Source organism: Macrosteles quadrilineatus, unplaced genomic scaffold (assembly GCF_028750875.1).
Source record: "Macrosteles quadrilineatus isolate MER2022 unplaced genomic scaffold, UCM_ALF_1.0 Scaffold_7__1_contigs__length_78375512, whole genome shotgun sequence".
Classification (NCBI taxonomy): Eukaryota; Metazoa; Arthropoda; class Insecta; order Hemiptera; family Cicadellidae; genus Macrosteles; species Macrosteles quadrilineatus.
In genome coordinates this window covers 20,061,265-20,205,443 of record NW_026542600.1, presented here as the reverse complement: position 1 = coordinate 20,205,443, position 144,179 = coordinate 20,061,265, and the positions used below count along the sequence as shown (strand labels likewise).

At 34.3% G+C, this 144,179-nt stretch overlaps 4 protein-coding genes across 8 annotated transcripts in view; 3 read left to right on the top strand and 1 right to left on the bottom strand.

The window, feature by feature from the left end:
- LOC128998710 (ERI1 exoribonuclease 3-like) overlaps positions 1 to 19,742 on the bottom strand; it is a 26,611-nt gene extending 6,869 nt beyond the window's left edge. The window contains exons 1-3 of the mRNA XM_054424962.1: positions 19,127 to 19,742; positions 13,015 to 13,197; positions 4,677 to 4,808 (exon numbers count right to left, since the gene is read on the bottom strand). Coding sequence (XP_054280937.1) covers positions 4,677 to 4,808; positions 13,015 to 13,173 — 291 coding nt within the window. The 5' untranslated portion in view covers positions 13,174 to 13,197; positions 19,127 to 19,742. The remainder of the gene's footprint in view (positions 1 to 4,676; positions 4,809 to 13,014; positions 13,198 to 19,126) is intronic.
- Positions 19,743 to 30,512: 10,770 nt separating this feature from the next.
- On the top strand, positions 30,513 to 60,376 carry LOC128998405 (uncharacterized). 5 transcript variants are annotated; one of them, XM_054424521.1, is made up of 7 exons: positions 30,513 to 30,739; positions 33,774 to 33,881; positions 35,445 to 35,537; positions 52,750 to 52,860; positions 57,059 to 57,219; positions 58,441 to 58,541; positions 59,507 to 60,376. In XM_054424521.1, the coding sequence occupies exons 1-6, from the start codon at positions 30,625 to 30,627 to the stop codon at positions 58,510 to 58,512; spliced, it is 660 nt and encodes a 219-aa protein (XP_054280496.1). In that variant the 5' UTR covers positions 30,513 to 30,624; the 3' UTR covers positions 58,513 to 58,541; positions 59,507 to 60,376. The 5 variants fall into 5 exon arrangements, with proteins under 5 accessions (XP_054280496.1, XP_054280498.1, XP_054280495.1 ...); XM_054424523.1 differs by lacking the exon at positions 52,750 to 52,860 and adding an exon at positions 54,205 to 54,231 and having other exon boundaries at positions 33,747 to 33,881; XM_054424520.1 differs by having other exon boundaries at positions 33,747 to 33,881.
- A 7,018-nt stretch (positions 60,377 to 67,394) lies between these two features.
- LOC128998392 (oxysterol-binding protein 1-like) lies at positions 67,395 to 131,626 on the top strand. The gene is made up of 14 exons (XM_054424506.1): positions 67,395 to 67,670; positions 69,023 to 69,228; positions 94,258 to 94,505; positions 96,265 to 96,430; positions 109,355 to 109,485; positions 111,278 to 111,370; positions 114,041 to 114,143; positions 114,748 to 114,950; positions 115,198 to 115,443; positions 116,595 to 116,742; positions 119,801 to 119,970; positions 122,934 to 123,097; positions 123,875 to 124,095; positions 131,208 to 131,626. Exons 1-14 carry the CDS (start codon positions 67,546 to 67,548, stop codon positions 131,348 to 131,350), a joined length of 2,367 nt encoding a protein of 788 aa, XP_054280481.1. The 5' UTR covers positions 67,395 to 67,545; the 3' UTR covers positions 131,351 to 131,626.
- A 1,440-nt stretch (positions 131,627 to 133,066) lies between these two features.
- Positions 133,067 to 143,834, top strand: LOC128998855 (alpha-tocopherol transfer protein-like). Its single transcript, XM_054425212.1, has 7 exons — positions 133,067 to 133,077; positions 134,082 to 134,206; positions 134,629 to 134,785; positions 135,656 to 135,908; positions 139,998 to 140,108; positions 140,617 to 140,725; positions 143,683 to 143,834. The coding sequence occupies exons 1-7, from the start codon at positions 133,067 to 133,069 to the stop codon at positions 143,832 to 143,834; spliced, it is 918 nt and encodes a 305-aa protein (XP_054281187.1).
- Positions 143,835 to 144,179: the final 345 nt, after the last annotated feature.

Genomic DNA, 144,179 nt, shown 5'->3' with positions numbered 1-144,179 from the left:
CGTAGAATTGAATTATACTGATACACAAGGAAAGCTTCTGAATATTTCTTCTAAAACAAATCAGTACGTTAACTAATTAATGACAAAATTAATGTTACATTAGCTATTAATAAATATTTCAGATAGCTAGTTAGATTAAAAGCTTTGATCTTAAATTTGCCTAACAGGTAGAACCTATATTGAATATTTCAAAGACTATCTATTTATTTATTCAACAAAAAATGGGGACATGTGTGTTATACAATAGGTACAAAAGCCATATAAGGTTTGTCTGCACCAACATGTTATGAAAATATATTTTTAATTGGCCTAGCATAAATAAAAGTTCAATCAGTAGTCAACACGGTTCTTTGAGTGTCCTACACGTTCCACTGAGAATTACCATGCATAATTTCAATTATTTATAAAATGACAGGTAGTTGATTCAAAATCTCAGAAAAAAATAAATAAAATTTTATCAAGATACGTAACTTACCTAATTTTTAACCAATTAGTAAAACACCATTAGTTTACAGTTTTTCACATTACACCAAGTGTTTTATTTTCTGCTTTTGGCAAGTTAGTTTTCCTTTCAGTTTGATCTAGTTGCAATGTCCCAGCTAAATGTACTAAGATCTAAAGGTTACTAGGATGGTACGCAAAGCTTAACAGCCGCCGTCTTTCCAATTTCTAAATGTGAATCAAATTAGGGTATGTCTATTTTTCAGTCTACAATGATTCAAGGGATAAAGTTGTCTTTTTAAAACATTGACAATTTGTCAACATCAAGAAGGCATAAAGATGACCGCCTAGTAGAAATTATAGCCTACACCAGACTACAGATTAAAATATTTTTTTTTCAAGAGGTTGGTGGCTTTTTAATATTGTTTTTAACTGTCCATAGTCCTGTATGTGGAATCATGCAAAACAAGGGGTGAGCTGGTGTAGTACAAGAATATATTGTACAAAAAAAATTTTAAGTGGTGGCAAAACACACGACATCACGCTCAAGTTTTACAGTTTGTCCCGCGACCGACTGAGCTCACATAAACAATAGGTCTACTACTATATTATCTCTGTACTACTATAGTCTTACAGTATGTGACTGATATGTTTTAACATTGTTTAAATTGCAGCTGACTTTTAACTTGTTTTTGTTATTGTTTTTGTTTCTAGTTTTTGACTCATGAATAAGTTCAGTCATATTTTATTAAAATAATTTACCTATCAATTTATGTATTTACTTCAAACATAAAACTGGCGACGAGGATGATTTTATGGAAAACTTAGAGTGCAAGATAGTTTATTCAATTCCACAGTCTAATTCATTATAATGTCTGAAGATACATTACCAGCAACTCTTAATAATCCTATGTTGGTAAGTCAACCTAGATGTGAAAAATTTAACCCTAATTCATGCGACATTGATGTTTGGAATATTAAATTCAAGGCAAATTTATGTTTGGGCAATATTACAAATGATGATATTAAAAGATGTTTATTCATTGACTGCCTAGATAGTACAGTTCTTAAAACATTGGTAACTATTTGCAAGCCAAAAGAAATTAGTGAATTCACTTATGAACAACTTTATGAACTTCTGGTAAAACATTTCAAACCAGTAAAGTTTAAAGTTGCCGAAAGAGTAAAATTCTTTTCACTGAAACAAGGTGTTGAATCTTTGTCCACCTTTGCAAGTAACTTAAAAGAATTAGCCAGCAGTTGTGATTTCCCTGGTGACTTTTATCAAGATGCTCTCATTACATCCTTCATAATGGGTATTAATGAAGATTCTATTAGAGCTAATTTACTTCAGAAAGATTACACAGATTTCAATACTGTACTTGAATTTGCTAGAACATTAAGTTCAGTTTTTACTACTTCAGCAAAGAAAAATCTGATTTCATTTTCCGATAATGAGAGCAATGGAGAGGTTCTAAATACAAATTCAAACTATTTATGCTATTCTTGTGGTGGTAACCATTTTAGGAACCAATGTAGATTTAGAAATGCAATATGTAATAATTGTGATACAAAAGGTCACTTAGCAAAAGTTTGCAAAATTAAAAGGAGAACAGATTTTCAAAACAAAAAAATTGGTGGACATGGAAAAGGAACGTACAACCGACAAGTAAATTTCACTGACAATGAAACAGGAAGAGATTCTAGGACCTTTATCGACTCTAACATACTTGATTGTTCACCTAAGTTGACAAATGAAGCTATTTTTTCTCTTGGTCTTCAGTGTCATAACGTCAGTGTATTTTCTCCAATTTGGGTTTCTATCTGTATCAATAGTATTTTAATTAATATGCAACTAGATACAGGAAGTTGTGTTTCTGTTATATGTCAACGAACTTGGGAAAGATTGGGACAATTTCCTTTGTTACATTCAAATACAAAACTGACATCTTATAGTGGCCATTGCATAAACTTGATTGGTGAACAAACAGTTAAAGTGGCATTCAGGAAAACTAAAAGAGAGCTAAAGCTGTACGTTGCTGAAGGTGGCACTCAGGATCTTTTAGGTAGAGACTGGATTGAGGAGCTTAAAATCAACGAATTGCCACTTAATTCATTACAAAGTGATTCTTTATGGGTTTCCAAGGAAGTTGATGACATTTCAAGGTCAGGGTTTCAAAGTTCACTTCCAAGAATGAGCTTAAGTAAATTAATTGATTCTAATAAGGAACTCTTTTGTAACAAAAGTGGCCATTGTACAAAATTCACGGCACACTTAATTTTAAAGGTATCTACATTTTTCTCCACTTGTCCATTTGAACTTGGGTGAGCTACTGGAGTCGTAATATGTTTGATATTATTACGCAAGCAGAAATCTTTAAAACCTTGCGAAGTAAATGAAGTTCCGTTGTCTGAGACGATTGTTCTAGGTATTCCATATTTACACAACAAATTCTTGAGCGCTTCTACTGTCTTTTCTGTGGTAATAGAGGACATAGGTACTATTTCTGGCCATTTCGAGAAAGCGTCAATTACTAAGAGAAACATTTGTCCGTAAAATGGTCCAGCAAAATCTAAATGGATTCGACTCCAAGGTTCACTTTCTTTAGGCCAGTTGAATAGATGTTTTTTACTTGGTAAATCTTTTGCAAACAAGTTACATTCACGGCAACGGTGACAAGTCTGTTCAATTAGAGCATCCATACCTGGCCACCACACATGACCCCGAGCCTCTGACTTCATTCTGACCATGCCATTGTGAGATTCATGCAAGTAGTTCATGATGTAAGTTCGGTATTTAGGTGGAATAACAGTTCTTATTCCCCACAGAAGACAGTTATTATGTAGAGTCAGTGCATCTTTCTTAGAAAAATAAGGCTTCAAGTTCTCATCTGGACACTTATTAGGCCAACCAACTTTTACATAGTGCATCACCTTCTTCAAAACAGGGTCCTTAACCGACTCCTCAGCGATTTCAGTACAAGTAATAGGAATCTCGGACTGCACTTCTGTTTGAATTGTCGCTACTATTGTATGGTGTCCCTCATCATTGGAATCAAAAGAATTAGGTTGAAATGACGGTAATCTACTCAAACCATCGACTTTGCCAAAATTTTTTGTAGATATGTATTCAATGTCATACGTATAGTTAGACAGTATTAGTGCCCAACGCTGAAGTCTATTGGCAGTTGTGGTAGGTACCCCTTTGTTAGATCCAAAAATTGTAAGCAAGGGTCTGTGGTCGGTCTGTAAAATGAAGTGTTTTCCCAGTAGATATGGGCAAAATTTCTTTATCGCAAAAAAGAGCTATGAACAAATTACAGTACAATAAAGAGCCTAGCTTGTTCACAGACAACTTGAGGACATATTTATTTCGCTATCGAGCTACACCTCACACTGCAACTGGACAAACACCTGCATTTTTGTTCTTGGGTCGTAATCTGCGAACTAAATTAGATTTTATCAAACCTTCACAAGAGATAAACTCAAGAGATGAACCTTCTGAATTGCTGCGATATAAGAAAACCAGAGGCTTTTCTATTGGGAGTAAAGTGTACATTCGTACTTTTGTTGAAGGGAAAGTAAAATGAAAAATAGGAACCATACTTAGACAGTTAGGTAGGAACACATGGTTGATTGATTCTAATGGACACACTAAAAGACATACAAGTCAAATGCGGAAATTTTACCAAGACAATGAATCGGAAGAGGAAGACGACCCCTGCATTAAACAATTACCACAGCTACTGTCTTCTTCAGATTTCCAAGTACGAAATGCAGAAGTACATGTTCGGAATTCAGAAAACCATGGATCACCAGCTGTATTCCCTAGCCCTACAACATTCCCTACAGTAGCTTCACAACATCCGAATTTCACTCCTCAGCTACGACCTAGAACATCCACTGCAGAAGCTTTACCACACCCGAATGTACCTCCTCAGCTGCGAAGATCAACAAGGACCTTCAGGCCACAGAGGAGGTTAATTGAAGAAGCCTAAACTTGGTGGGAAGAAGTGATATGTTTTAACATTGTTTAAATTGCAGCTGACTTTTAACTTGTTTTTGTTATTGTTTTTGTTTCTAGTTTTTGACTCATGAATAAGTTCAGTCATATTTTATTAAAATAATTTACCTATCAATTTATGTATTTACTTCAAACATAAAAGTGACTGACTGTTTTCTCTTCGCATATATCTTAAACATCATTAGTTAACACAGGGTTGCATAAAACTTACTTGTACAATTCCAGTTAGTTGAGTGCAAAAAGGTGTTAAAACTGGGTTGTATACAGGTTTCACATATTTGTGAAACGTTGAAACAACATTCAAATTTGAGTCCACCCAAATACAGGGAAATTCTATCACCTCCTGTAACAAAAGTTAGCTGATTAACAATCAATGATTTGACTAATTATAGAGGTTTGCATATTAGTCCTAATTGTAGTGTCAAATCGAAGTTGTTCACCTCTTGTAATCTTAAGTAGGCCTAAGTTATATATTTACCTTCTTACAGTGTACCTTTAGTCTATATTACCTTCTTACATCCCGCGGCCGTGTGGACACCATCATCATCTCCCACGGTCACAGAAAGTCATCGTCATCATGCACGATCGTGGTAAAATTGAAAACTTCCGATAAAAAGGCCAAATTCACATATAATTCATGGTTTTTCCCAGTTAAAAAAAAAGAAAAACATGGGCGAATTGTCGGTTTACCAGAACGTTGGACACCCTGCAGTGAACAGTTGTGATGCAGAGGTCCTGCCCGATAAATAGGTAAAATAATGCAATGCGGGAAATTACTGCACCAAAACAATCAACAGACTCGCTCGAGTCCTGTCACTGGGATACTCCAAAGGTTGATAGTAATTTGGATAGGTTTGTGTACCGTAATTAGATAATCAGAGCTCTGGATTATCCCACAGTATTTATTTTCATACAACCACTGACTAATAACAGCTTTTCGAGCAAGATCACTTTCTGGTACTACAGTAATAAATACCGTACTTAAGCGTGACTAGCCACCAACCTAGGAGGATTAACATTAAGGAGAGGGCACGCGAATAGGAATATAGGCTACATGTTGTGGTGAAGCCAGCATTAGCAGAACACTAGAGGGGCACACGGAGCCGTAGAGTGGCAAAAAGCCGCCACTACAACATAGGAGAGAGATAAGAGAAAAACACAACATGTGCTGACTTGAATTAAACTGCCGCTTAACTAAAACACCTTTGTTATTCATCGATGGTATACTTAAAGTAAATTAGATTTTCTATCGAATGGTGTTGGCCTAAATGTTTTCTGGGAAAATTAATATTTATTAATTACTATTGAAGATCAAAGTTAGATGAATTTCCCTGGAATTTGAACATATGATAGCTTTAATTACATTGAAAACAATATGATAAGTCCATAAAAATTAACAATCTATAGTTTCAAAATAAATATATATATATTTATCCAAATAGATTTTTTATTTTTTAATAACTATTTATTTTTATTTTTACAGTTTACAAACAAGCTTACAAAATTTAGGTTAAAATACAAGTTTTAATTTGGATGGTGAAATACAATTTTAAATTTAGCATAATTTATCATAGCCATTTATGTGCAACACAGGTGATTTTAAATAACCAAAGTTAAGAAAAGATCTAAAGTCGCACTTACTTTTAATACACCCACAGACGTTGCAGTTCATAAAAAGTCAAACGTTTTCTTGGCCGATAAGTTCTTGATTTTTTTAATCATAGAGTCATATTTCATTGCTATGTTAAGAAATATCAAATAAATTTAGAGTAAAAATTGTAAAATTTGTGTTTACTTTCTCGAAAGTAACCGTTTAATTAATGGCAACCAACATGGAGTTAGGGCTGGAAAGTCGACCAAAACAGCAACTGTTCAATTTATTGAGTCCATTATTGATGCCATTGATAGGGGTGAAAAATGTATTGGACTATTCATGGACCTACAAAAGGCATTTGATAGAGTCTGTCATGGTACCATGGTTAAAATGTTGACACAGTTTGGAATTAAAGGCAAAGCACTTGATCGGTTCAGATCATATCCATCCGATAGGCAACAGTTTGTTGAAATAGCTTCTACAACTAGTGGAAAACAAACAAAAATACAAAAAACACAGTGCATAAAATTTGGAGTCCCACAGGGGTCAGTATTAGGCCAATTATTCAATTAAATGGAATTAATGATATATTTGTGGATTAGAATGCCAAAAAAGTAGTTTTGTATGCTGATGATTCAAATTTGAAAGTTTCAGGTCCAACTGATGAACATATTAAAAGATATGCAGAAGAAGAGTTAAATAACATAATTTCATTTTTGACAAATCTAAACTTACAGATAAATTTAAATAAAATAAACTTTATAAATTGTAATACAAATAAGAACCAAAATGGTTTTTCAACAGAAATGAAATTAAATGACAACATTATTTCAGAAGTAACGGATGCAAAATTTTTGAGTTTAATTGTGGATTGCAATTTAAACTGGAATAAACATATTAACAAAGTTAAAGGAAAAATGAATTCAGGAATTTATGTCCTTAGAAGATTATCTAAATTTTGTGATTTAGCCACTTTAAAAGTAATATATTTTAGCTTGATTCACTCACATTTGGCATATAACATTTGTGTATACGGCGCAACAACTCACAAAAACTTAAAAAATATATTGAAACTCAAAAAGAAATGTATAAGAATCATGCTAGGTTTGAAGTACAAGGCTCAAGTAAAGGATAGGTTTAGTGAACTAGGAATTTCGTCAGTATTTAATTTATATGTATATGAATGTGTTATGTATGTGAAACAAAACATGAGTAACACTAATTTTCTTGGCCATAATCATACTTATAACACTAGGCACAAAAATGATTTGAAATTAGAAACACATAGATTAGAATAAAAAAAGAGACCACATATAAGGGTGCCAAATTCTTTAATACATTGCCCGAAAGTTTGAAAAGTGAGACTAACATTAAGAAATTCAATAAAAAATGTAAGGCTTTCATGATTGAGAACACTTGTTATTCTATTAATGAGTTTTTAAATAAAACAAGTTAAATGGCGTTGTTGGTAAAAAGGTGTAGGGTCTACTGTATTATACTTGTAAATAGTAGTGATGGTCAAAACCAAAAATTTAGAATCTCAAAACCGAAACCGAAACTTCTCTAAGAGGTGACCAAGACATTCAGTGCCATACTGTCAAGCTATCGAGTAATGATTTTTCGAAGATGTGTAAGTGAGGGCAGTGTCGCTGATTACCGATCGGGGCATATTTCCGAATGGGTAAGTATCTCTTCAAAAGTCAAAAAATTTTATTTCTTTAACAATCTCAGATTTTCAAAGTTTGTCTCGATTTTAATTTTTCAGTATCGAGTTCTTAAAGTATCGAACGTTCTCACTCTCGGTTAGAGACAAATGTCTCTCACCTCGAGGCTCTAAATCTATTTTGAAATTTTACACCATATAATCGAGCGGAGGCATATGTCTCGTCGGTTCGATTATAAAAGGCCCTCTTAATTTCAAGTAATACATCATTTTGGTTGAGTTTTTTTGTAAAGTGGAAAGTTAGTAGAAGTTTATTTCGGAGTGTACCATTTTGTTGTTTTAGAGTGTTATTTTATCATGTACTCCTCAATTAGAAGTTCCCCCCTGGATTTGCGGTTCTATATTAGTGGTATTCTAATAACTTACGAAGTGTGTAATTTATTAAGGCCCGATTTCACCAAATTCTCGCTAACGATGGTTTAGTTAAACTTCGGTTAAAACTAACCGATGATTTAAACCACAGTTAAGGAAATCTGGTTTCACCAACGAAAACGCGTCAAAACTAACGCTGGTTTTATAAACGAGAGTTTAGAGTAAAATCCAGGTGGCAGTGGCAGTGAACTGTCATAATACCGGGCTGTTACGGGAGCAAGTAAACATAACCTAGAAAATAAATCAGTGTTTATGAGGTAGTGAAAACAAAACTGAAGACAGCAAGCTTACAGGAAAATACAATAGATTCTGAGCAAAATAACAACAGAAAGCAAGAATAAATACCAAAACAATTAACATAAGTAATTAAAGGCAAATCAATGTTGATCAAACATATTCGAGGAACAAATTGGTTGAGTTTTGCGGTCGAGTCAAGACTCACCAATCCAACTTATTACAGGGATGTTCAATGTTCTAATTGTTCACTAACCAGTTTGGTACATTTGAAGTAGTGAAAAAAACTGGAGTCAAAAGAATTACAAGAACGAGACACAATGTAGATAACACCAAAATAATTATTTTCTATCAAATACTAGCAGAATAATGACAATTTAGGTTTAGATTTTGGTTTACTTACGTCTGACCGAACGCAAAACAATTGTTTGAATGTTGGGTTAGGGTTACCCAAAGCCGGGAGAAGGAAAAGGGAGCCTATTTTTTCGAACAATGAAATAATAAATTTGATAATGTTGGTAGAAGAGCCGGGACACTCTTTTTAGCCGGGATAAAAGAGTACGGCTCTTGATCGCCAATCAGTCCAATGCGGTCGCTGATCACAGATATACGCCTTAACTTAAAAGCCTTGTGGGATAACCTAAAGCAATGCACTATGTGGGATAGCCTAAACACAAACCACTACAGTGGTTTGTATTCATTTCCTAAAGAAAAAGGCTAAACGTTTTGATAGTTCATATCTAATAATAAAATCAATTTCATCTTTGTTATTAAAATCATTAACCCTTTCTCTTATCCACCTAGTTAGGCGAACAACATAGGCTACTCTTCATTGCCATCACATCACTTACTTTCAAAAGCTAATTCGTACCGTTTTCTCTTCTACCATTTCGCCTTTCCATATATAAACTTTTAACTTAAAACCAGCTGATATTTACTTAACGAAAGATTAAAGAAGTTAACCGGTCAAAATTGGGCAGTTAATTATCTAATGACGGTTTAGTCTAAACTAGCGCTAACGGCGAGTGGTGAAATCCGATTTCGTCAGTTAAGAGCTAACTGCAGTTAGAGCAAGGCTTAACGGCGGTTTAAAAGTTTGGTGAAATCGGGCCTAAGTCGTGTGTATGTGTCGTGTCCCGTGTGGGGTACTTATCTCGCATGGTGACACATATACAGAGAGTGTTATTTTATCGGTAATTCTCCAATTTAAAGTCCCCTTTTGAATTGTGATCTTATTTTTGTATTTTAAAGTGCTACGAAGAGTTTATATAAAGTGTTACGTTACGCGTAATATTCCGTGTGGGGTATATGTCTGGCATAGTGATATTACCGTACGTTTGGGAATAATCTGTCTTAACAAAATCAGCTTAATAGGCGTTCAGTCGTAAGGTCGAGCTAATGTTCCACTGTATTTAGTCTCTGAAGTGCGGAGGTCTTTTGGATACTTTTTTACGTGTTAATCCGTGTGAGGCACATGTTTCGCGCGTCGGTAGTATATCCAAATTAATTATACCCGCCATCAAATTAATTCACGTATCAAGTCGCAAGGGGCATTTGTCTCGTACGACGTAATTTGTAAATATGATTTTATAGAATATCGGGAGGGGCATCTGTCTCTTCACGAAATCCAGTTTATCAATCATCCTGTAAATGTACCAATTCATTATGTATCGGTTATCTTGAGATATCGCATTACATGTAATAAAGTGCTACGATTCGCCCATGAGGTGTGAAGTGTGTAGTGTAGATTTGGCACGAGAAAGGAGCACATTTCAACAAACTGTAAACCGTTGTGATTGAGTATCGTTTAAAACACATTTCTATGTATGTATTGCCGCAGTTGTAGTTCATGTAATAAATATCTATTAATTACTAGATGTGGGTAATATTTTCACCTCCTGAGGTATCTCCTTACCACCAGGCAAATTGTTACTATAAGGGTCGAACCCCCTATGTGGGTTTATCCGAGGCAAATATAATTTACTTTGTATTGTGGGAATATTTGACAAATTAATAACGTTTACTATTACTATATTCCCATTACAGACTGATAATCTTAAAACCCAATACAACATAATTTTTCATAAACAACCAACAAAAAAAAAATTAAACTTCTAACACCAACATAAACATGAATATTAGATTAATAAGAACATTTAGTGGTCAATATATCTTTGTGTTTAGTAAAAATATTGATGTGAAACTGAATTGTACCAGTTATAGTATTTAAGATACCTTTTGAAGTTCAGAATAAAATTTACTTGTTTCATTACTGTTAATGGTGATGTTTGCTCTGTTTCTACCAGCTTGTTTGGAAACAGCATTAAAAACAATAACAATGGCACAAAAAAATGTCAGCAGTTTAAAAAATAAAACTGCCAAAATCTTCAATTTTGAAACTTTTGAATCTCGAAACTTGGTGATCTAGTCTCCAAATCAAAACTTTTCCTAAGTTTTGATGGTTTTGAGATTTGAGATTTGGTTTTGATACATCACATGTAAATAGATTAATTTTAATTTAGGTACTTATTTTTATTTCTTAGAAATAAGACCTGACACCATTCATTGTACATAAATTGTATATATTATGAATAAAGACATATTTGATTTGATTTGATTTAAACTTTCAGTTATTGCATCTTCTGATGCCATAGTGCTTTTATCATAGGCCTAGACGTTAAAAGGACTTATTTTATTTCTCTTCACAGAAAATTGTTCAAATAGACACATTAGGTACTCATGATTTGAGTGTTGAAACCTATAGAACGCAGTATGAGTGGAGGGAGACATAAAACGGCACTGATGGCAGCACGCGGCCACGCTGGCTTCAACGAAACTTCAAAGCGTCCCCTCCTTGAAGTTAATCCCCCTAGACACCACCTATCACCAGAATAAAAAGTCAATGGTTTTGGTGGGTACAGTAGACTCCCTCTTATCTGGACTGGCCTCGGCCCCGAGGAGGTTTTTCCGGTTAAACCGACGCCCCAAAAAACTTGTTTAAACGGACCGTTTAAATGCATACTGTATACAGTATTTGACTTAAATTTAGGAGAACAGTGTTTTTAGACACGTGATCACTGGTCTCAAATCTTTTCCACGAGAACAGTCGTTTCAGTACCGCCCACTTCCCGCCGATCTAGTCTGGTTAAACCGATGTGCTGATAAAAATTGGCCGGATAAAGAGATGTCACTTCTACCGAATCTAGTCTGGTTAAAACGAAGTCCAGTCAAAAGGTGTCTGGATAAGAGGGAGTCTACTGTAGGCCTATATATGGCAGTCACAGGATGAACTGCAGCCACGAAATACCAAATGCTGTTATGGAGAGAAGGCACCAAAGAAAATTAGTGTGCTCCCCAACTTTTAGTCGCCTCTTTATAATTTTATTCACCTCTAGCAGGGGATACTGCCGTCTATTCTAATCCTGGAGCCGCACGGCAGAATATATAGTTACTATGTTTAAACACTACCTAACAATTTTATATTATTATAGCAAAAACTGGAGAAAATGATCATGATGTTTAAACTGTTTCACGATAGTCCACAAACCTCGCATCGGCTAGGCTTAGGCTCGCATCTAAGATTCAGAAAATAGGTACTTAGCCCTAGCAAGCCACAGCATTTCACGGCATGGTAGCCGTGCTGACAACCCACAGGCACTTAAATAATTGGTCAAATGTACCTGCAAACACTAGTGTGTCATTCAGTCTTCAAACGGGAATAGGCCTACACTTTTTTATGAAATTATGGATGCCAGGTGTTTTGACAAATAAAACCACTGACCAATAAGTAACAGTTTTTAAAGCAAGATCACTTTAACACGTTCGCTGCTGACCGCTAGATGCCGGGAGGGCTCCAGGAGCTGAACTAACGCTCACCGCTGCGTAAACATTGCTGCCGATACACTGAATTACAGTAAAAACAACAGTAGTTGTACTGGATGGCAATTTTCTGCAATAAAACTGGCTTTGGAAACTGGATAGATAGCAGCACTACCCAGGTTGCAGTCGGTAAAGTAGTGTCGCTATCTAGCAGGAAAGAGGTGGGACAAAGCCCTGTTCTAAACAACCCTGGTGGTGATTTTGGGAAACTACCTATATTTTTTATCGTCAGAAAAGTACGTCCCCACGAGCTGCAAAGAAATATAGGACGCTCGTGACGAGCTGGCTGCTCCATGGTAGCGTTAAACATCAATGAACGGCGCCGTGGCCCGTTTGACGTTCCGGAACGTCCGTAGCAGCGAACGTGTTAAGCATATACTTATTCTGTAACTATAAGTTAGTAATAAACTACGAAGTTTAGTTATTCACTGGTTGCAACATAAGTCACTCACAGGTAAGTTTACAATGACTTATGTAGGCTAAAGTAAGTTAACTAAACATAACTTAACTTATTTGTTTTATGAAGGCCTTAGCCTTCACCACACATGACCTATTAAGTGAAAGCATTAATTAATTTGATATTATCCTATGAGCCTCTAGGAGAAAATAATGAATTTAAACTATTCCTTCAGTCCAGCGCTGCAAACAATTTGCATAACTCATGCTTAACACATTCACTAGGCCTACAGCAAATTATAACTAAATATTCTGATATTTTATTGCCATTATATTATATGGAACCCATACCTGATTTTTCAATGAAACCATGTATTCACAAGTACTTTCGAAGTCCAATATCAAATAATGGTACCTTTTTTGGAAGTTTCCAAACTTCATAGTTTTAGTAATACTACCTGATGATGGCATTTGTTTTCTCCAATGAAGCAGTGAATGATATCTCGCCATTTATCTGTATATAAGATTAAGGACCTACAAAAAAGCGGAAAATTATATTCACACATTACTAGTAATGTTAAAGTAAATTTATCTATGCTGTGTTAGTGTGTTACTTAGTGAGAGCCAGGTGAGTGGTGCTAGTTCTGTTCTTCTTCATAAACAAGGCAGTGGCTATTCGCACGTCAGACTCGCGCCGCTACCACGCATGTCTGTTCCAAATGACGTCACATTACATTCCTAATCTAGTAACTGTAACAGTGAACACCTTTAAAGAGCCCTATCCACAATTGAGACCTCTCTAGCTGTATTACAAGACGCCATAATTCCAGTATAGAAATACACATTAGACGATTCAATATAGAAATCGTAAAAAGCTTAAGCCCAGGCCTGATGTTAGTCTAATTAACAGGATAGGCCTAGTACTGCGGATAGTCGTAGTACTCACTTGTGCGGACATTACTCCATGCCAGGAAATATTGCACCCACAGTGCATGCCTTTAAATAGACCTATCCACAATTTGAAAACCTCCCTAGCTAGATTCCAGGGCGAGGCCACCATCCCATTAGAAATACACATTAATTGACAGCTGCGTCAAAGGAATATATCGGCATTAGTCACTAACAAGACTACAAAATCGCACCACTTACTTACACTAACTTACCTTACAGTAGTTGCAGCTAGTCTGGGCGCGCGGCCGCGCTAGGGCGGGGGGTGTAGAGAGGAGTGTTTATTGCTCATTTCCCAAAACATCTGACCCATACGGCTCTCTGGGGTTGTTCAGCGAGGCTCTGATGGTGAGCGAGCCGTTACTCTCAGCACGGCTAGTACACAAGGGTCCGCGCGCCCAGACTAACTGCGACTACTGTACCTACTTTGTATGGTCGCCATTTCAATGAAAAGTATTAGAAGATTCAATATAGGAATTGTAAAAAAACTTAATTCTAGGCCTGATGTTAGCCTACTTTACCAATCAAAGGCTAGAACTATAAAAGGTAGGGCCTAATTTGGGTACAGTTTCTTAATTGGGCTATGCTAATATTGATTGAAACTATAGAATTGAAAACATTGATTAATAATCAATATTTTTAAATATATATATTATAAAATTATCTATCATAACTTAACCTAACCAACCAAACTTGCTGATTGTGAAAAAATTGCATTAAGGTTTACTAATCCAATCGATAGTTTCTATCCTGCAACCTTCAACCTGCAACATCAAACCTCCAGCCCTAACCCAAACCTAGAAACACCTGCCAACCCCCCACTACCAAAAACCAACCACCTTACCAAAGATTTCTTACCCAACCAAACCTAGAATAAGATGACTGGGAGTAATGACTCTACACCACTATGTGCTACATGTAAACTAGATATAAGAAATGATGACAAAGCCATTGAATGTGACTGCTCAGTGTGGTACCACATTAAATGTGTAAATGTAACAGACAAGCAGTAAAAAGGCATGATAAATGACAAACTTCTATTTAACTGGATGTGCAAGGACTGAACAACAAACTTAGACCTGCGGTGAGAAATGACAATGGACCTTGCAACTCTGGGCTAGGCCCCACCCTAGGAAAAAGTGACCTAACTCCCAACGCCTCAAGCCCACAAGAAGACACGCCTAATGAAACAAAACCTGACCAAATGAAAAAAATTGTAGAACTCCTCATGGAGGATATTAGAACACTACAAAAACAATTACAGGATTAAAAAAATGGAAAATGACAAACTCTCCGATATAGTGGCCATCAAGATGGAAGTTATAATGAAGATGGAAGAGACTGTCCGAGAACTTATCAACAGCACAGCCAGCCACCTGAGCACCTACGACCATTTAAAACAACCCGATTTAAACTCTCACCCTCCAAACACTATAGACCTAATGAAGGAAATCTGTTCCGCCCAACTTAACGATGCACATGAACATACTAAAAACATCAGCTGCGATACAGAAACCCAATACAAGACTAACCACCAAGAAAATAGACCTGGACTGACCAGCGACCCGATGAAAACACAGCTTGAAGCACTACTTATAGGCAACTTGACCCTCAGAGCTGCAGCCAGCATCATCAAAAACAACTACAAACTAAATATCACAACAGAAATCATGCCAGGAGCACAGATAAGGGACGTAAGCAAATTTATAAGTGAGGCCAAACAAATCCCTGGGAAAGTAATAATAAACATAGGCTCCAACAACGTAGCTAGCGGAGAAACCCCAAACCATACAATAGGACCCCTCTGGCTAACTATTGAGGCATCCCAGAAAAAAATTCCCAAACACTCAGTGGTTCGTTAACGGCCTTCTCTACAGAAGAGATGTTGGAGACAGATACATAAATGACACAAACGCTGCATATAGGTTTATGTGTGAACAATTAAGAATAATTTATATAGACACAATCTGAGCCTGTGAAAACGACAACTACAGACCGGACGGGATCCACCCCAACAAAAAAGGAGCTACAACCCTTGCACACACCATCATAAAGAACTCCAAATTGACCTGCCCTAGGCCTATAGTGGAAATAATACAGCAACACCTCGAGTTGACACACACACAAAATGGGCCTATTCCCAAAGACAAACCAATTCATAAACAACCGCTGCTCCCTAATACGACCAACAACTGCGAAAATATAAATGTGCCCCAAATAACACATACTATGGCCACTGAAACACAAAATCAAACACAAACTTAGTTTGTCCAAAGTAGGCCTACAGAGGACAAACATGAAGACGGCCACGAGACTTCAGCAACCTACCCTGAAATTACCCTGTCAAAAAACTCGCAAAAAATCATCACCATCGCTACTACTTAGACCTGGAACAGGACCAACCAAGCCAAATCAAATGCAACCAATCTGCCACAAAACCCAACAAAATTCACCACAAAAAAGAACTAACAGTACTATAGGCCTATATAAATATCCAAAGAGGCCTACAGAAAAAAATAAACCAGCTAGACATAGAACTTCACTCAATAAATCCTGATGTGCTAATAATTTCTGAACATGGCCACCTAGCTGAATGTATGGAAACCATCCACATACAGTGATACATGTTACTTAGCAACTACTCCAGAAAACAACACAGATGGGGAGGGATAGCTGCTTTCGTTAAAGAGGAAAATCAAAACAATTACTCCAAGATCAATACAGATGCCTTTTGCGAAGAACTAGTTTCTGAAATAGTAACCCTCATTACCCAAGATCAAAAACTTATCATCATCGGAGCATATAGATCGCCATCAACAAACCTCGACAACTGCTTAAAATACATTGACGCACTTCTCTCAACATACTCAAAAAAGAAGAAGGATATTATATTTATGGGCAACCTAAACGTAAACCTACTTCAACCCCAAGAACCCGACACCATCAAACTTAAACATTTTCTACTGGAACACAACCTGGAAGCTGGAGACATCCCCTATACAAGAATAACCCCCACCTCAATCAGTAGTAGGCCTATCGATCTCTGTGCTACAAATTTGGGACTAAAAAACCTGACCCTCAACACCCAGAAATTTCCAATGTTGGATCATTTAGGGATGAAATGCAAGATGATTAACCACTCTGCTGAACAAAATAAACCAGTAAAAAAGCTCATTATACCGACCACAACAGACAGACTTGACCATCTGAAACTTAGCCTCAGAAACCAGGATTGGGAGGAAGTCTACTCTACACCAAGTGTTGAAAAGAAATACAAAAATTTCACAAGAATATTGAAATAAATAACACCATGCCAAAAAGGTACATTACCCTAAAGCAGAAACCCAACCACGTCTTCTGGGACCAAAATCAAATCCATCTGAGGCACCTGGTAAGCACAGCTCATAACAAATTCATACTAAGCAACACAGAGGAAGACAAAAAAATATATGCAACTCTCAAAAAAACATATGATGAAAACATTAAAACAAAAAAAAAATTGAGCACACCATTTAAACAATTTCAGGGTCTTCCAACAAAAATAAGACCATGTATGGAAAACAATAAACAGAGAACGGAAAAATAAAAAGCACAAAAACCCAAATATGACCATCAACATAAATGGGAAACCTACTACTGATCCGAACAAAATCACTAATAGCCTCAATTCATTCTTTGTCAGCGTTGGCAGCAACCACCACTCACAAACCCTAGTAACACAACAACAGCACAGACAACCGACCAGAGAGAACAGGGAAACAAGCCTCACACACTTCAAAACAATATCAAGAAAGGATCTGGAGCAAATTTTCAAACACCTACCCCCCAAAACTTCATCAGGGCTAGACGAAATCTCAAATAAGATAATAAAACATTGCCAAGACAAACTGATTATACAAACTGAAATTTGGGAAAAAAAGCAACAAGCGAATGGTATATTTCTGGATTTCGAAAAGGCGTTTGATAGCTTGGACAGAAGCATTTTAATTGAAAAACTCAAACTTATCAACATCACCGGCAATGCACTATCCTGGATCCAGAGTTACCTAACAGACAGAGAACAACTTGTATAAATAGAATACAACTCAAAAAACATCAAAACAAAATCAAGATCCAAACTTAAAAAAACCACCACCGGAATTCCCCAAGGGTCGGTCCTTGGACCTCTTTTTTTTCTTATCTACATAAACGCTCTTCCAACACTCCTTCCTGAGGATCACACCTGTATCATGTTCGCAGATGACACAACCATCATCGTCCCTGACAAACCAACAGAAAAACAAAAAATAGATGAAACAATACAAACCGCTACCGTAGCGAAATCTGACAAGACATCAACCCAACCATAAATAAATCCAAAACAGTCCACATTAAATTCACGACCAACAATAGAACAGACTCAGACACAAAATCAACCAAATTCCTCGGCATAATACTGGATGAAAACCTAAACTGGCAACCACACATTGAGAACCTCCATAAAAAACTATCAACGGCCCTGTTTGCCCTGAGAAGAATCAGAGAGATCACTGATACAACAACCAACAACTAACAAAACGGCATACCATGCGCTCTTTGCATCCCACTTGAAATTTGGAAATATAGCTTGGGGAGGAGCTGGCGAAACACACCTGACACAAATTTTCCTACTTCTGAAAAAGGCAATACGACTAATAGACAAGGCTCACTACCAAGCCCACTGTAAACCACTCTTCATTAAACACCATATCTTGACCCTGACTTCTCAATACATCCTGGACACCATAATCCACACCAAACTAAATCCGCCCCCATCCTGACATGAATGCCACGAATACAATGTCAGATCAGGGAAGAATTTAAACCTTCAACAGCATCGACTCCAAAAAACAAGCAAAACACCCTCATACATGGGAATAAAATTGTTCAACCTACTGCCAGAAAATATCAAAACCATAAACAACAATAACACATTTTCATTTTATGTTGTTTGTTGTTGTTCCGGATCGGTATGATATACAATAAAAGGTTAAATTACCTGTGTCCGCCAGTCGATCCTTATGTGCTGTGTCCTATTACACATTATAACACATTTGCTTATTATAGGCTAACACATTTGCTAAAACCCTCAAAACCTACCTGTTAAATAGAACCTGAATGAATTTTATGAGGAGCATAAATATCACAACAGAAACTGAATCCAACCTAAGACACCTAACAACACCATTTAGACGCTCACACACACACACACAAAATAGGCTACAACTTCCCACATTAAGAACTGACGACTCTCCAGTCTCAACGATTGTGAAGAGGAGGACCCATGGTAAATGGTAAATGGTATCGATATTAGCATAGCCCAGTTAAGAAACTGTACCCCCTAATTTTGATGGGCCTAACTTAGATAGCCCAGAAGTAGGCTAGGCTAGGCATTAAGATAAAATATTAATAAATCACCAGGCTGTCATCGGCTTAAAGCTTAACATTTTACAGTGTAAACTTACAAGTAAAATCTTAACCTTACTTAAAATCTTACTTTTGATTTGGCCGCTTTCCCGAGCTTTTACTTTTCCTTGTACCACTGTGTAGGCTATGCACCTGTAGGTCAATTCATAACTTATAATTATTTCAAATTATCATTTAGCCTATGTGTGTTTTGAGCATTTTTGATATCGTTATTTCATTGTGTTTCACCCACTATTTAATTGTGCAAAAACAGTCTGGAAGTAGCATAAATTAATGAGTCGGTTCATAATAACAGGTGACCTAACCTTTACCTTCCTAATCTAACCTCACTTCAAAACACTTAACACCTTTCTTTCTGGCTCCATCGATTGTTCTTGAACGTTCAATCCATAACTATTTATTTGTGTTCCTCGTTTTCATTTTTTGAAATAAATTCTTCTAATGCTTCAAGATCAAGATCACAAAGTGTTAAAAGTACCTCCATCGCTCCATCTTGCTTGATCTTCAAATGGAGTAGAAGAAATAGTTATTTGTGCAACTAGTGAGCAATTGACTCACTCGAGAGAAATACTACTTGCACTTTGCACTCGAGTAGCGCATTATACTTTTCTTACAGTTACCATAAAACTAAAACAAATAAATTGGTAAAGAATCCTAACATATTTTGAAGTGAAACTTTGAAAGGAGTGAACTTTCGAACTTTGAATATGACATTTTTAATGATACAACTACAACAGTACAACACTAACACTACAACAGCTGACCAGCTGTTTTACAGCCAGTGCTGCCAACGCCAACGTATTTCGCGCCCACATATGACATTCATTGTCTGCATATTACGCGCTCACTATTTCGTCATTTCGTGCCTTCACGTTGCAAATCTGGAGTGAGACAATCATTGTCTCAGTCTCACTGATGGACGAATTGGTCACTTTGCTTTCTCAAATCAGTGAGAGAACATGTACATTGTTAGGTAACTGTAGGAAATAGTTATTTGTGCAACTAGTGAGAAAAGTGAACAATTGACTCGCTCGAGAGAAATCCTTACTCACGAGCCGTAGGCGAGTGAGGAATGGTTTCTCGAGTGAGGCAATTGTACTTTGAACTCGAGTTGCACATTATACTTTTCCTACAGTTACCTAACAATGTACATGTTCTCTCACTGATTTGAGAAAGCAAAGTGGCCAATTCGCTCATCAGTGAGACGATGTTAACATTGTCTCACTCTAATTACTTTGTCTCACTCCAGATTTGCAACGTGAAGGCACGAAATAGTGAGCGCGTAACATGCAGGCAACGTCGTATGCGCGCGAAATACGTTGGCAGCACTGGCTCTAAATCAGCTGGTCAGCTGTTGTACTGTTGTATTTGTCACTTCACATTAAATGTTATATTAAAAGTTCACTTCTGTGTAAAAATAGGTTATGTTTCTTCACCAATTTATTAGTTTTATGGTAACTGTAGGAAAAGTATAATGTGCAACTCGAGTTCAATAGTTCAAAGTACAATTGCCTCACTCGAGAAACCATTCCTCACTCGCCTACGGCTCGTGAGTAAGGATTTCTCTCGAGTGAGTCAATTGCTCACTTTTCTCACTAGTTGCACAAATAACTATTTCCTACAGTTAGCCTACCATAAAACAAATAAATTGGTGAAGAAACATAACCTATTTTTACACAGAAGTGAACTTTTAATATAACATTTAATGTGAAGTGACAAATACAACAGTACAACAGCTGACCAGCTGATTTACAGCCAGTGCTGCCAACGTATTTCGCGCGCTAACGACGTTGCCTGCATGTTACGCGCTCACTATTTCGTGCCTTCACGTTGCAAATCTGGAGTGAGACAATGTTAACATTGTCTCACTGATGAGCGAATTGACCACTTTGCTTTCTCAAATCAGTGAGAGAACATGTACATTGTTAGGTAACTGTAGGAAAAGAAAGTAGTGCAGTAGTAGTAAGTCTAGTCATTCAAAATGGCTTCAGTTCAGTAACTGAAACTGAACGTTCTGTTCAGAAACGAAAGTTCCCTTTGTATTGTTTTGTAATACTGTAACTGCTAAACTGCTACTGAATACTGGAACTGGAACGGGAACGGGAAGTGGAGCATTTTGACGTGCATAAGGCAACTGTTCCTTCTTCCTTCATCCTTTTCTTTGTTCTCTCACTCTCTCTATCTCTGTCTGTCTGTCTGTATGAACATGAACGAACCGAGCCATGAGGTTAGGGCCTATGATGAGAAGTGAGGTTATGTTGCATGCTGCTGTTTAGTTTTTTTTAATTTCCGGCCAGCTTCAGTTTTTTTTATTCTCAATAATAACATGCTAATTTTTGGCTTAATTGTTTTCTGTATAACCAATTCGTACAAAGCACATCGATATAGTAGGCCTAAATTATTTGGTTCTTTAGGTATAATGGGAGAAAGAAATTGGAAGATTATTCATACTTCGAGGGTTAAAAATGAAAAAAACACCCTATTTTTAGCCCATAAAACCCCATTCCCATTAACCTATCTCACTTTTTTGCGAATAGTGTTCAAGGTAGTGTTTTAAGTCTCCGAAGGTTAAAGAAAAATCACAAAATTACAAAGTAAATCGGGTTCCAGGTCTTACCGTCCCATCTACGGTAATAACTACTTTCCTGTAGGGGAATTCGGTACTTTCCTGTTAAAGGGGACATTCATTATCGATGATTTTGTCGATATATCGAAATTTTTTTTCCGATCCATTACAAATTGACAACAACTAACTGATCTTGTTTAGGCTAAAATAGTCTATTATATGGATTAAGAAATGAGACTGTTCAAAGCTAACCTAACATAACAAACCATACTTTGCTGTACCATTATTTAAGAATTCCGTTTGGGTTTGATGATAGAAAAGGCAAGTTAAACAAACGGAATCTTTAAAATGTTACAGCAAGTTTGGTTAGTTATGATAGGCTAATTTTTAGAACAGTTTCATTTCATTACTGTTTGTTGATACTGAACAATCTTTATCGTAGTTGTCAGATGATATATTTCTATTTGTTAATATCGATATAACGAGAAAAAAAAATCATCGATAATAATTAATGTTCCCTTTAACAGGAAAGTACCGGGAATTCGCTTAAACTCCCCTTATCTTCCCTATAGCAGCAAACCTAAGTACTGTACTCATGCAAATTATTGATATTTTGAATGAAATAAAAATCCGGCGATTTAGGGTTATATAATATTCTCAAAGGAATATTTGAGTGGAAATCGAGCCAGGTAAATGAAAATTCGCATAGTCTGGTTGCTGCAGTTGGAGTATTTTTATGTTATGTTCATATATTGGTGAAGTTTGAATGTGCTGATTTCGAAATGTTTATCTCTTATTTTAAAGTAGATTTTGCTATTTCTACTTTCCTATAGCCTATTCGAGTTATATTTTAGCCGACCTATATTTTCAATAACTTTGGGCTACAAATTTGTTCAGTTAGTATATTCTTAGTGCCTTGATTATACTTAAATATATGCAACCGTCAATGTAGCTAACAGCCACACTACGAGTTATCCACGCTCAGCTATCAATGCTATGCTATACCAGTTCACTATATCAAACGCGTCTCCTCGAATTGGACTTGCCTTTATTTAAAGTATTTTTAAGATTCTTTTAGCTAATAGTTTTTTTGTCTTTAGATCAGATCATAGGCAAAAGGAACAAATTCAGTTTGCATTAGCCAGGTCAGTGCATGACTACTATACTATACTAAAACAATAACTAAAATAAATTATACTTTATAGAGTTTTCAAAACATTTTAATTCTTGAACGCTGTAACAGGTTGTACTAAACAATTTATGTTTTAGTGTTTTTTAAGGCTTGGTTCCACCTTAAGGTGGTTTTAATATGGACGTCAGTTTAACAGCTTTATGCCAACGTGTTCAATCACGGCTTCCTTTAACTCCAGGCCGCAGCCTTCGAAGTGGCAACGTCGCATTAAGTGGTGTTGTAACAGCTGTTTTGTTTGGAAGCAGCTAATGGTAGTTGTGTATATAAGAAAGATTGGTTAGTACATATATATTTTTTAATTCATATTGTTTATGTTTTCAATTCTGTATGTTTTATTGTCAATATTTTAATAAATTTAAATTTAAATCAATAATGTCTCATGATGAACTATTATTCCTTATGCAAGTTTTTGTTGAATGAGAATTTTGTCCATTTTTTCATCCGTATACTAATACCGTAGGCAATATGCGGGAATGAATTAGGGCGAATTCAGGGAGATTTCATGGTTTTTAGATTACACCAGTGGACCATTTTCCTTAAAGCGTGTATGCCACTAGATGTTTTATTCATAACATGTTCATATGGTTGTCCCATGATAAATGTTCGTCTATAATTAGACCCAAGAAATTAGTTTCATTTACATGACTCAAGATTTCATTTTTAATGAAAATTGTTGGACTTGTCCCAACAAAATTTGATTTAGTAGAATTTAAAAGAAGACTTTTACTATTTAAAAAGTCTTTTATTAAAGATAAGCCAATTAAAGATGACATTTCAACATTTTCTACTGTGTAAGCAGAAACAATGACATTATAGTGTCGTCCACATAAAGACACACTTTACTATTTCTGTCCCATGTCAATTCAAGAGGTAACATAGAAACAGTAAATGGTCCAAAATAGATCCCTGAGGGACACCGTACCGCACTGGTAAAGGACGAGAGGCAAATCTTTTCTTATACAAATATCTTGAATGATCTTTAAATTATTCTCTATTTCTACAAATTGTTTTCTCTGTGAGAGGCATGAGCGAAACCATGGCAATTCGGTAGATTTTACGCCAAGATAGCTAAAGGACCTCAAATTAATTTGCAGTGTTCAATACTATCAAACGCCCGGGACAAGTCCAAGAAAATGCCTACAGCTTTTTCACCCCTATCAATAGATTCGATGATGGATTCAACGAACTCAATACCACCTGTTATTGATGATTTGTTTGGCCTGAAACCGTGTTGTTGGTTATCCAATAACATGTTTGATTCAAGATAATTTGACAGTTGATCAAAGACAACTTTCTCAAGAATTTTAGAAAAACTGGAAGGAGTGATACAGTCCTATAGCATATAACATATAACATCTTCTGGAACGCCTTTTTTTGAAGATTGGGGTCACCCTGGCAGTTTTGAATTTTTCAGGGAATACACCTGTTGATAGAGATTGATTGATGACTATATATGTGTGTTAAAGGTGTACAGATGAATGGCTATGCTGCCTTGATGATTGATATCGGAATTTCATCATTACCTGATGAAGGTTTATTTTCAAATGATAATACTGTTTTTTATATCTCTCTCCGAAACTGTAAAAAATTTAAATGTTGTATTAAACTGAGTCATAAAATGATTGTTTGCAGGAGACACTGTGGTAATTCTAGGAACTATAAGATTTTCTACAGCATTGACAAAAAAAGTATTAAAAGTTTCACAAATATTTACAGACCTGTCAAAAATTTACCTTCATAAAACAATTTTATGTTTACATTTGACTTTGATAATTTACCTACATCAGTATTAATTAAGTTTCAGGTAGTTTTCACCTCATTTCTAGAGTTCATAATTTCTTCCTCAAAGTATGTTTTTTTATTGTTGATAATCTCTCTATAGTTCTTTTTTCTTTTCCCTAATCTGTATCTTAATGTTATTGTCTTTAAGCATTCTGAATTAAAATTTTTAAATGAACTATTTCAGATTGTTTTAATTTTAATACATCATTAACCCACTTCTTTGGTTTACAAAAATTTTCTATTACATAAAGTTTAGGATAATTTACCTCAAAGTAATACTTAAATACATCTGAAACAAAAAGTTTCAGTGAAACATATTTTCAAAGATTTAAAAATATTTACAGTTATCGGCTTATACATTTATGAAACAGTAAAATTTACATTACTCAACAATAAAATTTCAATTGGCAACACAACCCATTCGTATAACACAAGAGCTCATCGTTTAGTAGAACAACACAAATTTGATTATTTTAAAAAGAAACTCACTTACATGGGCAATATGTGTTTTCTTTCATAACCTCCCTCAAAATATTAAATCAGAGAGAAACCATAAAAGGTTGTTAAAATTACTTAAAGAATATCTAATTAAATCAGCTTTTTACTCTCTCCAATACTTTATCTCATAGCAACTTTATTTTTCTTGAAAATATATGATTTTAGCGAATTTCCCATATAGGGAATAAGCTATTACCACAGCACTCATGGTAGGACCTGGACCCGGGACCGATTTAATTTTTAATTTTGAGTTCCCTAGAGGCCAAAAACACCATCCGTTCAAATTCATATATATATATATATATACAGGGTGTCTCAGACCACCCGGCCGGCTTGTATAGCTCCAATATGAAAGCAAATGGAAACCTAATTGCAACTGGAACCCCCTATTTTGACCCTAAGGAATTCAGCTAAATTATTTTCAACTCCAAAAAAGCACCCCAAGGGCAGACTTTGGGGGGTGGGGGTGGTTTTTGGGAAATTTTCAAATGTAAAGGGGGGTCGTGTTATACCTCATTTTAAAGGTCCTTCAGTCCTGAGTATTTTAGTGGAAAAAGATTTAAATTATCTTCATCCTTATTTACAGGGTGTTCAAAAACGTACAAAAAATAGACCTTTGAACTACTTTTCACTGTAAAGAGGTGGAATTTTGTAGGGGGTTCAAATTTTGATAACACTTTAATTGCTAAATGAGCTTTCAAAAAACTCTGGTTTCAACCCTTTTGCTATCTTTTTACTTATGTTACGCATTTTCAAACTTTTCGAAGTTTCAAAAGCTGTTATCTCAAAAATTACAAATGGCAACATAGGTTTCATTACAAACCACATTGTAGCCCATAAAATTAGCTACAAATTTTGTATTTAATGTTTTTTGTTATCTTCATTGGTTAAAGAGATATAGCGAAATAAGTGCAGGGCCGGATTTCCCAATAGGCCCGGTAGGCCCGGGCCTATGGGCGCAAGGTCCCAGAGGGCGCACGGCCAAGAGGAATTTTTTATAGGCTATCTAAAAATAAAAATAAATAGTCATAGTTTATAAAAAAAAACTTCTGAAGTTCATAAGAAGAAATTATTGTTATGAAATTAAAAATATTATTCAGTATTACGCATTATTTTCGTTACAAAATTGCTACAATTCGTTACAAAATATTGGTTATACGGGAGTAGGCTGTAGGGATGTTGACGTTGACGAGCGCCCAAGGGGTACGCAACGTATTGTCATTGCACTGGGCCACTATGCTGGCTCGTTGGCTGGCTCAGGCTCGGGCTCGGCACTACTGATCAAAGTGTTAAGGGCGGAAGCGTGCTAGACATTGTTACCACCCTCACTTTACAAAACAAAAGTTATTAACTAATCTTTTGATTAGTTTACAACAATCTGCAGGATCAAAAGTTAAAATATATAATACGTTGTGTTGAATATTAAAACAACGATTAATTTACGTTTAAATTTAACGAAAAAATATCAATCTCAGTTTGCATTAGATTTTAGAAACATTCAATACCCTCCAAAGCACCATTAATGCTGTCATTTTCTCCTCAGACCTAAGGATCGGTATGGTTGGCAGGAGTATTGGCTCTGTTTTGCTTTGGAAATATAAACTGAGATGCAGTACGACCATAGATTAAATATAGCTCAAGTCGACATCTCATGACATTGTTAATTCAATATTTTTTCATGTCTAGTTCATGTTGATGATACTGGACGTTAGTTTTAACGTAATTTTGTTTTTATAATTTTAGGGTTAGTTCTATGATTTGTGTTTTAATTTCTTGTAATATAAACAGGAGACGACCTATTGTTGATGATTAGATCGTTTTATTTTGGATAAACTAGGTTTAAACATAGATAAAACGTACTCCTTAAATAACAAGAATTGTTTTCAGCTAATCCAAAATTATGACAAATCTACTAAAGGAGTAGCCTATGTTTAATCTATGGTATAACGTACTGTATGGAGTTCAGGTTTTTGGGCCTGGAATTGGAATCAATGTCCATGTTTTTTTCTTTTTTTTTCAGGAATTCTCGGTGGATTGAATTGTTACTTGTTTTGTTTCAGTCCCACGGCCACAAACGTGAGCATTTATTAAAAGTATAAAATTGCTAACTGTGTTTAAGACGGCATTTTGTTAAGGCTAAACAAGTCAATAAAAAAAACTTGCAATGATTCCGACGAGGAGTGGTATTCAAGCAATTAACTTAGGCCTATGGGCATGATATAGTTTTTAATAAAGGTTTGAAGGAAAGTAACTGTGACCAGACTAGGGGGCGGAAAATGATTTGGGCCTAGGGGCGCAAACGTGCTAAATCCGGCCCTGAATAAGTGTATTTTAATGTTTTATTAAATGGTATTCAAAGTGTTTGCCGTTGTAAATGTACACCTCTAGGACTCAATTAAAATTAATTTTGTCTAAAAAAATAAAATAGTACTCAGATTGTTGATCTTGGAAGATTGATAAAGGAAAGAACACAACTGCAAATATTCTTAGTTATTTTACAATTCCATGGCTCTAATAGTGCTTTGAATGAATAATTTGTTTGAATCAGCATTAATAGTCTACATACCGCTGGACTTCTACAAATGCTTAAATTGCCATCCATTTTGTTCCATGCAAACCCCAACTCTGTTTATAGGCACGTAATACTTCTTCTCCACTATGCTATTTACGTACTGTATTGCTATTTTACTACCGCAGGTGCATTCACCTCTCAAACAGGTCCAGTAAGTTCCTTAAAATTTGTTTTATCTAAACAAACGTGACCAGTTTCACGCACTCGCTCATTGATTTCATGATTTTTTTTATTTATAAGTAGCATTTATAGACAGTATTCATTCAAAGCACTATTAGAACTTTGGAATTGTAAAATAACTAAGAATATTTGCAGTTGTGTTCTTTCCTTTATCAATCTTCCAAGATCAACAATCTGAGTTCTATTTTATTTTTTAGACAAAATTAGTTTTAATTGAGTCCTAGAGGTGTACATTTACAACGGCAAACACTTTGAATACCATTTAATAAAACATTAAAATACACTTATTTCGCTATATCTCTTTAACCAATGAAGATACCAAAAAACATTAAATACAAAATTTGTAGCTAATTTTATGGGCTACAATGTGGTTTGTAATGAAACCCATGTTGCCATTTGAAATTATTGAGATAACAGCTTTTGAAACTTCGAAAAGTTTGAAAATGCGTAACATAAGTAAAAAGATAGTAAAAGGGTTAAAACCAGAGTTTTTTGAAAGTTCATTTAGCAATTAAAGTGTTATCAAAATTTGAACCCCCTCCAAAATTCCACCTCTTTACAGTGAAAAGTAGTTCAAAGGTCTATTTTTTGTACGTTTTTGAACAGCCTGTAAATAGGGATGAAAATAATTTAAATCTTTTTCCACTAAAATACTCAGGACTAATGGACCTTTAAAATGAGGTATAACACGACCCCCCTTTACATTTGAAAATTTCCCAAAAACCACCCCCACCCCCCAAAATCTGCCCTTTGGGGTGCTTTTTTGGGGTTGAAAATAATTTAGCTGAATTCCTTAGGGTCAAAATAGGGGGTTCCAGTTGCAATTAGGTTTCCATTTGCTTTCATTTTGGAGCTATACAAGCCGGCCGGGTGGTCTGAGACACCCTGTATATATATATGTGTGTGTGTGTGTGTGTGTGTCCGTTAGCGCGACAAACTCGAGCAAAAATGATCCGATTTAGATGAAATATGGTACAAACGTGTAAACCTACGTTTATTCGAACAAGTTCGCGATCCAGCATTATTGGAGCATGGGAACGGGGTTTTTTGGGGGTTTTATGGGGTAAAAATGGGGTTTTCCCGTTTTTGACCCTAAAAACAAAAAATTTTGCAATTTCTTTTCAAACCGTTTTGTAGAGTTTAAAAAAAGAAATTATTTAGTATATTGAAGCGCTGTTGTATGCCTAACGGTGACGAAGAAAATTCAAAAATAGTGTAATTTAAAATTCTTATGTTATTCTTATGGAGAAAATGAAAATTGTTGTAGTTTACTTGTTTATGGACATATATTGATAAAATTTGGCAAATTTATTTACTTCATCCTATACTATTGACGTATGGTCAACAAACACTTTTTACCTTCCCTGTAGCAGCAACCCTAAGCACTCGTGAAATCTAATGTTATTTAATAGGGAATAAATATGTCTTATTTATAAAAATATTTTATTAAAAATTTAATCAGACAAGTTGAAATTCGCTTAGTCTGCAGTTTTGCTGCAGCGGGGGTATTTTTTCTCTCTCTTTCTCTCTGTCTCTATCCTCTTGTAGTTTTTGTAACTAATGTTTATTTTGTATCTTAAACGTAATTTTTATATTGTATTTTAAAACTTAATTTTTATTTAAATTTTACTATGTTTAAAGTTTACTCTATATTTTATTTAAAGGTTTCTTTTATGTAAATATTGTAAATACTGTATGATGTGGGAAACTCAGTTATACATGTGACGTAGTATGAAACTATTTTATATTATTTTACCTTATATTAAATGACCTGTTATATTTACCTTATGTGTGTGACTCTTCTTTGTAAATGTTACAAGAAACAGAATAAATATGACATTGAATTGAATTGAATAATATGAGCTGATGTCACCTCACCTGTCTGTCATGTTGGGAAGTCTGTCACTAAACAACACCACTTGCGACGTTGCCAATTCTACCAGGCCGCGGTCTGTAGTTAAAGGTGGCCGTGGTACAATGCGTGTTAATTTTTTTTTTTAGGTTTATGATTTGGCAGTTTAAATGATTGCACAATATGTGTATTGACTGTTAGTAGGAGAAGTTAAATTCAGAAAAAATTTGTTTCAAAAAGGTCAAAGATTCTAGAATGTAAATGGATGGTTATTATGAATTACAACAGGATAAATTATTATAAATTAACATGGTAAGGTTGTAATGAAATAAACAATAATTTCATATTTTTAACTTAGTTAATTAATTTTAAAGGTGGGTAGTTTTCCAAGCGAGGTAAAAACTAAGCAGTCAGTAACAAACTATACATACAAAACTCAACCATTTTATTCTCCCCCCCCTGTCACAGAATTATGACTAAATAGCATTAATAAAAAGTAAAACGTCGGCAGGAGTTGATGAAACATCTCCTAAAATGCTGAATAAATTTGGCGAATACGTATAAACCATTGTGCCAGCTAGTAAACCACTCCTTTTTTGAGGGGACATTTCCATCAGCCCTGAAAGGGGCATTGGTTGTACCGGTTTTTAACGAAATTTGAGATACATAATCAATGATTGGAACTCTTCCCTTAAGCTTTTTGTTATACTAACTTACTCGGTTTAGTTATTATTCCGCCAAAAAGTGAAGAAAAAGAACTAGAGTATCCATTTGAGAGAGAACAGAGAACGAGAACACCATGCGTGCACCATATTAGACTAGTCGTCTCGTTCAATGCCTAATGCCTATTTTGTCTCCACATTGGGTTATAACATTGTTCTTTAACTAATTAGATTAATTTTGTAAATAGGCTAGTCACCTCAGCGATGTCGAAGCGGCAATGCCCTTTCAACGACGACCAGTCGCGACAGTTTAAACAATTCATAACGCAGAGAATGCAAAGCATTAACTCTGACCAAGCATATATGGAACAAATCTATAGTAAGTAAAACAAACCATAATCATTTTTTATTACCATAATCATTCTTTAACAATGAAAATATTACTGACAGTTTTTAGGGGTGGACTTCCATCAGATTCTGTTGCCAAAAACAACCGAAACTGTTTCAACTCGATCATTCTAGGCTAGGCGTAGGGCTGTCAAGAAATTGATATGCCTACATTGTAAGGCATAAGCCTTGTTTGGTTCTCAATTCTAGGCCTATTCTATATGTATGATATGTAGGCCTAACTTAGAGAATTCGGCATGGCTGCAAAACAATGTTTTGCTACACTTATATCTTTAGGAATAATTAGGCCTATCACGGAATACCCTAAGTTATGGTGAGAGAGCCTAGGCAAAGTTGTAGGCTTGGCTAGGCGTAGGTTTAAGTTATCTGTTCTAGGCTACTAGTTCTACCATATTTAGACAGTCATACACTTGCGCTATGGCTGGCAATGGAGCCTACAAAGCTTATCCTATTATGGGTAGGCCTATGCATTGGTAGCCTACCAAGGTAGCCTACATACTAGTCTCAGCTAAGCACAACCTGCAACTGTGTTTTACATCCCGATGTAAGTTACCTGAACCAATTGTGATAGGCCTTTTACCCCTGTTGGTAATTATGTCGACGTCCAGTAAACGCTTTACCCTCCGAGTGTTAAGCGACTCGTAAACATCGTTTTTTGGTTAAGGCTATAGGACTGACTGAATCGGATTGAACTGGATCGAGATTGGTATTGTTGTTTTAGGCAGAATCTAAGCTTGCTCCTGACATCTGTTTCTAGATGCTTTTCATTATAGTTCTGATCATATTGTAACAAGACAGATGACGTGCATATTTTTAAGCAAGTTGGTTAACCCATTGCCCTGGAATTAGTGATGTGACGAGTCAGGTACTTTCCTGACTCGAGTGACTCGACTCGCCAACTGCCGTGAACTCGAGTTACGAGTCGAGTCAGACTCGACTCGAAACTCGACCCGAAACCAATGCATCATGTGAGTCTGCAACGACTCGGAGTCGACCAATAGCGTATCAGCTTTACGAGTCGAGTCGACTCGACTCGAGACGTTCCGAGTTCGTGTAAGTTCGGCATTCTCAATACGAGTTCGTTTTGTGGATCGTGAAGGGTTATACTCGCATTCGGCCAATAGAGTTTCAGTTATACGAGTCAACTCAACTCGCGTTCCGCCAGTAGCGTTGAATTTATGCGAGTTGACTCGTAAAGCTGTGACGCTATTGGCCGAAAGCGAGTGCGAGTAAACTCGAGTCAACTCCTTACGTCCCGAGTTCGTTAAGGTTCGGCTTTCTCCTTATGAGTTCGGTTTCTTGACTCGGCTTTTGCGAGTCGGACTCGTAACGTTACGAGTTCGTGTAGCTTCGGCAATCTCCGTATGAGTTCATACCAACTCGAGTTGTGAATGAGATGACTCGAGTTGACTCGACTCGGGTCTTGACTCGAGTCAACTCGACTCGCCAACTCAACTCGTCACATCACTACCTGGAATGGCTGGCCTCAGCTGTTTCTGAGTCAGCTTGTCATTGTTTACGCAGTGCCGTGCCTCTCAGGTCGTACGGCCAGCACTACTGGCCATTGTAGTTTTTCTGTTAGGTTGGTCACTGTTTTCGTCTAATATTTTTATATTTTATTGAAAACTAATGAAATTGAATAAGAAATGAGACTAAAATGAAAGGTTACTGCTTAAATTCATACATTAGGTAATAAAATATTTAATTTTAAAAATTTTCAAAAGAACTACTGTTGCTATGGAAACGATGTACGATTTCCCTTTCCCTATGAAACTAGGCCTTGAACTAGTTCATTTCTTAGCCTATATCAACAGATTAATCTAAAAACCTTTTTTAGTCATTCTACAGTTACCTAATTAATAATATTTTATCCTGGTAAATGTAACCTCACATCACAGTTTCACATGACAATAACACACTGACAGTTGAGGTTATTTTACAGTGAAAATGGCATAATATGGGGCTGGAAACCTTACAAACTAAAATTTTAATATTCTGTGAATCGAGGTACTATCTCTGTTTAGTGCTGCAGCCTACGGGAGAATTAATAAATAATGTTAAAAAAAGTGTGTTGGATGGCCACCTAATCTGACCGGACGAGCTGACGGGGAAATTAGTAGTGGCCAGCAGTGCTGGCTGTACAACCTGTGAGGTACTGCGTCGTGTAAACATGAGAAGCTGATTGGAATGTCCTTGGTTTAATAATGAGGATGGAAGTAAATAACATTTTACATAACATTTTATGTAACATTTTAATGTAACATAACTTTTTACAGTTAAAAATGCCGTGGCCGATATGGACGGGACTAACATGGGACTTGGTTACATCACGGGAGCTCTGAGGAAAAGCCGGGAAAATAGGAGCGTGGTCAGGCTGTGTTGTGATTGGTCGACCACAATTGCGGCGACATCATGAACACCACTCACGGTCGTGTAGATGTCATCATTGTCTCTTGCCATCGCGGCAAAATCATAAACATCTCCCGTGGCCGTGTAGACATCATTATGTACTCCCGCAGTCACAGAAACGTCTTCATCTTCGTCTGCAATTGCGGGAAAATCTTGAATATCTCGTGTGGTCATGTACATGTCATCACCGTCTTCCGGTATCGCAGTAACGTCATCATCGTCGTCTGCCATTGCGGCAAAATCATCTTCCACGGCCGTGTAAACATCATCATTGACTCCGTTAACGTGTAGACGTCATCATCGTCTCCCGCGATAGCGGCAATATCATGAACATCTCCAGCGGTTCAAGAGTGGTGTAGTATAGTGAAAAATATAATTCATTACATGGTCAAAAAGAATCATCTGAAGAGTGCCGAAATCCATTTTGTATGGCATAAGTTGTTTAGATGATATCTGCAAAGACCTTTAAGTGGAAAATGAATATACATATAGACTTGGTGTGGGGGGGGGGGGAGCTTAAGAAGTTCTGCTCCAGGTTGTAAAAAAAACTCAAAAAACATATGTTTTAGAAAGGACACATTCACTTCTGTTCGAAGGGGCGAGGATAGCAGCGGCTGAAGCCCAGAAGATAAAAGATGGCATGGGATCTGCAACTGATGTACCTGATGAAGATATGTGTTGCGAAGATGAAGATAGTGAAGTTGGTAAGTAACTTGCAATGATTACATTCATAATTTTAAATTTACAAATTTTTGTTTTTTGTTGAACGTGCAACTTAACAAAATAACATAGGCCTAAATAGGTTCCCTTTGAATTTTACTGCAATCTAGTTAAGTTAAGTGTACCAAAGTAGGTTTGCTTGAGTACACATTTTGCCTTCTTAGTCTTCAGAACTTCTGCATGGATTGGCTAGATATGTTGTGTAAACAATTGATCTTGTTTGCTTTCTTTGTTAGATGTCTTTTATATAGGAATAGTTTAGTTGTCGTCATGTTTTAGCGAATTTCCCTACAGGGAAGTACTGTAGCTATTACCGTAGGTGGCACGGTAAGACCTGGACCCGGGACCGATTTACTTTTTCATTTTGATGTCCCAAGAGGCCAAAAACACCATTCGTTCAAATTTTTTTATATATGTATATATATAGGCTATATATATATATATATATATATATACGTCCGTGAACGCGATAACTTGAGTAATTTTTGTCCGATTTTGATGAAATTTGGTTTAAAGGTGTAAAGCGGGATAAACTTGAATGAGTTCGCGAACCAGCACGATCGGACCATGGGAACAGGGCTTTACGGGGGGTTTTATGGGGTAAAAATTGGTTTTTCTCACTTTTGACCCTCAAAACACAAAATTTCCCGATTTCTCCTTAGACCTTTTTAAAGAGCTTAAAAAAAATAATTTAGTATAGGCCTACAAAAGTATTTTTGTTCGATTATTAGTAACGGAGAAAATTAAAAAAAATTGTAAATTTAAAATTCCCACGTTATTCTTATGGAGAATATTGTAAAATGTTGTAGTTTGCTTGTTTATGGATATATTTTGATCAAACTTGGCAAATTTATTTATTTTGTACTAAGCTATCAATATTTTACACAAAAACACACTTTATTAGTTTCCTTGTAGCAGCAAACCTAGGTACTCGTTAAACCTAATGTTATTAAAATATATTTAACTGAAAATCAATTCAGACAAATGGAAATTCGCTTAGTCGGCAGGTTTGCTGCAGCGGGGGTATTTTTTGTCACTTTTGTTTAACCACAAGTTTATAGCTTATTTTACTTTTTTTGTTCTAATATGGAGTGGTTATCCTGGTTATTTTGTCAGGACTAAGAATTTCAGATGTAAAAAGGGTCTAAGCCCGATTTTTATAATTGAGTCCAATTAGGCTTAACATAAATGTTGTAAGTAGTATTTTAAACAAATGCAGTGAATATTTCGGTTTTAAAACAATTATAAGCAAAAATACATGTGACGGTGACTTATTAGGGTGTTCGGACCTAAATTCTTTAAAGTAAACCTAAATAGTACATGTTTAGCAATTCCTGTAAATTCTGTCCTCCCATAACCAAAGTCTATGTAATATGTTGGTTCTTTTACTGTAAAAACAGAAATAATAATGTGTTTCTAAATGTTGAACTATTGGTAACATATTTCAAAAAATCTTTTGGATGCAGTAGATTTTTGGCTAACAGGGTGGAAGTACCCCTCTTGTTAGTTTCTTGTGTTTGCTCATTATTGTGTTATATTTCCTACAGCTCAAATAACCGAAGCTAGTGGGTCAGGCACCCAGGACCCGTCACCTCCTCAGACGGTACCCTCTGATCTCAACCAAAGACCCACCACACCACGTAAATATCCTTTAATATTTCTATCCGTTAATGTTTTAACATTGAGAGACTTATATAATTTGATCTAAATTCTTATAATCTCTAATTTTCACAGTTGGCTTTCAATAATATAGTTCTCATAGCTGTAGAATGTCAGACAAAAATGCGAATCTCCAAAAAAATAGTACTAAATTAAACTACAGAAAACCAACACATGGAGCTTTATTGTGTAATACTTTTGGGTATTCAAATTAATCAGTTAGGTATTCTAAAGAAAACCTATTTAGGCCTAATTTAGTTTACTAACTTATATACTCTCAACTTTTATACCATGTTTCATCGGTCTGCATATATTTTCAAGTTTAACTTAAATTCAAAGGCCTATTATTTTATTTTGTAAGTTCACATACTAAACAAATTCAGGTACTGAAGATTGAGTGACATCAAAACCTTAAGAGCACAATGTTGTAATGCAGCATCGGATTTACGATTAATGAGTGTCAGATTATTGAGAGTTAACTGTTTATCCTAATCAGACAACACTTTAGGGAATGTAACATTAGTCACAAAGTAACTACTGTTTGTTAGTTTTGTTGATAGTGTAATAACTGTGATTGGTAGCCCTATTACGTTGTGGTAGTATTATTTTATCTGGTTTTAGTGCTTTGCTTTTCCTGTATCTTTAAGTTTTATTAATGTGGGTATGCACAGACATTTGTTGTGTTAAAAACTTACTCTGGTAAAGGTCATGTTTTAACTATCATATTTAATAAAAGCCTTTTATAATTTACCCTCTAAAAAATCTGTAACTTAAAAAATTATGTTTTATTTTCATCTCACATTATTCTTATTGTAGCAATTGAATACTTAATACGATTAACTGGTGATGTATTAAATTGTAACTCAGTAGATCTTTGTGTTGAATTTTCAAACTGTTCAGTTTATTTTGTCCAGGATTAGCTTTAACTATAACCTCAAGCTTTCATTCATGTAGACTTCATTTTACTAACGGATAAAAAAAAACTTATTTAGGGACTTGAGAAAATTATAATCCTGGGATTAAAATACAAACATAAAAAGCCTCAAAGCATAGGCTAATGTTGATATTTTGTAGGGATGGACGAGATTGGATTTTTAGTTCGAGACGAGACGAGACGAGATTTTTTATTTCTCATAAAATTTCGAGACGAGATCGAGACGAGATTTCTCTTCTCATACACAACGGGAAATGCACGTTCGAAATTTTTACCTGATTTTGTAACATTGTTAGATGACTGTTTAAATACTAAAATAATGATAATAGGCAAGAATATTTACAATCTTTTATTAAATAACATCAGCATAACATTTTTTTAATAATCACGCCTAACTTATTAAAAATGCCTACGATTAGGAAACATGGTGATATCAGTTAGGATAGATTTCAACTTATCCTAAAATAAAAAAAATCATAAAATAAAAGCAACATTAATTTTTATAAAATAGTTACTTGTTTTGACTTTTTTATAGTAATAAAACATTCCTCACACTGCTTACACTTAACAAAACTTCTCAAATGTTATTAAAGTAATATTATTAAAATAATGAAAGTAATATTTACATTAAAAGAATTAAAGTAATATTTACATTAAAAGAATTAATTAAATAAGAACGCCTTCGAAAAGGAAACGCAACTACAACACGCTCCTGTATTGCGGGTATTGCATTGACTTTCTGCAGGCGTTTTTAATTTTTTTTTTTTTTTTTTTTTTTTTTTTTTCTCGTCTCGATAAAAATCTTGGCCAAAAAGTAATCTCGTCTCGTGTAACGAGATTGAAAATTTCCCGAAAATTTCCCGAAATTTCGAGACTTGACCATCCCTAATATTTTGTCAAACGTATAACTTTTTCAGAGAGACACAAAAAACAATGTTCTTTAAAATTTGAACGTCAGTGATCAGATGGTAACAGTGGTTGCCGTTCAAAATGTTGTCTTGTCTGTCACTGCTCACATTGCTAGCATATTACATCTATCAATTTGTTGCTTGCAACGTGAAGGGACGCTACTTTGGCTTATAAGCGTCAAATTATTCTGCATTTAAATAGCTTACACATTTAAGCTAAGGTGAGGTTTAAACATAAAGTGGGAAAGAAAGAGAAAGTGTTGAATTTCTGGAGTTGGCTGGGTTGGTCCCACCTTCCAAATAGTGCACTGTATTAGTCGTGTTAATACAGATTTTTTTTTCAACACAAATAATTACAACTACCTAGAGACACTTCTTAATGACAAAGACAGCTCATATGTTGGTATCCCTGTTTTCTTTCTGATCATATAATATGCATTGTTCTATAGATTAGATATCGTAGAGGTTTAGTGTTATTGAAACTTTATTGTAAATGGGACTCAACAAGGTATTTTCACAAGTTCAAATAGAGTATGTATTGTAGTTCTACGTTTTTTACTTTCTCCCCCTATACCATAGTAGCCTAAATGGAAAAAGTATTGTTTTCGTCAAAATTTTGGTTTTCGAAGTGATGCTCGTGTGTCTGTGTGTGCGTGTGTGTGGATGTGTACAGAGCTATAGACTACACCTGTTGTCCGATTTTGATGAAATTTTGTATGTAGGGACTAATTCGCGATATCTCCAGGGGTTTTTTTTTTTTTTTAATTTTGATTTTTAATGTTAATTTTCTCATAAAATAACAAAAAAATTAATGTTCTCAAAAATGACCCGAACGATTTTGATAAAAATTGAGAATGCTGCAGCCCTTTAAATTCTGAACAAAATGGTAGAACTCCCTTTTCTGTAAAATTTACGGTTCAGTTATTGTAAATTATGTTATTTTCCCAACTAAAAACCCCATAAAATATAAAATAAATTAATATAAAAAAATAAACCAAAAAATAAAGTACCTATGTCAAAATCCATATAATTCTAAACAACATAGTGCTACCCCCATTGCTGTAAAAATTATGGTTCAAAATGTATTATAACTTATGTTATTCTTCCATAAAAACCCTTTAAAAAACCGAATATAGATAAAAAAAACCCGATTCTGATTGAAACTCTTCTGTTATGGTCCTTCTAATTCCAAACAAAATAGTGCATCCCTTCATTTCTGTTAAATTACTGTTCAAAAGTTAATGAAACTTTTGTGATTTTACCTATTAAATATCTTAGTTACTCTCATCGCTTATCCATGATAAAGGTTGTTACAAGCTAATGGGAGAAAGTATGTGTCAGATTGCTGATACCGTTAATTTGTTTATCAAGTTACGATTTCCTTAAGTTTTTGACAATTCAATGGAGTAGTTGATTTTTTTAGGTACTGGATTCACACATGGTAAAATAATTTCAAACTCTTCTTGGCATAAAACCAATGATTTAATTTTTAATGTACTATTCATACTCTTTGAGCTTTCGGAACCCTTACTTGTTGTGAACTTGTTGAGTCTAATCCACAATAAATTCCCAATAGCTCCAAAACTCATTGATAACCATGCTACAATGCATATTAGCTGATATGCAATGAAGTAAATAAAACAGGGATACCAACCTGTGAGCTTGTTTTGTCATTAAAAGTATCTTATGGTATATATAATTTGGGTTCTGTTTTTAAAATCGGCCTATATTTGTGATTTTCTTGCATATGCTTCAGCCGAAGATCGTGAAAAACTGTGGCAAATGTATCCTGATGTGCTCCAGCGCCCATCTACTTCACGTAATTTTTTTTTGTTTTATATTTTATTTAAGTTATTTAGTTTGTCTATGTACTATACATATTCTGAGCTATCGAAACCCCCATGTTGAGTCTAGCCGACTTCTCCATTACTCCAAAACTCATAGATAACCATGCAACAAAGCTTATTAGCTGATTTGTAAAGAAGTAATACCAACCATATGAGCTTGTTTTGTCAGGGTGTCCAGTGACCAGGAAAACCAGAAAGAGCGGGAACTATACGGGATTATTATGAGGTTGGGAATTAGAGTATACAAAATTTCTGTAATTATGATATTATTTCAGTAATGAGAGGAAATTTGTCTGGTTAATTTTTCATTTTAAATATTCAACAATTATTAAGAGTCAGATAGAACACGTGTGAAATTTTTCTCGAAACGGGAAAATTTATTAGCGTAAATAGCAAAACGCAGCATGTTTTGTTGTGTGAAGACGACAGGCTACAAACACCATTTCCTCGAAGCCATCGAGCCCAGAGCCAGGATTCGTGCTACTACATCAGAAGAACTTACGGTTTCCAAACGACGACACAACGCGGGAATACAACTTTTACCTCTATGTCTAGTGGCATCTAATGTCTGTTTCGGCTGTCTGCTACACTCGTCTAGTTTGACAACTCAGACAAGCGATGTTGTTTTTTTTTGTTTTTTTGCCTAACTGTTGTACAATTGTACAAAACAAAAAAATATTGTATATTGTTTACAGCGAAAATGACACAAATAGTGCAGACCATATTTAATTGTTTTTAATCAATTAGGCATAGTCTTAACACCCCGCCAATCTCCAATTCACATGGTATGAAAATTCTGACTTAAGTAACACTTGATGCGACACGAGGGTGAGAGCTTTGACCTTGATCCAGCGCTTCTTTTTTAGCGCAGTTTTACAATAGGCAAACAAACGGCAAGACGGACGCCGAGTGTAAGAGTATCCCTGACGACCCAGCTTAAGTAAATATAATTTACAATGCAGCAAGCTTTTAATTTTAACACATTTCTAGATTCGTTTTAACTGCAATTCACTGGAAATTATTTTTTGGAATTTCAAACCCGGTCTTAAATCATTTTGATTAGTAGGGTTTTAGTATTCAAAATAATTGTAACATAGAATTTTACTCTTTGTTGTAACTGTAGATGTGAATGGTACAGTGTAAAGTTTGCTCCAAATTGACTTATTATTGTAAATAACTCATTAATTTGTGACGTCCATCAAAATGGTGCAACAAATCACCAGCTCACCCCTAACCCACAATTCCGTGAAACTCTCCCAAGTGCTTTGTAATATTATTTTTGATTCATTCAATGCCAATGACCAATCTAACATGCATTTAAATACCTTTGAACCCACGTCACTAACCCTTGAAAATTCTTTAACATACCTACATGTATAAACAGCGTTGTTTATGTCATTAAAATTGTATTTTACTAATTTCTCACATTATACAAGAGTTTTGCTTGTACTGAACAGGATATAAAGATAGACAAAATGTTTAAATTGCTATAACTATCCACTAAGGTTGGCAAAAAGGTGTTATTGCTTAACAGTGTAGTTTTCTGTGGAATATGTGATGTAAAAAAAAAAAAAAATTATAGTAGACCCCTCTTAACCGACCTTGCATTAACCAATAATCGGATTATCCGCCCTTGATCGTAAAATATTACAGTTTGTCTTAACCAACCTTGCTTTGAGAGCAGTTTGGTTTAACCGCCGCTTTCTATGAATCTCGGCATTTCCGCTCCCACGCTCGGTGATGGGAACCATACGCTTATCTCCACAGGATTTGACTAAGAGAAACATTTTGTATGTATGCATATCCAAAAAAATATTCCATATTGACAGTCTGTCATCATTGTTTGTAGCGTGAGCGCCACATTTGATTTGTTATCTGTGTGGTAAATTTATAAAATCGTAAAGTGCGTTACGATTTTTATAACTGAATATCTTATCGCTAGAGTAAACAAACAACGCAACTTGTAGGGATGGCAGGGGGGGGGTTAACGACTTCTAGGTCAAGATAGTTTTCGTGACTCGAGCCTCAAGCATCAATTAATATTACAGTACTAAAGTTATTAAAATAAGAAGTTTTATTGACCCTTGCCTACAACTATTATTTATTCCACTGAAAGTATTTGACGTAACCGTGTTTTGTGTTTTTTTGTGTGACTTTTCTATCAGTACAAAAAAATGAGATAAATGTAGTTTATTTTACAAATAGTGCAAGTACAGGGAGCGGCAAAATGATCTGACGGTTTTCTTTGCCGCCCTGTCGAGCAAATGAGTGGCGTAGGGTGGTGGGAATAGGGGCGTTACAAAGCCAACGTGTGAACATTTTTAGTAGCCACGGAGCCGTGGGATAGCTGAGAAACATGTATTTGTAGTAGAAGTGTTTTTAAAAGTGGAAATTCCTGTGTAACTGTTCAGTACACTTTTCAATATGGGTCCTAGGGGAAAAGTCCCAACTCAAAAAACCATTTTGCTGTGAGTAGGTAACTTTAGAGCTACTAGTATAGCATTGAAAAAAGTCAACAGCCTGTCCAATGTCAGCTCGGACACCAGAGAGCGCCGAGAGAGTGAGATACGCTGTGGAAGTTAGTCCTCAGCAGCCTAAACGTAAATAAGCTGCAGCTCGGCACTTGTCTGGCCGCTCAGTAGAAGAGTATTACAATACCATCTGCATTTTCATTCATACAAAATGGCAATCGTGCAACTGCAACAGTTGAAGCCCAGTGGTTATGCAAAGCGCATCTCTTTTTCAGAACAAGTAGTGATGACAAAGTTGTCATTATGAGTGACGAATCACACTTTCAATCACGCCACATAGTCTTTCTCACTCTCTTTAGTTTCACACCACGTAGTCAGATTTTAGTTTCAATGCTGAACTAGTAGCTCTAAAGTTACCCACCTACAGCAAAATGGTGTTTCGAGTTGGGACTTTTCTTCATTGACCCACATTGAAACGTGTACTGAACAGCTACACAGGAATTGCCACTTTTAAAAACACTTCTACTACAAAGTCATGGTGCTCAGCTGTCCCACGGCTCCGTGGCTACTAAAAATGTTCACACGATGGCTTTGTAACGCCTCTATTCCCACCACCCTACGCCAATCACTCACTTGACAGGGCAGCAAAGAAAACCGTCAGATCATTTTGCCGCTCCCTGTACAACTTCAAAATATTGATTACACAATTTCAAATGAACAGCAAATTATGTTATGTTTTTAGGGATTGCCTGTTTTAAGTTTTAACCGACCTTTTGAGTTATCCGACCTAGGTCCGGTCCCATTAGGGTAGGTTAAGAGGGAATCTACTGTATGTTGTTAATATTTAATTCAAATACCAGCATTGATAAATTAAAGTTTCCCGCGTCATGATCTGTTTTGCGAGTAATGTTGACATAGTAAAACCTGGCAAGCCTGGAATATGCCGTTCACAGGGTTAACCACTACGCGCTATGGCACTAATAGCCACTACCGCAGCTCATAATTTCTCACTCACGGCCACCCTTCCCCAACGGCCACCTCAGCTAGAGGCCTTACCTCTTCTGCCACATAGATGGGCTTGTTAGTGGTGATGTGCGCATGTTTTTAAACGGTTTTGCGATTTGCATGAGTGTTAGTACCCTTTTTGTTCGTATTGCATATAAAATATATTCAATTTGATAAACTTTTGCTTAATTTACCCTTAAAAAATGCCTCGGGGAAAATGGAAGTTACTCGGGAAATATGCGGGAATTCGGCCGAGCCCATTTGCTGGACACCCTGAACAAGTATCTTACAGTATTTAAATTTGGGTTGCGTTTTTAAAAACACCCTATATTTGTGATTTTCTTGCATATGATAATAATCCAGCTGGAGATGGAGGCAGGCTGTGGGAAATTTACTATGAAATGCTCCAGGGCCCATCCACTTCAAGTAATTTTCTTTTTATATTTTTTAACCCTTCCCGGACGGGTGACGAGTATATCCGCCTAAGTCTTTGGCGACAAAGGAGGGGTGACGGATATATCCGCTTATGGTTTTTGATTTTCTGGACGGGAAGCGGATATATCCGTCTTCTCTTCAGACAGACTGGCAGATGCTTGAGCAGTAACCAGATGTTTCACGGTACCAAGGCGCCCAAGGTAAATTGAATATTATGTGTTATTTTCTGTGAAATCAGGAAAAATTTCAAGATCTGCCACTGTCACATAAATATTTTATAATATGATCATGTTTTATTTTTACACTTAGGGCATCTCTGAAAATCGTTTGGTAAGGTCCTCAAAATCCCCACAAACCCCCTGTGGCAAGTTCTTTAGACCTCTTGTTAATTTAGTTCCTATTTGAGCTATAAACTTGTCAAATTGAAATTGCTTGAACTGTTTTAATCTGAAATCAACATTTAGCACTATTTAGCACTCTTCTAACCTTTCAACCCTTCCAAGGCTGGACTGTTATACTTTTTAATAGCCTTTTAATCAGCCACATAATCTTTCCTAAAAATATGATTTTTATCAGTGCGATATACATTATTCTTATTATTAACTAAGGATGGTTCGGTTGTTGGTTTTACCGGGTTTTAACTAAAATCTTGGTTTATCGGTTGCTGTGTAATAACATTGGTCGATCCTGGCAATTGGTCAGGAGCGCATAAAAGGTTTGTTTATTCCCAACTAAAAATAGGCTTTACCAGTTTGTTTATTTCCTATAATTTATTACTAGAGTAATGATGCAATTACTACAATCCTATTATAGTTGAGTTTGAGTACTCAAGGTCATAAAAGTTCTATTAGCCTAATTTGTATAGTTTGTCACTTTATTCGGTTCCTTTACTTATTCCTAGGGTGATTATGCAATCCCACACCCATTAAACATTTAATCATGGATAACTTTAAATAACAGATTTTCAGTCTTTCAATTTATTGTCACTTGTCACAAGAATTAGTGTTTTCATTTCTTAGGTTATGTACTTGGTCTCTAATCTGCAATTGCATTTTTGTACCTTTTTATTATATTGTTGGTTGTTTAGGTTTTATATGTGGTTTTTTTTTCTAAATTTGTTTATTTTGTTGGTTAAAGATTCAAATTGTAAGTTTGGCTTTATATGCATTTTCTTCAGTTTGGAATCAAAATGTTATTCTTTATTTTGTTTGAGTTAAGCCTCCGAATCACTGATCAATACGTGTACTGGTGAAATTACCTGCTGTCAAGTGATCCTTTTGACCTTGAAAGGCGACCGGTTTCGATCCTCACGGGATCATCTTCAGGCGGACGTCGTCATCGTCTTTTCGTTCTTGCGAACACGTTGTTTTTTAAAAAACATTGAGTTGACAGTTATTAACATTTAAAACACAAAACACGAAAAATGGCCAGTAACTATTACTGAAATGTAACGACTGCAAAGCAATCAAGACAAAAATCCAACTCAACATATGCCAACCATCTGGTTGATTACAACCACAGCTACAGTAACATGGAACATAATTTAGAAATACTCCATAAATGCAATAAAGGGCCATTTATGACAACAATTGAGGAGTTTGAAATATACAAAGCCGTAAAACAGGACCCACAAAATGTTTTGAACGACAAGCTCCCTTTCGCATCTAACATTATATTCGACACAGCAATAAAAATAGTTGAAAATGGATACAAACAAAAGCGTGCACCTGATAAGAAAGATTAGGGGAGGGGACAAGTAAACAATGACACCGGCTTGCAGCGGTCAGTCTAGACTCAACTTCCGTGTCGCCCGCCGCTCCACCGATCGGTACCATAATAGTTATTGGCCATTTTTCGTGTTTTGTGTTTTAAATGTTAAAAACTGTCAACTCAATGTTTTTTAAAAAACGACGTGTTCGCAAGAACGAAAAGACGATGACGACGTCCGCCTGAAGATGATCCCGTGAGGATCGAAACCGGTCGCCTTTCAAGGTCAAAAGGATCACTTGACAGCAGGTAATTTCACCAGTACACGTGTTATTCTTTATTTCTGGGTTTTAACTATTGGCACCTAAGTAATTTTACTAGTTGATTCAAACAGTTTATTCTACTAACTAACTATACATTTTTGGCATCATTTATATTCTTTTTCAGTTACTCGTGTTCCCTTAAAATAAATGTTGAGTCAGTATACAAACAGACTTGAACCTGAATAAGTGAAGATTTTTGTGTTCTTAAACTAATAATACATTAATAGACAATGCTGTTGTTTCCGGCACCTATCACATATTACATTTACATAAATAAAAAATATTATTTTTTGTGAGTATAACCTTGTGTGGTAAGCTTGAATTTTAAAATAACACAGTTGTGTGATATGTAAGCCTATGGGTAGGATTGAGGTTAGTTTATGTTGTGTAACCTAATCTTGCTTTGAAATGGCCTCCACATGAAGCACATGTTTATATTGCATGTGTAGTAGTTTAAAGATAAAAACTGAAAACTTTACAACCGATTTGAAGTAAAACCAAACCGATAAAATCTGCAATCGACCCATCACTAAAATTAACCATCTGAAAACATTGGGAACATATTTTAAAATATTGTTTTTGTATCAATGTGCTTGTTTCACAATTTCTGTTTGTTTATTTGCTTACTGCTTTTTAATATTTTTTAGGTGGGTTTCCTAACACTCCGGATGTGGTGGGGGTCCCTGATATTGATCAGGGGGGCTGGTCATCCTTCTCATGTAAAGTGCTTTTTTTAGCTTTTCATTAACTTTTTACATTGCATGTTGTACCTGAGGTCTGGCTTATGGTTTAAGCCCTGAGCCAGCCCCAGGTGGATGGAGGGTCATGAAACAGGTTCCATGATAGAGAGTATAAGCTAAATTTTATTGAGACATACCCTCTCATTGTTTTAAAAACAATTTTGAAACCTCTATTTGATTACATTTGGCACAGTACTATCTACATGTCACATTAACCTAACTTTGCCTGTTTAAATTAATCATTTTCATTTCATAATTCTTTTCATTTCATTAAAGAAATTCAGTTAATTAAAGCTAATATTACATATTTTTGGCCAAACATAAGGTATAATTACATCCCTAAATGGTAATGGATAAATTGACATAGAACCGTACCTTATTCGCAAGTGTTAATGCACTTTCCTTTGGTTCAAGTTTATGCTTTGGCTTATGCTTTCTGCTTAATACTTAGGCTCCTGAAATGTATGTGGATTTGTAACATGTATAAGTGGGATTGTACCAGTTTACCTGTTTGGCAATCCCAGTGTCAATACACTTCAATCCTGCAATTTTTGGTTGTTAAAAAGCTAAGCTAAACCTAAATGACTAAACCTAAATGATTTTAACCAAAATATATAAAACATGCAGTTCATAGGTAGTTTACTATATGTCACAGGTAATCAATAGGCCTATAGAAACAACAAAAAGTAAAATAAAATGAACAATTATTATATTCTTGAAATGGGCGGATAGATGTGATTTTTGTCTGCACTATTTCCATGTTGCCCCTCCATATACAGTAAATTAATTATTTCAGTGGTGATTTATTGTTAACTTAATTTTTTAGTAAGCCTTAGATAAACAGACCTTGGTATAACGAATTTTAAGGGACCTAACTAAATATTTTTTACATCAAGGATTTCGTTAAAACAATGTTTGTTATATTGAGTTTACAAGAGCTTCGCTAATTCAGGTTGGGTACCTTGGCACAATTAAGTATCATAGGCTACTGGATCATGTAGAACCTCGACTATCTGGAGTAATATCGGGGAGGGAGGGAGACCACGGATAATGAAAACCATGGTTAATGCAACATGGCAAAAAAAGATGACAAACCCATAAAAACACAGTAATACTGAGTAAACAAGTCAATTATGTCACAATTTACATTTTTATCAATAAAATACAATGTTGCACAGTTATGACATTTCAAGTTATTGACTTAGGTTCGGTTATACAAACTGTAACATTTAAAACCACGTAAAGAACAAAACTAGCATTGATGTTTCCATAGTTGAAAAATAGGTGTAAATCTGTACATAAAGATAATAAAAACACTCATAATTACTATTCTTTATCTTTGTTTTTCTATTGTTCCTTGGGTTTCTCTTCATCCACCAACAAGTTGCCATGGTTCAACAAGAGTTTAACCCAATCAGAGTTTAACTAAGCATTTAGTCATCATCATTCCCCAGCTAATAAAATCTGTTGTGACAGTGCACAGTAGACAGACGAGTAAAAATTGTCAGACTATTGTCAGCGCAAGCGTTGACCCCAAAACCAGAACTTTTTTTAACTCTCTGCAACGGACTTGGAAAAATCCAAACATTTTCTGTGTGCTTACACGGTCCAATTTGCGTGTAAATGTGTGTGATAGTTTTAATGAATATTTGGAAATCAATAAGTACGCTCGTATCGGCTCCAAAACGCAGCTACTGTTCATTACATTGAATAGTTTTGGTGATTTGGTTATTCTATGCGTTCTTTCTTATGATTGATATTGACGTTGTAGCTTTCGTTTATGTAATGTATGACATTTTGTAGCGTTCCTGTTTGCAGAACAGAAAATTTTCCTGCAGAAAACAGAGTTGTCTTTATACAGAAATATTTTCTTCAAAAATACTATTTGATTAACTTGTAATAGCCTATAGCATTTTCTTATAGAGGTTAAGTGTAAGAAAGGGCCATGTGGCCCTAACCTTGCCTGTGAAAATAAATAATTGTTCAATACCATAAAGAAAAAAACAAAAATTCAAAACAACCAGTTGAGCAGGCTGGGCTGTCTCTAGCCCTCCTCGTCTTAATGCTCTTGTCGCCTGTAGTCCTGTTTTGGGGGTGTTGATGTTATCTTTTCATTTCATTTTCATCAAAGGAACTGTGATTTAAAAAAAAAACAATAATGTGGGGGTTTGTTATATATATTGAGAGAAAGAAGCAGATAATTCATCAAGTACCAAGTCAAGTATCAACTATTCGCTACCGTACCATTGAGGTTCTAATAATGATAAATTATCAAAATCGTCAAAAAAAATTTAAATCAAGGTTGTTGATATGGTTTGTTTGTTAAATAGAGGTTCTAGGAGTTTTATAAAAATTGTTATCAGGGAATATGTTACTGTATATTGAGGTTCATTATATCAAGGTTCGTTATATCAAGGTTATTCTGTGACTATTTAAAAATGTAGATTTATGATTCCAAAAATAATCCTTGATGTCTTTTAGTTGAAATTTCAACCATGAAATTTCACATTTAAAACCATTTCCAATAGTTTATGAAATCTGCTGCAAATTAGCTGTTTTGAAGTTCTCCATATCCAGCAGTTTTCTTTTTTTAAAGCTTGCCAAATGTTTTTTCATACATTTTAGTGCAGTTGAGTTGTTTAACCTCAAAGAATAATTGGTTTATTTGTATGCAACCTTTTTTATATAATATTACAACAAAACAGGATTCAAGCCAAGTGTTTTTCAACTATACAAAAATGCCTAACGCGCTCAGGGTACCACTCAAATGTGAAAATTTTTAACCTTAAATAAACTACGAATACGGTCAACCATGAAAAACCTTGATTGAACCATGAATTTTTCCGATTCCTAATTCCTCAAAACTTTTTATATCAATGGTATTGAGGAATCTTTGATACTGTGTGACTTTGAATTCAGTGCTAGTTCCAGAATTTTCGATTGTAGGGGAATTGTGCTCAACTACGATTGAAATTAAAATGAAATAATATCATTGAAATAAATAATACTTATTACTAAAACAAACAAACAAAATTAAATAATGGATCAGTCCCCACATAGGTTATGCCTGCGTGTAGAAAAAAGATGTCATCAGTCATCCTAATACAGCCTTAGCTACTAATTATACTACCTTTACAGTAATGTACTTATTAATTAATTAATCAAGAGAAAAAACAAACTGACAGTGTCACCGAGGAACCTCAGCAGTTAACTTCAACATAACTATAAAAAGTTACTATACAAATAAAAAAAAAATACCTGTAGGTGACTTTCAATTTGTCTTATTGGATTTTCAATAAAATATTTCCTTGAATATGTCAGATCACTTTCTTTCCATAAAAATAACATAGGAATTTTAAATGTACAGTTTTTTAAATTTTCTTCCAACGCTTTTTGGTTCATCAACACTTTTATACAGGGTGTCTATAAAAAACGTTGCAGGACTTTAAGTGAATCCCCATACTAAAAGGAAGAAAAAAGTTTATGGGAAGGTATGTCCGAAAATGCATATTTACCCAGATATCCGCCATTTTGTTTTTTATACAAAACATTTTTATCTGTGAAGTTTTTTATTCAATGATTATGAAATTTGGTTAACATGTTAACATACACAATACCTATAATATAAAAAATAACAAAGTTGATCCGATTGTAAAGTTCAAAATGGCGGCCGTTTAAATTTTTCTAACTTAAATAACTCAAAAACAGCTAATTCTATGAGAAATGTCAAGAATACATTTTTTAGCATTTTTAATTTTCTATCAAACAATACCAAGATCAAAACGATCGGACAAAAAATAACTGAAATATAACGTTTTTTGTGTAAAAATAAGGCAAAAACTAAGGGTTCCCCGAATAACTTTGCCATATATTTACATAAAAAACGTTAAATTTCAGTTATCTTTTGTCCAATCTTTTTGATCTTGGTACTGTTTGATAGGAAATTAAAAATGCTAAAAAAAATATTCTAGACATGTTTTCATAGAATTAGCCGTTTTTGAGTTATTTAAGTTAAATAAAGTTAAACGGCCGCCATTTTGAAATTTACTATCGGATCAACTTTGTTATTTTTTCTGTTATAGGTATTGTGTATGTTAACATGTTTACCAAATTTCATAATCATCGAATAAAAAACTTCACAGATAAAAATATTTTGTATAAAAAACAAAATGGCGGATATCTGGGTAAATATGCATTTTCGGACATACCTTCCCATAAGCCTTTTTCTTCCAAGTATGGGGATTCATTTCCCAAAGTCCTGAAACGTTTTTTATGGACAACCTGTATACAAATTATTTTTTTAAGCTCAAGCTCTTCACAAAACATTAATAAAACCAGGGAATAATTATGCTAAGGAAAACTATGAAAAATACCCCTGCCGCAGCTAACCTGCAGACTAAGCAAATTTACATTTGACCAGTTAGGTTTAAACTCAAATATTTCTTTGAAATTAACGGATTAATTTCCTATTTAAATAACATTATATCTAAGAAGTACTTAGGTTTGCTGCTACTGGTAAGGTAATAATGTATGTTCTTTTACTAAAATGTTGATTGAAATAACAATCTTGCAAAATTCGGTAAAAATATTGAAAAATGTATGGAACTGCCACTGAGTTTGCAATGACTGAATCATAGCTTTTTTTAAATGACTCGATAACAAACGCACGTTGCTCAGGTGACCATGCTCTATGACTATGGGCACTTCCACCATCCTCAGAAGACCTGTCGCCGAACAGTGTGCTGGAGAAAATAGATTGGGTTTTTTTGTCGCTACCTTGTATTTATAAATATATAATATAGATACACACTTGAATAGTGTTTTGGGTTACTGTGGACATCAAAATAAAAAAAAAATAAATTGGTGTTAGGTTTAGGTGTTCCATGTCAACTACGGTAATAGCTCCTTGACATGAAAAACTCATCCGGTATTACGGTTCAACTCTGACCGGTATTATTATATTAGATTTGCTAAAAATTGAATGATACTGTCAACAATAACTCTCTCTTTCTCCCTCCCTCTCTCTCTCTCTCTCTCTCACACACACACACACACATACTTACTTGCTAAAGCCGGGTTTACACTATGTAGCAAAACCTGCTATATAGCAGATTTGTGTAACATCTAGCAATGTTATATAACATTTGCTAGAAGTAGAAAAAGTCACTTTTCAAAAGTGCTATATAACACTGCTATATGTAGCAGATTCTGCTATATATAGCAAAAATTGTGCTATCCATCGGGAGTCGGTAAAGATCAAAAGAAATGCATGCTACATCTAACATTGCTATATGTAGCAATGTTATACAAATATTTTTCGTCTAGCATCTGCTATATGTAGCATTTAGTGTCAACAGTTCACAAAAGTTCACAGTTGTAGCCTCCTGTGTACGGACGTTTTTGCTCGGGGATCTTTGTTTACAATGGAAAGACTGTAAAGCGACAGTGCGTGGGATCGGGATGCTATTATAAACTTTAATTGAACTGTTCCGTGGACAACCGGCGTTGTGGTCATACGTAAAACATTTTTGAATCTGCCATCGTCTTATTTCGCGTTTTAATTATGGATCGCTTCCGCTTCTGACTTCTGATCACTGTGATAGCTGCCTCGAACAATGTCTCTTCGGCTCGACATTTTCGATACATAATGTAAATGAGGTTGTGCTACATAAAACATATAGCACGGGCACCGGAATCACAAAATTGTCTGTAACTTTTTTGTATCGTAAAAGTTATATAGCAATGTTATATAACAATGTTATATAGCAAAAGTTATATAGCAGTTTTTGCTACATAGTGTAAACCCGGCTTAACACTACTAACCTCACTCCAGCACTCAATATATAGACACAAGATATTGTTTAATCCAGCCATAGCCGGACTAACAAACTAACAATTTGTCATTGAGATTTCTAAATGTTTGTTAACTACAAAGCTACAAGGTTCGGGCTATATAAAACTATTATGTAATTTTGAAAACATTTTTGTGGCCAAATAATTTTAGGTATCGTATCAATAATAATCACACCTAAGTATTTGACCTCACTCACACATTTGATTACGGCCACGTAATGATCATCTGATCTACGATTTAAGATGGCATCGTGAATTTTCAAATTTACAAACAGCTTAAATATTCAAAGATTCATGTACAAAAAATAAAAAATCATTAAAATCCCTGTAGGAAAACATGAACGGCAATTTATTGTATTTTTTCAGTCCCTAACATCATTGCAAATATTCAGTTAAATTTATAATATATTGAGAGTTATTATTTGTGTATGAATCTTTTATTTCACTTTCAAATATTGTTCAGTTAATTATTTAATAGACCTGTTTGGTTGAATTGAAATTGTTTTGTTCATATCAATTTTGTATTTTAACTTGGTCAGAAATCGGAATCACATTCTATTGGGCTGGCGTCTGACTGAGTTTGAGGGACTACAGTTTTGCTGTACCCGGCCTAAGTCTTAGACCTTTATCATATTCACAAAAATATGAAATGTGGAAACTGCAAATTTCACTTTTTAAGTTTGAGTGGAGACCCTGATATTCGACTCTTTATCGGAATATATTGAAAGAAGTTACTCTTTACAATAACACTTTCACTGTGCTACACATTCACTTTTGTTGCTGATTTTCATTTTACATTTTACTGCTTTGTACATTCAGCTCCTTTGTTGTTTTTAAAGAATGGGTTTGAAAAACTTGGCTTGTATCCGTTTCTTTAATATTCTCTAAAAAATACTCTTTGCTTATGCTACCCCCCAGCTTACCAAATTACATACTAATACATTTCGTTTCCTTTCAATATATTTTACAGCGTCCGACAGAAAGCGGTTGGGAAAAAACATCGACCCAAACTCCAATGTTGAAAGTTCTTCAGACGAGGAAAATTACCCTCTTTCGATGCGTGAGGCTGGCAGGAGAAGGAGTAAATTATTTTTTACAAATACATTAGTTATACGTTCTCATATTCTTGACATATAAGGCTCATAAATAGCCATTATAACCTAAGTAAATCAACAATGAAACAGCCTTTCTCAACCTGCGGGTGGGGAAGGATTTAAGGGGGGGGGGGGGTGAGCACACCTAGCAAATTTGTAAAATTACATTTGTTTTATCAACTTCACCAACCAGAATTATCAGACTTAGAACAGGACTTATGGGGTCAAAATTGGCTTTTCCCATTTTTTACCCCAAAAACATAAAATTGTGCAATCTCTCAAAACCATTTTGTAGAGCTTTTAAGAAACTAATAATTTAGTATGCTAAAGCGCTTTTGTATTACGTCTGTTAGTTTCGGAGGGAGTTCCCACAACTTTAACTTTAAAATTCCCATGTTATCAACGGGATCAATGGTAGAGCTGGGACTTCAGGCCTTGAAGTCCCAGGTTCAAACCCCCCAATCACCAATGGATTGATCCAAGTGACAATACCTCAACCCCTAGGTCTAGTCTCAAGTAATGTGAAAAACAATGCCGGGCTCGTGCCTAGCACCCTAGGGAAAAACCTTACCTGTGGTTGCATATCTAATTACTCATAAAAATGTATGCCATTCAAACAGGAAAAAAATCTAAATAAATAAATAAAATATTTTAATGAAAATCCAACTGAGCAATTGGAAATTTTCTTTTGTGAAGGATTGTTTATGTGGGGATACAGGGCAAGGCAGTAAAACCACACAATTTTGAAAAATCACAAATAAACATAAATTCTAAGTACAAGAGTGGTAATTAATGTTTCTCCTTAAAATTTTTTTTTAATTAAGTGTCAGTGAAATGGCGTAGGTACTTGGTTTTGCATACTTAGTTGAATTATGAATTGTAATCAGGCCATAAAGATTTTTAGCGTTTGTAATCATATAGCGCTTTGTCGTGCTAGCAGTGGATTGAAAGTCGTTTGCCCAAAGGAAGATAGCTTGCCTTAATGGGGGAGACTGCGGCGTTAAACTGAACTCACAACGGAAAGTGCGCTGAGCACAAACCATTATATTCACATTTTTGTAATATGTCTTTACAGCAAACGCGTGTTGTGCACTCATCCAACGCTCCATAGCTACTGAATTTTCCACTTGTCTAGGCGCCTATGGCCATTTCCCCAAAACTCTAATAGCCCCCAATTCCTTGTCAGCTGGTATCGGAATCATGTTGTTTCACTCCCTCACCCTGTATAATGTATTTCCAGTATTTAACTAATACATTTTATCTTAAAATGGTGTATCACAATTAATAATACAGGGTTCTACTTCTACTAATCATAAGTGTTTTCTTGCTAGCTGGACTGGCATTGATTGTCTTGCTTGGTTAGTTGAAATAAATTTCTTGCTCGTTAATCTTTCTTATGTTATTTTGTTTCTTACTCGTTAATAATTGTTCTCACGTTGCTTGTAATTACGAGTAGTTTCAACTCATTAGAGGTTTAATTTGGAGTTTGATTATTTCAGGATCTTTTATCCTAATTTGTAGTATAGATAATTGATTAGTTTGTAGTTTAGTCAGTAATGTGTAGTTTAGGCATAGAAATATCTTTATTTTTAGTTAACATTTTAATTTATTTACATTCTATTATATATGTTTTAATGTGTTTATATGTGTTTATATTTATGTGTTTTGCAATCAAATGCTTATTATCTATTCAAATTATTCATTCAGTCATTCATTTAATTTATTGTGTGAAACAGTAACTTAGAGCAAAGTGGGAGACGGCTTAATTTAATGTAGATTTTACTGTTTGAATTCCTGCTTTATCCCCTTTTACTGTTATTAAAATATCGAAAAAATGTAGCTTACAGTGTTAAATCGTAAATAGTTTGTGAACCAACATGGTGTCTACTCTCCGGGAAATTCGGGAAAACCGGGAAAACTCCGGAAATTTTTTCTTACCTTAAAATGTCCTGGAAAACTCCAGGAATCCACCCAAACCTCCGGGAATCCGGAGCCCAGTCATCGGAATCGTCGGCTAACAGAAACACTACCGCTTTTGTTGCCAAAATTGAAACGAGCTTTGGAAGCATCGGAAACGATAATCGGTGTCGCCGAAGCCGCAGGATATGCCCGTGGATATTGCCGCGATCGCGGGAGACGATTATCGGGTGTCGCCGAAACCGCAAGATATGCTTACGGGTATTGCCGCGATCGTGGGAGACGATTATCGGTGTCGCCGAAACCGCAGGATATGCTTACATTGTCGCGATCGTGGGAGACGATTATCTGTGTTGCCGAAACCGCAGGATATGCTCACGGGTATTGCCGCGATCGCGGGAGACGATTATCGGTGTCGCCGAAGCCGCAGGATATGTTCGCGGGTATTGCCGCGATCGCGGGAGACGATTATCGGTGTCGCAAAAGCCGCAGGATATGTTCGCGGGTATTGCCGCGATCGCGGGAGACGATTATCGGTGTCGCCGAAGCCGCAGGATATGTTCGCGGTTCGCGGGTTTTGACGCGATCGCGGGAGACGATTATCGGTGTCGCCGAAACCGCAGGATATGCTCACGGGTATTGCCGCTATCGCGGGAGACGATTATCGGTGTCGCCGAAACCGCAGGATATGCTCACGGGTATTGCCGCGATCGCGGGAGACGATTATCGGTGTCGCCAAAGCCGCAGGATATGTTCACGGGTATTGCCGCGATCGCGGGAGACGATTATCGGTGTCGCCGAAACCGCAGGATATGCTCATGGGTATTGCCGCGATCGCGGGAGACGTTTATCGGTGTCGTCGAAACCGCAACATATGCTCACGGGTATTGCTGCGATCGCGGTAGACGATTATCGGTGTCGCCGAAACTGCAAGATATGCTCACGGGTATTGCCGCGATTGCTGGAGACGATTATCGGTGTTGCCGAAACCGCAAAATATGCACACGGGTGTTGCCGCGATCGCGGGAAATGATTCTAGGTGTCGCTGAAATCATAAAATATGCGAACCCTGTTTTGCCGCGACCGGTTGCAGGTTTGACGAGACTGTAAAATATGCTCACCGGTATTCCCACGATCGCGGGAGATGATAACTGGTGTCGCATTACCTACCAGTTATACTGTTTTATTATGTTGTATAAAATATTATTCTTTGGAAAAGTTTTGTTTCAATTAAAAATAATTAATAATTATCAGCGGGTTGCGATTAGTTGAGCGGGTTTCGATAATAGCTCTTAAAATTCAGGAATTTGTCTTGAATTCTCCTGGAAAACTCCTTGAATTTTTCAAACCAGGTTTAGTAGACACCATGACCAAGTTTCAAGAACAAAATTAAACTATATATATACACCTTATTGGTTACTTGAGTTCTTTGATTGTCGTTTCTAGAAAATTCACAATCGGTGAAATGCACATAGGTTGACAACGACAATTCAAGAACTCAGGCAACCCATTAGGTAAATGTTGGTTGAATCGTAATTGATACCAAAGAGACATTATCTTGTTGTTAAATTAAAGTCTGTAAACTTTGCAGCTTATTCTTTGGAAGTCTTATGTGGAAGACTCACTAAACCTGGGATAATCTCCATTGCACTTTTACATTAATCATTCACCCTGGCTAAATATTCATCTTAGATAATATAATACTAAACTTAGAATACTATTCACCCAAGATGAATACCAAATCTTTGTTCGTATTAGTTGCTTTAGGTTGGATTATTTTTTGAATGTTTGTTCTGAAAAATATTTGTAGTAAGCTAATACATAAGGTGTCCCATGAAGAGGTAGCTATTTTTTTTATTTAATATACCAGATGCATCAAACTTGCAGCTCCATAGTAACACCACTTGATTTTTGACAATGTTACTTAAATAAAGAAAATTAAAGTAATTAAGGAGCTAGGATATACTGATTTGGTTCATAACCTTTTTCTCCAACTGATATCTATAAATTGCTATCATGCATTTCCTTGAATCTTGCTAGCAAACTTAAATTGTTAACTTTGTGTTATTTTGATGTTCTGCCATTTTCTTTTGATTAATCAGAATAAAATTTCAGTTATCATTCATATTATTAATTTCCCTAGAGTTTTTATAAACTTAATTTGATTTAGAATTTTTACTCAAATTTGACTTAATTTCTTTTTGTTCTGCACTGTTTTTTATTTTGCACTTGTATATTTCATAAATATTTTGTATGTCCGTCTTTCAGATAAGTACCGAAGGTACATGCTGCATCAATCGCAAGTAAGGGAGCCAAGTCCAATACCTTCTAGGAAAGACATGTCTGAGGGGGGTTCAATCCCCACTACTGAAAGGCCACGGACCCTCAGGCAGCTGTGCCTTGACCCGTTTTTCGTTCCTCTAATTCCTGTAAGTATAGAAACATTGTTTTTTTTTAAATCCTTAGAACCTAAGCCTTCAGGATATTTAGGGCATCTAAGCTGGGAAAAACTATTATTGGTCATAGGCTTTACTCAAAATCTAGTATTGGTTTACCATCAGTTAGTTGTTGAAGATAAAAAATTCCATTATTTTTATGCGGTATTAATGACTTTTTATGCGGTTTGGGACAGTATGAAACAAAATTAGTTAACCAAAAGGACAAAACAGTACATGTAATTTGTTGAAATTGGCTATACATCAAAATCCCGGCATTCTTTTATAATTGGCAATTGAATTGGTAATTGAAAGGATCAGCTCTCTCTCTTTTCTCAAAAATGGGCTTGTTTACTTTATGAAATTTTCAATGTATAAGGGTAAACTATATGAACAAAAGAAGCATTTATTACATGTGCTTTTGGTTTTTATCAGCATTGTGGGTTTTTAAAGAGGATTGGAGGTATTTTGTCATTTCCACAACTAGTGATGTGTCCCTACATGAAGGCATCTCTCAGTATTACCAGTTCCGGTGATAAAATGTCAGTTTTTACCACCACTCAATTTTCATAATATAAATTAAATTATTTATTTTTAAATTTTCCACAATATTCTGAGTAGATGGTGTTATGTTATTGCTAGTTTTTAACAATTGATATCCACACTATTTGGGCAGTAAGATGTGAAAGCGTGATTTTTACATGAATTAATTGTTTTCCAGTTTTTGCAAAAAATGTCATCTATTACGCCTACTCTTTTTGAAGTTTCTATATTCTTGCTGAAATTTAACTCAATGTCCATTCTTTTTTTTATCTGTGTTCTACTACTATACAGAACTTCTGCGGGTTGTTTTTTTGTTGTTTTTTCTTGTTAGGCTATATTTTAAATGTGCTTTCTGAAGCGAGTGTCTGATTCCAGATCCCAAGACGTCGTGAAGACTTTGTTAATCGTATTATTGGTATATTCTCAATTATGACTTAGATGATGAAAGACTATCTCAGCTTTTTACGAAAATATTTAAACATATTCATTTGCCTGTTGCATAACAATATGTTGCCAGCTATAAAATTGTTTTTTTTTCATTTAGCATCTCCCAATTATTACAAGAAATAAATATGAAAAATCTTTTCAGTTTAAAACTGATTCATGTTTCTACTTAGGTAACTTTTATACTTTTTCTTATTTTAAATTTATAATCTTGTACACATTTTTCAGGTGGAAGAACAATCCTGGCCACCAAGACAGGGTGAAGCAGCCTATAATGACAGTGAGGAAATGGAGTTGTAAGACCTCCTACATCATTCTACCCAAAGAAAGTAAGTCTTTGAGGAAGTTTTAAGTGTTACAAAGAACCTTTTTGGTAACTTACATCACTAAGCATTCTCCTGGATTAGCTATTTACATTTCTTTATTCCATTAAATGTTATTAACTTAAAAACTAATGACTAGTCAAATCAAACACTAATTAACAGACAATTTTCTATTATATAGGGTGTTTTACATACACATGCATACAACACATTAATTATTATAAAAAATAAAAGGTTAGACAAACATACTAGTTTATAACTGCAGGCTCCTCTCTCCTTTTGTGTCTTTCCTTGCTTTTCATGTTATTAATTGCAAAAGTGAATGAATCAAAGTGGGAAAGTTAATTTGAAATTAGGCTAACTGATCTGAAGTCATTTTAGGAAGTGTCAGAACTACTTGACGTACAAATCACTATCTTTTTCCCGTTCATCAAAAGTATTATGTACAATCATGTACAATTCCCAGTCTCCAGGTTGGCTAGATAATATGTTTCAATATGAGTGTAGTACATGTCTCTCACTTGCAATTTTTTTCTCAATAGGGGAAAATTAGCAGTAAACATTGTGACTTAAATTCCGTGGGTGAATAAAATGGGACTATCGTAATAAGGGTACATATAGGGGTCCGTCAACAACAGTTTGATAGGTTGTGGGTTATGCCGGCCACTAATCTGAAATCTAAAAACCACTATTAACCTCCTAATTAGTTGACGACTTTGTGGGTTGATGGGGGAGAGGTTAGCTTTCTGCTCTGAAATATGACTGGTCTGCCTTCCCTCCAAAAAATGTACAATGTGGCCCTCGAGGAAAAAAAGTTATAGTACAATACAATACATATAATACAACAAGGGTCAAATTTAGACACTTTTTCTGATATTTGAGTTGTAATTTAGCTAATTTAGTAATTTATAAAGTATTAAGTTTATATTAACATTGCTCTTAAATTTGATCTTCTGTGTTGTTTTTTTCAGATGTGATAGCCTAGCCACGAAGTGCCATTACAACTAATAAAGTGTAATGATTTGTTGAATTTTCCTATTGATGCTCGAACTTAGATAAAATAAGTGAAATGTGTTTTGTTTTCGAGGTTTTCTTTGGACTAGAGAGCAAGTGTTTTTGTTGTTAATTAGGTGTAAAGCCACTACACAAGCATTAGAAATGAAAGTGCCTTTTGTGCATATTGTGGCTATTTTTTATACTTTTATAATGTGTTACTATGTATAATGTTTTATGTTTTGTTATTAGTTTTAAGTTGAGATGTGTCGGTTTTGGAATTTATTGATTTTTGATACTGATACCATTGATGGAATGATAGATAACTTATCAAACAATTTACCTACAAATTCAGCCCATTAATTTTGTGACACATTGTTTTGTTGATCTTTGAAACTAAGCGTCAATGTTAGGTGCAAGTTAGGATTTTCCAAATGCTTAAAAATAAACATTTTGTTAACATTTAATGTATATTTTAGTCATTCTTTTGACAAAGCACTTAATAAATGTGATGAGGAAACCGAAAAGGGACCTCTTGTTGGCGATGCAAAATTTTCAGTACGACCGACATAAGTAAATAAGGTCAAAAATATCAAAATTCGCCAATTCGGTTTTGTATCTATTGTTATACCTCATTTATCATAGAACAGGACAGCATCGGTTAAAATATAGAATCGAATCCTTAAAAGGTTGAAATAAATAATTTTGTCAGCCTCTGCACGGCCTGAGAAAAGGTAGGCCTACAAGGTCGCTCAATATTATTTCGCCATCACGACAAGAGGTCCCATTTGTAATATTCACTTTGTAAACAGACTAGTCCAAAACATGAATTGTCCTGCATTCTAGAGGAAATTTAGAAAACTACAACAAAGTTCAGTGTCCCGAGAATAAAATAAATCACAAGTTTAGCGATCCCGACAAGAGTACCTTTTCTTATCTTATATAGAAATAACATAGAGCCGACAAGAGGTCTATTTTCGGAAATGCGATTTTTACGACATGCATAAAACAGTTATTTAAATTAAAACTACCGGGAGTTAAGACAAAACTTTTTTTGCCTCCAAAGAGGTCATTATAAGCTTTCTTTTGATACCAAAATCGTTTCTTAAATAAATAAAAAATCTGTTTTTATGCGTTATTGAAATTTTCAAAATTGGTTTTCTCAAAATCACCCTTTTCCATAACAAAATTTCGAAGTCATATAACTGTAACAAAAAAATCGTAGATGCATGGGACTTGCATCAAGTGATTCGGAATTTAATAAGGAATTCAAATATATATATAACTCAGACTCTAAAATTCCCGACAAGAGGTCCCTATTCGCTTTCCACATCACAAATAATGATTCTGGTATAGATGGCATTAGGCCGGGGTTTAAAAAAACATTTGTGGTGGATAGATTAAATTACAGCTTATCTTGCTGACGAATTATAATTGACACATCTCTAGTTTTAAGACTAAAATGCTCAATTACCTAAGTCAATTAGGGTAATTTGTATTATGCTCATACAAGACATGTTCTATTACATATTATTACCTAAAAAAATCATTTTTCATCTTGGCATTTTACATTTGAAGTATCGCTCATGTATTGTGTTCAGTAATAGTCATGTATTGTACCAAGCCATGGTGAGTTTAAAAAAATGTTTTGTGTTTAGACATGTCTTTATATCTGATTCTCGATAATAGTAATTTATAACCAACTAAAAATTCAGATTTTCATCTCGACAGTAAACATGTTAAGTAATAGTCATGTATTGTACCAAGTCATGATTAGTTTTAAGGTATGTTTGTGTTCAGGCGTGTCTTTATATCCGATTTTCTATAATAGTAATCATAACCAACTAAAAATTCATATTTTCATCTTGACAATTGAGATGTTAAGTCATAGTATTGTGTTGTAACAAGCCATGGTGAGTTTAAAAATATGTAATATGTTCAGACATGTCTTAATCCGATTTACAATTAGTAGTTATTATTAACTAAACATTTCTATTTTCATCTTGACAGTTAAAGATGATGTATCGTAGCAAGCCATGATCAGTTTTAAATTATGTTTTGTGTGCAAACATGATATCAAATTTTCTATAATAGTATTTTATGACCAACTAAAAATTATTATTTTCATCTTTAGTAAAGATGGAAAATAATAGTATATTGTATTGTAACAAGCCATGGTCAGTTTAAAAATATGTACTGTGTTCAGGCATGTCTTAATCTGATTATCAAATAGTAGTTATTGTTAACTAAACATTCATCTTGACAGTTAGCAAGATGTTAAGTAAAAGTAATGTATCGTAACAAGCCATGGTCAGTTTTTAAATATGTATTTATTGAGTTTAGACATGTCTTTATCCGATTTTCTATAATAGTATTTTATAACCAACTAAAAATTCTTATCATCATCTTTTACTGTTTGGATGTTAAGCAATAGTCATGTATTGTACCAAGTCATGATCGGTTTTCAGATATGTTTTGTGTTCAGACATGCATTTATATACAATTTTCTATGAATAGTAATTTATAACCAAATAAAAATTCATATTTTCATCTTGACATTTAAGATGTTAAGTAATAGTATTATTTTGTGCAGCCATGGTCAGTTTGAAAATATGTATTGTTTTCAGACAAGCCTTTATGCAATTTTTTATAATGGTTGGTAATAACCAACTAAAAGTTCATATTATCTGTTCATCTAGACAGTTTAGATTTTAAGTAATACCATGTATCGTTGAGAATATGTTCTCAGTATTGAAAAAGTTCCTATTCTGTGTTGTTTTTTTGCAGAAAATAAAAAAGTTAAAAAGCACATTGTTTTTACTTTCTCTCCTTATTCGAGTTTGAATTTTGGGTATAAATATCTGTTTTGGTCCCCCCCAAACCCCAAAAAGTGGTTTTTGAATTGAAGCTGTGTGTGTACAGAGTGACAGACACCTGTGGTCCGATTTTGATGGGATTTTGTATATGGCTACTGACACCAAGGGATCTCAAGTTTTGTCATTTTTTTCCAACCACTGCATGGAAATGATCACATTGCCACACCTGTAACCAATAAGCAAAATGGTTCATTTATACTCTAAAGCAAGAATGATCAGCTGATTTCACCATTGTTACTACATGAACCACAGCTGCAGATCAGGTACATAACCTAAAAAAGCAAACATAACCTAAATTACATTTTACATACAACAAAAAAGTTAATCTTAAAAATTGTAGGCATCCCACTTCACCAAAGAAACACTGAATATTTGTAATGTGACTCTCGATGTTGAGAAAGGGGCCAGTGGCTTTGAAATATTCAGTGTTTCTTTTATGTTATTTTAGTGAAGTAAGATGCCTACAATTTTTAAGTTACGCCTGCTTATCCTGTCCTTTTGTCTCCTTAATTCTCAGGAAATTAGCCCTTTCCAATCAAACATAAAAAGTTATTCTAATCTTGTGTGTGTGTGTGAGGGGGGGGGGTGTAGCAATTTCCAAGACATTTTACAACTATGAGTATCTTCTGACAAAGTAGTATGTTAGTAATGTACATTGATCAACTACTGTTCCACAGTTGTACCATAAAAGGTGAGCTAAAGAAGCACAGCAGTGGCTAGCTAGATAGTACTTCCTCATGTGCCAAAAATAAATACAACTGAGTCATTGGTAAGACCCATTCACTGTATTCACCACCACTCTGTCATTTTTAGTTTTATTGAAGAGTAACATTGCATCCGACATGTAGGTTAACTATTAAATTAATTTCTGTATAAAAAACTATTCTGGGTTTCTACTTTGCTAGACACTATTGATTGATACTGCCAACAAAAATATTGTACATACTGTATCTAATGATGAAAGGGAATTTTAATATACTTCCCTTCAATAATTGAGAATATTATTCCACTCCATCTTATTTACAGGCAGACAAACTACTCTAAAATATAATAGGAAGCAAAACTTTTAAAAACATTGGTAAAAGTAACTGAATATAAAGATTATTTGGGCAAACAATTTCAGACTTCTTTTATAATGCGTACAGAAGTTTGTATTTATAAACTCATCCTTTCCTGCCAAAAATACTCTAAATCAAATATTACCGTTATTTTTGGAGTAATATATTGCAAAGCTAAATTATTATACGATCATTTTATTTTTTGTTTACGTCTTATTTTATTTAAAAAAACGTAAACCATAGGTTTGACATGTTCTCACACCAAAGTGATACTTTTTAGTCATATTGTGTGTTATTTACAATACTATTATGAAAAGAATTATCTCTTCAGTTAACTGATTGTTGTCAGGAAAGATTGTTGGTGTGTTCAAAAATACATTGGAGTAATCAGTAATCTACCTGATCTACTTGAGGTTCCAAAATGTATCAACTGTTAATGTAAGTCTAGGATTAAATGAAATAATATTCATGTAAGAAAGGCAGTGGAATTCGGAGTCCATTTAAGTACCGCTGGTGAATGAAGCACCTTTAGTGAGAAAAACAAAAACTTGAATAATGAACAGTTGTTATGTGCTTAATATACACCTGCAAATTAAACGTTCTTAACTTACTGTAAGTAACTGTGTCGTACCTATCCACTTTCTAAAAACTACTGTAAAACGGCTCTCTAAATTAAGGGTCTAGATTAATGTTTGTGTGCTGTTTGAAAATTTGAACGCCAAAAATTTGTTGTTGGTAAATCTGCATTAATCTCATCACTTTTAGTTTTATCTTTGTTTCAAAGCATTACAGACATTGACAATTTTAATGTTAATGTCTTTCAAACTTTTCCTTCACGCTGATAAGCCTTTACAAAAAAACACATCATCCCCATTTGCTTTTTAAAATGTTCTATAGGGGATTTTCATAAGCTTTACAAACATTTAGCTTTCTCTATTTTAGTGTGAAATTTTAGGTTTCGTAGAGGGCAATTAAATTCAATCTGTTACTGTACTCTTGTATAAAAACACCAGTGAGTGTGTCTGTCATTTACATTGCCAAACTCTATACGAATAAATCAAAATCATACTATACTATATGCCTGGGAATGTTTTTTCATTTCTCCTTCTCAAAACAAAAATCCCCCAAGGCTCTGCCTCCATGTGGGTATGGTATTCAAAGTTATAAAGTTAAGGTAATAATGAATGGGTGTGTTTTTATTTGACTATTTTTGGTACCTATAATAAATTACAGTACATGTTTGATTTTGAACAGTTAAAGGCATTATATAAATATATAAATATATAAACATAAATAACACATATATAAAAATAAACATGCAAGAAAATAATAAATATATATATATTATGAATTTAAACAGATGGTGTTTTTGGTCTCTAGGGACCTCAAAACGAAAAAGTAAATCGGTCCCGTGTCCAGGTCTTACCATGAGTACTACGGTAATAGCTTATTCCCTATATGGGAAATTCGCTAAAAAGAAGTTAAGCTGTTTTTTATATATTTAAACTGCTGTATGTGACTAATAGTGTGGTTATGACTCAGCAAAAAGAATAATTTTGTACAATATAAAAAATATACTATGCAAATTGTGGGCAGCGGTTTCTTCATTATTAAATTCTGTAATAATTATTTATAAATTACTCTTAGTTATCTCACTAAGAATCGTTTTCAGAAAAATATTCTTTATTTTCGTTTTATTTTGATCAATTCAACAGATTCAATATATTTTTGGTACTTACTTGAGGACCATATATTTCATTGTCTATGGGTAGCGAGTGGTTTAAGGACTCAAATTTAAAGGTCGCTGTCGCTGGTTCCGTAACAAGTAAGATATAGTTACCAGACCCTGATTCCATTTGTCATTATTGGGCTATCAATTTATTAATTATTGATGCTTTTTTACAACAGGTTGACAATAGATATAGTAACAAGACCAGAGTTTGGACCATTAAAAAAGTTAATAAGTGCCACTGGCAGATAGGCACAACTATATAACCTTTATAGGCGTATTTCGTAATTTCACCTGAATTTCAAGATGGTTGATGGGCTAGAAATTAGAAATTTTCCCTACATACTATGTATATGACTGAGAGTAAATGTGCCTTAACTGATGCCTAAAATATACCCTTGTTTAATAAAGATGTAGGTAGGTACTTATCCACACCAACTTGACTCAATATTCTAAAAATAGAAGTTATAAAATCTAGCACTGACCCGAATACATGAATAAATACCCTCGCCACAGCAAACCGGCAGACTAAGCAAATTTCCATTTACCTGATTGGATTTACCCTAAAATCTCCATATATTACATTTACCCCCGTATTCCCTATTTAAATAGCATTAGTTTAAGGAGTATACTTTGGTTTGCTGCAACAGGGAGGGTCAAAAAGTGTTCTTTTTAGCGAATTTCCCATATAGGGAATAAGCTATTACCGTAGTACTCATGGTAAGACCTGGACACGGGACCGATTTACTTTTTCGTTTTGAGGTCCCTAGAGACCAAAAACACCATCTGTTTAAATTCATAATATATATATATTTATTATTTTCTTGCATGTTTATTTTTATATATGTGTTATTTATGTTTATATATTTATATATGTGTCCGTTAGCACGATAACTCGAGCAAAAATCATCCGATTTTGATGAAATTTGGTACAAACGTGTAAACCTACGTTTATTCGAATGAGTTCGCGAACCAGCATGATCGGACTATGGGAACAGGGGTTTATGGGGCAAAAATTGGTTTTTCCCATTTTTTACCCTAAAAACATAAAATTTAGCATTTTCTTTCCAAACCATTTTGTAGAGCTTAAAAAACAAATAATTTAGTACAATGAAGCGTTATTATGCGCCTAATGGTTACGGAGAAAATTCCAAAAAACTGTAAATTTAAAATTTCCATGTTATTCTTATAGAGAATGAGTTGTTGTAGTTTGCTTGTTTATGATCATATCTTGATCAAATTTGGAAAATGTATTAATTTCATACTAAACTACTAACATTTTACAAAAAACACCTTTTTACCCTCCCTGTTGTAGCAAACCTAAGTACTCGTTAAACTAATGTTTTTTAAATAGGGAATAAATGTGATATTTTTAAGGAGACATTTCAGTGTAAATCCAATCAGGCAAATGGAAATTCGCTTAGTCTGCAGGTTTGCTGCGGCGGGGGTATTTGAAATTGTAATATATAGTTTAGTATGCATTCTCCAAATTTTATCAAAATATGTTCACACACACACACACATATATATATATATATATCATTTCGAACAGATGGTGTTTTTGGCCTCTAGAGGGACCTCAGAACGAAAAAGCAAATCGGTCCCGGGTCCAGGTCTTACTATGAGTACTACGGTAATGTAATAGCTTATTCCCTACATGGGAAATTCGCTAAAATCAAACCATGCTATAGGTTTCAAGGTTTGATGAATATTTCAAAGGGCAAAACAACAAGTGTAAGGTGTAATTGTTGGTCCACCACCATATCTTATATGTAATTAATTGAACAGATATTTTTTATAAAATAAGAAAGTATCAGTGATATTTTTGTAAATTTATATTTTGTTTCACTTTGATGCAACCGATACGGTATTGCTGGTCTTGGTAATTTGCGGCAGGTAATTATATAATGACTATAACATATAATAACTTCGTGCCAGTGTTTGATCATATATTAAAAATGTCCTTTCTTCAATGGTTTTTAAAGGCCATGACGTATTTCACGGCCGCCTTTAACTTAAAGGTTTAGTTAAAGGCGGCCGTGCGTATTTTGTGTTGAGTGAGAACGTTTAATGCCTGCCTCTTTTTTCCTAAAGAAGTTAAAAAAAATTACAGATGATGATATTGTTGTTGATTGTTGTCTGCTTTTCTGCTGGCCTGTCACCACACCACTGTCACCTACTGCTGTTGCTAATAAGTCCAGGTTGCTCACTGCTCAGGTGGACTAGAACTAGCAGTTAATTAATAAAAAATTATCCATTCTAGTCCGTAATGATGTGTTTATTGTACAATGTCTTACTTTTAAAAAAGAGTTAGGAATTTAATTTATTTGCATATTTTTCATGATTAACTAGCCATGGCAGAAATTAGGCCTAAACAAGATGTTGAAATGAAAGGTTGGCTTATGAAGTGGACCAATTACATTAAAGGTTATCAAAGAAGATGGTTTGTTCTGTCAAATGGATTACTCTCTTATTACAGGTAATTTCATTTTCTCTAACATTGCTGTAATCGTGACATGACCGATTATTAAATTGACCTAGCCTATCAATTTGGCTATCATTCTCTATGTTTGATAGTTACTCTGGTAGGCTAGCTTAGCCTATGTCATACGTATTCTCTGCTTGGCACTATATTAAATGAACATCCTTTAGTATGTAGGCCTAGTCTCATTTATATGATGGAGATACGTAGTGAATACACTGGTGAGTGATACGCAGGCACTCTTTTTTTCTTGTGCCTACGTCAGTGGCATTTTGAAAGAAGTCAATTCAAACGCTTTTAGGGGAAAGTGGTCCAAAGTCATCAAAGTTTTATTATTATTGCTTTTGTGACTCACAATAAAGACTTGGCTTGGGACCTAGAACAGAGAGACTGCTGTGACTCAAAGCCTCACCGTCTTAGAGAAATAGGCCTATTTTAGATATGATTAACAAAAATCCAAGTAAGGCAGCAAAGTTACTTGCTGTCACCTGATTAGCCAATAACAAAAATGTAAAAAAGGCCTAAATTATCTAAAGTTTTTGAAGAAGTCCTATCAAATCACCAATAAACAAACTTGGTATCTGGGAGCAATCTTAAATTGCACACTTCCTTTTATCTTTTTAAGATCCATTTGGAGAAACCTGCCGCGACCAGAACCAAAAAGTACAGCACCCTTATAAGACCATTATGAGGAGCGGTTATATTTTTCAGTGGCTATAGTAAAGAAGTTACTAAAAACGGTTTCCTGCAATTCATTTGGAAATAAATTGTAGTAACGATCACGACTGTACACAATAAAACTATATTTTTATCATTTGACAGGCCTAGTCAAAAATAAGAAACATAGGCCTACTGCGGATCAAAGAAGCTGTGTGTGAATGCTTAGCTTACCCATCACTTAGTAGATCCGTAGGTATTTGGTTAACCTTTGGAACTAAGCATTTAGTTAAAAATGCTTAGGTTAGTATCTGTGCAAAATTGTGTTTGCTTTTTCTGTAACTCGCTGTCATTTAGCAATATAAAAATATTGGACTAACATGCTCACCTTGCTTTTTAGGCCTACTCGGGTAATGATGTGATGTTGTCCGTGGTAGGCTTACCTAGTTTCAATTGTATGATAATAGGCTATCACATTTTGTGTCCATTGCTGTATTGTGTTGAGTCCCCTATTTTTAATGTACCGGTAGTTTAGACAGATAAATTGTATTTTTTATTGCAACTCTTGATATGCTACAATAGTTGTAAATGATAATGAATGATTAGGCTATGCAAAGGAACTGTGAGACAATGTAACCAGCCTATTAGAGTCATATCTAGCCCAGGCTAACTTACAGTGGATTTTATTCCAGGAATCAGGCAGAGATGGCGCACACATGTCGAGGCACCATCAGCCTGCATGGCGCTTTGATTCACACGGTGGACTCTTGTACCTTTGTCATATCTAATGGTGGCACTCAAACATTCCATATCAGAGCAGCCAATGAGGTGGAGAGACAAAGATGGGTCACGGCGCTAGAGCTGGCCAAGGCTAAGGCTATACGAGCAATGGAGTCCGGTAAGAAATTATGATTTACATTTGAATTTTCTTTCAAGGGTGGTAAAATTTTGTAATTTGTACTGATGTTTCATGCATGAATACTCCATCATACCTGCCTACCATCCCGTAAGATCAGGTGATCAACTAATACACCAAGAAAATTTCACCCAAGAATCTTTTGTATCTTAAACTCTTCCCGGAGAGGTGATACGTAAATTTTGTCGACAGTGAGTAATTGAAATTTCTGTCGATTCTGTAGATAAAAACTTTTGGAGTTTGTACAGTAATTTTTTCAGCTGGTTCATGCCACTGTAGTGTTACGCTCAGTAATGACTGGAATCGTGACATTATCACACTTCTTGCTGTGTACACATAGTTTTTTCAGTGTTAAGATATCTTGGTAAAACATAAATTAATTGTGTGAACCTACTATATAATGTTGTTTTAGAGGAAAAATATTGTTTAAAGTTAGGAGTGTTATAAGTCGCAATCGCCACTCTTTTGTCCCGTTTCTTAAGTGCTAACATCGCAATCCACATTGTAGTATTGTGGCAATAAAACAGCTGTAAATTGAAACGTACTCTTAATGGATTTCAATAATTTTTGTACAGTAATAAAGCAGGAATTTTTTTCTATATATATAAGGCATTTACATATCCATTGGTTGAGATCGTACCTGTAAGCTTAGAATTTCTATGGGCATTTTGTATTGTTGCTAGTCGGCTGTTGTCTACAGATTGTCCATATTCTACCAAATTTGTTTATGGTAATGTTTCCGTTTAACATATTATGGTTATTTATATTGAAGTAAGTTATTAGGCTATTAGTGCATGTGTAATTGTATAATGTGTGCGTGATTGTGGTTGTTTTTGTATTGATTGCAAGATTTTTTATTGAAATAAGTTATACAAATTAAGACTAGGCCTAAATTTTGGCATATGCTAACATTAAGATGTTTCTACACAATTAAAGTGCTCTTTGATAAAAAGTGTGGATGTATTATACATTTTTCTCTTTGGCATTAAGTTCTGCATATTTTTCTTGAATTTAGAAGTTATTATTTTTATTTTTGAAGTATTTTAAATACTGTATGTCAAAAAAAGAAGAATTAAATTTCTACAATTTAATTATTTAACTATTTAATCAATAATATCACTCAAAAGGCAGCAGAATGTGGCAGTTGCAAGTAATTAGGTAAAATATTCATAATTTTGTGGTGATTTAAATTATACAGTACCGTACATAATTGGAGTACATAATTATGATGGTGTCAACTTAGTAACAAATATTTTGGCTAAAAATAACACTTATATGAGGATGGTGTCAACACCTTACAAACCCCTTGACATTTATGTCATAAATGGCCTATTGCTTCTAGGGTTAATAAATAACCTAGCCACTTTTCATTCTTGACTTAATACTCAATGTTACTGCATAAACGGGTTGTGGGTATATCTTGCCATTTTAGCGAATTTCCCTATAGGAAGTAGCTATTAGACGAGATACTCCCTGGTTGTGGATTAATGTATAATGTGATAAATCTCAAACAAGCCATAAAATTGATAAATCTCGGAAAAAACTGGTGATTCTAGCAGACAGTCATGGCAAACACTTAAGCAATTTAATCGAACAAAGAGCACCCTTCAATGTTTGCTCCTTTGTTAGGTCAGGAGCTAAATTTAACCAGGTGACAGAGGAAATTGAGGAACTTTCCAAAGGTTTGGACAAACAAGATTACCTCATGGTTATAGCTGGAACTAACAATATGGAAACAACGGGTATCAGTCGGCTTATTAATGATATTCAAAGTCTTATTAGTAAAACAGAACATACAAATCTTATTTTAGCAAGCTTACCAATGAGACATGATACACCGAACTTGGACCTAAAGATAAGCAGAGTCAATGTGGAAATTGAAAACATAGTAGCGAAGAAAAACCACGTAAAACTGCTCCCTTTACATGTACTTCCTCGGCACTATTTTACAACTCACGGCCTACATTATAACAAGAGAGGGAAAACAGACATAGCTAAAACTGTGGCGCATCTTCTGGTTGAAAAAGACACATCTTCTAATGGTACATCAATTTTTTCCACCGATACTGCCATCAATGTTGTAGAATCTAACATGTATGACACAATTGAGCAGCTAAGGGGTAAATCATCCTTAGCTTTCGCTCACTGTATATCTTCGGATTTTGACGACCCTAAAAATATGTCTTCTGGAGTGGCTGTTGTTTTTAGGCGCAAGTTCGGTAGACCCTGTAATACGGACTTTGTTGATGATAATATCACTTGTCAGAGAGTTAAAAATGGAGCGTACGTGTATGGTCTTGTCACGAAGCCAGCCTATTTCAAAAAACCATCTACTGAGGTTTATGACAAAGCTTTTACACAACTCACTGCAGATTTAAAAAAAAGGGGTTTAAAAACACTAGTATGTTCTCCTATGGGGTGTACTAGGGATGGAATTTTTCCTGAACACTTTGTGAAAAATATAACAGATTTTCAAACCAAAACTGAGGCTACGGTTTATATCACATTGTATGATGAAGTGTCTACTAGAGTGATAAGAGGCGGACTTAGTCATCTCGAACTTATGAACAGACTCACAGAACTCGTCACAGAACATAACACCAAATTAAAAGTGCAAAAACCAACAGACCATCCATTAGCGCAATCTGCGGGTATCTCCATCTCCCCTTCTCCACTCCTGGATGCGGAAGACAGTGAAGATGAAGTCATGCTATTGACCTCCTACAATTCATCTGCGGCAACCTCATCCACACCTATCACCTGTACTCCGACATCCCCGCTACAGGAAAAAACTATTCCAGTGGCAGCGAGGGACACACACCATATGGAACGTTTGTCAGGTTTTTCAACTCATGCTTTGCCTTCAATAAATTTAGCAGTTCAATGTAATTCAGTAGCAAATAGTTTAACCGATGGTAAATCCACTTCAACTGATTCAAGTAATGTACCTTTTTTAGAAAATGTTGTAGAACCCGTAGTAATTGTAAGTTGAAACAATGTAATAGAATAAATAACGATAGTCCTTTAGATACTGCTTGTTTTAAAGATAATAAAAATGTTTGGTTGATGCATTTTAACATACAGGGTGGTATAACATTTAAGATTAATATGTTAAACATTTTTTTAGAAAATACAAACATTGATATTGTGTGCTTAAATGAGCATTTTCTAGATACAGCTAATGTTAACCTCCTGAATACATTGGTAAATTATAAGCTAGCAACATACTTTTGTAGATCACAGGGTACTCATGGTGGTACATGTATTCTTATTCGGCATAATTTAGCTTTTTTAAACAGAGATGATTTAAACATTTACTTTGTAGATGCTGTGTTTGAAGGATGTGCAATAGAAATACCTAGCCTAAGAAGTATTGTAATATCATTATATCGTACACCTGATAGGACTAATATTAACAGTTTTCTCTGTAAATTAGAAGCTTTGCTATTGTTGCTAAGAAAAGAACTTAAAAAAAAACAAATTTATATTGCTGGAGATTTTAATGTGGATACATTAGATAACTGTAGATACCCTATTCACAAAGATTCGTTTCTTAACATAATTAGGCAATTTGGATTTAAGGAAACTTTTTTTGAGCCAACACGTATAACGCCTACAACAAATACCTGTATAGATAATGTATTAATTAATATGAAAGTTGAACAACACCAAACTTTAAATATGGAATCAGGAGTATCTGACCATAGAGCTTTATTTATTACATTAGATAGTAATATTGAATTTAGTAGTGACTCTGTAAATTTTAAGAAACTCGGATATAGTAGGTCTTTTTCAGCCAAAAAAATTGATCAGTTTATTTCTACTTTAAATGAGGAAAATTGGGATTTTAGTGAAAATAATTCAGTTCAATGTAATTTTAATGATTTTTTTTCTAGATTTAAGATGATTTTTGAGGACCATTTTCCACTAAAAACTTGTAAAGCAGGACACCAAAAAAACAATAGGAAAAAATGGGTAAATTCAGAGATTAGAGAATTAAGTGCTAGAAACAGAGAATTGCAAGCCTTAGCAAAACAATCTGATAACCATGCCTTTAAAGAGTATTGTAAAGTTTTTAAGAAAAATTTCAAAGCTGTCTGTTCTAGGGCAAAAAGAAATGCTAACACCTCTTTTATAGAGAAAGCAGACAATAAAAGCAAGGCAGTTTGGTCAGTTGTTAATGGGGAATTAGGTTTAAAGGCAACTCAAGAAAATAGCTTTTCAGACATTGTTTTCCAAAATAAGTGTTTAAAAGATGGTAATAAAATAGCTGATACTTTTAACAATAAATTTACTGATATTCGTTTAGAGAATGAGATTTTACCATCAAGGGAAATGGCAGTTAGATTTGCAATGAAAAAAAATGAGTGGAGTCAAAGTTTACCAGTTTTTCACTTCAGTCCAGTAGAGGAAAATCATGTTAATAAAATAATCAAATCATTGAAGAACAAGCGATCTTCAGGATGGGATGAGGTTCCTTTGTTTTTATTGAAAAGGGTTGCCAATCAAGTTTCAAAACCATTAACATATATTATAAATCAGTCACTCATTTCTGGAACATTACCTTACCAAATTAAATATGCAGAAATAAAACCACTGTTTAAAAAAGGAAGTAAATTGGATATTGACAATTATCGGCCGGTGTCCCTGCTTCCTACATTTTCAAAGGTTTTTGAAAAAATAGCTAATAAACAAATCTTATCATTTTTTGAAGACAATAATTTATTTATCAAGGAACAATATGGATTTAGAGAAAATAAGAGCACAGTTTTAGCCATAGCAGATTTAATCAGATGTGTATCGGAGGGCTTGGATGGATCGCAGACCACAGCTGGTGTTTTCTGCGATCTATCCAAGGCTTTTGACTGTGTGGTACATGATATTCTTCTTGATAAGTTAAAAGTTTACAACTTTGCTTCTTCCGCATTATCTTGGGTTAAGTGTTACCTATCTGGTAGACACCACAGAACTGTTATTAAAAAAAATTATATGGTTTTTAAATCTGAATGGAGGAAAGGAACACGGGGCGTGCCCCAGGGCTCAATTCTTGGTCCTATTCTGTTTTTAATCTATATAAACGATTTAGCACAAAATTTTGATTTCAAAATTGTTCTGTATGCAGATGATGCTACAGCCATTCTTAAATCAAAAAACATTTTAGATTTACAGCAAATTATTCAGAATTCCCTCACAGATTTGCAAGTGTGGTTCAAGGCCAATGGTCTTAAATTAAATAGTAGCAAAACTAATGTAATCAATTTTAGCACTACGCAAAGACAGGAACAAAATCTTAATCAAATAATATTAAATGATGATCACCTTCCTATTGTAAAGTCAACTAAGTTCTTGGGTCTCGAGGTTGATGAAAAACTAAACTGGAAAACATATATTGATATTTTGATCAAAAAATTAAATTCTCTTTGTTTTCAAATGTTTGTTCTGCAAAAAATTACTGACTTACAGACGAGATTGATTGTATATCATGCATTGTTCGCTTCATCAATGCAGTATGGTGTTGAACTTTGGGGAAGTAGTTCGGGTATGGGGTCTGTTTTTAAATTACAAAAAAAATATCTTAGAATCATGACAAATTCTAAACCTAGAACATCCTGTAAATCTATTTTTAGGGAACTCAAAATTTTAACACTACCATCTATGTACATTAGTAAATGTCTGTTTTATGTCAAATCTAATTTTAATATGTTGATGGAAGATCAACATATTCACATATATCAGACTAGGAACAGAAATGATTTCCAGTTTCCTATTCATAGATTAAGTTCCTTTGAAAAGTTGCCTCAGTATTTTGGGAAAAAATTATATAATAAGCTACCAAACAGGATAAAGAATATTGATAATGATCTTAAGTTTAAGAAAGAAGTTCAGTCCCTGCTGCTAAACAAAGTATACTATTGTATAAATGATTTTTTATGTGACACTTTGTAATATTATGTAAATATGTTAATGTGTATAAAACATTTGATTAAGTTTTTTAAGTAAGCCGAAAAATTGTATCATGTATATATTTTGCTTTTAGTTTTTAAGATGTTGACATGTCACCTGTTTTACCAGCTGTGCTGGGGAGGAAAATGTATTGTGACGAATAAAGAATCTGAATCTGAATCTAATGTCCGCACTATTGAGTACTACGACGATCCACAGTACTATCCTGATAATTAGACCAATTTGTAAATTACAAGTCAAAAATGTGGTTCAAATTCCACTATAAATTGTTGGTTCCTTAGTTGCCATTGGCTGTATGGGTTATTAATTAACAGCTGTTTCTAAGGAACCAGTGGCGGCGATAGCGGGTCCGCGGTGCGGGGGGGCCTGCGAGCTAGGGGGGCCCGTGAGCCTTGACCGGGATTTTTCGGTAAATTTTACCGCGACACAGGCAAGCGACAGGCTCAGCCACACGGGTCCCCTATCATAACAATATTTATATGAGAATTAACATACATATTTTTATGATGAAATTTTGTTCAATCCAGCAAGAGCACTAGGACAAGTAGTTTACAACAGGTAAACTGACACTATTACTTGACCGGTCGATATAAATTCTCTACCAACCTTAGTAAGGAATTGTCATGCAGGTTGCATCAACTGTCCCCGTGGACTGTGTGAATTCGCTATAATAGGGCCGTATTTATGACCAATGTGGCCTCCGGCCTAGGAGTTTATAGCATTAATGTTAATCTTCTTAGCCCCCAGCGTGTCACACCAGAGAGGGCCCTCTATGCTGATTCAACTAAATTAACTTGACAATTTTTTACGATCAAATCGGCAAATTAACCTAGGTGGCTAGGGCACTAGCTAATAAATAATTCCATTCTTTCATTGATGCTAAGGAGGATTTTCATTTAATTTCTTACTATTAGGAGGCTGCCCTTTAGATTTGTTTACTTCACACTTAAGATTTGTTTACTTCGAGTCTGTTACTTACATAGGTAAGTATAAGGCTTATAGAAGCCTCAGGCCAAATCAGATCTGTTCAAAATTGGTTTGCTTTGAAAATGGTTGATTTTTATAATATAATGTCGATTTTCGAGCCGAGCAGAGCCTGGCCTACAAGCTTGAGAGATCAAGCACAAGTAAGAAAATCAAGCTCGAGCCGTTTTTCTCAATACTCGATACAATAAATCCAATAAAAAGTAAAAGCTTTTATGTCCGCGAGGATCATGCTCACGAAATTGAAAGATAAGGCCTACGCTTTTGCCGCCATCGCGGATATCGACGAGAACATTTCCCCGCAGGTGACGATTACGATGTCTCCACGGCCACAGGAGATGTTCCATATTTGGCTGTGATTGCGGAATACGATAATGACGTTTCTTTATCAGCGAGAGATATATCTAGGATTTTGCCGCGATTGTGAAAAAAATTATTTCCCCGTCACCACCGGCGGGTTGCGGGAGATATTAGTCCGTGATATTAGATTGGACCGTGAATGTGGGGGGCGATGATGTTGCTATCTGTTGATGTCATAGGTGTGGTTATATTTGCAATCACGGTAGATAATGTTTCTTCCATGACTGCGGGAAGTATTCAAGATTTTGCTGCGATCATGGAAGACTATGATGACACCTCGGGGCCTCGGGAGATGCCTTGTCAAGTTTATTGCAAAAATGCAAGTTATTTAGGTGGTAATACATTTGAACATGTTTTTTAAAGATTGTTGGGAGAGGGGGGCCCGGCGAACAAACTTGCGGGGGGGCCCGCGGGCTCTTATCGCCGCCACTGTAAGGTTTGGATCATGTCGGCCTTAGTCACTAACAAGACTATAACATCGCGCCACTCATCCTACACTCATCTCCATTCATATTTGGCTAAAAATAAATACATTTGATTGTCATTTCAGAATAAAGTATTACCAATGGTGGCACGGTAAGACCTAGAGCCGGGATCGGTGTACTTTTTCATTTTAATGTCCCTAGAGGCCAAAAACACTATTCGTTTAAATTTGTATACATATATATATATATATATATATATATATATCCGTCCGTGAATATGATAACTTGAGTAATTTTTTACGATTTCAATTAGGCCTAACTTTGGATTGAATATGTAAGAAGGTAAACTTGAATGAGTTCGCCAACCAGTATGATCAGTAATGGAAACATTATCATCGTCATCCGCGATCGTAGCTAAATCATGAACGTCTCTTGCAGTTGTGTAGACATTATCGTCGTCTTCCGCGATCAAGGCAAAAGCAGTAATTTTTCAATCGCACAATCTTTGCAGATGTGTCGGGTACTGCTATAGACTTTTTTTATCAACTCAAATCAAATCAAATCAAAACATCTTTATTTTCCTTACATGTACATGGGTACAAAAATAGTGTCAAGTATAAAGTACTAAACTAGCTTGGATATAAATACATTTTAAGTGTCAATATTTATTCAATGAGTTCCTCCATTGTATAAATATTTTTTTAATTTAGATTTAAATTATTTATAATTTGATTCCTCCTTTATAGAGGCAGGCAATTTCCTTAGAATTAGTGATCTAGCAAAAGCCGGTTTTTTTTTTTGGAGAATTCCAGCTTATAGGTTGAAGTTACAATATCCTTTTTATGTCTTGTATTGTAACTATGTGGCACAACTGGCTCATATTTTAGGCTGTCTCTTTTAGCAATACATGCTATTTCAAAAGTATACGCTGCAAAAACTGTTAAAATATTTAGATTTTTAAAGTGAGATTTAACTGATTCATTTTTTTAAGGTGTAACATGGTTCTAATGGCTTTTTCTTGCATGATTAGAATTTTATTTAAATTTTTAATCGTAGTTGCCCTATATAGTCCAATGCCATAGTTTATGTGAGAATGAATATGGGCAAAATATATTTTTTTGAGTGCATCTAAATTGCACAAATAAGACATTCTTTTCAATGCGTACACTCCAGAATTAAGCTTTTTTAATAATTTCTCAACGTGTTTATTCCAACTTAGATGTTCATCTACATAGAGACCTAAAAGTTTGGCTTCAGAAAGTTTTTCTATTGATTCTGAATCAATGATCAAATTGGGTTCAAGTTTCTGTTTACTTTGTTTAGTCGGAAAGGACATAAAGTTTGTTTTAGCGAATTTCCCTATAGGGAAGTAGCTATTACCGTAGGTCTCATGGTAAGACTTAGGCACGGGACCGATTTACTTTTTCATTTTAATGTCCCCAGAGGCCAAAAACACCATTCGTTCAAATATTTATATATGTATATATATATATATATATAGGTATATATATAGATTTATATATATATGTGTCCGTGAACACGATAACTTGAGTAATTTTTATCCGATTTTGATGACATTTGGTTTGAAGGTGTAAGGCGGGATAAACTTGAATGAGTTCGCGATCCAGCATGATCGGACCATGGGAACAGGGTTTTATGGGGTAAAAATGGGTTTTTCTCACTTTTTACCCTCAAAACACAAAATTTCCCAATTTTTCTCTAAACCTTCTTAAAGAGCTTAAAAAAACAAACAATTCAGTATATCAAAGTGTTTTTGTACGGTTATTGGTTACGGAGAAAACTAAAAAAATGGTAAATTTAAAATTCCCATGTTATTCTTATGGAGAATATTGTAAAATGTTGTAGTTTGCTTGTTTATGGATATATTTTGATCAAAGTTGGCAAATTTATTTATTTTATAGTAAGCTATCAATATTTTACTAAAAACACACTACTTTATTAGTTTCCTTGTAGCAGCAAACCTAGGTACTCGTTAAACCTAATAATGTTATTTAAATAGATCAATTGAAAATCAATTCGGACAAATGGAAATTCGCTTAGACGGCAGGTTTGCTGCGGCGGGGGTATTTGTTGTCTCAATACCAATATCCAATGACCAAGTATCTGTGGTATCGAGAATCGACACAACTTCTATTCCCAACCCTCACGTGTCAGCAAAAGTACTAGTGGGGCTTCTAGTTTAATATTTGTGAACTATAATGGACTTGTGATTCCTGTAGGCCCATAAGGTTTCGGTTCTTGTTGTGTTTATATTCAATGCTAGAAGTTGAAAGTTGATTTGCAGTGCCAAATTGTAGGACTCTATTTTTGTGTCACATTCTAGGACGCTAGGTTCTAACCCGGTTCAACCTTTTTTACATATTACTTAAGGCTAGCCTTAGAGGGTTGTGGCATTATCACATGGATCAAAATCTATTGGTATGGTGATTGGCCGAATTTGAACCCTGGAGTTCGGGCTCCAAAGCCCCACACTCTACCTCTAGACCAGCTCGTTCCGCTGCCCGATTGTAGGCTAGGACTCTAGGAAGGAGTTAGGGTAAATCGTAAATCGCAAGGCGGGTCTCTTGCGCATACTTCCACTACTTGATTTATCACTATTCAATCCACTACCAATTCCAAATAACAATAACCACAAATAAAATTTAAAAAATAGACTCGTCTGTCGGGCACCCCTCCGTCATCTACTTGAACTCATCCGGCAGACAGTCGCACATTCAGTATTTTCTTAACACGTTCGCTACCGCATTAAAAATATTTCATTTATATAGACCAACGAAGCACTTATATCAAAAGCTTATATCATAGATAAAACATACTCCCTTAGGACATTTCCCATCCTTATGGAACAGCTGAAGCTAATTTTATTGTTACTTCTGTACAATGTACTGCAGAAGTCGTGTTTTTTTTTACAATTTGTTTCTTGTTATTCCAGTCACTTAAAACCCTGTTTAACCAAATAAAACAATATAATCATAAACAACAACTCATCCTCTAGTTATATAACCAAATAAAGCACAAATTATGAAATGAACTCTAAACTGATAGGAACACTATTTCGTCAACACTAGCAACCAGGGTCACTGGATTTTTGTGAGTGTGTTTATGTGTTTTTGTTCTTTTGTGGTTGATCACTGTTAACCAGTAAATAATATCAGAAGTCTTGGATTTTTCATTCAGGAGATTTTAATTTTTTTGGGTTAAAGAAGGTTTTTGCTATTCTGTGAAATATACTTGAAATATTAGACCAATCCCATGAATGAAAATCACATAAGCCCCAAATAATTAATGTATGGCTGATTAACTCTAAAAAATGTCCAATCGTGACATCTTAGGTTGCCAGGCTCTGGCTCGGAACGGTTTTATACATTACCTCAGGTACATTACTAGGTCTAGAGGGTTGGGGCATTATCACATTTATATTACAATCCATTGGAGATAGCGCGATTTGATCTCAGGACCTCAGGAAAACGCCCTGTGCCCTACCACTAGGTCAGCCTGATCCCCAATAATTACAACTGATACTAAAATACCCCTGTCACAGCAAACCTGCAGACTAAGCAAATTTCCATTTACCCAGCTTGATTTCTACTAAAATATTCCCTAAAAACTGTCAGATTTATCTCCTATTTAAATAGCATTAATTTTAGTGAGTAGATAGTTTTGCTGATACGGGAAAGATATTGAGTGTGTTTTTTAATTGAAATAATGATAGCTTAGTATGAAATAAACAAAATTGGCAAATTTGATTAGAATATATCCATAAACAAGCAAACTACAACAGATTATTTATTCTCCATAAGAATAATATGAGATTTTTAAATTAAACATTTTTAGAATTTTCTCTGTAATCAATGAACATGCAAAAACACAATATAACATTTTTTTGAGCTCTTCAAAACGGTCTAGAGAGAAATTATAAAATTTTGTGTTTTTAGGGTCAAAAATGGGAAAAAATCAATTTTTACCCCATAAAACCGCCAGTAAACCCCATAAAATTTTTTGATGAAATTTGGTACAAACGTGTAAACCCACGTTTATTCAAATGAGTTCGCGATCCAGTATAATCGGACCATGGGAACGGGGGTTCGTGGGGGGTTTTATGGGGTAAAAATTGGTTTTTCCCATTTTTGACCATAAAAACAAAAAAATTTGCAATTTCTTTCTAAACCGCTTTGTAGAGCTTAAAAAAAATATTAAGTACATTGAAGCGCTGTTGTATGCCTAACGGTTACGGAGAAAATTTAAAAATAGTGTAATTTAAAATTCCTATGTTATTCTTATGGAGAAAATTAAAATTGTTGTAGTTTACTTGTTTATGGATATGTATTGATAAAATATGGCAAATTTATTTATTTCATCCTATACTATTGACGTATGGTAAAAAAAAAACTTTTTACCTTCCCCGTAGCAGCAAACCTAAGCACTCGTTAAATCTAATGTTATTTAAATAGGGAATAAATATGTCTTATTTATGGAAATGTTTGAGTAAAAATGTAATCAGACAAGTTGAAATTCGCTTAGTCTGCAGGTTTGCTGCGGCAGGGTATTTTTTATACATGTAATGTGGTAAAGGAAATAAATAAAATCCATCAAATGGCATAATTTAATCCCTATACTAATCTTTTACCAGGTAAACATTTTTAGGTAAATAGCCTAAATTTGTTTATAGCATTTAGCGAATTACCCATATAGGGAATAAGCTCACCATACGAATAAGCTGACCATAGGTCTCATAGTGAGACCTGGAACCGATTTATTTTTTTGTTTCCCCCTGATGCAAAAAAAACCATTCGTTCAAATTCATACATTTGTGTCTGTTAGTACACTAACTCGAGCAAAAATTATCAGATTTTGATGAAATTCTTTATAAACATGTAAACCTGCATTAGTTTTGAATGAGATTGTGAACCAGCATGATCAGACTATGGTAATGGGGATTTATAGGGTAAAAATTGTGTTTTGACTATAAAATCAATAAAGTTTGAGATTTCTTTCCAAACTATTTTGTAGAGCTTAAAATACAAAATGTTTAATTCATTGAATGAAGTCGCTAATTGGTTAAGGAGAAGATAAAAAAAACTGAAAATCAAAATTTTCCATGTTATACTTATTCTAAGTACTACACTGATGTAGTTGTAGTTTGCTTGTTTATGAACATATTTTGATCAAATTTGGGAAAGGTATTTATTTCATACTAAAGTATTAACATTTCACTTAAAGAACACTTTATTACATTCCCTGTAGCTGGAAACCCAAGTACTTGTTGTATCTATTTAAATGGGGAATAAAATAAACATGACTTGTTTATAGAAATATTTTGGTTAAAATCAAAATCCAGTCATACTAATGGAAATTCAGTTAGTCTGCAGGTTTGCTGTGAGAGGTATTTTTGGACTGTATCTGCTCATACTTGTGTGGTATATCACTAGCCTTATCACTTGGCAATAGTGAGTAGGAAGCGTTTGTCAAAGTCAAGATTAGAATTAGACGGAATGGTGCATTCAACTACACACTATGTAGAAACATTGTGTGCTTTATCACTCTATATTCTTACTTAGTTTATTTTCAAATAGGGTCTACCATATGATTTATTTCCCTGGTAAACTTTCTAAAAAGTTTTTCATATGTAACAAAAAAATGACAATCATAATTTTGATTAATGTGTCAATATACAGAGTGAATAAAAAGTCAAGACACCCCTCTCTAATATTTTTCTAAGTAAATATACAGAGATTTCCTTTTGGTGGTCATGCAATCTTAGCAGGAAGTTTCATTTTATGATTTTAAAATTTTTGAGCGGCCCCCCAACCGGGGGGGATTTGGGGAGCAACTAAAATATTTTAAATGTAAATCCCCATCAAGTGACACCTCATTTTGAAGTGTTAACAAAAACTTAAAGAATGGTGAAAACCAGAGTTCGCTATCTCTTCTCTATCCAAAATAGCCCGTCAAAAGTTTCGTGACGTTACTGTTAAATTTATTTTCTTGTGTAATAAAAAGTAATTTCCCTCCCTCTAATTTGTTTCTAAAACTTAAAAAATTGTGAAAACCAGAGTTCGCTATCTCTTCACTGTCCAAAATGGTAGCCAATATTACCATTACGAACCAATATTGCCATTGATTTTCCACAACATTTGATAGAGAAGAGATAGCCATCTCTAGTTTTCACCATTCTTTAAGTTTTTGTAAACACTTCAAAATGAGGTGTCACTTGAAGGGGGTTTACATTTGAAATATTTGAGTTGCCCCCCAAATCCCCCCTTTTCCCCAAAAGGGGAGTGTCCCCCCGGACACTCAAAAATTTCAAAATCATAAAATGAAGCTCTTGCTAAGATTGCACGACCACCAAAAGGGTATCTCTGTATATTTACTAGGAAAAATATTAGAGGGGGGGGGGGTCTTGACTTTTTATTCACCCTGTATTATGATTGTCTTCAGACGTCCATCATCATTTTCTCAATATTAATTCATAGAGCAATGTTAAGAATATATTTCATATTTGATATTTGTACTCAAAGAAGGGAATTTAAAATGTATAAGTTTGCTTGCCACACTACTCAGTAATCAGCAATTTGGTTTCTGTACTCTTTATAGACCATAAAGTATTGTTTACATACAGGAATGGACAAAATAAACGGTATGAATACTATGCGGGATGTGGCAAGGTAAAAGCCATAGGTTATTGGTGGGATTTGGACCCCCAGAACGGAAGTTGCACACTCTACCTCTAAACCAGCTCGTTGTTTTTTAATCTGTACAATTTACACATAGTGTTGTTTAGTAAACGAATAAAAATTTCAAAAATTAAAAAAGTAGGCCTTTACTTTTAACTGTTAAAATAATTTTACAGTAACATGTATGCAATGAGTAATTGTTTATGATATTGGTATAGAGTGCAAACAGAACTCTATCCACCGTAATATCTGTAATACTATTTCTCTCTTACTGTTATCTACTATTGTCGATTACAGAATGTAAAAAAACTCTGGACAGTAAAAGCTTAATGTCTACAAAAAGTGCAAACGTTTATTACAAGAGTAAATACCCCCACTGCAGCAAACCTGCTGACTAGCGAATTTCGCATTGCTGGAATGGGTTTATACTTAAATATGTCAGATTCTTTTCCTATTTAGAAAACCGTTATGTTTAACAAGTACTTAGGTTTACTGATACAGGGAATGTAATAAGGTGTGTTTTTTAGTGATATTTTTATAGTATAGTAAAAAACAAGTAAACTTGCCAAATTTGATGAAAATATATCCATAAATAAGCAAACTACAACAGTTTACTTATTCAACATAAAAACAACATAGGAATTCTAATTTACCGTTTTTTGTTTCTCCATAATTGTTAGGGACTTAACAACCTATTGCACAAAAATGCTTCAGTGTACTAAATTATTTGTTTTTGAGCCCTGCAAAATGGTTCATGAAGAAATTGCAAAATTTTATGTTTTGAAGCTAAAAAATTGGAAAACACAATTTTAACCCCATAAAACCAATCATTCAACCCCGTTCACAAGTTGATCATGCTGGTTCGTGAACTCATTAGAGTAAATATAGATTTACTATTTACTACCAGATTTCATCAAAATCCTACGGTCCTTGCTCAATTATCGTTCTAACAGACCCATACTTCTCCCACGGTTTTAAAAGTTTTCCAAATTGTGTACCAAATTTGATCAAAATTGGATGATTTTTTGCTCGAGTTGTCATACTAACGGACACATATATTTTATATATACACATTTGAACAAATGCCATTTGTTGGCCTCAGGACATAAAAATCAAGAAGTAAATCGGTCCCGGGTCCAGGTCTTACCATGAGATATCATATAGGTAATAGATAATTTCCTATATGAGAAATTCACTAATAAAACAACATTTTCTCGTAACTGATTCAAATTCGAACGTTTGGTTATAGTTTGTTTTTTGATAAATTATATTATGAATTTCAGTAATTTTTTTATATTTTAAAGTCCATTTTGAGATCCTTGCACTTCTTTAAAAAAAATTATTTATGTACAAATTCACATATAGACCTTAATTTTCTGGTTCAATTTTTACACTTTCAAAGAGACAATAGTTATTTGTGCAACTAGTGAGAAAAGTGAGGAATTGACTCACTCGAGAGAAATCCTTACTCACGAGCCGTAGGCGAGTGAGGAATGGTTTCTCGAGTGAGGCAATTGTACTTTGAACTCGAGTTGCACATTATACTTTTCCTACAGTTACCATAAAACAAATAAATTGGTGAAGAAACATAACCTATTTGTACACAGAAGTGAACTTTTAATATAACATTTAACGTGAAGTGACAAATACAACAGTACAACAGCTGGCCAGCTGATTTACAGCCAGTGCTGCCAACGTGTTTCGCGCGCATACGACGTTGCCTGCATTTTACGCGCTCACTATTTCGTGCCTTCACATTGCAAATCTGGAGTGAGACAAAGTAATTAGAGTGAGACAATGTTAACATTGTCTCACTGATGAGCGAATTGGCCACTTTGCTTTCTCAAATCAGTGAGAGAACATGTACATTGTTAGGTAACTGTAGGAAAAAAATATTGTTATTCCCAAAATTTTATTTTAAATTCTTTTTCTTTTAAAATCTCCTATTTCAAAGCGACTTCTAATTTTCAACATTTTTAGAGCCTACAAATGGAAGTTTAAATCGAGTGTAATTTCTGCAGATGTTTATATAGAGAAATTTAGTGTTTCCTGTTTCACTTTATAAAAAAACCCTTAAAATGAGGAGTAAATCAATGGGTTTCTAATTGAAAAATTGAGTTTACCTCTTAAATACCGAATGTTGTGCAGTTGCTAAAACTGTAAGTTAGCAAAAACAAAAATTAGATAATATAAGATGTCCGTTCCTTGTGCCCTTTTATGGTTTTATGATTGAGTTCAATTGAATTACTGTACCTGTAAAGAGTTTAAAGAATGTATCACTTTGCCTTTAGAAATAGTCACGATTTTATCAAAAATATTTGATAAAATCGCTGATATTTGAAAATTGATTTCAATAAAGAACAATAACTTTTGCTCTTCTTTTTCTATAAATCCCTTCAAATTAAGGTGTCTCTGTAGTTTACTTTTGAACATTTAGCGTTGCCCAAATTGGGGTATTGGGGAAATATGCAATCTCTCTCAAAAGGTTAACTAAACTTAATCATTCAGAAAAGTGTGTCGGTGTGTTTTATAGTTTATCTGATGTTTTCCATTCAAAAGCTGCAAATGGGTCTAGGTATACATTTCCCTTTTTATTCATTAAAATATTTCTCATTTACAACTTCTCGATAATAATTAACGAGCAAAAGTTGCTGAAGGCTTGTGGTATTATGAATACATTAGTTATAATCAAGCCAGTATAAAAATTAAAATAAAAACATTTAATAGGTACTATGATTTTTAACTTGTATAGATATTAATTATAACTAATAAATATATAGAATTAATATATAAATACAATCCTCATTTACCTGTGGTTTAGTCAATGATTGCACTTCCTGGTAAATTTTCTGGTCTTCATTAGCATTAGCAGGCTTCAAATCAAATCAAATCATTCTTTATTTACTATACATAAAATAACATGTATTGAATAGAGTCAAATAGGCTATAAATACCTATAACTACATTTTACAAAGTGCTTAAAGTATATTACTAAGATTTACTGTAAGGAAAAAAATAAATTGATTGATAATAATCTTTAAAAAGTTTTTTTTTGTAAGAGGTTGGCAGCCTCTTTTAACCTTGCATTTGCCCGTCCACATAGACTAAGCGCCCGTACGTGGATCGTTTGCAGCAAAGCAAGGAGTGAGCCGGTACAGTACAAAGGTGAACTGTACTGATAAAATGTTATCGGCAGTGACCAGGATCCGAACCCACGACATCGCTGCCTTGGGCCCAAAGTCCGCGACGCTACCGACTGAGCCACCGACTCACTAAAGTGAAGCATTTCTAACTGAATATTTAAACAAAAATATAAGTTAACATTGATTCAATCACAATAACATGAGCAGTAAATAAAATAAAAAACGTACATCCATTTTTTGACCTAAAATAAAAATAAAAAATAAAAATAAATATATTACTAATCATGGTGAAAATTTCAAATTATGGAATTCAAATTATGTAACTACTAATTTTTATTTTTTAGAAATTCTTCTATGGAATAAAATGGAATTCGATTAAAAAGTCTTTTAGTGTTCTTTTAAATTTATTCAAATTGTCTTCTTTCTTTATATGAGCCGGCAGGTGTTGCAAAAAATTTAAACCAGAATAATAAGTTTTCTTTTTGAAAAATTCCAATCTATGTTGTGGTAAGTTAATTTTAAACCTAGTGTTTTAGTCACCAGTATTGCTAGAAGTGGATGACAACTGAATTTGTTTTGCATAGACGGATGTTTCATAAATATACAGACTATATAATGTTAGGATTTGTAATTCCTTAAAATATCTCTCAGCTGAATCCTTTTTTTGCAGTCTCATCATTAGACGAATAGCCCTCTTTTGTTTGATAAGGATAGAATCCAAATTGGCCTTTGATGTTGCTCCATAAATAGATATTCCATAAGATATGTGACTATGCAGTAATGAAAAGTATATTATCCTCAAAGTGTCTATGCTGCAGATCTGTCTCAAAGCACATACACCAGAAGTCAATTTTTTAACAACATGTTTTACGTGTTTGTCCCACGTAAGATTTTTATCGATAATTAATCCAAGAAATTTAGTCTGTTCAACTTGCTCAATGCTGTCATTGTTTATACAAATTTTTGCCTCAAATTTTGTTGTTGATTGTTTGGTTGAAAAAGATATGAAGTTAGATTTATTTGCATTTATAAGAAGATTTTTTTCTTTTAAAAATTCATGAGTTAGGCTACTTGAAGATTTTTTGAAGAAGATGTTTCAATTTCAGAATTAGAATTTCCATTTAGCAGGGTATTAGAATCATCAGCATACAGACACATGGATCCGTCACTCCCAGGAATAGTCCCAGGCAAACCTCTAATATAACAAAGAAAGAGTAGAGGGCCCAGGATCGATCCCTGGGGGACTCCATATCGTAGTGTCTGATGCTGTGATTGAATTGTTTCTATATAGTTTATTTTATAATGTTCTATGATGTCATCCACTTCAACAAACTGGTGTCTATTTTTAATATAGGATTCAAACCATTTAAGTTCTTTATCACGGACTCCAAGTTCATTTAAAACCTTAATTTATTTATTGTGCGACACACTGTCAAAGGCTTTACTGAGGTCTAAGAATATTCCTACAACCTTCTTCCCTTTATGAATTGCATTTATTATAGACTCTATAAATTCTATACCAGCTGTTACTGTGGATTTTCCTTTTCGAAAGCCATGTTGCTCTTTGTCCAGTAACTGATTGATTTCTTGATTTCTAGACAGCTGAATATAAACTATACGCTCATAAATTTTGGAAAAGGCAGGTAATATTGAAATGGGACGATAGCATAATGGATCTTTAGAATTACCTTTTTTAAATATGGGAATAACTTTAGCCAACTTTAATTTTGATGGAAATATGCCTGAAATGAGAGAGGAGTTTATTAAGTGTGTTAATGGTTTTGATATGAAAAGTAGTGATTTTTTAATTAGAGTAATTGGTATTTCATCATGCCCAGAAGAAATTTTATTTTCAAATGAAAGCACGACTTTTTTAAGATGGTCTCCTGTTATTGTTTCAAATTTAAAAACGTTTGTCAAGGCAGTCACTTTCTTTTTAGTGAGAATGTTGTGATTCGATGTTGAATCAATGTTTGGCAAAATAAGGTTTCAACAGCAGTTGTGAAGAAATTGTTGAAAACATTACTCACAGCAACAGTATCTGATATTTGGTTATCATTTTGAACTATGATTATTTTGGAGGGATGGTTTGTTTTGATTTTAGTGAAATCTCATTTTTTATTATATGCCATGTAGTTTTTGTTCTGTTCCTAGATTTTCTAAATTTATTTTGGTAAAATGTTTGTTTAGCACCGCTTGAATTTTGAACGGATCTTTCCTTTTAATTAATTTAGTATTTTATTCTAAGATAAATCACAACCCTTTCACATAGTACTGAAGGAATTTTACAACTTGAATTATCTCAGGCAACAAGCCATACAATAAATAAATAATCAATATTACATAATTAACTCTTAATATACCTTTAAATCAAAGTTTTTTTTTTCTAAAAACTTATTACTAATTGCATTAGCATAAATTCATATTCAAATTAGAGCTGCTATTTCTGTGTCCGCAATATTCAAACCTTGATTTATTTTCCCGGACACATAAATCACTTATAAACCAAGAGTAAGCAACATTAAGTACGTTTACTTTCGGACATTTAATAACGCAGTAAACTGAATCCAATAGGTTTAGGAATGCAATGAACACTATTCTCAAAACCATGAGATTAACTAAGTACTAAAGACTATTCTTGATGTGGGGAAGTTTGCGAAATGTGAAACCTTACCTATTTTGCCAAACCCATTACAGCGCTGCCGCCATTGGTCATAACTCTAATACTAGGTGCAATAACAACAGTGCCACTCAATATTTAATTTTAGATACTAGTTATCGTTCTTTATGCCAAGGAAAGGTACATTGCACGTTTAGTCGCTGTTACCCTCCCGCTCATTGCACGTTTAGTCGCGTTGAGTTGCTGTTTCCCGCTCAGTACAGTTCTGCCCCGAGTGTTCTTACACGGACAACATGAGTTTCTTCACCATTTGCTTCACTAAACTTTTGAACTTTGTCTCTGTCTTCATCATTTATTGTTATATGATGGTGGATGATGATGAAGTTCCTTCAGTTTTAGATTTACTATTCAGCTTGCCTGAGGACTTTGATGAATTTGAAGGTTGGCAATTTTTAAATTACTATTTGATTTACTAACAAATGCTTTGATTTTATGGTTAAAAATATTGTTTAAACTTTTTCTGTGATGGTATTACATTTTTCTAAAAAAAAAAAAAAAAATGGAATTAAACATTTCATGAAAGTAAAGCATTTCTGCCAGTACATATTTATATTTTTTTAAATCATTAAACATCCTTTTATGTTATTGAATAATGTTACCCGTTCAATATCCTTTGGTTTCGTGACGACGGTCACATCGTCAGGTCAATCCTCGTAGAACGATTTGTTAAACACAGTTAAAGTTAATACCAAACACAGAACACATTATATTTTTACAAAATATTTACAGTTATTTTTTTAATGAACTCTGATCCTGTTATGCTTTATCAAGATATTTACTAATTTACTAACAATCCTAAACAACTGTAGTATGCGCTTAATATGTTGAAATGTTAGTTGTTTCATAATTTGTAATTTGTAAAATAGTTTAAGATGATTTTATCACTTCACAAACAAGATTTTTGAAATTGTTATTAATTTCTAAAAAAATTACTTTGCTAATGCTTATATTTTGGAAATAACAAGATATTTTTGTATTTTTTTAAAATAATTTACATTCTATTTTTTTTATTCTTTTAACTAACTTGTCAAAGAATTTTTTTCTTAATTTAGTGCTCAGCCTGTAAACGTGTATGCAAGACATAGATTTGGGATGCTTGCAACTTTCAACTCAATGGTTCCCAAAATACAACAACACTGTATTTGTTTAGTTATTTTAACACTTCGATTGACTAGGCTAAACAAATCATGTTTGTATGGATTGAAACTTATATTCAAATTTGAGATGTAAACAAAAATGTCAATAATATTTGTATATTATGTCATTGTTTTCGATAGTAGGCCTTTTGTTAAGAATTCAAAAGGCTTGGTTTTAGGCTATTCTAATGTTTATGTTTGAAACTTGAATTGTTGCAGTTTTATCGGTACATTTGATTTAAGTCTTACAAACTACTTAATTTTTTTTATAATATCTTGATAATTTAATGTAAGGCTAAATTACTTATGTAATCCCGTCACAGCAAAAAAATTTATTAAGCTGTGACAGGATTACGTAGGTAATTCAGTCTTACATTATGTCTAACAGCTCAGGGGCTACACTCATGGATTTTAATTGATTATTTAACTAATATTACAATTTTTCCATTTCTACCGTATTGCACCAAACCTAATAATTTCATTTTGTAAGTCATACTAAAATGTGATGAAATTGAAAATGTGATGAAATTGAAGAATCTCATTCATTAATAAAAATATATTACACAGATTCCCACAACCCCAGGTGTGAAGAGACGGATGTAGGAATACAGTAGAATCTCTTTTATTTACTAATTTCCAGAACAGAAAAAAGTTGAATAATCAAGGGGGAAATATGGGAATGTTATTAGGAAGCCAAAAGTAGGAGTAAGAGGAATAAAATATTGTTCTATGAGCAAATAAACTATTTTCTTTCAAAATACAATTGAAAGATACCAGGATGTACACCTATAAAAACTTGAAAATATAACTGATTCATCTAGACATTTCTTACACCTACAAGGGTAGAGCACAAATACAATGGTATGGTAACATGAAATTTGATATTCCGAGGGGTCGGATATATGAGGGTTAGTGTTAAAACTTCTAATCAGTAGTGGTTTTAATTTTGGGTAGTGGGGGGACTTGTATAAAATATTTGCTCTTGAGATTTACCTAATCTGGAAATATTTGACTACTTTTACTAAAAAGTATGTAGATATTTTTTTGGTCAGAAATTTATCCAATCTAAATAGCAAAGAATTAATACGCTGATATTAATCGTGTCTTGTAATTTTATTAACCAACCTAAATTGTGATGTTGAATTATCTAAAATATTTTTCCTGATAAATTTTTGTTTTTAATTTCTAGGAATCTATTTCTGTGATTGCAGAAGATTTTAAGCTATAAAGTGATCAGCCTGGCGAATCGTGGGATTTTTTATGCAATAAAAGTTTAAACAAACATTTAAACTTGTTATCCTACTCCTACAACCAGTACAACTAATGTTTGGAACAAGTTGTAAGGAAGTGTTGTGGTGGCCACATCTCATGTATGCACATGAATAATTCTAGGCGATTAATTCTGGGTAGCAAGCTGATCTAGTGGTAGAGCACGGGGCTTCGGTGCTCTAGGTCCTGGGTTTAAATACCGCCAATCGCCAATGGATTTTATCTATGTGATAATGCCGCAACCCACTAGGATGGCTAGTTTAACCGGGCTAGAACTAGCGGCCTAGGATGTGAAGGTGGAACATAAAAAAAATTTTGGGCGATGACTGCAGGATAGAGCGTTATCTGTAGTGTACTTCGCTCTTCTCCAGGCGTATCGCAGTGTCGAACAATGCATTTGATTGAGTGTTTACTTTGTCATTCAGTACATTACCTGGTTCAGACTGTACTGCCTTATAAATCTCAATCACCAAGTGTGGGCATAAATAGGTTTTCATTTGCAAATTATCTGAGATGGAATTGTAATGTCCACTTTGTACAGTATGAGATGTTCTGCTTGGTTTGACTTCTTGAGGAGGCGTTCTTTAAAACGGGTTTAAAATGATTTTTCTGTTTGTCCCATGTATATTTCAACATAGTAAAATTTAATTGGTAAATCCCGCTGCTGTCAAACTTGTCATAATTGCGTTCTTTCCTGGGGTTAATAGTTTTATAAACTATAGACATTTTTATAGTTTGTAGGAGGTTCTGTAAGCAAGAGTTTTAACATACAGGGTGATTGATATAAGTGTGCCAGCTGTTTTATTCGAAAACTATAAGAGATATAAAAAAAAGTTAAATGGTAAGTGCCTTGGATTTTTTATTTTTAAATTGTAGTCTAGTCGAAAAAATATTTTAGCCGCCATTCTTCCAATATGGCCGCCAACTTTGATTTTTCTTATGGAACACCCTGTATTTTATGATGTATTCCAGTAGAAAATGTAATTTTAAGACGATTTTACACTTCTGTTTTATTCCGTAAACTTAACCGTTTCAAAGATAATAATGGTTAAAGTTTTGAAATTTCGGCATGAGAAAGAGTTTCGATAAAGGCCTAAGCAAGCATGCCAGCTGTCCTATTCGAAAACTATTTGAAATTTCACAACTTTAACCATTATTATCTTTGAAACGGTTAGGTTTATGAAAAAAAACACAAGAGTAAAATTGTCTTAAAATTACATTTTCTACTGGAATACATCATACAGGGTGTTTCATAACAAAAATCAAAGTTGGCGGCCATATTGGAAAAATGGCAGCTAAAACTTTTTTTTCGACTTGACTACAATTTTTAAAATAAAAATCCAAGGCACTTACCATTTATGAAAAAAAAACACAAGAGTAAAATTGTCTTAAAATTACATTTTCTACTGGAATACATCATACAGGGTGTTTCATAACAAAAATCAAAGTTGGCGACCATATTGGAAAAATGGCAGCTAAAACTTTTTTTTCGACTTGACTACAATTTTTAAAATAAAAATCCAAGGCACTTACCATTTAGCTTTTTTTGATATCCCTTATAGTTTTCGAATAAAACAGCTGGCACACTTATATCAATCACCCTGTATATTGTTGGTCTTGTAGTTAAGCCAATCACTGACTGTACATTAGTGTGACAAATTCCTTCTCATCTTTGGGAATTTTTGGGTCACGAGCTTTTGTTAAAGAGCCTAGTGTCCCAAGGCATTTAGTTTTAGCTTTCAAATTAGAGGTTTTTGACATGTTGACTTAAACATGGTCACCGGTCTGGCTCCCATCATAAGACAGACCCATTAAAGTTCTGGATAGCCTATGCTGAACCAAAATGTTGGCTCCGTATCCTAAGCTGGGTGTTGTTTCCTAGTGTGGCGGCAACTCTTTTATTACTGCTGCTGAGTTCAAGGTGTCTAGAGAGACTGTTAATGACAATTCATTTTGTTTTATAAATTCAAATAAAACAATTTGATTTTGGTGTTTATCTAAAAATCCCTGTTAATTTTAAGAGAAGCAAATTTTTTTATATACATTAAGGAAAATAACTTATTGCCATTGGACTTCCCATTCCCCTTTAGCTTGAACCTAGTTGAGCGGCATATAAAGGACATATAATATATAATAGCGGCATATAATAAAGCACAAGACACCACAACAGTGAATAATACCTAGCTTAGGACATTTTCATTCAGCTTACGGTTTCCAGATCTATAACGTGTAGAGATCCCAACTTTGAGCTATGTTATACGTACAACTAATAAACATATTACATTGTTAGGCCTACACTTTGCGTAAAAAAATCAAACAAAGATTTTGTGATTTCTGATTTTCTGCTTGTTACAGAGGATGAAGAAGACGTAGAGTTTGATCATGCTCACAAAAGGGAGATGGAAAGTGCAATAAAGTGTCTGAACAGTAGACTGGAGGACTTGCAGACGTGCAATGAGTTGATCAACCGCCACGGAGGTACTTTGCAACGCTCTCTCTCCGAGCTGGAATGTCTAGACAACGCCCAGGACATTACCACCAAGATGAAGGCAATCAATGAGCGAGCAACCCTGTTTAGGATCTCATCCAATGCAATGATCAACGTAAGTTTAGATCATTAATAAATCATGCAAACAATTTATTTTATTCAAAGGTTTATTGCGGACATTTTCCATCACGAATGTAAAAAAACAATACACAACGTTTTGGGATCTGGAATCTGATCCCGTTCTCAGGTGAAAAAAACTGAACTAACACATTACAACTAACAATACACAAACACCCAACCTAAGTTGGAATACACTACAGAGGGTAGCAGTCAAAAAATATGCACTGTATAGCAGTCAAGTCATGATACAACATGCAAATAATAACCAATCAGAAAACACTATAATCTATAAAAGGTGTTACGTAAAAAGCTTACACAATGGAACACTAATAGCACCGTTCGCAATGACTCCACCAATGAGACTGAAGTAACATGGCCGACCAATCGGAAACACGGAGACAACAGAAATGCATGTTTTACATTCGTGATGGAAAATGTCCGCAATAAACCTTTGAACAACATTAACTCACTATCACCAACAATGAACTTCAAACAAAGGATTTATTTTAGCCTATTCGTCCTGTAAGGAAGAAACAATTACTATAGGAGCACAGTAAGACCTAGACCCGAGACCTATTGACTTTTTTATACTGATGTCCCCAGACGTCAAAAAACTATTTGTTTTAATTTTCAGATTTGAGTTGCGTAAATTTTTGATGCATATTTATACACAGAATGAAACCTAAAACTCATAAAAATACATGGTAAATGAGAATACTGAAGTAATCAAATAAGTTAGAAGCCGTAGTCGTGGCAAAATCCTGATATCTCGATGATGATTTGTCTGTGTGACCACGGGATTAAACATGGGAAATGATATTACTGAGTTAACAATTAACATTAAAACCGATATGGTCGGTTGCGGTTGGATCAAGCGAGGAGTCAAACTAGTCGATGTCGGATTAGCGTGATTCTTGTATTCTCAATCAACAGCTGTTTTTTTATTTATAAATTTGCCAAGGTCCCTTGTTTTTTTTCTGTATATAACTTGTAATTTACTTCTGTTTGATATGTTGGTGGCTGATACGATTCCAAGGCTCTTCGTCCAAGGGATGTCGTGGGTTCGAGTCCTGGTGCCGCTACTAAAATCTATTTGTTTATTTCATTCTTGTACTAAACTGTCTCACGTCCTGATTCATACGTTCCATCTTTGACAGTTGATAGATTAAGATATTACATCCCCATGTTAAAGTTTTTCAGTTTTATAATCAAAATGAACGTTGTTGAATTGAATCACCAATAGATGTAAATTACTAATTTCTTTTGAATACCCCAACTTTTACACCAAGCCAAACTAATGGGATTACTTATTGTAAGCTCTTGCATTTTTCATGTCAAATCAACTACCGTACTCCAGTTACATAAACCAAAGGAAAAAATAGAATTTTAGATTGTAACGCTCTCTGTGAGTAGCTTATTGAACCGTGTTATTTTGATATAAAATGTCCTTCAGCTGGTTCATATAGATGGGATGTCTACTTCAGTATTTAAAAGTCAATGGTTCCAAACACCAACAACATGTATTCGCCACGGCCCAAAGCCTATGTGAGCAGGTAAATGCAAGGTTAAAAGAGGCCCTCAACCCCTTTAAAAAGTTTTTATTACCTGTACATGGCCAAGATAGGTTGAATGAAGACATTCTCTCATTTCTTCAAGTTCTCCGTTTTAGTTTTTATTGCCTAATGACAATACAGTAATTATGACTCGTATAATTTTTGTACCATTGCTCAAGGTGCTTCGTTGATTTTCAACAGGCTTGCGCGGAATTCCTAGATTTGGCTCAATCCCAGGGTCAGAAGTGGCAGAAGATGTTGCAGCATGAACAAGACCAAAGGCAGCGCCTGGAGGAAATCATAGAACAATTAGCAAGACAACAAAACATCTTGGAGCAAGCGGCTAAAACGCATCAAATGCAAGCAAGTGAGTAACGTTGATTAAACATTCTACCTTAGAGATTTATCATCTGACAAAGAACTGAAGACAACTTTATGGTACGTCTCTGTCCAGTTCATTTTGCAAATGTTTTGAGTTAACAATTTTTTTCTTGTTATTTAACCAAATTAAAAGATATATTAACTAAATATATTAATATATTTAACTTCTTGATCAGCATCGTACGTGTTATTAAATTACCTGAAAAAAGCAAAAATATATACGTCTAATAACACTTGTAATAATATATTTACACTTATGTACACTTATTTACACTAATGTATTTACCGTCTTGTAAGTCAACAGTATTAGTGTAAATATATTATTACAAGTGTTATTAGACGTATATATTTTTTATTTTTCAATTAATATATTTGAAAAAGATTGCCTGTCCTCTGGTATATATAAGAGTAAAGCACAAACTGTTAAATTTGTCCTAAAAAAAAGACTCACTGTATACAGTTCCTGGTTACTCTATGTCAAAATTGTTTTTGGATAAGTTTAGATTTTTACTTCAAACACTAGAAAAAGAAATTAGATTTAAGAAAGTCGTAATTGCCTCTGACTTTAATATCAATCTTTAAAAAAAAGACAATAGCTCTGAATACTTTCAAACAGTTGTAAATGAATTTGGCTTTGTAATCAATAACAGAAATCCAACCAGAATAACTAATACCACTGTTTCTTGCATTGATAATATTCTGACTAGTGTAAATTTTGGGAAAGGCCAATTGTGTAACATCAATACCTCTTTTTCTGATCATAATGCTCTGCTGTTGTCTCTACCCAACAAACTGAATAGACAGTTCTGCACCAAAAGAATACAAATTAGAATGTACCCTGAAGAGAACAACATTCTATTTGTAAATAGACTTAAGCTTATGTTGTCAGATATGCCTCCCCTTATTTCACTGGATGATTCCTACAATTTTTTCTTGGAAAATTTTATCTTTTGTATGAATGAATTTTTCCCTATTAAAAATATTAAGGTTAAAAATAAGAAATAAAAAAATGGATTACACAGGGTATTAAGATATCAGCAGCAAAGAAGAGGCAATTACACTGGCAAGCAAAGTATAACCTAAGTATAGAATTTCAGCAATATGTACAAAATTATAAAAAAGTGTTTAAGTCAGTTGTAAAAGCAGCAAAAATAGCATCTAATGATAATTACATTTTTGAGTCCAAAAACAAATCAAGAGCTACATGGGCTGTTGTTAAAAGAGAAATGGGTACTCATTGTAATAAAATTAGTGAACCTATTAGTATTACCTTAAAAATAAACAAAAGATAATTTCAAATCCTCAAAAAATCACTCAAAGTTTTAACAATCATTTTATTAACACTGTTGACTTATTAAAAGTTCCTAAAGCTGATTTATCTTTTATCAAAGACAGCCCTTCATGTAAGACAAAATATTTAAGTGAATTTTCACCTGTGTCAGTGGAAGAGGTAGCTAAAATTATCGGGAGTGTTGCACGACGTCCAAGTGCCACAACGTCCAATAATATTTTTCCAGTGCCACGACGTCCAAAACATAATTTTTGAGTTGTTGCACGACGTCCAAGTGCCACGACGTCCAAAAGTACAGTAACAGACCAAAAATATAGTCTTTCTAAAAGCCTTGGACGTCGTGGCACTTGGACGTCGTGAAACAGCGCACTGTAGGATTGTAAAGAAGTATCATTTGCACCACGTCCAAAGCCTCTGCCAGTTGCACGACGTCCAAGTGCCACGACGTCCAATCAATATTTCACTGTTGCACGACGTCCAAGTGCCACGACGTCCAAAGTGCCTGCACACTGTGAACACTGTTTGCCGACCTCAGTGCATACAGGTCGCATTGCAATTAATGAAGGCAACTAGGCCTAGTCAACTGTTTGAAAGTTGTCTACCGCTTCGTCTTGAATGTTTAAATTATTCAATATTCAATGGTTCTAATTGAACTAATTATTGCATTAGCTTAAATTTTTTATATGTAAAATAAATACTATGTCACCGTAAAATGTAATGATGCAGTATTTCTGTTGTTATGATTGCATAATTGATTTCTACAAAATAGAGCTATGTCATAGAAACGAAATAAATAAATGACTACACTATTCACTATATTGTATGATTAATACAATAAATTAATCACTAGCCCAAAAGTAAATACGGTAGGTTTAATGTGAGTAGTGGTAGAATTCTAAGTACTGCAGTAGAATAGAATTGTCATACTATATTAATTGGTAGCAAATTTACTCGTAAGATAAAATGTATGCACAGTTTTATAACAGCTGTAAGACTTCCCATTTAAGTACTGGTATCATTGAAAGTGTATAACTTCCATTGAACAGAAATAAGATAAGTAGATATTGATACAGATATTGATTTACTCGTAAGATAAAATGTATGCACAGTTTTATAACAGCTGTAAGACTTCCCATTTAAGTACCGGTATCATTGAAAGTGTATAACTTCCATTGAACAGAAATGAGATAAGTAGATATTGATACACAGATATATGAATTTTCATACACTTATAATACGACGAATTCAAAAAAGGTTTATCCGTCAAATGTGCTAAATATTATGTAAACTATCACTTATCAACTTTTTAAGCTATAATGGTGTTACTACAATGGTTAAAAATGTTTCCTGTGAAACATTTATTTTTTAAACTAAAAGAAGGTTTTCTTTTAGTACAAACCTTGCTCTATTAGTGCATACGAAAAATAATTTCACTATTTTATGAGATCAATGTTTGACAACTAATGGTTGAAGCAGATATTCAGAGAGTGTCTCCAGCTGATGCAGTAATAAAAACGTATTTTAGCCATAGCACCAGCGAACACATAACAAAATAGAAGCGCTACTCGGAGCGCAAGAGCGTGGCAGTCTTACTAGCCGACGAAACGGACAAAGATGGCGGCGCTAGCCTACCTGTCGGGGAGATAAATATGTGCACTCGAGTTTGAGCCTAAATATCTCAGAGATGAATAATCCAATTTTGTTGAAACAACAATGAAATATAAGCTGGTTTAAATACATTTAACGTGGTAGCAATAAAAAAATCCGTTTACCAGAAAAACTTATATTGTTGAAAGATCCTAAAAAGTACCGGGTTTTAAGAAACTCTGCACTAACACTGAAGTTTAAAATTTAATTGTAAACAAACCACTGAGCCAATCGGCCTGCCAGTTGCGGGAGAAATTTTTGTTTACAAATATATATCTGTTTAAAAAAAACACCTTTGTTTGCATTATTAATCTGTCATATTGGTGTTATTTCTTGTGTCACGACAAACACGATGGTATTTTGAACGAAATTTTTAGCGTCTTATTAACGATGTTAGCATACGTTTTAAAAATAAGCATCAGCATAAAAACTATCGTGAGTTAAAATTTTAAAATGCATGGAACTGTTAACAATAAATCTACCAATAAGCCATACAAATTTCGGAAAGATTGGTTTAGTGGTTTGTTTACAATTAGGTTTTAAACTTCAGTGTTAGTGCAGAGTTTCTTAAAAACCGGTACTTTTTAGAATCTTTCAACTGTACAAATTTTTCTGGTAAACGGAATTTTTTTTAATTGTTACCACGTAAAATGTATTTAAACCAGCTAATATTTAATTTTTGTCTCAACAAAATCGGATAATTAATCTCAAGAGATATTTAGGCTCAAACTCAAGCACATATTTATTTCCCCGACAGTAGTCCCGGCGTGTGCAGCGCGCTAGTCGTCTGCTATGCTTGATGAGAATAGTGTAGATATAAAGTTAATGATATTAGTGTAAAGGAAAACAATGTAATTGAGGACTTGACGAACAAAGTACTTGGACAATGCGTAGGAGTAAATTTGTTACCAAATAGTACATATTTCTCAGGATATGAAACAATATGGACAAAAACCATTTTTGTTTAGTACCTAATTAAAATTATTGCTCAAAAATATTTCAATGTTAGAGTTCGCTACTACTGTTAAATAAGTAACGAAAGTCTTCACAAAAATGAAATCAGGCAACATCTCAATAAAACTGTAATTTTTCTGGGACAATAAATTAAGTGTAATTTTACAAATATATTTGGGAAGTTTAATTTATCCTACAGAATTATCTTTAGTTTATCTTGGATGATATTGAAAGCTAATTAGTCCTTAAAAAGTTGTGCTAAACGGTTGAAAATTTGACATAGAAAATATATTTGAAAATTTCTTTAATATATACAATATTACAGTACAACAGTATAAAACATTAAAACACTGCACGCTAAATGCATAGACGACGGCCCGGCGGCGCAGCGGGCGTGGCGCGGAGCAGCGGCAATGGATCCCTTTTGTACCTGATTTTTAAGAAAACCGAACATGATAAAAAATTTTGGTGAATCGGATAGTTAAATTTGGTTATTTATCCGCAACTTTCTCGCTGACGAAATTTCTCTGACCAAAAAATAAAAAATTTCCTCGCAATACAACTTTTTCATGTCTGAATCTGAAAAATTAAACTACATAAGTATTATATATATTTATAACTCAATTACTATCATAACTAATAATTTTATATTAACACCATCGTTTTCCTCAGTATCATATCTACAAGTGTGCAAAATTTCAGAATTTTTTGTCAACTATTAATGTTGTTTATGATCGTGTATTTGTCGCGGGGTTTTTAATGCGAACTGAGCTCGCGGGTCTTGGATTCAGGCTGTATGACGGACCAAGATGGCGGATTTGGCCACACTTTCAGTGCATTTGGTTAAACGCCGTGTCCTCTCTATTATTATTATTATTATGTGCTCGCTGCATAGCACAGACAATATATAATACTATAATAGTAATCTATCTATCTATCTATCTATACTATTATAAAGAAGAAGTGGTGTCTGTGTGTGTGTGTGTGTGGGTGTGTTTGTATGAGATAATCTCAAAAAATACTGAACCGACTGGGCTCAAATTGCACGCAAATGAAGCTACAGCTCCGAGGATACATATTATACAACTATTCCCTCTTCGTTATTGTCCTAGGGCTCTGCCTCGTGGGCTTTCAAAAATTTTAGGTGAGAGGTTTTAAAATATTCATTGATGGTATCCATGGTAACAAGAGCAAACCTACATAATTAAAAAATGTAAACAACCAGAACTAACTGTCAAATTAATTTTGATTTCACAATTCCACACAGCTGGTTCCAACATATTAAATAATGCACGAATATTATAACAGAGAGAGTAAGGATTATAAATTTAAAATAATGATGTTACTAGCCCGAATAATGTAAACATTATTTTACATTACTTAAATGTAGCTGTCAACCCATATGTTAATGTAATTTCATTAGTATATGATTCTTTAAGTTACTTCATTTGTTTATGTTTATGATCTACTAGCTGTACCCGCGGGCTTTGCCCCGTTTAACTTCACAAGTGAGCTCGTTCGCATGGCTCAATCACGTCCTGGTTGAAGTACGTTCGCTACGCTCACTCACCTTTAGGTTGGAGCTCGTTCGCTCCGCTCACTTGCCTTCAGGTTAGCTCGTTCGCTGCGCTAACTCGCTTCCAGGTTGAAGTTCGTTCGCTACGCTCACTCACCTTTTGGTTACAAATTAAATGAATGATTAAATGAATTTATTTATTCACATTGAGAACAAACTAATTACATGCATTTTGGCTGTAGTCATAAATTTAAAAAAAATAGTGCTGCACCCTGTTGGTAATCCTTGTAACTTTAATGCTATTGAACATAATAGAACAGAACCAACTTATTTAATTGAAACAGTTGTTAAGAAATTCCTTTTGAATATGAAAAATCATAAGGTTATCATGGGAAACTCCAGAGACACTGGGGCGGAGCCCGAAAGCCCGATCAGAATAAAAACTACTTAGTTTTCCTATTTAATGCCCAAAGAATCGGTGTACCAAATTTCAGCCTCCTAGGTAAATGGGAAGTGGAAGAATTAATAATGAGTGAGTCAGTCAGTCAGTAAAGGCTTTGCCTTTATATATTTAGATTATACTGAGTCTGTTCTATTTTTGTGAAATGATGTAATAATATTTTACTGGGAATAATTCGTTTTAAAAGAAATCATTCATCATGTATATAGGAAATAATTAAGATTCTATAATCATTGCCCTATCAACCTAGGCCCTTTTCCTGAGTGTTATGAGATTTATGTTTTGATTTATTTTTGTGTAAACCGTAATATAATCCCCCTGCCACAGCAAATCTGCAGACTAAATTTCCATTTGCCTCATTATATAATTTCACTAAAATATGTTAGAAAATTACCCTATTTTCCATATTTATTTATATTTTCCTATTTTTTCTATTTGTCGGTTCGGAACTATTGTGATAGCTTTTTGTTTACAGTGCAAACCATGGATGTACGGATTTATGGATGGATGGATGGAAGTTTGTGACAAGCAAACGCGAAAAATACTAAACCGACAAGGTTGAAATTTGGTATGATGATAGATGACATCCCCGATTAACATATTCTTACCTCAAAAATTCTTTCAATCTCCGCCCCGGTGGCTCTGGCTCTGGACTTTCTCATGTAAACCTTATGAGTATTCATATTTAAAGAAATTAAAGAGTTTTGTCAGCCGTTTCAACTGTACAAGTTGGTTCTATGATATTAAACAGCATTAAAAAGTTATAAGGCTTGCCAAACAGGGTGCAGCACAATTATGTAGTTTGTTTGCATTAATGACCACAGCTAATTTGAACCAACTAGCAAAAAAAGTTGTGGTACACAATGAGAACCTTACTTTTTTCCATGGTTTAGGTGCAGTGGTAGAACATCAGGACTATGGTAGATGTGTGCTACACAATAGGATACCGTATAAATTAAAAGACCAGTTTTTTTTTTTTTTTCGCGTCCTCTCCCATAACTGCAATAAGCATTTATACATATATGCCAACCCCGTACGAAGGACGGGTACTCTGCTAGTAACACAATAATACAAATACAGTATACTAATACAATAATACTGTAGGTTTCCGTAGTCTGTGGCCATAGGTTCGTCTGAACTGTCAATCAATTCTGAGAAATTCACAGTTGTAAATTCTTACTACTGTAGGCCTAGTCTTTTTCTAAGTTCACGTCGCACTCGCAATTAGTTCGCATGTTTTATCTAGGAAAGCAGGTATGCCCTAAGTCATATAGCATTTGTAAGTTAAGTATAATAATAACAAACATGCTTATCGTAGGTTTGTAGGCATACCTGTTCAAGAATATGCCGTGGTAGGTTTTGTTTATAAATTTTATTTTTTAATTCTTGTCTAATGACGATATTGATTTGTATTTGTGCGAAAATGTTTATTTATTTGTCAAAGGCATGATCGGCCCTCTAGTCTATGTATGTTACATGAAGCACAACATGAAAAAGAATAAATTAAAGGAAGGTAAAAAACGGATCAGTTGCTGAAGGTCTAAATCTCGGAAGGTCTAATCAGACCTTCGACACACATTTTGCAGTTTGTACTTGATGCTGAGGATCCCATGAATTCTGTACAAAATAAAAAAAATGTTTCATTCAAACTACAAGTTTATTACTTTTCCGAGAACCAGCCTTTATCAGGACTTCCGCTCCCACGCTAGTTGGCAACATCAACTGTGCTATATAAAAACAATAAATCTTGAGTAAATATACTGTAATGTTGAATTTTGAGGTTGTGGTGTTCCTTCGTAAACACATTTAATTATAATCTAGGAATATGTAAATTTATTGTTATACGTTAACTTTATTGATATTCGATTCGCTACAGTACTATTAAACCTATAAAATTTGCAATGCATGTGCGTTGTATTTTAGAGTTGGGGAAACAAAAGAACCCTGTGTACAACTTATTTATATGATATTCTCATTGGTTGCAATTTAATAAGTGGTGTAGCAAAACACAAACACAAAATTTATTGAAATAAAATTAAGTCAATGTTAAGTGAATATTATTAATAAACATATTTGTGACATAAGAACATTTAATTGAAGCCTAAAAAACAGTTCGAAAAAAATTAAAATGAGGGTATAAAAAATAGTTTTCAAAGATCCTGTTGATGAATGTACATTCATCTAGTCTTGAAAAAATAAGTATTTAAAAGCTTACTCCAAACATAATGAAGTTTATCGGTTGTTAGCAAAATGTCATCATTTTTCAAACCATGTAATTGTAAACCTTATAGTTTTCCAACTATTAACTTGTTCATTTTTTCTTTTTATTTTTTTTTATTTATGATGTTTCAATTAATGGTTCAAATATTCATAGTATATATATATTTCTGAACAAGAACATATACCCATGTATATATGACTAATAAACGTTCCATAAGCATTTCACACGAGAGAACACCGTTCGGCAAGTAGCCGGCCATCGTAACCGGTCATCATGAAGGAGCTTGGACGTCGTGCAACAGCGCTGAGCTATATTGGACGTCGTGCAACAGTCAAATATTTATTGGACGTCGTGGCACTTGGACGTCGTGCAACTGGCAGCGACTTTGGATGTCGTGCAAATGTTACTTTTTTACAATTCTATAGTGCGCTGTTTCACGACGTCCAAGTGCCACGACGTCCAAAGCTTGTAGAAAGACTATATTTTTGGCTGTTACTGTACCTTTGGACGTAGTGGCACTTGGACGTCGTGCAACAACTCAAAAATTATGTTTTGGACGTCGTGGCACTGAATAAATATTATTGGACGTCGTGGCACTTGGACGTCGTGCAATGTATCCAAATTATCTTAGGTCTAAATAACACAAAATCTTGTGGATGGGATGACATTCCAGTTCATTTATTAAAATTGTCTGTTGAAGTGATAAGCCCTATTTTAACTTATATTTTTAATCTAGCTATTAGAACTTGTACCTTTCTGACTAAGCTGAAGCTGTCAGAGATAAATCCAATTTTTAAAAAAGGAAAAAAAATGACATTCAAAATTTCCGACCTATATCTTTACTTAGTAATATATCAAAGATTTTTGAAAAAGCTCTTCATAATAGAATTGTTTATTTTCTTGAGAGTAATAATCTGCTTGGGGCTGAACAGTTTGGGTTTGGGAAAAATAGAAGTACTGAATTAGCTTTGATAAACTTTGTGAGCGATGCAGCGAGGGCCTTGGATGGGTCACAGTTTACTGCGGGGATTTTCTGTGACCTGTCCAGGGCTTTTGACTGTGTGGATCATGAGATGCTGATTAAAAAAATGGCCAGTATTGGTATTGAGGAGTCGGCTCTTAAGCTATTAACATCATATCTTTTGAGGAGAAAGCAGAGAACAGTTATCAGTGATAGGCCAACCCGTTTTTACTCGGACTGGGCTACAGTAAAATTTGGCGTCCCTCAAGGATCCATTTTAGGACCCACACTCTTTCTTATATATATAAATGACCTACCAGCACATATTTCCAAAAGGTTCATACTATTTGCTGATGATACAAGTGTAATAGTTCAGGAAAAAAACCTGTCTGCATTAGAAAACACTTTGAAATTAACACTGAAAGATCTGAAGAAATGGTTTGAATCAAATGGACTTTTACTAAATGAATCTAAATCTAACATTATGCAATTCCACATCAGAATTAACAATAACCACAAACTCAATGGAACGGATTTTAATATCACAGATAAATATAAATTTCTTGGGATTAATATAGATCAAAGTTTCAATTGGAAATCACACATTCAATATTTGGTTAGTAAGTTGACTTCTTTTAGGTTTGCAATTAAATGTATTCAAAATGAAGTGTCACTAGCAACATTAAAAATTATTTATTATGCTTATATACACTCTCTGCTTCGTTATGGAATTGTTCTGTGGGGAAACTCAGGGGATATTAGCACAAAGTTTTTAAAGTCCAAAAAAGTATTATTAGAGTGATGATAGGGGCAGAATATGGATCAAGCTGTCGTCGTTCTTTTAAGGAATTAAAAATAATGCCATTGACTTCTTTGTACATCTATGAAACAGTAAATTTTGTACATTTAAATAATACACTTTTTGATGAATTTAGACCCACTCATAGTTATAATACCCGAAACCCAAATCTGCTAAATTATCCAATTCATAAACACTCTCATTTTGAAAAAAACCCCATCTATATGGGGATTTGTCTATATAATAAGATCCCCTCAAAAATAAAATCCTATACACCACAAAAATTTAAAATTTGGACTAAATCATTATTGGGGGAGAAATCATATTACTTCCTGGCAGATTTCCTAAATGACCGTGACCTTAATTGACCATTAGTTTATGTAAAATATGACACAGAATGTTTTTAATTGTTTTTTCTCTGATATTGCTTCAAGATATTCAATTAAATTTGTCTTTTTTCTAACTTGTTTGAATTGGTAACTTTCTCTCAATTGTGCTGTTCTTGTTGTGTTTTGTTGTAACTTATTACTTTTAGTTTTTATAACTTATTGATTGACCATGCATCTGTTCACCATTGCCTTTGTAATGAAGAATGTTTTATGCAATAAAATACTTATGACTTATGACTTGTGATTTGAATTCATTTTAACAACGCTGTAACTGAGATATTAACATGTTTTGACAGTATGCTATTTTCAAACACCTCATTCTCAGAAGGTTTTTAAATTCTCAATGACAGATTCTAGTTCAAGTCAAATATTATTTAACACCCTACTGTTATAAAGATCAGCAAATTCCTTCCAAAATGGACATTTTCACGGTAATTTTCAAACTCCCTATCATATTGCTGCTCTTTACCCTCTATCATTGCATTAGGGCCATGAACTTCTGTCATCTGGCAATGAATGTCTGAAGCTGACATGTTTATTGCAGTCAAAAAATCATATCACTGATCTTATATTGCATGTTGCGGCAGATTCAATAATTTAAAAAAAAGTTTTATAAACTCATAGCAGAGTGTACACGTCAGCATCAGAGCTGCAAATGGCGCCGTTCTGTTAACAAAATTCCAGTAAGCGGCTAGGAGCCTTGTTGCGGCGTACATGCAAACTATGAAGTTCTACGCACAAACGGCCCTTGTAATATCAAATTAAATTTGACAGCCACGAAAACACCTGAAAAAAAAGAAAACACCTGGAAAAACCTGAACACATTATGCATTGCATTTTATTTCCCCAGTGTAAAATGTAATTCACATTATGCTACAATACCTCTGTTGTTACATAACTCTGTTTTACACCAAGGACTTTTTATACTTTTTCAGTGTTTCTTGTCATTTTATTCAAGATACTTTTAGTGAATATTGTAAGTCATCTTCAATTCATATTAATATTCATACTAATTATTATATTCATGCCGAATCCCTTGATAATCCAGCTAAAACGGGCAGCCGGATTTAGGAGAAATTAAAACCATTAAGACAATTTGAATTAGTGAATTTGTGTCACAATTAAATAAGACCGTTTAATACAAGACAGATGATGTTCTTGGAAAATTTTAACATCAACAACAACAGAGCAGGTGGCGAGTACGAGTGTTTCTTGTTTTGCAACTGATTTGTTGCAGCTTGCCAGTACTGTAGTGGTGCAAGTCGGTGATTACTGTACCTACTATTAAGTTATTGTAAGGTAATTAATGCAATCTATATAATTTCATATTGAAGTGCAGTACAATTTGGTGTTGTTTAAGTATCTACTGTACTGTACTTTTGTATGAAATTACATACTTACTAATAATAAAGATATGACATTTTAGAGAGAGAATACTCTGGAGCGTACGAATTATCAAGGGACTACTGTATACTATAAATTTAATACTGATAGATATTGTGTTTTTAAAGCTCGTTTTCACAAAGGATATTTATTTTTATCAAGGTAAAATAGTTGGATCTCTAGTGTTTTTCCCAAGCTTGGAGACTTCAGACTTATAAGTAGAGTTGTCTAAAAGTCTAACTATATTACACTTAGGAATGGACAAGTCTCGAAATGTCGAGAAATTTTCAGGAAATTTTAAATATTGTTCTACGAAATCAGATTTTATTTTGTTTGAGATTTTTTTGAGATGAGATTGTAAAAAGACGTTAAAAACGCCTGCAGAAAGTCAGTGCAATGTCCGCAATACATAAGCGCGTTGCTGTTGCGTTTCCTTTACGAAGGCGTTCTTATTTAATTTATTTTTGCATGTAAATATTGCTTTAATTGTTTTATAATTTTTGGTTTTGATATAGCAAATAATGAAAAGTTTTGGTGTAAGCAGTATGAGACATGTTTTACTACTGTAAACATAGCTTAATACTGCTATGTTCAGTATTAGCTATGTGCATAGCTATGTTCAGTATTACAATAGTATCTCAATACTGCTACAAAACATTCACTCCAAAATCATTCTAAAAATAACAGAATACTGAAAAATTGTTGCTTGATACTTAACTAGTAAGACTGATGTTTTAGAATGATACATTTGGTATTTTAAAAGTTCTACTATTGTAATTTAATACTTAACTAGTAAGACTTATGTTTCAGACTGTTAAATTTTGTATTTTTCAAAGTTGAACTATATCCTAACTGATATCACCATGTTTCCTATACGGAAGAGTTATTTCTAATAAGGTAGGCCTGATTAATATTTGTTTTTTATATTGACGATTTTTATTAATGTTTTTTTTATGAAAGATTAAAAATATTCTTGTCTATTATTTTTATTTTTGTATTTTACCAGTCGTCTGTCATAAATCAGTAGGTATTTTAAAATGTTACAACATCAGGTAACACGTTGAACGTGCATTTCCCGTTATGTATGAGAAGGGAAACCCCATCTTGACCTCGTTTTGAAATTTTATGAGAAATAATAATCCCGTCTCAACTCGTCTCGAACTAAAAATCCAATTGCCTCCATCCCTCATCACACTAAAATAAAATTAATAGACATATTTAATCATTGAATTTTAATAGACTGCCTTCATCTTTTAGACTTGATATAGAGTGCTTTTTTAACCCTCCAGGTTTGTCAGCTTCATCAGATGAAGAGGACGAAGATGGAGCGCAATTTTTCGACGCCGAAAGTGACCAGAAACAAAACTCTCATCTTTCATTAGTTCCACCTATGGAAAAACCTACCAAACCCTTGCCTCAGGTATTTATGTATTGTTACTTAATGTTTATAAATGTGTTATTTCACTTCAAACTTGTACATCAAGATTGCAGTAATGGTATGGTTGTAAAAGATTATCTTTGAACTTTTAATCAATGTGACAAAGACTGCACATAAAAACTATTTTTAATCCAAAAACAACCTCCCATATCTGGCTTACTGTCGGTTGATTGAAAATTTTATGGTTACATTTTAATATCATCTATATAAATACAATATTTATTAATTAAACACCGTAGATTTTCAATAGGATATTTCAGAATTTCATACTTCAAATAAGTGAAATATATTAAAATCATTTAAAGCAACTCCTTGCTTTTTGATTGGGAGTACTGATTTTTGTGACTGTAAGGTACAACTGAAGTAGGAAAGCTACTATTTGAGAAACTTTAATTTTGTAATAAAAATGGTCTTAATAAAATAAAAATAATATTTTTTTAAATTTTATATAGAAAATAAAATATTATAATTCATTACAAGTACCAAAAGAGGAATTTTCTGATGCACCCTCGGATTTCATGTGTGAGGCAAAGCCAAATACAGGAACACCAAAATACACTTGCGCCTCGTGTCAGTGAATCCGATGACGGGATTAATTGGAGTGAGTGACTGAAAATCTCGTTTGATGGAAGTTATGAACAATACTTTTGATCACGACGTAATGATGCATATTTCTGTTTGCAGTTAGATTGTTCAACAATGTAAATAACTGATTCAACACGTTCGCTGGTGTTGGCGGGAGCAGCCAATGAGCTGTGTAGATGAGTGTGCAAAAATGTTTAAATTTAGTTTCATAAAATAGGAAAGGCATATTATAACATATGCTGCGTTTCAGCCATTGTGTATGTAGTTTTACAAGAACCCAACAGATATCAACACTAAAAAGAGGGCTCTCAGTATTGCAAAATGGAGGGAAAAAGCAGGGACGAAAAATCCGGATAAAAAAAATATCGCAAAAAGGTGTCAAGCACAATTTTGAGGTTAGGTAACTTCCATAAAGCTTCACTGCAGTAACTATTATCATTATTCCATTCCATTTCACTAAATCAAAGCCAAAATCCCGCACTACGTTAAATTTAGAAAAATCCCTTCCACAGATAAAATAGTCATATCTGAAAACGAATTATACTGGATTGAAGTATAAAACTGCAGAATAAGCAGCAATCGGTAAAAAAATGTTCCCCGTGAGAAGCTGAGCTCACACTGAAGCAAGGTTGTTGTTATGCAAGGAGGATGACATTTCCCGCCCTGCACCAGTGGTGTCGGTACGGCGGGACGAGAATTCCCGCCCCTCGCACTAATGCATAAGTTAGAGGCAATAGAGAGCTGATTGAGAGCTAGGTAAAGTGAATTTAGAGCTTGAAAACAATTATTTTCTTTGAGCTGTTTTCGCAAACAGGGACTTAAAGTTAGTCCTGAAAAACACTTTGTTAAACTGAATTATACAATACAAACCATATAATAATGTCCCTATTTGGTGTCATGAATATTACTTTAGACAGTAGGCCTATAACAGACTTAATTTAACATAAATAAAAAAAAACTCAATTTAAAGTGTTATCAAGTTGTGATGAGTGTAATATTTAAATTGCAAATATTTTTTAGGAAAGCAATATATCAATTTAGGCTATAGAATTTTTTTTACACAATCCCTCCTAGGCGTCACTCCTCTGCATGTCTGGTTTATCACCACCCAGTACTGTGTGTGTTAATACATTCCTAAAATAGAAATCAAGAATTAAAAAAAAGAATAAAACATCTGATGTTATTTCAGCTTCTTGACACTCAGGGGGATGAAGCATCTGGCTCGAGTAGTGACGTTGATGAACAAAATGAACAAAAGACCAATCCTGAGGCTTCTACCCAGGTATCACCATCAAACCATTATATCTCTTTTCAAGAGAAAAGAATAAGAATTAATGATGTGCGTTAATTTCTAAATATATCTAAAACCTGCTCTAAGGCTATCCATTCCTCCTCATACATCTTCCAAGATTCCCCTGTTGTCCTTTGGATCAACTCACTCCATCACCTTTCTGCTTCTCCGTCCTGTGACCTAACTCCTTGAGTTTCAAATCCTGCCAATCACCAGTAGATTTTATCCAAGTGATAATGCTGTGACTCTCTGAGTTAATATGAAAATGGTTCCAGGCTAGAGCCTCTCTTCCTTGGATGTGAATCCCATCACTTGTATATCACTTGTTTGAACACCCCACCTTGACTCTTAACTGTAACCGTCTTGACTGTTTACTGTTTGCACTTCTCTACAGGTTTGCCAAATCCATGGTGTAGATGGAAATGTTACACTACAATACACTCCTGATTATCCGAGTCCCGGTTATCCGAGCCCTCGGGATATCCGAGGTTGTTTTTTGGTCTAAATATTTATTTTTATTTTCAATATGACAATATAATTTTTTTAATTATAAAAAAAATAAAAAACTTAACTGCTTTATTATAAAATGTTTCTATTCAAAGGAAAACTAAAATAGTAATTAATTTGAGATTTATTGAAATGAATTTATAATAACCAATACATATTATTTTAACGCTAGAATGAACCGCAATAACCTTAAAAATTAAAATCCCACAGAACTAGGTTGGCTGGCTACCAATGGCAAAATGGACTGGACGAGCCATGCCAGCCGTCTGCAGAACATTAACAATAGCATTGTCAGTCAGTCTTCTTCATTACGATGTTTTGATGAAGACATGATTGTGTCAAGTTGGGTCAAACTTAAACAAAATGTAATTTTATGCTTTTAACACGTTCGCTGCTACGGACGTTCCGGAACGTCAGCCGGGCCACGGCGCCAGGAGCTAAGAACGTTCCAGAACGTCACCGTTCATTGTTGTTTAACGTTGCTATGGATAAGCCAGCATGTCACAAGCGTTCTATATTTCTTTGCAGCTCGTGGGGACGTACTTTTCTGACAATAAAAAATATAGTTTCCCAAATCACCACCAGGGTTGTTTGGAACAGGGCTTTGTTTTACCTCTTTCCTGCTAGATAGCGACACTACTTTACCGACTGTAACCTGGGTAGTGCTGCTATCTATCAGAATCACTTAGTACTATATCCAATGCCAGTATTATTGCAGAAAATTGCCATCCAGTATAACTACTGTTGTTTTTACTGTAATTCAGTGTATCGGTGGCAATGTCACGCAGCGGCCGAGCGTTAGTTCAGCAACTGGCGCCGTCCCGGCATCTAGCGCTCAGCAGCGAACGTGTTAAAAGTTCAAAGATCCACCATAGTGTTTTGTTTTATCAAATGTAGTGTGTATTGGTTTATCATAATTCTAATAATAGGTTAAGCCTACTGTGTTTCAAGTTTTCAAGACGATTAAAAAGTGTTTAACATATTTGTTGTGTCATTTCTTTTCTTTAACAATACTACCTTATTTGAAAAAAAAAGGTTACATCAAAATAAAATTATTATCATTTTTCATTTGCTATGTGTTGTTTAAAGATATATTTTACAAGTATTTGACTTCATAATAAGGTACCATAACCTAACTTTAAAATCTATGCGACCTCTGTGTTATCCGAGATTCTTGGTAACCGAGGTAGTCTCGGTCCCAACAACCTCGGTTAATCGGGAGTATACTGTACTTTAGACGGAGGATAGTTTTGGGACTTTTTGTCACAATAGTAAATAATTAGAAAGTAAGGCCAAAATCCATCGCTTTGTGTAGGCACTATGATCCTCAACAGAAAATTCAGGCATTTAATAGAAACTTCTATTTTTGGTTTTTACTATGTTTATGTTTTTTTAATAGTTTTTTCCTGGTTTTGTTCTGTACAGGGTGTTTAAAAATGAATGCGCAGATTTGATATGTTGATTGCTTGGTGCCTTTTAATCGATAATCAACCAAGTATGATCCAAATGGCATTGGATGGATTATCATTTTCGTATCAGCTGATTGCCTTTTATTACTTTCAAATACAAAGTTTTGTTTGTTTTCACTACATTCTTGTAATTGGAAAAGTTACGACTCCTCGAGAAAAATCATATTTTGTTTGGAATTAGCAAAATGAGAACCAATTATTCAAGTGACCCAACTTCTGACAATCATTTATGAGTAACCGCCGTGGCACAAACAAATTTACTAATGACATAGGAAGAGGAAGTTTGTGGTAAATGGTTATGTATGCAAGAAACCCATCACCGGATGACCCCGAACATCTAAAGGAAATGTCTAAAGAAAGAGACTAACAAAAATAAACAAATTGCTGTGTTCAAAGAGGAAATTAGCGTATACAAAAATGTTACACAAATCGTACTTGGCCGATTAATAGGTTCCAAGTAATAAACATAATATAAAATCTGCTTTTTCGTTTGAAACACTGTTAGTGTCCTTTAACACTGAGGAATGGGTTAAGTTTTGATTTTTTGTATTCAATAGTTTTAATAATATCAGTACATTGTTATAAATTTGTATCCATATATCATATATCATATATCCATATATCATATATCATATATCCATATTTGTATTGGTGGTAAAAATAATATTGACAATTCTTTTTTTAGGGTAAAAAGAAACATCTTATATCAAACCTCAGGAAAACCAAAGAAAAGAAGCCATCTAAAGTAAAACAAACAGTGCCTTCACAACCAATCAAGCCTGCCAAAGGTAAATTAAACTTTGAGTTTCTCATGTATATACATGTTTATAATTAACTATCACAAAACATTGGTTGTGTAGTAACAATGTAGCCAAATTCAATGTGAATAAATAATGAGAAATATAACAGGAAGGATGTTGAAACTGACATGAAAATAACATCATGCCAGTCTATTTGGTGTGCTTTGACTACGTTTGACAGACAACCAAGAATCAAGAATTTATTTCAACAACAAAAACACACCATATATGGTTGACATCAATTAGAGACTACATAAGGCCTAATCAGTTACAAATAGATTAATTTAAAGCACCTATTTTCCTTCAAATAAGATAGTCAAAAACAACATTCCAAACTAGTTAACAAGAAAGCAAAGCCTGTAGTCAACTACTAACAGAAGAATAATTAAACAGATTTAAAAGGCCAATAACATAGCTAAAAGTTAACTAACAAGTTTCATAATATCCAATGCATAATTTAAGTTGAAACCCTAAGGTTTTACTTTGTTTATCTTTGAAATAAACACTGATGCAATGTTACCACATTTGCCAATGTGAGATAAAATCTTTTAGAGAGGATGGAATGTTGACGAGTTTATGTTGGGGTTTACAGAAACTTCATCTCTCCAGTTAGCTACTTACAGTTCACCCCTCCAGGAAAGCGAGGTCCTCACTGAGACCCAAGCCTTGTGTAGATCTATCGCTAGACCAGGTCATCGTAGGACCAGGGTCCCTGACCGACCCAACAGCTCCCTCAATCTCTGGAGCATCATGAAGAATTGTATCGGGAAAGAGCTCTCCAAAATTCCTATGCCTGTAAGTGTTGTACCGTAGTTTCAAAAGGCATGTCAATCAATCAAAATAAAAAAAACATCATACAAAAAACAATACAAGCACAATACATATAAGCAGAATAATAAGCCTATTGATTAGCTAATTGAACAATCAATTCCATTCAAACCAAAACTGTTATTTTGTTGAGATAAATATCTCGTGTGCTTGCCATCAAAATACTTATTTAACATTGTTTTGTTTTGTTCATACTTTAATTTGGTCAACACAGGTGAACTTCTCAGAGCCGTTGTCAATGCTGCAGCGGTTGACAGAAGATTACGAGTATGCGGATGTGTTGGACAGGGCTGCAGAATGCTCAGATTCTACAGAGCAGATGGCGTACGTAGCTGCGTTCACGGTGTCCAGCTACTCCAGCACTGCGTACCGCACTGGCAAACCCTTCAACCCTCTACTGGGCGAGACATACGAGTGTGACAGGAGGGATGATCTTGGATGGAGGGCTATTTCCGAACAAGTAAGATTCATACAAGTCCTTTGGTACTTGAGACGTTTCTTCTATAAAAACTGTTAATGAAGTAAGATAACTGTACTGAAGACATTTGTGATCGCTGATTAGCAAAAAACAAGCTAAACGATATTTCAGAACCTGACCAAAGTTCAGGTGGCATAGTAGTAGACTACTTGGCTTCTTCCCACCTGAAGAGAGGGTCAATTTTAGATCCTGAAATGTCATGAAGCTGGAGTTTACTTTTCCGTGAGGATAATTGTTGTGTTAGTGGTTTATACTTATAACATTAGTCCTACTTGAGTGAGCAGAATAACGACACAATTTGCATTCCTACCACAATGTTTGGGTTGGACTGCTGGAAGTAGACTGTGGTGAAGAAATGGATGGACATATGATATAGGTGGAGAGGTGATCAGGTGATGTTTTGTACCCAATACCGTTTAATGAAACATCGTATGATATTATACCGTTACATGGGGGCAAGTATTTGGAGTATTTGGCAACTAGACTAAAAATTGATACACCATTTTTCATATATATTACAGAAATTGTCTACAATAATCATTTATACTTAATGAGCCCACAACAAAAATGATTCCAAACAAACAAATACTTTTTTTTGCACAGTATAAAACGACTAGATTTATAATGTTTTCATGGCTAGACCTTATTTTGTGATTACTTGTAGGAATGGAAAACAAGATTTTGAATTTTATAACGGATGTCACATAACCAGACTGCCAAACTTTTCTTATTTGTTTTAGGGTAAAAACTAACAATATTTGTTTACATTTAAACTTTTTTTTATTTGTATTCAAACCCTGCAAGCTGGGAAGCTAGCTAGAAGTGTTTATGATTTGTACTCAATAGCATTTTTTGTGAATAATATCCAATCTGTGGTTGGGAATGGGGTCAGTCAGCTAGGGAAGATTGCCCAGAGGACCAGAAAGAAGTTGGGGGAGAACTGGTGACTTTATCTGTAAATACTCACATTTCCACCCCTAGATCAAGTAAACCAACCTATTTAAAGCAACTGTCTTCTGCATTTCATCACATCAACACTTCTATCCTACTCACACAACAATGTCAAAAACTTCTTCTTTACAATTTGACTCTTCGTCTCCAGCATAAGCTCTAACAGTGTATTTCTATGTCAGGTATCCCACCACCCACCAATGGTGGCCCAGCACTGTGAGGGAAAGAAGTGGGTCTGCTGGCAAGAGTTCACAATGACATCCAAGTTCCGAGGAAAATATCTACAAGTCGTGCCTATGGGTATTGCCCATTGTTATTTTCCAGAGTCTGGTAGGTTGTAAACTATTGTCTTTAAGTATTAACATTATACACTGAAGTAAACATCATCTGAATGGTCCATCTGTGGCCAGTTGTTTTAATCAAAGTGATATAAGTTGAATCAGCCTCTCATACGGTGTGCTAATGTCTAAGTTCTGTTTTTCTTTTAGTTTTTAGTACACTGATAGTTGATGAGGACATTAAACTATGCTATACTTGACAAGAAGTTGTCCTAACGGTTTAGCATGTTTAAGAAGATACCTGGAAAGAATATAACGGTATTTTGCAGTTGCGTCATAATCACACTATCATGGCCTAACGCAGGAGCAGCCATCGCAGGTGGCTGATATTTTCTTTCTATTCAAAACAATAATTTATCCATCAATTTTGCACTATGTATAATGTACTGTTGTGTGTTGTTCTTTAAACAGATGTTGGACTTGTCTGATATTCCTGAAATTGAGGGTATAATTTTTCCCTCAATTACAAATATTAGGTAAATTCAATAGTCAATAGAATAGTCATTTATTCAGTCTTTAAACAATACATTATTGTAATTGACATCGTCATTATTATTGTAAAAGATATAAGATGCAATACTTATAATTATTAAAATTTGACATGAAAATTCCAAAATATAGGCTGCCCTTATTGAACATTTAACAGGTTTAAAATAAATACTCTTTTTACAAATCTCACTTTTGGGATCAGGAAGACCATTTTTATTTCTTATGTTGTGTCAATTGATCAAGTTGTCCCCTGTAGCCTATTGGCCTCGGTATATTTCAACCATCGAAGTATATAACTGGAACACCGGGTGGATAGGAGATGTGGGATAAAAAACGCGCCGTTTCGGCAACCTTCCCCCGCCACAAAGGGGGACTCGACGCAGATATGTCAGTTCCTCAAGCCGTGCACGCGGTTGTTAATACGCTCCTGGCCGTGCATACAATAGGTTGACTGCAATTAAAGTTATATATTCGGAATCTACATTAACTGCAGAATCTGACAGTATAAATATAATCTTATTTAAATCGTAATTCGAGTTTTAACAACTGAAAATGTTAAACAAATATCCCACCTTGACATGAAAAAGTTACTAAGCGAGGATTTTTTAAATTTTTTTGGTCAGAAGCAAACTTCAAGCGACAAAATTTTTGCTAATGAGATTTTCAGCATATAACCAAGCAATTTCAAATAAAATTTTCTAGTCGTGTGTTATGGAGTAATTAGTAACGCAAAAAGGTTCTTTATAAATCGCGCCGCGGGCCGTTCTCCCTGGTTCCGCTGACTTTTCGTTTACGGTACTCCCAGACACGTTTTGAGTACAACCAATAGTTATATTAAATACATTTTTATTACAGGTAACATAACTAAATACTGTATTATCATCTTCTAGGTAAACTACTTACATAAAATGTTACTATAAATTAAAATATACAGGGACAGGGACTGGTAATCCCCCTTTGTTTAGTTGTAACAAGGGATCGTTTACCATCTGCTTTGTTTGGTAATCAATGAGAAATTTCAAATATTAAGGTTAGAGCAAGTAATTGATAAGGTCATAAATACTAAACCTAGGAAGTATTTAACGTAAAGGCAATAACAAAAATTGAATAGTAAATTTACGAATCAAATTGTTAGTCGTGTTCCTTTGACGATATGAGTATTTGCATAATGTTGGAAACGATTAGTAAAAAAGTGTTTTGAGTGCCATTATTATTCTATATATGTTTTAAAATTCATATCATCACACTTAAGAGAAAAGGGTTTGGTTAATATTAATAAACAGTACTTCTAAGAATATGTTTTACTGCCCACAATCGTGCTTAAATATAGTACTAAGTTTGCATTACATGTTGTGAAACAAAACAAATTTCTTCAATCTCTGCCTTACACCTAACTTATTTTTTTTACATTCATTCATAATGTTCCTAGCATTGGAGAAACAAATGGTTTTGTAAAACAGTGTCCCTAACAGTTTCATTCATGGGCGGCAGCCCGGTACCGGTATTGATATTTATCTTCTGCAAATAAATGAAATATATGATCACATCCATAGAATAGTTGTATTCTTTAACTTCTATCAACTATTAAAAAAGGTAAACATTTATTTAGCTTTACATTGATCGAGGAGCAAAAACATAAAGAGTTGCTGGACTGAGGAGGTTTTTTTTTTAGACGCTAGGCACGAGCCTGTAACTGAGGAGGTTGGTGCGACATAAAATCAATCTCGTTGCGCTATTAATCTTTATACTACAAACAAACTTCACACTTAATTGTAAATTGCTCGATCATATGTTAAAAATCATCTCTTCAACTACAACTTTGTCGCTTAAAGTTTTCTTCTGGCCCAAAAATAAAATACTTCCTCGCATACTAACTTTTTCTTGTCACAATGTAAAAATTGTTGACTCTTTTTAACTATGAAAATTCTATTTCAAATCAAAAGTAAAATGTATTTATACCATTACATTCTGCATTTAATGCAGATTACGAATATATAAACATTATTGTACTTATCTTTGTTATTGAAGGCTAGGAGCGAGTTAACAACTTGGTGCACTATTCGATGAATTGGCTAAAATCCGCATGATGGTGAGGGAAGGCTGCCTCAACGGTGCGCTTTCGTGAACACGTACCTAGCATTCCAGTTGTGTTATATACTTCGATGATTTCAACGCAGCTCAGGTTAATTTCATATCAGTTCCCCTAACTACTTGGAATGCCAACAGCCAGCAGTAATCAATGGCCAAATAGCATGTGTTTTAAAATACTTTTTTTAAATTTCTACTTACTGTAGTGTTACTTAGAGAGCAACTTAGAAACAAAATAATTCTGAGCTGGTGGAGAAGCCATCATTATGAAGCCATATAATACGCAAAGAAAGGTGGCCTGTGCTACTGCCTGCAAACATTAAAGGGTCTGGCCTTTGAAATATGCAAACCAAGATTCCACTATATTTGGGGGTCCCACGGTCCGCTAATACGATTTTTTAAATTTGCAAACTCAAAAGAAAATAGTTGATGGAAAGTTTATATAGCAATTTCTCAAACACTAAATTTTATAGGCAACCACTATACCTGGAGGAAGGTGACAACAACTGTTCACAATATCATTGTGGGTAAACTATGGCTGGACCAGCACGGAGACATGGAGATATTCAACCATAAGGATGGCACTAGGTGCAAACTGAGCTACATCCCTTACAGTTACTTCACAAGGGATGTGCAACGCAGGGTATGTCAATACTTACTCCTTTAGCTACTTGTTACTGTATGTTTGTTATTTGGGTGACGTCCTGCCTACAAAGATAGTTTCAGTCAGACAACTGACACCACAGCTCAAGTCAATACCCACGTTTAGGAATATGCTATAAAAGTGTCCTGCCATCAAGGCTATTTATACAATTGTCACTGCCATGCTTTGGTGCTGGATAGGTAGCGGGACTGAAAATATGTGGGAATGATTTGAGATCAGTCATCACGTGATTAAATTAGGGATGGACGGGTCTCAGCATTTTGAGAAATTTTCGGGGAATTTAAGATCTTGTTGTACAAAGCGAGATTTTATTTTGATTGAGATTTTTTCGAGACGAGATTATACAAAAAAATTCAAAACGCCTGCAGAAAGTCTATGCAATGCCTGCAATACAGGACCGCGTCGTTGTTGTGTTTCCTTTGCGAAGGCGTTCTTATTTATTTGATTTTTACATGAAAATACTGCTTTAATTGTTTTATAATTTTTTGTTTTGACATCGCAAATAATCAGAAGTTTTATTAATTGTAAGAAGTGTGAGACATGTTTTACTACTGTAAAGATAGCCAAAACGAGTCACTCCAAAATCGTTCTAAAAATAACACAAGACTGCAAATGGTTAGGTTACTTTATAACTAGTAAGACTGATGTTTTAGAATGATAAATGTGGTATTTTCCAAAGTTCTACTATTGTAATTTCATACTTTACCAGTAAGACTGATGTTTCAGACTGATAAATTTGGTATTTTTCAAAGGTGAACTATATCCTAACTGATATCACCATGTTTTTTCCTATGCGGAAGAGATATTTTTGATAAGGTTGGCCTAATTAAAATTTTTTTAATACTAATGTTTTCTTTAATACAAGATTTTAAATATTACTGTCTATAATTATTATTTTTGTGTTTAACCAGTCATATGGCATAAATCAGTAGGTATTTAAAAATGTTACAAAATCAGGTTAAAATGACGAAAGTCCATTTCCATAATGTTTCAGAAGGGAAATACCGTCTCGATCTCGTCTCAAAATTTTATTAGAAATAAAAAATCCTATCTCGTCTCAAACTAAAAATCCAATCTCGTCCATCCTGAGTCCAAATAAAATACTCTCCCAAGTTTAAGTAAAATATTTGAATTAGTTTTCCAGTGATTCCGGTGGTGTGCAAATGTATCTTTAGTCACGTTCATTCATACAGTGGATACTCTGTGGTTGTTGTGAACTATTTTACTGAATGTTAAATAATAATATCTTAGAGCTGTCATGAATTGTAATGGTTATTTGTTTGTTAAGGATTTAAAAGGTCCAAAGCCTTGACATCTTGTCTTTTGTGTGTACAGTTACTGTTCCACAAAGGTGTCTAGGTTCACTAATTTGAAGTAATAATCATTATTGGCTTATATAGTATGTCTTATACATTCCTAATTTAACGAGTTCTAGGGGGGAAAACGCAGTTTAACAGTTTAACCGTGTAACCCTGTACCCAAACTGGCCTCAATCCTGAGGGATCCCCATAAGAGCTTTTTTAAGATAGTTTAACGAAACTTAATATAAATTACAGATGTGTCAATCCCCGATAACGATTATCACTACCACCGATTCTTGGTCATTGGTATCGGCATCCAGAATCAATCCTCAAGAGTCAAGCCAATACTAATACCCTACAGTGGATGGGAAAAATTGTAATTCAAAATGTGATAGACAAAATTTGACAATTGAATTTTCTGCAAAAATTTGCCGCATAAAAACACAATGAAAGCAGGGTTAGAGACATATTTGCTTGTATTATTAACACACGTGAAGTACTGTAAGCGCATGAAAAATTTACTGTTAAACATTATTTCCTGTGTAACAAAATGCAGAGTTACTGAACGGTAGACAATTCAAGGTTAGGCAACCAGCGAGCATGCTGCTGGTATCAAATTATCGTACTAATTTTGGTATTGTGTACCTAGATGCATTAGCTCATGCAGAGTCAGTAAACCACCTATCTTGTTTCTGGCATGAAATATTGTGATATGGTCATCAATTTTTTCGTCATGCTCTTAATTTGTTGGCATACTGGATTAAAGATTCGATTTAAATTTACTATTTATGTCTTGCTAATCAAAATTAATATTTTCGCCTTAAGATTTTGGGCCAATATTTTCAATGTTGGTATGTTTTTCCAAAAAATATTGATTGATATCGTAAAGGACAGTCAAGGTAACAAATTTCAAGGTTTGTTGGCTTTCACCCTCACTCATTGCATTAGAGCCTTAAACTTCAGTCATCTGGCAATGAATGTCTGCAGCCGATATGTTACTTGCCGTCAAAAACAATCATTGACCTTATCTCTCATTTCGGCTGGAGATTCTATAGTTTAAAAACATTTCTAGACACACAGCAAAGCATACACATCAGCTACAGAGCAAATGGCGCCATTCTGTTCACCAATAATGTTAGTAAACAGCGAGCTCCCTCAGCGGCGTACACGTGAACTACAGAGCCATACGCAAAAACAGCCCGTATTAAAAAAATTAACCCTTGTATTTATGTGTTCATAAAGGTTTAAATTCAAATAGGCTAGTTAGATTTTTAAATTGTTACTTTAATATTTTGTGTAAAACAATACACCTAATTCTCAAATATTTACTTTGTATTGTGGAATAAAGACAGTGGTTGGTGTACCAATCCGTGATGAATCGGTATTGATTGAGAATAGAGTTTTCAGCCTTCTGAATTCAGAATCAGCACATCTCTACAAGAAATCTTTGACTATGAGTATCTTTGAGAGTAGTAGGCTGCACATACAGTAATTTTTCCCTTCTCAAAGTAAAAAAAAATTACTGTAGTTAAATTGAGCTACAGACAAAATGTGCTACATTCAACCACTTAATTATTTGTATATCAGGTGGTTTTGTTGGGATAAATTATTGATTGTTGACCAAAGTGTAAACTTTTCAAGGTAACGGGCAGTGTAAGAAACAAGCATGAAAAGTCCAAATGGCTGATCAAAGGCACTTGGGATGGCCAAATAGACATTGCACCTGTCACATCAGAAGACTTGAATGCAACACCACCTTACACAGCTGGACCATACGTCACTGCTTGGAAGAGAAATGATCCACCGTAAGTTATAAAATAACAACAATGACTGTTAGTGTGAAGTATCTTATCCACTACAGGTTATTAATTCCCCCTGCCGCAACAACCCTGCAGACTAAGCAAATGCATTTGTCTACAATTCAATTGTCTGCTAATTGATGCATTTACTTACTTTTGACACTCTCCAGTATTCAGACCAAACAACACAAAATAGTGTGCTTTTATTAGGCACTTAATACGGGTACGCTTGAAAATAAGTTGAGATACAACACTTAAAGATACTACCACTACGATCAGTTTTTGCAGTGTTTCCCATTTCGTTCAACGTTTGGATTTAACCTAGCCAAAAACGTGTTTTTTAGTGTTTGAAAGACTAATTATTTCTATCCTCTGTTATAACTGTAGGAAAATATAATGTGGAACACCTCGAGGAACTTTCCACACTCGCCTCACACTATTTACACAAATAACTATTCAAAATTTGATCAACATATATCCATAACCAAGCAAGCCACAACAGTTTTCTTTTTCTCCATAAGAGTAAAATCAAAATGGGAATTATAAAGGTAAAGTTTTTATGGATTTTTCTCCGTAACCGTTATGGTTTATCTCTTGTTCATTTTACAGAAACTTTAGTGCAGTAATTTCATTGCTGTTGCAGTCTATTACTGACTCTAATTCAAAAACAGACAAAACATTTTGTAGTATTGCAATATTTTTTGGCCTAACGGCATCGAAAATAATCTATTTTAAGTACAAACTTATTGACATAAAAGTAAAACTCAATGTTGATTTTCAAAGGGTGGATCATGAGAAGTTCTACAATTTCACGCTGTTAGCTTGCCAACTGAATGAAATGGAGGAAGGCATTGCCCCAACTGACTCTAGGCTACGGCCTGACCAGAGGCTCATGGAGGAGGGTCGATGGCAGGAAGCCAACCTGATAAAACACGAGTTGGAAGAAAAACAGCGAATGGTTCGACGGCAGCGTGAGAATAACGCAGAGCAAGCCGCATCTGATGGTGAGATACAGATAACCAAACTATTGCCATTACCTTATATGTTTCTTTGCATTTCATTAGACCACTTGATGTTTGTTGAAAAACTAAAGATTGAGTTCCTTATTTGTTTTGTGGAATCTTTTGTTCAATCCGTGTTAAGAAGCATAGCCTAAATAGTGATTAGAGTGTGGTGATGGGACGGATAAAACTCCTAACCTTGCATGAGATAATACGGGAATGTTGCTGAAAGTCAACAGTCCCGGAAGATCAAATAATTTATACCTGTGCCGCTAGGTCAAAAACTACAATGTTTGCAGTGTCTGTAGATCAAAAGTCCCAGTAAGTCAAATAGTACAGTCCGAGCTAAAAACGTGGTCTATGTTAAAGCAATTGACTTATTGGGAATTTGACCTAATGCAACAGCAGTTTTAATATAACGAAATACGGTAAAATACAAGTTCAGTTTCGCTGAGTCAACAGTGCCGGAAGATCAAAAGCAATAAAAGTGAACGTCGATTCAGTGTAAAGTAGACCTCCTGCAACGCTTACTACACCAACAAAACTTGCTTTTAGTTACTTCGTGTTTTGTCATAATTAGAATAGAGCTAAAATTATCATATTTGGTACATAGCTTATCTATTAATGCTTCTTGCCAACTGTTTGGTTAACACTGTAAATAGGTATAGTTTATGTAATGAAAAGCCTTTCGTCAAAATTTGTGGCATAAAATACACGCAAGGACGATCTGAAAATTTCTGGTTATTATATGCGTTTGTAAAAGGAGATCCATTTAATTTTAGAACTATTTTATACGTTATAATGTAGTCTACACATAAACTGTGTAAATGTATTACGCCTCGGAAGGGTTGAAACCTGTCCAAACTATCATATATATTATTAAAACGTGGTTTTTAAATATTAAAATAATTAAAATATGGTTTTTTCACATTCTGAATCAACCAGTCGACGGATTTTCATTTTTTTTGTGTTGAAAGAAAGATAATTTTGAGAACTAGGGAATGTCAAAGCCATAATTATAATTAAGGGTCCCAGTTTTTTAGAAATTAAGTTTTAATTTTTTTAAAGTCTATTAGCCGACGCTAACCTTATAAGCCAGCTTTTAATACAATACTAGCTGTAACCCGCGGGCTTTGCCCCGTTTAACTTCTTAATTTTCAAGATGATCTCGTTCGCATGGCTCAATCACGTCCTGGTTGAAGTTCGTTCGCTACGCTCACTCACCTTTAGGTTGGAGCTCGTTCGCTGCGCTCACTTGCCTTCAGGTTAGCTCGTTCGCTACGCTCACTCACCTTTTTGGTTGCAAATTAGCTGTTGTCATAAATGTAAAAGAAATAATAGTGCTGCACCCTGTTGGTAATCCTTGTAACTTTAATGCTATTGAACATCATAGAACAGAACCAACTTGTTTAATTGAAACAGCTGTTAAGATTCATTAATTCCATTTCTCATAAGGTTAACATGGGAAACTCCAGAGCCACTGGGGCGGAGCCTATTGGACGGATCACGAAATTGATGGTGTATAAACCTATTCCATGACATTCTACACGTATGTACCAAGTTTCGTGGCAATCGGTTCAGCGGTGTCCGAGTTTATCACCCCCAAACAAACAAACAAACAAATATATATACAAACATCCTCTTTTATATATATAGATAATTTGCTTAGCATAACAGCTGTAAACATTCAGCATTTGTGACACAAATTCAGCATTTGGAAACAAATTTAAAGACATATTTAGAGTTGACTTATTTATACTATGTGTAATGCTGACCATTGATACATTCAATTCCTAGGTATGAGAATGGCAGATTATTTAAATTTGCATAGAAAAATAGTAGGATGTTCAAATTATTTTTTAAAGGAATCTTTGTAATCATCGATTTGTTTTAGTCCCATATAATTTGTTTTAACTAACAGCTGGTTGAATGTAATATTGTTCTATATAACTATTAGGTTTTTGGCGAATTTCCCATATAGGGAATAAGCTATTACCGTAGTACTTATGGTAACACCTGGACCCGGGACCGATTTAATTTTTCGTTTTGAGGTTCCTAGAGGCCAAAAACACCATCCGTTCAAATTCATATATACAGGGTGATCAACTCAAGGAGGCCACCATTGGGAAGTCGGAAACGGTAAGAATTAGAGAAAACATTAAATGGGGGACATTCCTTTATTTTTTGTGGCAGTTAAAAATATGATTTTAGTTTTTTTATTATGTTTTCGGATAGAATATGCAATTTAAAAACTTTTTTAGCCTTGACACTTTTTCGATAAACCCACTCGTTTAGGAGTACAGCCTATGGAAAAATGACTTCCGGTGTACATTTTACATCATGTAGCTCCTAAACGAGTAAGTTTAGAGCAAAATTGCAAAAAGTAAATTAGTCTTAGAATTGCATCTTCATTCCTTAAAGACTATAAAATAAAAAGTTTTCCACTTTTCAAGTTTGCCGCCATTTTTTTTATAATATAATTTATATTTTTAATTAATTTTATGGTCTTTTTGGAATGTGGATGCAATTGTAAGACTTTTTTACTCCTCGTATTTTTGCTTTAAACTTACTTGTTTAGGAGCTACATGATTTAATATGTACACCGGAAGTCATTTTTCCATAGGCTGTAACTCCTAAACGAGTGGGTTTATCGAAAAAATGTCAAGGATAAAAAAGTTTTAAAATTGCCTATTATGTCCGAAAACATTATAAAATATAGGGTGTTCGATAAGAAATTTCAAATTTGGCCGCCATTTTGGAAAATGGCGGCTGAATTTCAAACGACTAAAATCATATTTTAAACTGCCACAAAAAATAAAGGAATGTCTTCCATTTTAAGTTTTCTCTAATTTTTACCGTTTCCGATATCCCAATGGTGGCCTCCTTGAGTTGATCACCCTGTATAGCCCTATATTTATTTATTTATATATTTTTCCTGGGGGGAACCCCAAGACCCCCTCCTTTTTGGGGGGGTATTCCATACCCCCCAGGCCCCCGGTGACCCCCCCCCCCAAAATATATGTCTAGGAGCGCCCTTGTCTTCTTTACCTATAAAACACATGGGATACAGCCTTTTCTTCACTGATCACGTAATGCGTGATTTTCTATAAAGTCTTGGAAAAATAAAAGGTAAAATAGATAAAATAAAGGTGTACTGTATGTGGTTTACACACAAATATTCATCAAACTGTGTGATATTTTGTTATTGCAATGAACAATTTGGGAGTATCGTATTGTGTCGTAGTCGTATTGTAAGTCGATGGAAAATCTCTGTTGATCCTGTTTTACAAGCAAACCAAAAAGATACATTAGTCACCACTCTATGCGACATATTCTAACCAGAAAATTGTAATCGTATGATTCTATAAGCATTGATAGGATTGCAAAGTACTTCACAAACATTATTTCAAGGGTAATAACAAACACAATTTTCGCCGACTTTAAAAGAGTCAACTAAACTACTATACTAATGGACACACAACTAAATGAAACAACTAATGGAACAACTCACGATGTACATATAACAGTTCGATATAAGCATTGAGTATACACGTCAGTGGATACGTGTATACCGTACCCAATGATATAAGCAATGGTTCTTGCAATTTATTGCTTATTGTTTTTTAGAGTTGTTTTCGGACTTACTCTGTTTTCGGACGTACTCACACTCGTATAAGGTTGTCCACGTTTGTCATTGATAATGTAGCCATGTTACATGGTTACACCCGTTGTCAAGAATATGGTTACAAGTTTTCCGTCTGTTTTTGAATAGCGATACATTTTTTCACATACTTAAGAACCACCTGATTTCGTGCATTACATGTTCGTCTCAATTTTAATTGCTTTAGTAGGCATTATTTTGGTCGATGAGGACTTCAATCGGTCCTTTCAATGATAGCTCATGAAATATAGTACTTTGTCCATTAATTTTATTGTTTGGTAAAATGGATTAAATTATCCTGCAAACCCAAATAGAAATAGTAAATATAGTATTTGAAACAAATCAGTAACATGTTAATAATGTAACCTACATTATTTCCTTGAATTGCATAACAGCAATTAACTGGGCTGATCCTAATATAAATAAATCAATATGTTCTTCATAGGCATAACATGGGTTCATAACATGAGCCGCTGGGGCTGAGCCCAAGGGATTTAAAAATGTAAGGTTGGTTTGCAAATGTACGTGACACGCTCTTTCTAATGAGACATGAATGGTCAAAATCACCTAAGAAATTCGGAGGAGTTCAACGGAAAAATTTCATGTTGGCGTAGTCCTGGATTGGCTATATTTTTTTTAACAATATAGATAAAGTAGTGAGACTTGGTATATCAATAATATAATAGCCATAAATATCTACTGTCTTAAGCTATTATCACTGTTTAATCCTTAGTCTGGGGATGGACCACAAAGACTAAGACAAAATTCTTATATAATTTTAATACTATTTTACCTGTTTTTAAAATGGCGACCATACAAATGTATGCATTTTAAGCCAAGTATGAATGGAGTTGAGTGTGTGATGAGTGGAGCGATCTTATTGTCCTGTTAGTGACTAAGGCCGACGTAATCCTTAGACACAGCTGTTAATTAATAGTCCATATAGTCAATTAATAGCAGCAGAGGTCAAGTTTGGTAGGTATCAAATTAAAGGTTTTAATTATAAAAATACATTGCCGCAAACCCAAACTCAAACGATGATGATGATAATAATGTTAATGATGTAGCTAAAACGTATCGTTTGAAATTTAACAGCTGAAAATAAGTTAAATAGAAAAGGTTTTGGTTAAATCCATCAAATTGTTATTGGACACTAGTAAGTACTAGTGCACTTTTTTATATTGATTATATGATTATATTGATTTACTTTGGATTTTAAAAATGTGAACGTTTTATTTTATTAAAGATTTATGGTGATACGTAAATATTGTGGTGTAGTAAAGTATATTATATTGTAGTTAAAAGTTAAATTTTGAAATTTTAGGGTGAATCGAGATGAATCTTTTTTTATAACATGGGTCTCTCCTACCTACATACCAAGTTGGATACATACCAAGTTTCATAAACATCGGTTGGAAAAGTGTAAAGATAAATATTTGTATGTAAAAAATACAAAATGGCGGATATCTGGTTAACGAAACAATTTTGGAAAAATGTTATACTTCATTTTCTGTTTATTTTGACACAAGGAATTACTAGGTAAAGTATCTCTCCGCTTATTTTTAACACCCTGTTTATGATGTATTCTTATAAGTGAAAAATGTAAGCTGGTAATACAGAAAGATGTTTTATAAATAATATGAATGTACTGGTGATCTGTATATTCATCTTTTTCTTGTTCTTAGAACTGTAAATTAAAAGTCCACCCAGCAGTCGCATCGTACGATGTAGTTCTTTCCATGCGTTGCGAAATGTTAAATTTGCCGTCCTCTTCAACCCAAGTTATCTATTGAACCACTGATTGTAAAAAATTCAAAAAAATATATTTTACGCATCACACTTTTGGCTACAACTTTGCCACAGACAAAACCTCCTTCACCCAAAAACAAAAAAAAATCTCGCATGCTAACTTTTTCATGCTAGAAATCACGATTTAAAACGATTTCACCATACATATCAATTTTTATTAATTAGATCGGTAAATAGTTTAAAGTTCCAACAAAATAGTCATCGAGTAGGACTAACCAAGAAGCTGTGTGCCAATTTTCAAAATTTTAGCACAACTTTAAGTAGACCAAAACACGAAATTATTGAAGTCATGCGTCGAGAGGACTATCGCTGTTTTTAACAGATTATACTTTTGACCTTCCGGCACTGTTGACTCAGCGAAACTGAACTTATATTTTATCTTATTTCGTTATATTAAAACTGCTGTTGCATTAGGTCAAATTCCCAATAAGTCAATTGCTTTAACATAGGCCACGTTTTTAGCTCGGACTGTACTATTTGACTTATTGGGATTTTTGATCTACAGACACTGCAAACATTGTAGTTTTTGACCTAGCGGCACAGGTATAAATTATTTGACCTACCGGGACTGTTGATTTTCTGCAACGCGTCCGATAATACCAGGAACCCAATTGTGTAGAGCACTTAAATCTGTTAGTTTTTATAGAGGGTGAATAGAAAGTCAAGACCCCCTCCCATATAATATTTTTCTAAGTAAATATACAGAGATATCCCTTTGGTGGTCGTGCAAACTTAGCAGGAAGTTTCATTTTACGATTTTGAAAACTTTGAGTGTCCCCCAAAAATGGGGAATTTTGGGAACCATTCAAAATGTTAAAATGTAAACCCTCTTTAAGTGACTCCTTACTTTGAAGTGTTTACAAAAACTTAAAGAATGGTGAAAACCAGAGTTCGCTATCTCTTATCTAACCAAAATAGCCCATCAGTTTACTAAATATTTTATTCGTTCTACAAACAGATTTAGCAAGGAAGATTAGTATTTTAATTATAAAATAAGTTGAAATAGAAAAGTGCGGTACTAGCCCTTATACATTCTAGAATCACATGCAGTAGTTGGAAAAAATATTCATGATTGTAAAAATATTGATTAATTATGAACTGTTGACTGATAGTGTGCTGTTGACTGATGATGGACTGTAGACTGATTGTGTGCTGTTGTTGACTTATGTTGTTACTGTTAGTGTACTGTTGACTGATGACGGACTGTAGTTAGACTGATTGTGTGCTGTTATTGACTGATGATGGACGGTTGACTGTTAGTGTACTGTTGACTGATGACGGACTGTAGGTAGACTGATTGTGTGCTGTTGTTGACTTATGTTGTTACTGTTAGTGTACTGTTGACTGATGACGGACTGTAGGTAGACTGATTGTGTGCTGTTGTTGACTTATGTTGTTACTGTTAGTGTACTGTTGACTGATGACGGACTGTAGGTAGACTGATTGTGTGCTGTTGTTGACTTATGTTGTTACTGTTAGTGTACTGTTGACTGATGACGGACTGTAGGTAGACTGATTGTGTGCTGTTGTTGACTTATGTTGTTACTGTTAGTGTACTGTTGACTGATGACGGACTGTAGTTAGACTGATTGTGTGCTGTTATTGACTGATGATGGACGGTTGACTGAATGTGTGCTGTTGACAGGATCCCCCTATTCTCCCTATGAGCCACTGTGGTTCAAGAAGGAGATGGAGCCTGCTACAGGCAATCTTGCCCACATCTACAAAGGAGGCTACTGGGAAGCAAAAGAGAAGCAGGATTGGTCTATGTGTCCTGATATATTTTAAACATTGTGATATTCTTTACGCTTGAGCACTGTCTTTTTGTTGTTTTAACCCTTTAAAACCACCTATAATAGTTATTTTAGCAGTATTTTTGTAGCTTGTTCTTGTTGCCATTGTTTTGTTTGTTGTTGTCCGTTTGACCTTTCCTAGTGCAATAATTTGTTTTCGTGATAACTGTGTTAAATTATTTATCTGCTTAGTACATTGGTGCTCGAGCTTGCATATAAATGTACAGAGAGTATATAGAATTGAATAAAGTTATACGTCTTTGTTCTGATATGATTGTGTTAATTATTTCCCAGTGTTTGTACTTTTAAAAGTAAGATAGCCTTTAAAATGTTTTGGATATTTTAAGTTTTTAGTTGAATATTGAAATGCAGTTGATATAACAACACAAGTACTTGAATGGTATATACACAGATTATTAAAATACTTCTACTTTATAAGTTGTGACCTAAACTGTAAAATTACATTTTCCAGAAGCCTTTATTGGCTACTAGTCAGGTTAAACTAAATGTTTCTTCTCTTCATAAACCTACTAGAGTAAGTACACCCATCAGAAAAATCATATATTCATATAATGATAGCAGTAACATCTCTGTTTAAAACTACAAATCCGATATTTACAACACAATCGGAAATCTACATGATAAAATGGATTTGTTCAACCCATTGTGAACTATTTTTTTTAAACATCCACAGTTGTAACATTCAACTTGAAAATCATGTTACATAATTAAAAATTTGCTTATCTTATTGTAATTATCAAGTTTTTTTTATAAAAATTTCTTATTCAAAGACTACTTTATTTATTTATTTTTACTTGGTACAGCACATATACAATGAATTTACAATACAAAACTGCATAAGCCTTATAAAAGGCTTGTCCGCAGCGTTTCTTATACTAATTGTCTTTTCCATCTTTATCTTGATCTTGAGTCAGTGTGAACTTTTAACTGTACAAAAATAGATTTCCTACTTCTTAAACAGTGACAAATTTGGCTTATAACCATTTTCATGATTACAAACAATTTAAATATTCGTACATTAAACATCAAACTTATTTCTCAAACATTATCACCACAACTGTGAATAAAAAATATATATTTTTTTATATAACGTCCTTAACACTTTCAATATTTTTGCTGTTATTTTATTTAGTATTGTTGAAATGCAATTTATAAAAGTTGTCAATCATCCATATTTTATTAAATATTTATTGATGTGCGTCTCCCCTTCCACCAATTACAAACTGGTATATTAGGTATTATTATTTAAACCTAGAGTTGTGGGTATGCTAAATAATTCTTGCTGCAAACATTTTCAAAATATTACAGGAATCAGTGATTTTAAAAGGTTAAATCGGGAACAAAAGTGTTTTTAATTTCTTAAAACTGATTTATTAATCCCCTCCACAATGAAAAGTCATTATTCTTACGATTTTTGTCTTAGCTTTAAAAATTTTTGTCTGAATGAATGCGAAACCCACAGCCAGATTATATTTCAGAATTTTATGGAAATAGTAAAACAGAAATCAGATCAAACCTGTGCGAGTAAAATGATGCAAGAAAAGAAAGGTATACAGCATCACAAACTTGCATGGCTTCCTGCTTTGGGCCAAGAGGGTTGATGAAACCATATGCTTTATAAGGGCACTAACAGGATTTCTAATCCCTCTCCCTGGCCAATCTAGCACAGATTTTATCAGTCTCTATCGCCATGGCTGAAAGGTAAGGTAACAGAATTAAATCATTGTCTTGTGCTATATTATGTTTGTTAGTATTCATATTGTTTATAAATATCTATATTTATACATATCATCTACCAAAGTAGTCCACTTTTTTAGAATCCTTAAATTCCTAGACCATTATTAAAATTTATATTTACCATTTAATAGTAAATTTGTTAAAAAATTCAATGTTAAATTTTAAAATACTATTCATTATTATAATACCACTAATATGAACCGTACTTAAATAGATTCCCATCGATTAAGTAAAATATTGAATAGAAACATTTATTCATTTTATTACTGAAAATGTATGCCTCTCTTAAATCAATAGTTCAGATTTGGAATAAATGAGTGTCTATAATATTATGGTACAATACTACGTCAAGTAATCCAATTGTTGATTGAGGTTAACAACCTACATGTTTCGCTGTAAATACGGCATCGTCAGGGTTACAAAAACAAAGACATTGATGTCACACGCACACAATAAATACACGAATATGAACATTTAATTACGGAAAGTAAACATTTAATTGATATTGATGGCCTATCACACTCACACGAAATGGACGGTCCCGGCACAGGTAGTAGAATTTAAATGAATGTGTTCATTGTATCAGGAATTAATTAGTGTATTGATTTTATTTGAGATATACTGGGTGTGGATCTATGTAGAAAATTCATTTTGTACTATAAAAGCTAAATAACTACTTAGCCTGCAGGTTTGCTTTTTAATAAGATAATGTCAAACAAATGATATTAACATTCATTTATGTATTTTTTACAAGTTTACATATCTTATTCAACCTAAATTTTTAACTACATAACCGTTTACACAAAATTAAAGTAGCCTATACAACCAATCAAGATACTTTTTATTTTATATAGATATTTGTGTATTATTATTTCCATTAACATTTACTACAGTTTTGAGAAGGTTTGATGATATGTATGTTTCATAAACATTTTGTTAGGTATATATTTTGAGTTATTTACTGCTAGGTGTGAAATGACATATGCCATCACCATTGAGGAGGAACTGAAGAAAAACCCAGATTTTCCTGTAAACGATCTCAAACTACTGAAAGAATGGGCTAAAGGTCAAGCCCATCTTCCACCCATCCCGGGTATGTAATTCAGACTAACAAAGGTGACTCGTGGTAGCCTCTTGCCACCACCTGTTGAGTGCCAATAAACTAAGTCAATACCAACCCCATTCCAACCCTGTGATCAAAACACAATATTAGTGTTTTTCCAAAAGTTTATAATTAAACTATTATGACACAACTTTTTGCCTTTATGTTTTCCTTTGAGGAATCAGTTTTCTGTGTTTTGTGGGGATCTTTCAGAAAGAGTATACCTCAAGGATGATAAGTTTATGACAGTCTTTGTGTTTGGATTTTGCTAATAGAGAACTTAGAAACATTACCTCAACACTTAAAAGTAAAAAATGAAGGAAAACAAATCAATTTAATAATTTTAGTCCCAAATAGAAAATAATAAATCACAGCACATTGTGATATTTCTTCCTGGATTTTACGTATTGCAGAGGAGCGTTTGGTTCTATTTCACTTCAGCTGCTGGTATGACTTGGACAAGACCAAATCCTGCATAGAGACTTACTACACTCTCCGCAGTAACACACCTGAGTTCTTTAGCAACAGAGATTTGTCTTCCAAGGCACTTCAAGCAGCAGAAAGCAATGTGTGAGTTTTTGCCACTTGTTGTATGGTAGACTTCTTATCTGAACCAAACAAAATCTGAACCATCATAAGTTACTACAAAAACGAATGAATACGTTTGAAAACCACAATGCATTTGTACGGTACTGTAGTGTTATATCAAACAACGTGGATGCTGTACATACCGAACAACATTAGACAAACATGTTGTGACTCGTTTGTTTATGTGTCGGACAAAGTGGTGTGTGTATAAATTTGAATGTGTTTGTCATATGTAAGTGGCTGTTTGAACCATCTGAAGCCCAAACCTAATAAATCAAACAGAAAATGTCCCCTGCATACATTTACTAAATGAGTTTTGTTACTATTTACCCCTGAGGTTTTTTACCAAGAATAAACACGTAATATAGAAGGGTGTCTGATCCATGTCATCAATCATATATTAGAAAATCATACCAATGTTCAGTATGCTAACTATGGCACTTTTCACTAGAAAGACGCCAATATTTTTTCAAAAGGAATAAAATCGCAAACATTACCATACTATATTGCTTCCTTATCCATATTGCCCTGGATAACTGATATTCTTTTACTGAACTCTAAATTAATTTTAACACAACCACTTTTACTAAATTTGTATTTAGATTGGTCTAATATTGTACTTAATTACTTACAAAATCCAAAATGTCTGTATCATCAATGAAAATGGTTATTTGGGTTTTGTAGAGGACATATTTAATATAACGATTTCAAGATGATCAAGATGATTTCAGTTTATGGAAACTTGTTAAATCCGAAACTTGATGTTAAAATGAGAGTGTGCTATTTAAACTGACTTGAATGTAAACCTCTTTGTACTATTGATCATGATTTAGATTTTTACTTGCTATCCAGGACTTGTTTTGTTCTTCCAAAGAGAACTACAGATGGCTACTTGATCCTGTACCAGAAGGTAGAGAGTAGCGATGCTAGTAAATACAATTTTGATGACACCTGCAAGCTATTTTTTATGACCATGGACGCTTTTTTGAGAACTGAAGGAACCCTGCCTGGAGTAATATTTCTCTTGGACTACACAAACATACGATTTGGACATTTGGCCAAGGCAAATATCTCCAGCATCAAAAAAATGTTTCAATATGTCCAGGTAGAGTGAATTAGTTTTAAAATCTGTTGAAGATTGCAAATGACAAATATTTAATCATAATCCAGACTTAGGTTATTGATATCAGCCACCTGTACCATGTTGTTTGATCAATAAGGATTGGGCAAAATCTGCCCAACAAATTTATAGATTATATTAAAATAAAATTAATAAAAGGCTATTCGTCTTCTTATTATTTTTTTACGATGATCAAATCAGCTCTCAAGTCTTCTTGAGTTATTAGAAAAAGTATGTATCGTCTAAACGTTTTGCAGCTGTAACAAGCACGTCTTTGAGTTAGTTTGTGTGAACACAAAATAACAAAAGCATTTATGTACTACTTTATCCAAATTACTTTATACCTACTGTAATGGTACTTCACTGTCTCTAGAGTACGATTGTTTGATTATTTAGTAGATATATATACAGGGTGTCCGGTCATAAGTGTTTCAAGTTTTTTAGTAATATTTGATACCTCATCGAAACTCAGCAACTCAAAAATAAAGCTCTGAATGTTATTTAAATTTCTGTCGATATTAAAAATAATCTCTTTAACGAAGAAATTTAAATTTAATCTTTTCCATACCCTAATGATTATGTCTTATTCCTATTTAAAATTTTGTGAGGATTCTGAAAATGACATTGAAATTAAATTAATAATAAGTGCATTTTTAATAGAGTAATATAACCTTTTTCATAAAAACTATAATAATTTTTGAAAAATCGGCATTTATTTGTTATTCTCAAACGGTTGAAGTTGGGAACCTCAAATGTGCATCATTCTGTCACCATTACCATGTAGTTTGATGCAATATTTTATTTGACACTTATGACCTGTATATTTCTCCCCCCAGTTTGAAGAACTTGAATTATATTATATTTACATTTGTTTTTGCTTGAGTTTTTGTTTATTTCACCCTATATGTATTTCTCCAACTTATGTGGCATCTTCAGGGGTCTTCTTAATCACTTATCACTAGCGATACTAGTGACCGGAGTGCAGAGGTGCCCATCCCCCCCAAACCCAGAGGCGCAATCCCCCCCCCAAGCCAAAGGAGTAGTCCCCCCCCAATTTATGCTGCCGTCTATTTAAACCTACCCCCCTCACCAATTTATCTGACAATTTTCCCTTTACCTCATAAAACAAGCATTTAAAGTATTAAGTAAACTTGAGAAGGTACGGAAAACAAACTTGCTGATAATCAAAATTTAATGTTTAATATGAAACGTCATTTAACAATACATCAATATAAATCTAACTAATGGACGAATTAGAAGTTTTTCAATTTACAATTCAGAGTTTGTATTGTCAGCCAATATGTGTGCTCAGTATTGCAATAGACAACGTCTTCAAAACGTACAACAATATAGGCCTACTCGGTGAATTACTCTACTCCAACACAGTACTGTAACTGTGCAATATATTAAGTGGCGTTAATTTTTACAGGGCTTAAGAATTCAAACAGCTTTAAGTGCATTAATAATACTTTGGTAAAGAGTATATTATTGATTCACAATTATAGGCAGAGTCACGAAATAAGACAGACTTGTGTTGCTCGCCACTCCCAGGCTGCCTTCTACAAAAATCGCCGGGCAAAATACCCACAATATCTCTTAATAATTGCCACCAGTACAAAAGGTTTTTGTGACGAAGTAATCTTATAATTCATTTTGATAGCCCCAGGATTGCCTATTATGACTAACAATGGTAGAAACGCATCTTGTCAGACAATCCGTTTGTACACAAAACACGAAACGATAACAGATTGATAGGCCTTGCGGGCAGGACTGGAAGTAAACTGAATCAGATAATGACGGAAAGACGTGGTCTCTGGATTGGTGTTTGTGTTATCAAAAGCTGAAATTGGACTAATTCTAGTGACGGAGGAGAGTGTTGAAAATATAATGGGATTCATAATTGATTTTTCCATTCAAAATTATTGACAATAATAACCAATTTATATGCTGGATGGTCTCGACATTCTACATTACTGCAGAAAAGGAAATTTATTAAATACTTTGAGGAGTTTGAAATATACATAAAACTATTGACAGCACACAATTTTTTAGTGAAAACACTCATTATTAATTGTGAATCCCATTATATTTTCAATACTCTTCTCAGTCACTACAATAGTCCAATATCAGCTGTTGAAAACGCAGACGACAATCCAGAGACCGCATCGGTCCGTCATAACCTGAACCTGATTCAGTTTACTTACTTCTACTTCCAGTCCTGCCGACGGCAATGTACGAATTGACAGGCCTATCTGTAATCGCGTTTCGTGTTTTGTATTAAATGTTTGTCGTATTCTGACGACACCTCCAGAAGTGGATGTTTTTTTTTTTTATCCTGACGATGGTGGAGTTAAAGAACCACCAAAAAATATGTAGCAAGTAAAATTCGACACTGGTATATTAAGGATTGCCTGGCAAGGTCCGTTTTTACCATTCTTAGAAGCTATCTTAATTACGAATGGCAAAATGTTGTTGGTGGTGATAGTGAGCTACTTAGAAACACTTTTTCGGGCTGCTTATACAAAATTATACATTCATTATGACAGCTAGCCAAAAAAATCCCCCCCCCCCAAAAAAATCTCAAAATAAGTCCCCCCCAAAAATTCTTGTGGCGCAAACGCGCCACAGTACCCCCCCTCTGGGCACCCCTGCCGGAGTGTGTAAATGTTTTGTAAATACAGTATAGACTGTAGTGTTAGTGATAAGGGATTAAGAAGACCCCTGAAGATGCCACACAAGGTGGAGAAATGCATAAGGTTTCTTACCTACAAGAAATCAGGCAACAACAAAGGTAAAGCTAATATATATTATTTGATTTTTTAGTAAAAAAAAATATCAAAAATTGAAAAAAAGCTTATGTACAAGCTGTGTCAAAATAGAATTTAGTACTTCATGGCATGCACTTAAAAATTAAATGTTTACACCAAAACAAAAGTATATTTTTAGGTTGTACCAGGCACATTTTAAAAGATATCTTGCTTTAATCTATATTCTGTTAGTTGTGAGTTTCATTTACAGTCCATCAAAATTATTAAGAATAAGAATAAGAAATATTTATTTCCATTGATCTTTATAAAAGAAATAGGACACCTGGAAACCATCCACAGCCTATTAGGTATTAGGTAGGAGTTGTATTAGGTGGTAAGCCTGAGACCTATGACATAAATATTACTCCTTTAAGACAACCCAGTTGGTCAATACAGAGCTGTAATAGTGTCTTGATATGATATGTATACATCTTTATGAAAAAAACGGCTTTAACCCAATCAGTGGCGTAAGTACATGAGCGCCTCCCCGCATTACATGTGGATGGCGCCCACCCTTTCTCCACCAAAACATTACCACTTTTGTCTTATTTGTTTCTCTCAGTAAAAGCCGTGATCACGGCAAAATCCAAAAACTCTCGTGGACGGTTTTGTATTGTCTCCCTCGGTCATGAAAACACCGTCATCATTTTCTGTGATCGCAACCAAATCTTGAATATCTCCCACGTTGATATTGACATGATCATCGTCTCCCGCGGTCATTGAATCTCGTCTTAGTTTTTCGTGATCGTGGCAACATCTTGTACATCATCAGGGGTCTTGAAGACATCGCCAAAGTCTCCAGTGGTCACAGAAACAACTTAATTTTTTACCTGATTGTGGCAAAATCATGAATATCTTCATCGGTCTTGAAGACATCATATTCTTCTCCTGCTATCACGGAAACAGCGTCATCTTTGTCTGCGATTGCGGCAAAATCATCAATATCTTCTTTGGTCTTGTACACATCCTCTTTGCCTCCAAACACAGTCATGGAAACGACATTCTCTTTTTCCGTGATTGCAGCAAAATAACCTTCGGTCTTGAAGACATCATCTTCGTCTCCCGCAGTTACGGAAAATATTTAACCTTTTTTGAGATTGTGGTGAGCAGTGACAACAGACCTCAGCACTCCCCCACACTGCGGGTGTGTTATTTACGCCACTGAACCGAGCAAGATGGCCCAAACATATGTTCACATAAGACATTTAACCAATTATTTATGAGCCAAAAGTAATCTTGATTTTTCAAATCTTTTTTTCTTTTTCAGGAAGGGGCTCCGATAAGATTAAAGTCAATCCACATGGTCAACATGAACTACTTTGTTGAAAAAGTCATGACATTTGTAAAACCGTTTATGAACAAAGAGCTGAATGAACTCGTAAGTAATATTTTATGTTTCATAATGTGGCAGGAAGATTACAAGTAATGATGAATAAAATATACTTTGATTTGAAATTAATCCTTATGGTTGCAAATTTATTTATTTTAAGTAATTAACATTTTACTGAAATCACTTTATTGCCGACCAACTTAAGTAGGTACTCATTAAGCCTAATGCTATATAAATAGGGAATAAGTCTGATGCATTTAAGGAAATATTTTAGTAAAAACCCAATCAGGCAAACGTTTTCACTGAGTCTACAGGTTTGCTGCGGAATGGGGATTAGACATTAAATTTATCTTTTATATGTATTTTTCTTGCTGAAGATTTTTAGTCCCTGAATTTGACATAAAGAATCAGTCAATGTCACAGATACAGACAGAAATATAACTTTTCAAGCAAGGGTAGATTCCTTCATAATAACTCAATGAGACTACTTATTAAAATACACTTTTCAGTTTTAGGGCTTAAAGTAGAGATATTAATATTAACCTGTTTGTTTTAGATCCACTACTATCAGGAAAGTTGTCTCAACAATGTGTACAAGTACATTCCACAAGATTGCTTGCCTTCAGACTACGGGGGAGACTTGCCCAGTTGTAGACAGTTGAAAGGTATGTCTGAAACTATTTAAAATCTTTGTTACTTTTCACTTTACTTCGTAGTTTAGCTACAATTTATAAAAATACCAAACTGAACCAACAGTTAAGGCAGAAAAATAAGCGAGGACAGATAAGATACAGATTGTAAAGAAAAAAGTGTTTCCCTTATAAATTAAATATCTCTCTTTTACCCGTCTTCTTACTACATTTTTTTTTACAAAACTGATGGTTGCACCTAGGTTGGAAGAACAAAGAGAATAAAAGACAATAAATAGAGCAATGGCAGTCAGTGGAAGCTTGATGTTAAATAAAAATTGAGTGAGCCCTGTAGAATAAAAATTATTCTCAGGGATCCTTAGGGGACACTCTTGGTACTGTTTGGATTTCTTCCAATATGTTATGGCAACCTTATAAATACACTGACTCTACTAACAGCAAAAAAAGTGTAGTACTCAATGGTATATCTTTTGTAGCGTAATTTGTAATCTATTACCCTTGTTGAAACCTAATAGAACTTGCACTATGTGATTGTGGTATAATACTGAAAGGATAAATAAAACTGAAGAGTGAAAAATAAGAATGTTTGAACAGTCGTCTAATAAAACTGAATTAGGAACTATGAATTAGTTTGCAACTATAAATGCTGTGAAGCGACCGACAATGACACCGAGGGCAGACTATTATATTATTATAGTCGAGTTTGGTATCTAATTAAGGTTCTTAGTAAACACACTGCCCTAAACCCGAACTCAAATGGACAACTGAGTAAAAAGGACCTAATATAATGGTTTTATTTTAAATACCCTCAGCCACCAGTTCAAAATAAGTCGGCTGTAGGTTTCCGGTATTTACAGAAGGACGACATTTTTGTATGTTCACCGGCCGCGACGGGTGACATCCAAGCCACAACTAACTGGAACGTTCAAGTGGTCTATGTGACCTTTGTCCTCGGTATTGTTTTGATCCATGTCTAATAGGATGCGTCAGTGTTGCTTGGGTTTCAATTATTTTGTAAAAAAATAAATTGGAGCTGTGGTGGATTTAGTCGTTCAGTGGGTTGTTGGCATCTTCTTTTAACTATTTGTAGATATGGAACTCTTCTAACATGTCTAATAAAAATCCTTTCTTACAATAGCTGAGAATGGAAACATTCTCATCCAATTTTCCAATTATATGGTCATTCTAAATTATATGTTAGGCGAATGTAGATTTTTGCTGGGTGAAACGAGGGTTTGGTTTGTGTTCTTTTAATCTCGTTGCAAAAGACCGACCTGTTTGGCCCGATATAATATCGTTCGCAATCACCACATTTTAACTTGTACACCCTAGTTTTATCCAGTTTCTCACTCTCATTAGAAGGTTTTTTCGCAGTTATAAGGCCTAATTGTGGTGAAATTATTAAAAAAGACCGCTGTTTAGATATTTCATAAATCTGTCATTTTGAATCTTTGAACAACTGCCATTTTTACTCAGTTGTTCTTTTAAGCTCCATTTTGTGGCATTGTATTCTACCAATAATAATAAAGGCCTTTAATGTGATGTGTATATCGACGACCCTTGCTTAAGTTTGTGATTTTCTTCTTACTTCTAGCGGGCCCCCCCTGTGAAGGTAGTGTATAATAGCGTTGCAAATTTAATCAACATACTTTGAACAACAATCAACAATCTTTGAACAGCTTTCATTTTTGTCTCAGTTGTCCGTTTGAGACATGCTCTACTAACTAAGTCCTTTAAACTAGATATGAAACTCAACCTATGCTGCTATTTAAGAATTTTGTCTGGCTCCTCTTAGGCTGTCCCTCTTAAGGGATAGAAAAGTTATTGGCCTCTAGAGACAACAAAATGAAAAAGTAAATCGGCCCCAGGTTTAGGTCTTACTGTGCCATCTATGGTAGTAGCTACTTCCCTATAGGGAAATTCGCTAACAAGTACTGCATGACATTGCATGTATTGAGAGTAGGCCTAACCTTTTTCAAAGTATTATGAAAATTAGATATATTTGCACACCTCGATTTCTGAGGATGACTGGTGAATTTTTTAACCGTTATTTGAAATATTTTGGTGAAATGTTGACTGTTCAGGATATGTATTTCCTAGGGCTGTCTGTAAATTAAGATCTTCATCGAGCTCCTGTCGCAACCAAGCGAGCATGTTCAATTCTTCTATTTCATTCACTAAAATTCCAGCTAGTTCCCACCCCTATGCTACAATTATTTTTGTTTTGTAGTAGAAATCGATGATGCTCTCACTAAGTATAAATCACATTCTGTGATAGGGTTAAAACATTTGCACAATAAGGCCAGCAGCCGGGGTTCATCAGTTTCCAATAAAAGTTGAAGAAACTAACTTTGCTTGCTGATCAGTAAGTTTAAGACTACCAAGGTTTACTGTAATTCTCAAAGGTAATTTTTAAATTAGAATACTAAGTTTTATGAAATAAAAATAACGCAAAAAATTATTTCTACGAATCAAGTATTTTTAGTATTTTAGGTACTTATGATTACGTTGACAATGTCACCTGTTTTTGTAGCTGTTGCTATGTAATGTGGAAAACGTTATGTGACAATAAAGATATATTTATTTATTTATTTTATTTATCTAAACAACGGCAGCCTGTCTATTCCGTACAAATGTTTATGACCAAACACCAAACTCCCTCCACCCATTATGCACATTTTCTACATTCGTTTTTCTACTGATGATGGATTTCAATAGCGGTTGATGCCTTTTACACATCGATCACTATACACAATTCATACTTAGTGGGAGTGTTGATTTTTTATCATGTTGTTTTCTTCTACTGTGACAAGAGACTAATGGTTAATATATAGTAGTGGATGAAGTAAATAACACAGCATTGGTCTCAGGTTTAAACTAGCTCACTTTTAGCTGTGACGGGAGCTGGCTGAAGACCTTAACTGTGAATTGTCACAGACAACCCCTACTTAAAATTATCCTTTTTGTTACAGCTCAGTTCATTGACAACTTTATTAACCAGCAAGATTTCTTCTTCTCAGATGAACGATTCTTCCGTTGCAATGAGTCACTGAGACAAAGCACAAGAAAATTGAAGAGATCACAAAGTATGCGCAGGTCTTTTAGAAAATTAGACATTGACTAAACTAAATCATTTTGTTTTGTCACTGTAATAAAAATATATTACTTTAAAACTTGTTTTGGTTTACATATTACTAGTTAGTAAAATAATTAAATAAAACTCCTTGTAACAACCAAATACATTCATATGACTTTATTTCTCATTTAACATTCCAAGTAAAAAAATTAGGTAGTTCCACAACGGATTATTGAGGTGGATTACTATGTTTGATAAGGAGAACACATTTTTTCTTTAACCACATTGGGATCAACTTTTATCTTTAACCTTTGTCCAAAGGTCTGCATTTTAAACGCAGCACTTAGAATAACAAATCTTCCATATACATACAACTAACTATCACCGCATGTA

Excerpts from the sequence above, each read along its gene's own strand:
- LOC128998405 (XM_054424520.1), top strand. The coding sequence starts at position 30,625 with ATGTCGAAGCGGCAATGCCCTTTCAACGACGACCAGTCGCGACAGTTT. Across the intron at positions 35,538-52,749 it reads CCAAAGACCCACCACACCAC|CGTCCGACAGAAAGCGGTTG; the intron begins GTAAATATCCTT and ends TATATTTTACAG. Across the intron at positions 57,220-58,440 it reads TTTTCGTTCCTCTAATTCCT|GTGGAAGAACAATCCTGGCC; the intron begins GTAAGTATAGAA and ends CACATTTTTCAG.
- LOC128998392 (XM_054424506.1), top strand. The coding sequence starts at position 67,546 with ATGGCAGAAATTAGGCCTAAACAAGATGTTGAAATGAAAGGTTGGCTT. Across the intron at positions 111,371-114,040 it reads ATCCTGAGGCTTCTACCCAG|GGTAAAAAGAAACATCTTAT; the intron begins GTATCACCATCA and ends TTCTTTTTTTAG. Across the intron at positions 115,444-116,594 it reads GGAGGGCTATTTCCGAACAA|GTATCCCACCACCCACCAAT; the intron begins GTAAGATTCATA and ends TTTCTATGTCAG.
- LOC128998855 (XM_054425212.1), top strand. Across the intron at positions 134,786-135,655 it reads CAAGCAGCAGAAAGCAATGT|GACTTGTTTTGTTCTTCCAA; the intron begins GTGAGTTTTTGC and ends CTTGCTATCCAG. Across the intron at positions 135,909-139,997 it reads AAATGTTTCAATATGTCCAG|GAAGGGGCTCCGATAAGATT; the intron begins GTAGAGTGAATT and ends TTTCTTTTTCAG.